Here is a 121,896-nt window from a genome sequence, read left to right as displayed (position 1 = left end):
GAGGCTGTCCAGCCCAGCTCTTGGGCTTCTGCCCACCCTACGCCCCACACCATGGCCAGAGATAGCACCGCTCCCAGTCCTGCTGCTTGTGTGGGGGGCAGGCCTGGGGTCCTGCCTTTGCTGTCCCCATTGCTCAGTGAACACAGGGCCTCCCCCCACATCACCTCGCAGTGCCCCAGCCTCCTCCTGTGCCTCCCCCGCACACACTGCTCCTCCAGCCCCCACGACTGCACAGCAAAACCATGGCAACTGTCAGCTCCAGAGGGGTGCCAGCACCATGAGCAGCCCGGGTTCCAGCCAGGCTGTGCTGCTCACTGGCCTCCTGGCAGCAGGTTTCAGTCTCACTCTGGCAGCCCCTGGGCCTGTGGGCTTCAGTGTCTCTCGGCAGAGGTGCTGCTGGGTGGGGGAGGGCCGCTCTGAATAGGCAGGGCGATCCACAGGCTGCTGGCACATCGCTGAGGGCAGAGGCTGAGCTGTGGGCACGTGGCGCCTTGGCTGCTGTGCTCTTTCTTGGGTGCCTTGCAGGAAGGTCTAGTAGCGGCTGACTGCGTGGCTCCACCATCTCAGCACTTGCATGGGAGACTGCAGGTGATTCCAGGCCAGCTGGCAAGGGAAAGGCAGTGCCCCAGGGGCAGTGCCATCCCTACTAATATGCAGCTGCTTAAGGTACCACAACATTTGGGGCCGTAAATTGCCCCAGATTTCATGGTGCCCTGGGCAGCTGTGGGCTGTGTATGCAGCATTGCCGGCTCCCGCAGCCAGACCTGTCCTCCAGCTGGTGCACTTGTGGGTTGTCCCTGGTGGCTGCAGGGCTCCTGATAGCCCTCCTGCTCTTCCCACCCTGCCTCTTCCCGCCCCTGCTTCGTCCCGCTCCACAACTTCCCCAAACCCCTCCCCAAGCAGTGTCGCCTGGGGATTAGCAGGGGCCTGGCACTGGCAACAGGTGTCTCACCCCCTGCACCAGAAAGCGGAACGACAAGCCCCAGCCTGCTCTGCCAGCTCCCAGCTGCATGGCTCCGCTTTCTGCCACCAGCGCGTGTGGGCAACCCCCAGCCTGCCCTCCTAGGACACAGCTGGGAGCCAGAGGAGTGGAGCAAGTTGGGGCCAGGTAGTTCTACACTCTACTGCCGACTCCTGCTGCCTCTCTGCCTGGCTGCCCTGTTCCTGCCCCTGCAGCTCTGGGCCTACCTCCCACAGCTCCTGCCTACCTGGCCCTGTATCCCTTGTGTACAAGCCCTCCGCCCTCCATGGCAGCCTGTGTAGGGAAACAAAAGTGCTAGGGATGGCTAACACTGAAACAAGCTCTGCAACGTGAGCCATGTGAATTGCGTAGCTTAAGTCAAAATAGCTTCTTTCAGCTTTTGGCGCTGTCTACACAGCAGGGAGTCCGAAAGAGAACACTCTTCCTCCGACTTCCCTTAGCCTCCCGCAATGAGAATTACAGGAGGCGGAGTAAGAAGTCCTTCAGCTGACATTGTTGAAATAACTGCTTGCTGCGTGGATGCAGGCTATGTTAGTTCAGAACAATGTCAGTTATTCCAAAAGAATGCTGCTGTGTAGACAGCCACAGTGAGTGACCAGGCTGTTACACTCGGCCGCTTGAGGGAGACCCAGGACTCTGGCATGTCACTTTGACCTCCTGGGTCTCTCTTTGCTCCAGGGGCAAAGCCCTGCAGGATATCACTGTCTGCAGAGCTCCCCGAGGGGATGTGCTGTGGACCTGCACAGAGGAGAGACCCCAGGGCTGGTGCTGGGCTCAGCAGGGTGGCGCGTGTCTTCAGGAAGCTGAGCGGTAACTTCCTGGATTAATTTGATGTGTTTTATCTTCTAGCCCCAGACCAGATTCTCAGCATGGAGCTGACACAGCAGCTTGTGCCAGCTTTGCCCATCCAAATGCACACCACTGCCAGCAGACCAGGTAGGAACAGCACAGCTGTCCTGTACTCATTTCCTGTTCCAGCACCTTCCAGCTGCAGAACCTGAGGGGAGGCTGGATTTCATTATCCCTCTGGCCCCAGACCTTCCTGTCCTCCAGCACAGTAAGAATGAGGAATGGAGATGTAAAGTCCTGTTTAATTAGTTAACCGGTTAAACGTTAAGTTTAACTGGTTAACTGTTGAAATAAGGGCAGGACATGATTTCCCTGTACAAAAAACATTTTGTCTCTTTCCCAACATATTTAAGTGTAACAGTTCTGTTCTTTATTATAGTCACAACCAATTTGCCCAGTACTGAAGTTAGACTTAACGGCCTGTAATTGCCAGGATAACCTCTAGAGCTCTTTTTAAAAATTGGCGTCAGATGAGTTCTCCTCTAGTCATTTGGTACAGAGGCTGATTTAAAGGATAGGTTACAAACCAGTTAATAGTTCTGCGATTTCACATTTGAGTTGTTTCAGAAGTCTTGAGAGAGTGCCATCTGGTCCTGGTGATTTGTTACTATTAGGTTTATCAATTTGTTGTTTATCAATAACACCACCTCAATTTGGGACAATTCCTCAGATTTGTCACCTAAAAAGAATGGCTCAGGATTTGGGAATCTCCCTAACAACTTCAGCCATGAAAGCTGATGCAAAGAATCCATTTAGTTTCTCTGCAATGGCCTTAGCATCTTTGAGTGCACTTTTAGCATCTTGATTGTCCAATAGTCCCAATAGTTTTTTAGCAGGCTTCCTGCTTCTGATGTCCTTAAACATTTTTTACTATTACTTTTGGAGTTTTTAGCTAGTTGTTCTTCAAATTCCTTTTTTGCCATCAAACTTATATTTTTACACTTCATTTAACAGAGTTTATGCGCCTTCCGCTTTTCCTAGCTAGGTTTTAACTTCCACTTTTTGACGTCTTTTTCTCTCTAACTACTACTTTTACTTGGTTGTTAAGCCAAGGTGGAACTTATTTGGTTCTCTGTGTTTTTTAATTTGGGGTATACATTTATGTTGAGCTTCTATTATGGGGTGTGTCTAGACTACATGGCTCCGTCGACGGAGCCATGTAAGTAGTTTACGCGACATAGTCAGTGAAGCGGGGATTTAAATAATCCCCACTTCATTACAATAAAAATGGCCGCTGCGCTGTGCCGACAATCAGCTGATCCGGCCCAGCACGGCAGTCTAGACGTGGATCGGTCGACAAGGGAAGCCTTTGTCGACTGCTCCCTTATGCCTCATGAAACGAGGTTTACAGGAGCGGTCAACAAAGGCTTCCCTTGTCGACCAATCCGCGTCTAGACTGCCGTGCTGGGCTGGATCAGCTGATTGTCGGCACAGCGCAGCGGCCATTTTTATTGTAATGAAGTGGGGATTATTTAAATCCCCGCTTCACTGACTATGTCGTGTAAACTACTTTACATGGCTCCGTCAACGGAGTCATATAGTCTAGACACACCCATGGTGTCTTTGAAAAGTTTCCATGCAGCTTGTAGGGATTTCATTTTTGGCCTTGTACCTTTTAATTTCTATTTAATTAACCTCATCATTTTGTGTAGTTCACCTTTCTGAAATTAAATGCCACAGTGTTGAGCTGCTGAGGTGTTTTTCCGACCACATAGATGTTACATTTAATGTATTTACTATAGTCAATCAGTCCAGCTATATTCATGTTTTGGACAAGATCTTGCACTCCGTTTAGGACTAAATCAAAAATTGTGGGTTTCAGAATCAGCTTCTCCAAGAAGCAGTCATTGAAGGTGTCAAGAAACTTTATCTCTGCATCCTGTTCTTAGGTGGTGTATACCCAGTCAATATGGGGATCGTTGGAATCCCCCATTATTGCAGGTTTTTTAACATTTCTTTATAGCCTCTGTAATCTCCCTTAGCATTTCACAGTCTCTAGCACTATTCTGGTCAGGTAGTCAGTAATATATCCCTGCTGCTATATTCTTATTATTAGAGCATAGAATTACTATCCATAGAGATACTATGGTTGGTTGTTTGGTTCATTTCAGATTTTTACTTCATTTGATTCTACACTTTCTTTCACAGATGGCGCCACTCCCCCTCCAGCACAACCTGTCCAATATAGTCTGTATCCTGATATTACGGTGTCCCGTTGATTATCCTTGTTCTACCCAAGTATCTGTGATACCTACTGTATCAGTATCCTCATTCAATACGAGGCACTCTAGTTCCCCCATCTTATTATTTAGACTTTTAGAGTTTGTAAATAAGCATTTAAAACACTTTTTAGCTGTCTGTTTTTTACATGATGTGATTGGATGGAACTTTTTTCATTTGACTGTTTCTCATCAGATCTTACCTATATTTTATCACCTTCCATCCTCTTCTCTTCACTAGGACATAAGGGACGGTCTATTAATAGAAATTCTCTAAGGTAGGGATGGGGAACTTTTTTTGGGTCGGGGGCCACTGACCCACTGTCACAGCTCAAGTCCCCTGGCTGGCACTTAGAGTGCAGCTATGTGGACCAGCTAGCAGAATAAACTCTGTAAGAACTTGTCTCTGTAACTCCCCAGAGACAAACTTGTCTGGTCTCAGGCCACGTCTAAACTACAAAGCATTTTCAAAAGAGGATATGCAAATTCCTCCTTGCATATTTCTTCCAATCGCATTTTTGAAAGAGGATCTTTCAAAAATGAAAGTAGTCTGGATGTGGGGTTTTTTGGGAAAAAAAAACTCTTCCTAAAAAAAAGGGGTTTACACAGTTTTTCAAAAAAGAGGTTTTTTTTCTGAAAAAAACACATCCGAGCTACTTGCATTTTCAAAAGATCCTCTTTGCATATCCTCTTTCAAAAAAAATCTTTGTAGTTTAGACATAGCCTCAGTTTCCTTGAGACCTAAAAGGAAGACAATCGGTGGCTGCCACCACCTAAGTGAAGTTTAAAAAAAAAATCTCTTCCAGAGAAGAGATCATGTGGGAATCTCCTCCCTCAGGCAAAGCTTTCCTTCCTACCCTAACCTCCGTTTTGCTTGGAGTTGGGAAAACAAACTGAGGGAATCCATAGAGAACAATGGGGCTCTGCTTCCCCCAGATAACCTAGGCATGTAGGTTTAAGGACACACAAATCAACCAATACCGGTTAATCAACACAAAAAGGGCAACACTTTTATTATCAATCAAAACTACTGTTGCAAGCATAGTAAATGACTGGGTATTAAAAGCCATGGAGTGAAATAGACTCAGGGGAATTCCTGGGTTGTAATCCTTAGTCACAAAAGAGAAAAACAGTTAACCAGCTCGAACTTGATTTCCAAACCCCTAAACAGGGAAAGCAATAAAACCTGATGGATTATCTAAACTTTTCCCTACTTACACATTTCAAGGAGTCCATTCCTGGGAGAGCCCGAATCTCTTCTTACCTGGGGAAAAAACTGCTCTGATCTCCAACAAAAGAAGAGAGGGGAAAAAAACCCTCTCTCGGTTTGAAATTCCTATCTGCATTTCATTGGTTGAATGCCCAAAGCATTCAGGTAAGTCAGATTCTCCTTAGCAGCTCCTATTGATGAAACCCACAGAAAAATCAGTCAGGGAACACACATAAAGTGAGAAGCAAAAAAAGAACCAAACAAAACTCCCCACACACCAGAACTGGGGCGGGGCAGCTTAGTAGAGTGTGTGTGCTCCAGATCCACAGAGGATGGAGAGGACTGAAGTGCCAGTGCAGGCTCCCTGATCCTGGGGGGCGGGGGGGCCTGAATCTTGGGGGGCTGCATCTGGTCTCTGGGCATGAAGTTTCTCAACTCTGTCCGATCCATCTGCTCCTCCATACCTGTCAGCTTTCCGTTAGAACAGTTTTTAAACTAAGGACTGGGACCTTTTTTATTTTAAATTGATTTGATTTGATTTTAAGTACCAGCAATCTGGTTCCATTTTGGCTTAGGTGGAGCCCATCCCTCCTGTACAGGCTCCCCCTTTCCCAAAAGTTTCCCCAGTTCCTAATCTATTTTATCCTTCTTCCTATATCATCAACTCATCCACACATTGAGACCCATGCTGTCTACCTGGCCCTGTGCGTGGGACTGGAAGCATCTCAGAACACTACCATGGAGATCCTGGATTTCAGTCTCTTACATAGCAGCCTAGATTTGGCTTCCAGGACCTCCCTCTTGTCCTTCCCTATCCCACTGTACCATGACCACTGGCTGGTCCCCAGCACTGCTCATAAGTCTAGATGGCTCAAGAACTCTGCAGCCTTAGCACCAGTCAGGCAACATCACCATGTGGTTCTCCTGGTCATTGCAAACCCATCTGTCTGTGATTCTAATGATAAAATGCTCCATTACTAACACTTGTCTCTTCCTAATACCTGGAGTTCCCTGCCATGGAGAGGTAGCCTCAGCTCAAGAGGATTCCCCGCCCCCCAATCCTAGGCCATGGCTTACCCTGGTCTCTGGCACTGTTGTATCTGAGCAGTGCATGCCCCGACCAGGAGCAGGCTGGGCACTCCTAGAGGAGCTGCCATCCCCGCCCCTCCTGGGAACGGCCACGGCCACTTGGAATTCCCCATCATCACCTCGTCACCATTCGGCTATCAGTTCTTCCCCCAACAGGACTGCTTTGCACATTGCCCGCCAGACTTACCCGCTCAGCCAGTCCCAGGCATTGTAGGGTCATGAGTCAGGAACCCAAAATCATCTGCTTGGCTAAACGTCAGCTAGGGTTGGCTTGGTGTGTTTGCCTCATGTTCAAGGTGGTGAGTTCCAGCGTTTCCCCAAGACCAAAGGGCTAGAAACTGCTCTCTTAAATGGAGACCCTCCCCAGATCCCTTGGCTCCAGGTGTTGGAAGAAAAACCTCCCATGTTATGAGCCTCGCAATCAAACTGCATCTTTATACTCCCCTTTCAGCTCCTGTCTTGAGTGGGCCTCTGCAGAATGCTTGAGACTCAAGGCCCCTTCTCTCTTGTGTTGCAGGGCTGGCTGGCTTCCCCTGAGATGGTCTGAGGAGGAGCTGGAGAAGGACGAGCTCGTTTAAGATGACACGAACCGACCCACCTGGCATACTGGTGTCTACGGTGTATCAAGACCTGGAGGTGAAGTGCCCTACATCTGCAGATTCCATCGTCTGCCAGCCATTGATGCCACAATGTGACGCCTTCATGTCTGCATCTCTGCCACGTGACCCGCAGCCCTTCAATAAGCGCCACTGTAGGAGCTTTGACTTTCTTGAGTCGCTTGACGAGCAGCTGGCCTGTGCTCCTGCTATGGAGCGCCCCTGCCGGCGCCCAGGCACCCCCGAGCCATCCTCAGGTTCTGGAGGCAGGAAGGCTCCTCCCAGGTCAGACGTTCAGAACACCAGGCCTCACCCTCATGGGAGGGAAGTCCCCAAGGAGCCCCTGGCTCGGGCGGAGCCAAAGAGGCGAGCAAGATCCAAGAGCACCCCTCGGGTGAAATCTACCTTCGCTCCCATTCCCATACAGATGTCATCCTCATCTCCTGCCCCATCGGCCAGGAGGGGACGGGAGGCTCTGCGCCTCGCCAGGGATCCTGTGAGGACAGAAATGTCCCCACGCAGGGAGAGTGGCTACACTCCCATGAAGGCTCTGATGAATGAGGTGCACCCCATCAAGCTGCAGCCCCAGCGGAGCAGCACCAGCCGCATCTCTCCACTCTGCATCAGCAGCAACTGTCCAGAGGAGGCCCCAGGCGGGAGGCCGACCACAAGCCTTCATGTCAAGTGCCGGATGGACATGAAGCCAGATGAGGCAGTGCTGGTGCACACGGCACGCAGCCTGAAGGCCCAGAGCAGGATGGAGTTGCCAAGCTGGCCGAGGCCACCGGGCACTGTTCGGAGCCTGACCATCCCAAGCAGCAGGCACGTGTCTGTGTCCCGCACTCCCACGCCCAGCGACTCCTACAGCGGGGAGCACCGGGTGCTGCGCTACCCCAACGAGTACTATGAAGGTGACCCCCGGGTTCGGGCTTACCAGGCCATGCCCTCCCCACGGGATTATCCTGAGAGGGGATGCGTGACCTTCTCTGCCCCCAACGTGCCCACCCAGTTCTTCTACACAGAGGAGCCAACAGGGTGCCTTGGCTCCAGCATCCCACTGAAAAGTTCTGGCTATGAGGCGTGCACTCGCCCATACCCAGGGTGCCACGTCCCTCCACAGGCCTTCTATGCAGAGGACCCTGCCAAAGGGAATGTCCGTACCATCCCACCCCAGACTCTCTACGTGGAAGAAGCTCGGACCTACCCTATCCAAGAAGCCCCTGCCCACACTTTCTATAGAGAAGACCCTCGAATCTACGCCTCCAGAGGTGTCCCCACCAAACCCCTCTATCCAGAGGACCCCAGGCTGTATCCTGCCCTGAACTCCTCCTCCCGGTTGTTCTACACTGAGGATTATGGCAAATATCATGAGAGAGAAGCTATTTCGCGGACATACCCTCATGCCCGTAGCACCCAGCCTTTACAGTTCAGCGACTGGTACTGTCCAGACCGGAGTGCACTCCCCTACCAGACTTTGCAGATGTCCCACTTAGCACCTCACCCCTCTGGGCAGGAGGCCTTGCTTTCCTCCTGGCATGCCAGCTACAGCGCCAACCAGCCCCGCTTAGGCACAGACACCCGGCATTACTCCAGATCCTGGGACAACATCCTGACGTCCAGTGCGCGCAGGGAGGACCCCCTGTTCCGTGGGCGCAGCTATGAGAACCTGCTGGCCCGGGAGCAGCACCGTGCCTTATCCCCGGACAACAGGCGGCAGCCCGTGGTGATCAACCTGTCCAGCTCCCCCAAGCGCTACGCAGCACTGTCCCTCTCCGAGAATTCCATCCTGGAGAAGATGCATGCGGACAGTGGGCGCTGCCCCCTGGGCCGCTCCTGGTTTGTCACCCCAGAAATCACCATCACTGATAACGACATCAAAGCCAATGGGCTGAGCCAGAGTGAGAAGCGCTCAGCCAGCTGGGATGTACTGGATGCTGGGCAGGATGGGCGTCGCCCCTACCCCACACACTACCACTCGGCTCCCCCTGCCAAAGAGAGCACCCAGACCAGCTCTTCCCGCCAGCGCAGCCTGGACCAGCTGGACGAACTGATCACAGACCTGGTCATCGACTCCAAGCCCCCGCCCAGCCACCACCCCAGCAATGGGCACAGCCTGGCAGACCAGCTCAAGCGGCTGATTGACAATGGCGCACCCATACCCCCCCAGAAGCTGGATGCTAGGAAACCACTGCCTTTGCTGGTAGGGGAGCCCCGGCCCACCAAGGAGCAGCCAGGCCCCAGTTCCTTCCACAGAGATGTGTGCAAGGAGCAGGGTGGCCGTGCACTCGCCATGTCTGTCTCCAGCAGCAGCTTTGAGAAGCAGCAGGATGACTGCTCCCCGGAGCTGAGTGCGGACGAGGACGACATGATGATGTGTTCAAATGCCAAGTGCAGGCGCACAGAGACCATGTTCAATGCCTGTCTCTACTTCAAGTCCTGCCACAGCTGCTACACCTACTACTGCTCCCGGAGCTGCCGCCGCGAGGACTGGGACACCCACAAGGAGAACTGCGTCTACGGGCGTATCGGGAGCGTCTGCCGCCATGTGCTGCAGTTCTGCCGAGAGAATGCCGAGGTGCACAAGGCCTTCTCGCGCATTGCCAAGGTGGGCTACCTGTCCCGGGGGCGAGGGGTGCTGTTCCTGGGCTTCCCCAGCTCGGGCTCGGCCGAGAACTTCCTGCAGTTTGGCTTGGAGAGCCTGCTGATGTCCCCCACCTACTTGTCCCTGCGGGAGCTGGAGGGCTATGCAGAGAGCCTAGGAGACTATGCCCGGGAGCTGGTGGGCGCTGGCAGCCAGTACGACCCTGAGGAATGTTTCCTCTTGAATGTAACTGTGGCTGTGGGACATGCAGTCCCTGTGAGGCCATCTCCCAAGGTGCAGGTGCCGACAGTCAGGAAATACGCCAAGGTGGCCTTAGCCTCCGCCAGCCCCGAAAAGCAGATCTTGAAGAAGGAGCGGGATATGGAGACCTTGATCCTGACCCCCCCGCCTGGCACGGCAGATATGGACCAGGAGGGTGAGGAAGGGCGCAAGGCCCGGGAGGTCTGCTTCATCAACATCCAGCGGGAACTGCGGACCCGCGGCGTCTTCCTGCGCCATGAGTTCCCCAAGATCTACGCGCAGCTCTGTGACTTCGTGGAGAGCAACAAGAGGTTCACGCCCACCACCATCTACCCCATTGACAAGCGGACCGGCAAGCAGTTCCTGTGTATGATCATGGCTGCCTCTGAGCCACGGACCTTGGACTGGGTCGCCAGCCCTAACCTGCTGGATGACATCATATGACCAGCCCTCCACACCATGCAGGCCTTCTGTGTATTGCCCTTTGCAGACAGGTATTTGCACTCAGCTAGCTGGTGGGAATCGCCCTCCCATTGCTGGCTCCTGGCTCGGGGAGGCCTGGGAAAGGTGCTGTCCTCATAGGGCAGCGACCAGGGACTCTGTGCGTGGAGCTCAGACCCCCTGCCTCCATGGCCGTGGCTGGGCAGGGCAGGAGCTGCTCAGCTCTAGATCCTGGCTACTCTGGGTGGGGCTGGCCCAGTTGCATGAGATTTGGCACAAGGAGAAGGCTGCTGCACAGAGGGTAACTCCAGTGCCGTGGCTCTGGCTTGCTGTAAGGCTTTGCCTTCTCTTTGTTTTCCCTGGTTCTCAGCTGAGCTTGGCCAAAGCACAGAGATACAAGTAACTAGACTGCTGCTGTTCTCCTAACAGTTCGGCCAGCATAGAACCAGCAGCTCTGCCTATCCCTACCCCCTAAATCTAACCACTAGACAACATGGCTACCTCTAACCAAGTGTGGCCAGAGCTCCCTGCCATGCCCTCTCCATCCTGCTGCCTAGACCCCCACCTTGGCCATCACAGCCCCTAGGTGCACAGGTCCACTCCCCACATGCTCCGCGTCACCTTGTGTAATTCTGTAGACAGCCAGGAGAGGGTAATGGTTTCAACCTGGCCTCTGCAAATAGGCCCAACATCTTAGCACAGCAGCTCCCATTTGTCTGCACAGCTGCATCATTGTACATGGAAGGGGGCTTGGAGCCACATCAGGACATGTACTGGGGGCTTCAACTTGTGCAGACACATTCATATAGCTCACATGAAAATTTGGCCCAATGCATTTGAGTTTCAATACAGCATGTTATACAGTATGAGTCTGTTCAGTGTGCCCCTACTTGGACTCTACATAGTCTGAGTATCTATAGAGCAGCCATGGGCAACCTAGGCTAGTGACTGGGCCATATGAGTGGCCTCCTTTATCTTAATGGGCTGCAAGATTGTCATAAACAAGACATCTCCTGGGACAGGGGAGTTTTGCTCACTGCTTGTGTCCCTAGAATGTAGGGATGTGCTGATTGAACTGTAGCAGCTCTGTGATTGGCTGCAGAGGGAGCGCCTGGATCTTAGTCAGTTTTGTGTGCAATCAGCACGCACCTCATGTCACAGGCCCTTGTTTTATGTATGTGTCACTTTAGTAATACTAGTAGGAAAAAACCAGGTGGATTTAAACTAGGAGAATCTGGCAACCCTGTGTGTGGGCAGTGGCAACAAAACGTCTTGCAGGCAGGCCTGTATGCAGGGGAGTGCGAAGGGTGTGAACGCACCCCTCATGCTCCCCCAAGTAAGCATGCTCTGGCTGTCCAGGGAAAGGCTGGGGCTGACTTTCCCTCCTCCCCGGCTAGAGCATGCTTACCTGGAGGACTATGGACGGGTACGTTTGCACCATTGCAGTCCACATTTACAAAAAAAGCACGCCCCCAAAATTCCTGTGTACGCGCCTGCAGGCCATGCATAGAACCCTGATGGGCCACATGTGGCCTTTGGGCCACAGGTTGCCCTTCTTGCTAAAGAGCATGCACGCTGTGTGGTTTCTGCAGCATGAGGCACTCGCCAGTGTCTCTCTATAACGTGTGCTTATTAGGGTCTCTGTGTGATATGAGTCTCTCTTGCAGTTGGCCTTATATTCCATGTGGAGAGTGGCAGGATTTTCCAGAAATGCTTTTAACGGAAAAGTTTTCTGTTAAAAGCATTTTCGGAAAAGAGCGTCTAGATTGGCACGGACGCTTTTCCGCAAAAGCACTTTTTGCGGAAAAGCGTCTGTGGCCAATCTAGACGCGCTTTTGCTCAAAAAAGCCCCAATCGCCATTTTTATGATCGGGGCTTTTTGCGCAAAACAAATCTCAAAAGTTTTGCACAAAAGGGACTTTTGCCCGAACGGGAGCAGCATAGTATTTCCACAAAAAGCACTGATTTCTTACAGTAGGAAGTCAGTGCTTTTGCAGAAATTCAAGCGGCCAGTGTAGACAGCTGGCAAGTTTTTCCGGAAAAGCGGCTGATTTTCCAGAAAAACTGGCCAGTCTAGACACAGCCTATGTGTATCTGTGCAGAGAGCATTCTCTCCCCTCAGGCCTGCATACAGCTGCCCCCATCCCCATATGCTGCTGCCCTTTGGCAAAATCCCTCTGGTGTCCCTCCAGTGTCTCCCAAGTGCTGAATCAGGCTGTGTCTACGCTACAAAGAAAAATCAGAAAAAGGCAATTGTGAACTGCAATTTGAGTATCTTTTTCTGCTTTTCTTCCAGAAGAGGCTTTTCCAAAATTTGACACGTCTACACGGTGCCAAATTTCGGAAAAACCTCCTCTTTCGACACATCCCTTCTTCCTTGTACAACAAGGCTTACAGGGATGGTGAAAGAATATGTCTGCTTTTCTGAAATGTTTTGCAGAAAAGCGGACGTTTTCCTTGGACATGAGATAGCTTTTCCATGATACCCCCAGTAATATAGATATAGCCTCTGTCTCCCCCTTGCAGCGCTGAGCTCTCCCTGCCTTGTGTGCACGAGTGGGGCACCCCACACTTATGGGGGTGGAGTCAGGCTCTGTGAGTGCAGCTGGGGCAGGGAAGTCAGCCAGTGCCTACGGGCGGTGGCTGTGAGGAGTTAAAGTTCCAAGTAAGATTGCCAGATGGTTTAACCATAAATACCGAACACCCTCCCCTCCAAAAAAAGGGGGAAAATTTTGTTGAAAAAGGGGGGAGGACCAAAGTCGTTGAGGGGGAAAAAAAAGGACCCAGAGAGTTATTAAGCAAAAAAAATTAAAAAATTTAAAAAAACAGCATGGCCCCTTTAAGAACAGAAGAGGCTGGGCTCTGCCTCTAACAGGCTGCCGGCAGCTGGTGGCCATCTTGCCTCTCTCCCTGCTCTGGGCCAGACAGCTCCCCTGCAGAACTAGGGAAGCCACATGGGCCTGATTGCTGAGTGTGCAGGTTGCCATGTGTCCGGTATTGACCCGGACAGTCTGGTATTTTCGCCCCTTGGCTGGGAAAAAATCAGAAAATACCGGGCATTTTAAATGTGGTATTTTCTGAATTTTTTTACTGTACAGGAGCTGAAAATACCGCACTGTCCGGGTCAATACCGGACACCTGGCAACCCTAGCTCCAAGGCACCTGATGCACTTTATCTGTAACTGACAATATCCCACCCCCAGGGCAAAGCCAACAGTGCAGCCTCCATTTCCCCCCCCCCCCCCCCGAATAAGGCTCAGGCCCCCTGGTTCCTCCATTGCCACAGGACGTACCCCACCCCACCCCTGCGAGCAGAACTGAGCCAGGAGCTTGGTACCAAGGCTCGCCCTGAGTGCAAAACCTCCAAGTGGCTCCGAGAGGCCTGTACTCCCCAGGTCCCAAAGGTCCATCTCCTCTGGAGAAGGAGGAACGCAGGCCCAGGTCAGGCCTGGTGCTGGCTGTTTGTAGTGCAGGAGTTCTGGACTGTGCTCTGCCGTGAGAGCTGAGGCCCTGCAATCCATGGTGCTGAAGGTTCTGACGTGAATCCCGGGCCAGCCCCTGTTGCAGCAGGAGTTAGAGGGAAGTTGGTCTCTGGTTTTTCTCAGGGAATAAAACTTCTAGGGCAGTTCCAGGACGAGCTCCCACTAGCTGCCCCATGCCTGGGCAGAACTGTTTCTGACAGTGTCTCCTCTCCAGCGCTTCCCATGCTGCTTGGGCATTCCAGGGGCCCAAACACGTCCCAGAGTTTTGCCCAGTTCTCAGACATGCTGCCACTTCTTGCTCTTGGTCTGTGCTGTTGGTATTAACTAGCCATGGGCCAGGGCAGCCTCTGTAGTCATTCCCCCTCTTACAGTGGCTGAGGCAGGGCCTGAGCCAATGGCTTTGCAAATCCCACTAATTCCTTCCTTTGCTGGCGCGAGGGCCCAGGAGGTGTCTTGGCTTTCCCCGAGACAGCCCAGCCTGCTGTGTGTGCACCAGCCCATCTGCAATGAGCCTTCTCTAGTTCCCACGGCAGTGCCACGTTCAAAGGGGGACACGTGGCTGTAGCTGATCCCTATGGCAGCAGGCAGAGTTGGGAACACTGCCTGGCAAGCAGTGACTGAGGGTCTGGCTGTAGGGTGCTGACACTAACCGCACCCAGGCTGCCCTCCCCGGGGCTGGGCTGCTCGGAAAGCTGCACTGGAAAAACCATCCTGCCCTCGGCCTCAGCAACACGGTGAGGAGCAAACCCCGGTGTGGTCGCAGGGAGGCTGGGCTCTTTGCCGGGAGCTGCTCACTGAGGGGCCCCAGCAGGAGCAGGGCGAAGAGAAGAGTTTGGGGGCCCCTTTAAGGCTGCTGCCGTACCCCCCGGCGTGAAGTGGGTTCTGTCATTCCCAGGGCTTGGTTCGGTGGCTCTCAGAACCCCCACCCTACAGATTGTTCCAGTGCTCCTGGGCGCAGCCAGCCAGGCCCCCGGGGGCGCTGTGGCCCTCCCTGTGACTCAGCCCTTCTGGGCCCACCTGCCCTAGGGCTGCAAGGGACAAGTCCTGGCCTCCCGTGGCTCAGCAGAGCTGCCCCATGTGGGCTGACAACAGCCCTGCCCCTCCCGACCCACCAGGCCGAGTGAAATGGGGGTTTCCGGTTTCCTGCCCTGTTGATGGGCTCCTGCCCTGTGTGTTAGGTGGGTTCTGCTGGCCTCGTGCCAGTGCAGCTTGACACACGGCAGACAGCAGTTAATCCCGTTAGACGAGGGGAGTGGCTTTTATGGGCCTCGGTGGCTCTGGAGTGCACTGAAATGTCAGATGCCAGCCACCCAGCGAGCTCGGCCAGAACAATGCGCCTGAGCAACAGCCCCTGTTGCAGCGCCTGGCCGGGGGCATGCAAGGGGGGCTCCACACGCAGCCAGCCCAGCACAGAGACATGCTGCAGCTTTCCCTCTCCCACAGCTTCTCCAGGCACAAAGGGATGTAGTGCCGGAGGGGATACGGTGCTTTAGGGTTGCCAGGTGTCAGGTATTGAACCAGCCCAGGGTTTGTGCCTTCTGTCCAGTAAACAAATTCAGAAAATACCGGACATTTTGTGTTTTCACAAGGCCCGGCTTGGGCACCTGACAGAAGGCCACAGGCTGGGAAGGGAAGGGGTGGGGGAGCGGCCTGGGATTAAAGGGGTCGCGACTGCATTTCTGTCCTGGCCCCTTTTTTTTTTTTCCCCCCTCAACAGAATTTTTTTTCCTGGCTTTCTTTTTTTGCGGGGCGGAGGTGAATATTTTTGTGAAATCATCTGGCAACCCTAGATGCCTTCATGCCATGTGACTCAACAACTCAGCGGTGCTGCCAAGTCCAGGCCTGGACTCCAGTGCACCATTGGCTGCTCTTCACACCAAAGTACCAAGGGACCCTCTACTGGCAGTGTGGGACTCAGGGTTGACTGGCTCCTCACCGAGGCTGGATTCCCCCCTCAACCTGGAGGGGCCCACAGCCGTCAATCATGGAGTTGTCCATTGTCCTGTGTCCCTTGGCCCAGGGGGCCAAGACACCCCCCACCCCCGGGTCAGGTAGGAGTGGCCTCCCCATTTGTTTGTTCATTGTCCCTGCATCAACTGAGTTCTGGGGCCCTGAGCGTCCCAGCAGTTGCGGGGAAGGGGGAGGGCTGGCTGGCTGGCTTTCTCTTTCAGTCGGCTGCAGGTCTGGGTGGTTTGTTGCCCCTGTGATTTGGCTAGCTGGCCTCTGGTGGCCCTCGCTGCCTAGGCTGCATCCACCAGTCCCTCTTGCACCGTTGCCCATCCTGGCACACAGTGACCCTGCATGCTGCTCCCTCATGGCAAAGCCCGAATGCTGGGCTGTGGCTTCCAGGGGCCCTTCCATCCATGGTTCTGCTGCTGCTCAGGTAGCAGGCAAGAGCACCAATGGTTACCCAAGGTGGCTACTTGATCTGCTAGGAGCAGGAATCAGCTAGGCTGTTTCACCCACTCAGTGGCCAGCAGCCGGGGGTGGCCATGGCCAGCCTCCTGGTGCTTGGGCTGCCTTCACTGGGTAGGAGTGGGGAGAAAGGCTGCTCATCCCTTTTATCCCATGTCATAAAGACTCTGCCCCCACCTAGCCATAATCTGCCTCTTTTCATTGCTTGGCTTCTGTAGAAGAAAATGCAGTGCCCCCTGGTTGCACAGGAAGCCAGGCTGGTGTTAATCCAGACCTGTGCTTGTTCTTGCAACCCTCCCCAGAGCCCTCTCCCCTCTGGGTGCATGCTGGAGTTGGTGCCTCCTGAAGGAACTAGTGGGAGCAGCCAACAGGCCCCCTGGCAGATCCACTCAGCCCCTTGTACCCAGGTGCAGTGCGCACCCCATGAACGGAACAGCTCCTGGTCTGCCCCAGGTGGGAGAGCACAAGGATGGGTGCCCATGTGTGCTCGAGGCTGGCTGCAAAGGAAGGTGCATGGGACCTGTGATGCAGCAAAAAGTATGGCCAGGTCACAGCTGCATACTGAGGCAGAGACCACGTTCAAACCCACTGGCCACAAGTGCAGCTCCATAGCCTCCGTGGCATTGGGCTTGCTCATGCTGGGTGTGAATTGGCGCAAGACTCTGAGCTGGAACAAGAGAGGAGTGGGCAGGTTGTACTGCATGGAAACTGCTGCCTCTGCTGCTGGGAGCCACCTTCTGCCTCTCACTGGCCCTTCTTTCTAGCCCAGCTCTCTTGCTGCAGGCAGAGCCTGCATTAAGGGCTGCTCCACAGCCAAGCTGCTTACTGGGGTCATGTGAACTGTGGGAAGGTGACAGAGTCAGGTAAGTCCTGAGCTGAAACTGATGCACCGCAAGATCTTTGACAAATCATGTAATCACTGTGTGCCTCGTTTTCCCCCATATGTTGGGGGTAAGAATCATTTCTGGGGGGGGGGGGGGAGAGTGGATGCTGCAAAGATCTGTTCCTGTTTGCCTGGCAATGTGGCTGAGCAATATTTTTCTTGTCCCTAGAGCACGAGCTCTAAGCAAGGCCAGGAGAGCAGCCGGCCTTCTGGTGCTGCCTCAGCCAACTAGAGCCCAGGGCGCCGGTTTGGCCACATTTACCGTGCAAGAGAGGTGGGAGAGCAGCAAGAGGAGAGCAGCAGGGAATCTGGCAGGCTGCCAAACACAGGATGCAAGCAGGTGATACTAAAGCCCTGCCTTCATTTGGGTCAGAACTCCCAGGGCACATCCTGAGCTGCTCCATGTAGGCCAATGCAAAGGGAGTGAACCCAGAAACACTGTGTGCCCTTCCTGCGAGCACTGGGTGGTTTTACCCAAGGGAATCACAGTGCTTTCACTCTCTATGCTGTGTGCTTCCCTGGGACTGGCTGGTTAGCGTCAGTTTCTATGCTCCAGCTAGGGCTGTCAAGGAAATGTGCTGGCTTTCACAGACCAGTCTGTTCTGTTGTCATTCTTGGACGGTCTACTCCTCCGCTACCTTGTCAAGGCTCATTTCTTACTAGCCCTGCTTTTGGGGCCAAGTTTGACCCAGCCAAGTGTGATGCCTCCATCCTGGCTACCAGACTGACTGCCTAGGGTTCATTCTGGGACTATCAGAGCTTGACCCCTGAATTGTGGAGGCATAGGCAGCCTGGGGGTCTGTGACTGGAGCCCCCTGGAGGTGAATGGGGGGGATTGTTGGGGCATAAGCCCCATTTGCTGATATGGCCACGTGTAATGGATCAAGGAGCTTAACTGACCTTTCCCCCAGACAATTCTGTTACTCACCTGCTCTAGGCACTTCTGTGGGCTCAAGGTGTAACCTAATAATGTAGGCACCCGCACCCCTACCCGGTTTCTAGAGCGCAAGACATAATCTTTTGCAGGTTTGTGGGGCCTTTTAGCTGCAAAAGGTCCTTACACAGTAATAGCCTGAACTCTGTTTCCTACCAAAACAGAACACACTCGCTACCCCGACAATTCTCCACCCTCCCAATAAGGCAGATGAACTTTTCGTGGTGGCCAAGCAGGATGAGATGGTTTGGGGCTCCAGCGACTGCTCAATATGAGTGGCAGGTGTTAAAGTCTGGCAGCTCTGACCTTGGGTTATGTCCTGGAATTAGATGCTAGAGAATTTCCTTTTGGATCCCTCTTTAGATACAGTAGTTACATTTGAGGCCTGCTTAGCAGTAGGTTAACCAATCATTATGAACTAAAGTACTAAATAATAATGATTTGACCAGCCCTAACATACTGCAAAACAGTTCCTTGCTCAACGATTCCCCACCAACATAGCTGATGTACATCTTGCAAAATTAGTTATGCAACAGACAGAAACAATTGAAGAACCAGAGACCATTCAGATAAACAAGAGAGAAGTAGGGACTGTAAGGCGAACAATGGAAGTAGAGATTTCACAATCACCCCTGTAGCGAAGTGGCTCCTTGCTAGACAGAATGCCGTCTGTTATGCCCTTGGCTCTGGCTCTGATTCTGCAGGGATTGGTGCCGTTAGGACAGGAGCCTTTGTCACAGCCCAACAGTATGCTGTTTGGAGGTAATTTAGAAGGACTGTGAGGCTGTGCTCTTGTTCTGAAGATGATGGCAATGTTCTCTCCTTGATCACAGGGAGTGCCCAGTCCTGCTGCCATCTGGAGAGATGGGTCAGACTTACATCCCTGGAGGAAAACCTCCCTTCCCTAGAAGGGGGCAGTCCAAGCCCCTGGTCCAAAATTGGAGGTTCCACAAGCAGGAACAAATGGATCCCACTCCAGATGACAGGTGCTTGGTTTGGGCTGTTATACAGAGACATCCAGCTGCGTGTGCTGATCCCTGGTTTTGTGTGGGCCCTTTCCCCTTAAAGCACATCACCCTAAGGGCCTGGGGTAACCAGGCACTAATGTGAATGTGCCAGAGCAGTGATTCTGGGCCTGCCCAGTGTCAAGGGATGGAGTCAAACCCACCTGACATTATTAACTAGCAGCGGGATGGAAATCATTAGTTCCTGTGCTAGCAGCTGCCAAGTTAGCTGGGGAAGAGCAGGCTGCCACTGTTGGGAGGCAGCACCCAAAACAACAGTGCAGTTGTGGGCAGGCCCCACCCTACTGCACCCCCAGGATCATGCCCATTAACACATCTGACCAAGCTGAATAGTTGGGGATTCCTGCCTCTCCAACAACACTGTGGCAGGTCAGTGGACTGCCTGCCTTCCACCATAAGGCCACATGGACTTTTCTCTTCCACCCAACCACTCAATGTGAGTATGCACCCCCGCTCGCTTGCAGAGCTGGCTCCTCTTGTGGAAGCAGGGGAAGCCAAGAGCATCTTTCTCCTGGTTTTACATTGCTTTGCTGGGCCTCTCCATACCGTAACCATGGTTCATGGTCCAGATCCAAGCAGCTCCTTCAACTACGTAGCTTGGCGGTAACAGTGTATCCTGGTAATTAAAACCTACTAATCTAATAAACAATTTTTAAAAAAGCCGGAAACTGCCTCTTCTCAGCTGAGCTCCCTGGAGGGTGGTACTGCAATGACAGAATTCTGTGGTCAATGCATGGTCTATTTATTTCCTTTTTCTAATGATGCATCGTACTGAAGAGTTGTCGCCCACATCTCCTCGTGCAGAGCTACGTCTGTATTTTCTCACAAGTCGTATAGTTTTGCTGGTGTCCTACAGCAAAGTCTTTGAGGTATTATGAGAGATCTCTTTCCTTTGCATATCCATAAAGAATAACTTGAATGTACAGCTCTGTTGTCTGCCTTTCCTGTCTCAACTGGGCAACGGCAGTTTTGTGGGGAAGGCGCGGCTCATGTGGGGCACAAAGGTGAGCCCTTTCCAAAACAATTACATGGGGTGAGATCCAAAGAAAAGGGACTGTTAAAACCCCTGGGACATGGGCAGAGTGAGGGGCAAGTTACCATTTGTAGGGGGGAACAAAGTGATGTGCTGCAGATAAGAGACATGTTACTGGGGAACTGGGACCAGAGCCCACAAATGCCCATCTCCCACATGTCTAAGCCTCTGCTACTTGTGTGAGAGGCAACTTTGAAAGCTGACAGAAGTGGGAGCCATCACTAGAGGGCAGCCCCCAAAAGCCAGGACACTACAGTGTCCCTGTGATGCCAGAGGCTAGCTAGGGCATGAACTTGTCAAGAGAAGGCCCCAGCCAGGACATTTACTGTCACATGACTCTACTTGGCTCCATTTTAAGGGAGCTGGAGCACCAGGCGGGCAGAGGGAACTGGGCTGGAGCACTGGGGAGCTGGAGCAGGGGAGCCAGGCTGCCTGGGGAACTTCTTCTTCCTGTGCAAACACTAGGATGAGGTTATGGTGCCAAGCAGCCTCTCTTCCAGAGCCAGGGAGGTGTCTGTGTGGGGCTCAGGAACAATAGCAGCAGTGACCTCCCTCCCCTCAGCCTGTCTCTGGAGGTGCTGGATGCAGGGCTGTGGATAGGGGCACAAGTGAGATGCGGCCTTTGCAGGGCAGTGGGTCCTGGCTGGCAGGTGATGTATCTCAGCCCCCACCCAGTAAACGTTACCTGCCTCTGAGCACCCTGAGACCCTCTCCTTGCTGGGCACAGGCAGTGTGCCTGGCTGCGTCAGACCCTGCAGAAATAAAGGCCGGGGTTCACTTCCTCACGGCCCCTTGGCCGCAACCCTGTGGAGGGGCTACTCCCTAGCCTCCATCACTGCGCCTGACCCTCAGCTTGGCACCAGCAGGGAGTGGTTCAACACAGCACCAACCAGGCAGCAGCGCACCTGTGTGATCCTCTTCTCAGAGCATCTAGCTAGTGCATGGACTGGCCTATTCCTCAGGACCAGGTGGGTGCCAGGCTGGGCAGGGTACCAAAGATGGCAGGATGGGTGGGTACCAGGCTTGGTGCCAGGCAGGGGGTGCTAGGATGGATGATTGGCAGGCAGGGTGCCAGCCTGGAAGGGTGCTAGGCTTAATACCAGCCTGGAGAGATGCCAAGTTGGGTGGGTGTTCAGGTGGGATCCAGCCAGGATTTGCTGCCAGTTGGGATGGGTGCTATGTTTGGAGGGTGCAAGGCTGGGTGCCCGCAGTGCAAGACAGGGGGTGCCATACATGCGGGTGCTAGGCTGGGTGGTTTGCAGGTTGGCTGGGAGCCACGGTGCATTGATAGCAGGATGGGTGGCAGTCAGTGTCAGGCTGGTTGGTAGGCAGGATGGATGCATGGGTGGGTGGAAGCCAGGCTGAGTGACAGAATGGGTACCAGGGTGGGTGCCAGGAAGGGTCGTTTACAGGATGGCTGGGGTGGATTGCTGGCAGGGTGGGTTCCAGCCAGGTAGAGGGCAGGGTGGATTGCTGGCAGGGTGGGTTCCAGCAAGGTAGAGGGCAGGGCAGACTGTGGGCAGGGTGGATTGCTGCCACGCGCACGCGCACACACACACGTGCCGCCTTGCCTCGCCCCTTCTAATTGGGCCAGCCCCAGGAGTTTTCTGTCGGCAAAGTGACCCCCCCCTTGGCACTCCCCTTTAACTTTTGCAACGTTCGCGTCCCCTTTAGGAGCCCTTCGCTCTAATTGGCCGAGATCTTTGCCCCTCTACAGCATGATTGGCCGAGGCGAGACATAGTCCCGCCCCTGCCGTTATTGGCGGAGGCAGGGTGACGCACGCTCTGTCTCTGGGCCGGCAAGATGGCGGCGGCGCAGCTCAGCCGCATTCCCGGCGTGGACATCGACCCCGACGGCGTGTTCAAGTACGTGCTGGTCCGCGTGCGGCCGGCGCGGGGCGCGGGGCCCGCCCGGGACGTTGTGCGGGGCCACGCCTGGGCCGAGTATCACGGTGAGAGCGGGGGCGGGGCGATGAGCAGCGCGCGCCAGGGTCGGGCTGGCTGGGGGCGGGGCGATGAGCAGCGCGCGCCAGGGTCGGGCTGGCTGGGGGCGGGGCGATGAGCAGCGCGCCCCAGGGTCGGGCTGGCTGGGGGCGGGGCGATGAGCAGGGCGCCCGCGGCTCGGGCTGGCTGGGGGGGGCTGGGGGCGGGGCGATGAGCAGCGCGCCCCAGGGTCGGGCTGGCTGGGGGCTGGCGGCTGGCTGGGGAGTTGGTGCACCCCGCTGTGAGCTGGGGGCTGGGGTGGTTCCCAACCAGGGTGTCTCTAGGCCAAAGCTTGAACCACAAACAGACCCTGGCAGCACCTCGGAGACCGCAGCGAGTCGATGGGTCGAGCTATTGTGGCCCAGCCCGCTGCCGCAGATGAATGGCGATGGGCGGGCCAGGGTCAAGTCCATGTGTTCGCACCTGAGCCCCTCCGCTCCATTCATCTGGAGCAGCGGGCTGCGCCCACAGGTTTATCTACTTGTTTTTATTAGTCTCTAAGTGCTGCAGGACTATTTAAGGTTTTTTTCCAGTTACAAACTAACACGGCTGCTCTCTGAAACTCTATGCAAAAGAATAATTGGCCACAAATCAGATATCAGAAATGGTAACATACTAAAATCAGTGGGAAACCACTTTTACATTCCTAGACACAGTTACAGACTTGAAAGTTGTTGTTTTGAAGGTTTTTTTGGTTTAAAAAAACAGAATGCAGGAAGATATTGCTGAGCTGGAATTAATTTGAAAATTTGATGCCATCAAGATGCATCTGAATAGAGACTGGGCATGGCTGTCTCATTACAATAAGTAACTTTCCCCTTCAGGTATTCTCACTTTCTTACCACTGTTGGGAGTGGGCCAAATCCACCTTGATTGAATTAGCACTAATGTAACATTCCCGTCTCTATAGGTTTCTTACAGTTCACGTCCTCAGATGCATGAAGTGAAACTCAGGACAGCTTATGCCCTAATAAAATTGTTAGCCTTTAAGGTGACCTCAGACTCTTTGTTTTTGCTGAAACAGACTAAGACAGCTACATTTCTGAAACCTTTTCAACAGTTGTAAATCCTAAACACAATCTGTCCAAAAGTTTCAAATGGGTAGCTGACTTAGTCTGTAACTGGAAAGACTTAAACAACAAAATAGTCCTGCAGCACCTTAGAGACTAAAAAAAATTAGATGATATGAGCTTTCATGGGCACAACATACTTCTTTAGATAAAGAAATCTGTTCAAATCTGTATCCATAGAAAGTGGCTTTGGAGATGAGAATTATGAAATGGGACCCACAGTAGTGGAGCATCAGAGTGTAGTTCCCTACTAATCTTTTATCCACTTACCTGATTAGAGTTGGAGCATGTCTTTACCAGGGATGTATGGGGCAAGCAACACGTGTAATATATGGAAGACGACATTCACACATGGAACAAGAATATTCTCAGGCAGGGACTTTAATAGACACTTGTTTACATTCATCTTACAATGTTTCCCACCCCAGCTGACATTTATGACAAGACTGCAGCAGAAATCGAGAAGCAAGGCTACGACTGCGAGTGCTTGGGCGGGGGCAGGATCTCTCATCAGAGCAAGGAAAAGAAGATCCACGTTTATGGATATTCTGTGGTAATCATGGGAGGATGCTCTTGGTTTGCTTGAGGAACTTGTAACCAGTCTCAAGGACAGTGGGTGGAGAGAGGAGTTTTTCCTTTTATGCTGCTATCTTTGCTGTCTGAGCAGCAGCCTGAAACATCCCCACCCCCACCCGACCCCGACTCCATGCAGTTTTGATATGGAAGCTGGCATCGTACCACCCTCTAACTGGCTCTAAGGTAGTGAAGCTTCAAAGGTGGTATTAGGTAGGCTGGTAACCAATAGCCCTTGTTACAAGCCAAGCCTTGAAGACCAAAAGGACAGCAATATTGGTGTGGAGCCCAGTTTGGAGTCTAGCCCAGTATCCTGTCTTCTGACAGGGTCCAGTGCCTGATGCTTCTGGCAGTTGGAAGCATAGGGACATCCAAAGCACAGTGTTGTATCCTTGACTGTTGTAGCCCACAGCCATCAATGGACCAATCCTCCATGAACTTATCTCCTTTTTGGAACCTGCTTATACTTTTGGCCTTCTACATTGGTGTGATCCATGAATTGAATGAATGAAACTTGCTGTCTGTCTACGCTGGCCGTGAGTTCTTGTGCAAGTACACTGACATTCTAATGTATGAAATCAGGGCTTCTTGTGCAAGAACTCTGATGCTTCCGCTCAGGAATAAGCCCTCTTGCGCAACTGGTCTTGTGCAAGAGGCCAGTGGAGACAGGCAACAGGAATTTCTTGTGCAAGAAAGCCCTATGGTTAAAATGGCCATCAGAGCTTTCTTGTGCAAAAGAGCGTCTACACTGGCATGGATGCTCTTGTGCAAAAGCACATCTTTTGCGCAAACGCACATGCCAGTGTAGACGCTCTCTTCTGGAAGAGTTTTTGCACAAGAACTCTTCCGCAAAAGAGTTCTTGTGCAAGATCATGCCAGTGTAGACGTAGCCAAGGATTTCACAGATAGGGATGTTAAATTGCATGTAATCAGCTAATTAAGTAGTCAACATAATTTCCATCAACTACTTGAGTAGTTAAGGGGGAAAACTGCAGAGCCATTTCCCTGAGAGCTAACCCCACTCTGGCTCTGCCTCTTAAATGTATTAAGAGCTGCAGCTCATAATACATTTAAAAGGCAGATGCGCAGCAGGGGGAGCAAAAGTGAGCTGGGAATCAGCTGATTCCTGGCTTGTGCCCAGACCCCCACTACACCTCTGGTTCCCCCCAGCACCAGCTTATGCTCCCCCCGCTTTCTGCCTCTGAGAGGCAGCAAAGGGGGGGGAGAAGTGACTAGTGGAGTCACTACTCCATCAGTTGCTTACATCCCTATCCACAGGTTGACTGTACCTTGTGTGAAGAAGTACTTCCTCATGGGTTTTCTTTTCCTAAACTTGCTCCTCTGATATGTCCCAATGCATGGTCTAAACACAGTATTTGTATTAGTATAACTGTCAGTTAGGGATGTAACTTCTTTACTGATTTAGTTACGCTTGTACAACTTTGCTTTAACTACATTAGTATAGTTAAAACAGTACAATCTCCCTGGGACCAATGAGGATCTCTCTGTGTTAAGGTGCTGTGACGTAGTGGGGGTACCTGGCTGGTTCTCTGGGGCACAGACCTGTTCCTTGGTCTCGCCCCGTAGTTGACTCCCTCCGTCGCTCAGCCGAGATCCGGTCTCTGCGCGGTTCCCTCTCTCTCCGGGATTCCCGTTCACACCCGGACCGGCTCTCCGTGAACTCATCCGCCAGATTCCCAGCCTCCTGGGGGTTCTCTGGTCTTCGGTCCTTGAGCCACAGCCTCAGTTTGGGTGGGCACGCTTCATAGAACTGCTCCATCATGAACAGCTTGAGCAGCTCCTCTGCGGTCTGGGCTCCGACTCCAGACACCCACTTGCGGCCGTATTGCGCCAGGCGGGAGGCCAGATCCACATAGGTCTCCCGTGGCTCCTTCTGCACCCCCCGGAACCTCTTCCTGTACATCTCGGGGGTCAGCCCGAACTTGTGCAGCAGGGCCTCCTTGACTCGGTTGTAATCCCCTGGCTGTAGGTCCTCCAGCTGACTGAGCACTCCGGCCGCCTCCTGGCTCAGTGCAGGGACGAGCTCCTGCAGCCAGTCAACTGGGGGGATCCATTGCAGTCCACAGGCCCTCTCAAAGGAGCTGAGGAACCCGTCTATGTCACCCATGTCCTTCAATTGGGCCACCACGAGCCTCTCCAAGCGTCTGGCAGCCCCGGGACCCTGGGGCCCATCCGCACTTGGCGCAGCCGGTGCCCCGCCGGATCTCCGCTCTGCCATGGCCAGCTCATGCTGTCGCTGCCTCTCGGTCCTGGCGGTCCCTTTCTCGGTCCTCTGCTTCCAATTCCTTTATCCGCAGCTGGATCTCCAGCCGCCGCAGCTCCGCTGGGCTGGCCCCTGCTCTAGATGGGCTACGGCTTGCAGGCCTCCCGGGGGAAGCTGTCTCATCTCTGCGGTGGGTTCCAGCGCTCTTCCCCCTCTCTGAGCCTGACACACTCTCAGGGGGGGTCTGGCTGCTTCCCCTGGGGACAAGATCCTGGCCCTGTGGCTGGTCATTCTCTTCCAGTTGGGCAATCAGCTGGGTCTTGGTTGCTTTCCGCACAGGCAGGCCCCTCTCTCTGCACAGCCCCACCAGCTCTGCCTTCAAGAGTTGGGCGTAGGCCATCTGCCCGCTGGTTCCCTTGGTGCAGACTCACCAGTCTAGTGCTGCAGCGCCCCACGATTCCCAGGAACCGCTTCGCTCTGTCTCCAGCACGCCTGGCTCCAGGGCTCTTGCTTCTACGGCGCCTTGTCGCTCGCTGCTGGAAGCTCCATCCACGGGGTGCAGTGCATCCCACCCCTGACACCAGTGTGACGGCGTGTTGGGGGTTCCCCCATCTCCTGCACCCCGAAATGGCACAAACAGACTGCACCAGCCGGTGGAATAGAGGAAGTTTATTGCCTCTCCAGGTTACAGCACAGCACAGATGTAGTCTGGTCACAGAGCTGGGCTAGGATGCCTCAGGCCCCCTTGAGATGGGGGAGACTGGGCCCCTAAACTCCAGCCCCTTTCCCTAGGCTGTCTCCTCCATGCTCCCAGCCAGCAACTAACTCCCACTCTTCCAGCCCTGCCCCCCAGCCAGGGCAGCATTCCACCTTCCTTTGTTCCTCTCCATGGGGGGTGTCTGGCCATACTGGTTTGCATAGTGACTCATCCTGTTTTGCTGGGTCGTGGTACCCACGGCAGCCAGTGGGGGTTACCCCAGAGCCAGCAGCATAGAAACCAGCCAGGTACCCCCACTACGTCACAGGTGCCTTATACATTTCGGCTGTCTACACACTGGCATGAATTTCCGGAACTGCTTAAAACGGAATACTATTCTGTTTTCAGTTTTTCCGGAAAAGGAGCATCTACAGTGGCAGGCTGCTTTTCCTGAAAAGCCCTTTTTCCGGAAAAGCGTCTGTGGCCAATGTAGACGCGCTTTTCCGGAAAAGAGCCCCGATTGCCATTTTCGCGATCGGGGCTTTTTTCCGGAAAAGACTACTGGGTTGTCTACACTGGCCCTTTTCCGGAACAGTGTTCCGGAATAAGGATTTATGCCCGAGCGGGAGCAGAATAGTTTTTCCGGAATAGCGGCTGATTTTGTACAGTAGAACATCGTTGCTTTTCCGGAAATTCAAGGGCCAGTGTAGACAGCTCGCAGCTTATTCCGGAAAAGTGGTTGATTTTCCGGAATAAGTGGCCCAGTGTAGACACAGCCGTATAGCTTATTTGCCTTCCCTGTGTGAAGTGCTAATCCAGTACCTGCACATCTGTGTTGATGTGACTGATTTAGTTATGCTGATCTAGACATACTCTAGGGGTTATAGTGGACCACAAGCTAAATATGAATCAACAGTATGACATTGTTGCAAAAAAAGCAAACATGATTCTGGGAAGCATTAACAGAAGTGTTGTGAGCGAGAGAAGTCTTTCTTCCACTCTACTCTGCGCTGATTAGGCCTCAATTGGAGTATCATGTCCAGTTCTGGGCACCACATTTCAAGAAAAGTGGAGAAATTGGAGAAGGTCCAGAGAAGAGCAACAAGAATGATTAAAGGTCTAGAGAACATGACCTATGAAGGAAGGCTGAAAGTACTGGACTTTTTTAGTTTAGAAAAGAGAAGACTGAGAGGGGACATAATAGCCGTTTTCATGTATCTAAAAGGGTGTCGCAAGGAGGAGGGAGAAAAATTGTTCTCCCTGGCCTCTGAGGATAGAGCAAGAAGCAGTGGGCTTAAAGTGCAGCAAGGGAGGTTTAGGTTGGACATTAGGGAAAAACTTCCTAACTGTCAGGGTGGTTAAGCACTGGAATAAATTACCTAGGGGGGTTGTGGAATCGCCATCTGGAGATATTTAAGAGTTGATTAGACAGACATCTATCAGGGATGATCTAGATGGTGCTTGGTCCTGTCATGAGGGCCCAGGACTGGACTTGATGACCTCTCAAGGTCCCTTCCAGTTCTAGTGTTCTGTGACTCTGTTCCTCCTGGGGGATTGTACCGCTTTAACTATACTCATCTATTTAAGGGTTGTGCTTGTGGTTGCTTCCAATTTGAGAGCAAAAGCCAAATGGGCAAAGAAAGAAACTGAATTGGAATAAATTAATGGATTGCAGCAGGTATTGCTGAAGAGCAGTTCAAAGGGCTAAGCGATGGCCACATAGCATAGAAAGAACCGAATGGATCCTAATGAGTAAGGGTATGTCTAGACTACAGAGTTTTATGGGAAAAATGGCTGTTTTTCTGACCAAACCTGAGTTACGTCCACACTGCAAATGCGTTCTTTTGACAGTAAATCGAAAGAACAGAGGGGTTTTTGCGCAGTTGGTGTTCCTTATTCTATGAGAGAAGCCTTTTTGCAAAAGAGCTCTTTTGCAAAAAGGCACGTGTGGATGGGGAAGAGGGAGGTTTTTTCGGAAGAGGAAAGAGCAAAAATCAAAGGTGCCCTGATGTCCATTCTTACATGCGAGATAGCGTCCAGACTGCCTGGATGCTATCTTTTTGGAAAAGTGCATCACTTTTTCGATGTGCTTTTGCAGTGTGGACGCTCCCTTGCGCAACAATTTTCTTTGGAAGATCCCTTCAGAAAAAAGCTTCTTGTGCAAAAAGCCTGTAGTCTAGACATAGCCTTACAGTTTAATCTCCTTTCTGCAACATTCCTTCACCTTCTTCCTTCGCTGTCTCTGCCAGAAACACAGTGGCTCCCCAGACCTGCCCCAGATAAACCCAATAAAAGAGAGGTGCCTTGTGTGGCCCCAGGATGCTGTCACACTTGAGTCTTCTCAAGCCTACTCTTCTGTAGGAGCATCCCTGGGACAGGGCTACCTTGCTTAGATGCTCCACTTCTGGCACCTGGTGCCAAACTGCAGTGCACTTAGTATGGGTTGCTGCCAGATGTAGGTGGGTGCCGTTGAGTTTTAGACTAAGTGTTTCCATCCCTTTCACACCCTTCTTGCTCAGGGCTCTGTCCCTGGCACTCTTGGAGCTCTTCACAATGCTGCTGTTTTCCTCCTCCAGGGCTTTGGTCGAGCAGAACATTCTGTGACCACAAAGATACTGAAAGAAGAGTACCCAGACTACGAGGTCACCTGGGCTGATGAAGGCTACTGACCTGGCTCTGCTTCAACAGCAGCAGACATCCTGCCCTTTTGCTTAGGTCTGAACAGCCCAGGCTGTTGACTGGGCTTATGGGAGCAGAGCCTGCACTGGCCAGTGCTCTGAAACTGCCTGGGTTCTGCTGTTTTCCTTGTGTCTAGAGCTTCATGGAGGATGCAGGTTCATTCTGCTGGGAGGCTTCTGCAGGAGGGGAATTCAGTAACCTCCTTTCAGATCCATGAATTATATGCTTGAGTTGCGACAGTGCTGAACCTGGCCAAGAGTTTCCAGAAAAGCCCGTGTTGGAAATCCTGGCCCCAGTGAAAATGGTTTGTGTGTGGCACGGGGACTGGGGGGGGGGGGGGGGGGGGTGTTTGCCATTGATCTCAGTGGAGCCAGAACTTCTCTGAATGTTTACAGTGAAAATTAAATCCATTGAAGAGATTTGTGCCTGCCTGTTCTGTGTGCATGACTGCCTCACTTTCCAGCCCAGCCAGCTGTTCCCATAGGGCCTCCTCTCTGAGATTGTGCCCAGCCATGCTCCATATTTGACTTGGATCAGATCCTTCATATTAAGACTGTGCATAGAGGCTGCTATTTCAGGACAAATCTGGGGATTTAAGCCTCAAAGCTGCAGATGCAGAGAATTCTGTTGCCTTTCCAAAATAAGAGGCAGCAGTTATAGCCCCAAATGGGGAAGGGAGCAGAGATGCAGGGATCTTTGTGTCCTAAACTCGAGCATAGAAAAACAGAGGGGAAATGCAGAGCTGTCCCATCCATAGGACAGTTTGGGGTGGCTGCCTCAACAGTCATATGGACAGGGGCCACAGGGGCCATGGTGGCCTGGGGGATTACCTGGGAGGCTGGTACAGAGTGATAGTGGGACTTGTCCCACTACCCCTCTTTCCTCTCTTCCCCCCCACCCCCCACTGTGGTGGTGGGAGCTGGAACAACCCAGCAGCCCACTGCACTCCACCATCCTCTTCCAGCCTGCAGCGCTCTACTTCACCGCAGCAGTGACAAGTGGAGCACCCAGCCTGCTTTGTCCTCCAAGCAATGCAGGGCTCAGGGGAGCAGGCTGGGGTACTCTGAATGCTGCTGTTCTCCTGCCCCAGATAACACCCTAGGTTGTGTAGCTTAGGGTAGGAGACTTCAGGGAAGAGATGCAATGGGAGTGGGAGGGGACAGAGCTTGGCAACTCCCCATCCCTCCCGGGCCCTGTACCCCTTAGGGATTGCCCTGGGGAGATGGAGCTAGGCTTGCAAAGAGCATGTCTTAAGGGATCAGTTGAGAATAGTCTGAGTCACCACCAGAAGTTACAGAGTGGCAGGAGTTGCTAAGGCAGGTGGGGAGGGCTCATTTGCCCAAGGTAGTACCCTGGGTGATCTCTGGAAAGGATGTGGCCCAAGGAGTGAGCTAGATACAGAAGAAGAGCAAGTTGTGAACTGTCAGAGGTTTTGCAGGATCAAGACCTAGCAGAGGAGCCCCCATGCCTGCTACTAGGAGGAGAAAAGAATGCAGCAAGAAAAAATCCTTAGACTTCTAAGGCCAAACTGGAGCATTTTGATGATCTAGTCCAGTCCACAGAACATTGTCCAGAGAACCTCTCTGTGATCTCTGTATGATACCACAACTTCTGGTAGAGCTAGTGCAGAATTCTCATCTGTCCACTTGTGGTGAGTCACTTGAAATCTTCTAAACACATCTCTAGGTAAGTTGTTTCAATGCTTAATTCCCCTCACTGCTTCTTTAAACCCAAAAAAGTTACATCCTGTTTCAGGTCTGAAATGTCTAACTTCAGCTTTCAGTCATTGGCTCTTGTTCACTAAAATCAGTGATGTGCCCTGACAGCCAGAGTGAGGTAGCCCTTGGATACAGCATAGTGTGGCTTAACAGCTAAAGTCAGTGTAGCAGCCTTTTGGTGGAAGAGAGCATGGTCTAGCAGCCAGCGCTAAGAGGGGTGTCTGGTGACCCACGGATGAGGACCCAGACCCCATCTCACTGCACTGGGCTCCAACCTAGGGCCTGGAGAGTGGCAGATCAGGCTGAGATCATCTGGGTAGGAGATGCCACTTGCTCACCCTTCCTAGGTCATGTCCTACTGTACTCAGTGGTGTGGCAATCCACGGATCTCCAGGTTCCGCCGTACAGGTTATTCCCTGGTGTTCCACCAGCAGTGGAAGCTTATTTTAGTTCTTTGGGTGGGGAAGAGAGGAGTCTCCAGCATCCAACAACCGAATCTGTGGCTGGTTCTCAACTAAAGCCTCTACCACTGGTCCTTCATCTCCAGCATCTACCCCAGATTGAACCAAGTTGCTTCCTTTTATGCTGGCCCAGCACTGTTAGCATGCCCAGTAGGGTGTGGGCTGGAGGTGCTGGGTCTGGACTGGAGGGAGTAGAGGATTTGGGTGCTTGCCAGGTGCAGCTCCCATGTGGCTCAGTGCCACCCTATTTTTGCAGGCACTGCGATGGAGTGGCATGGGCAGTTGGAATGGCAGGGGTGGAGCCTGCAAGTGAGTGCATGCAGAGCTGCTTTCCTGACCCTGCCAGGCAGAGCTCACCCACTTACCTTGATCCAGCCTGTGAGGCTCAGGGCTCCCCCTCCCTGCAGCGGGGACCAAGTGTTGGCTCTCCCACCGCATGGGGTGAGGGTGCACCAAGTTTCATGGGCTCTATCAGTGCAAGCTGTGGCCATAGGTTCCCCATCTCTGGGCTTAGAGGGTGCTTGGTCTTGCTGTGAGGGCAGGGGACTGGACTTAACCTCTTGAGGTTCCTTCCAGTTCTAGGGTTCTAATGAGCAGCAGCAGCAGGATCTCATGCTCTGCTGATTACAGGGCAGTGGGGCTGTCGGGGGATAGGTGCAGAGAAGGGATCAGGGTAGAATGACAACTGTATCCATCAGCTCTCTGCATTAGCCACTTTGTTTTCCTCTCAGCCTTTTTCCAGCACACGGGAAAGCACAATATGGAGCCTGGCTCCAAGTAGGAGATGTGGTCCAGCTCATTAATTTAGGAGCTGCCCACGCAGTCAGTGCTGAGCTACCAGGGACCCACTGCTAAGTCATGCCTGGCATACTAGCTGTGCTCTGACCACTAGGCTGTGTATGCACGCTGGCTGGCCTCACCACTGGGCTCCAGAGCCACTGTCATCATATATATATAGTAGCCCAATGTCTGTGACTCTGAAGTGCTGACTGTTCCCTCTGGGCGGCGCTGTTGCCTGTCATGTCCTTCACCTCCTGCTGTGGTGCTCTGCTGACTTCTGCGCTGCTCAGCTGGGCCCCTGCGGGGGAGCAAGTGGCACAAGCACAAAGGTGCTGCATGGGGAGTTCGGGGCCCAAACGGCCGCTTGCTCCCCCACGGCGGCTTGGCTGAGCAGCGCAGAAGTCGGCCAAGGGGGGCAGGGCGGTGATGTATGCTGGCTGTATATTACCTTCACGCCCCCCCTTCGCCTCCTGCCGTGGCACTCGGCTGACTTTTGCACTGCTCAGCCCGGCCACCGCGCGGGAGCCCAAACGGCCGCTTGCGCCACTTGCTCCCCCATAGCGGCCCGGCTGAGTGGCACAGAAGTCAGCTGAGCGCCACGGCGGGAGGCGAAGGTGGGGCGGAGCAGTGACATGCAGTGTGACAGCGGCTCCAGGCCTCACCCTCTGGCCACGAACATCACTGCCCTGCCCCCCCTTCGCCTCCCACAGTGGCGCTTGGCTGACTTCTGCGCCACTCAGCTGGGCTGCTGCGTGGGAGCAAGTGGCACAAGCGGCCGTTTGGGCCCCACGCTCCCCGAGTGAGAGGCAAGGGGGGGCGGAGAGCTTGGGGGGGGGGCGAGGTAGGGAGGAAGGACACACACACCCCCCCCCACCCCCGTAGGGCTAATTGGCTAGTTATTTATAATGAGAGGTGAAACCAAGGGAGCCAGCTCCCAGAGTCAGTGCTTAGCGCATGCTCCTGAGCAACACCTCTTCAAACTCCTCCCTCTGCTACAGCCATGTGTGTGGTGTAGGCGAGGCTGGCACCTAATGTGTTCCTGCAACAAATGCCTGTAGCTCAGAAGCCCCTGACTTGCACAGTTCACTGGGCAACAGCAGCCCAGACTATGGCCTCTAGTTGTGGGGGAGGGTGTAGGATGCTCTCCTGTCACTGGCTAGTTTAGGACCCTCTGCACCTAGAAAGCTGGCTTTGGCTGACCCTCTGCATCCACTTAAGGCACCCACCTCTTTCCTATTCAGCGTCTAGAGCCTGGTTGCTTAACTAGGACTTCAGAGGTTGGGGCCTGTGACTTTTCGCACCTAATAGTTGGGTGGCATAATGCTCAGCACTGCAAGGCCTAAGTCCCTCTGTACATCTGGGCCAGAATGTTTGGGAAGCTCCTTGCCCCCTTCAATTGCAGCCTGGGGCGGGGGGGGAGAGAGTGAGCACCATTGGCCTTCCCTGCAGGGAAAATAGGGGCTTATCTGTGGGTAGCAGCCATGGGACTCAGCACTGATTTTTTTTTTTTTTTTTGAATGGTCAGGTGGAGCACTGGATGTACCGCAGCCTGCCCTGCATATGTACCTATTCTACAGGCCTCCAAGATGTGGCTCTGAGGCAGGAAATCGCTGCTTAATGTTTCATCGAGACTCCCTCTGTCTCACCCTGAGCACAGATTATTCCTGGGTTTGTACATGTACTGGCAAGAGATCTAGAGGTCCTCTTGGAATAGAGGCAGTGATCTTCCCGCCAAGCACAGGTGCACATGTCCTAAAGGGAAGGTGTAGATATTTAGGTTTTTCTTTTTTTAACCAATGACTACAGGGAGTTCTGGGGCAAAGCACAGGAGTTAGGCACTGCTTGTCTTATTTTATAGCATTCTTATCTTTTAATTAAATGGATTAAAATTGGCTAGCTAATAGGTTTCAAAATGTAATTGTACATGGGAATCATGTTTCCTGTGGGGATCCATTCTTGGACCTATGCTATGCAACATTTTTTTTAATCAATGACCTGTAAGAAAACCATCACAATGAAGTGTACAGAGATCCAATTACAGAAGTGGGAAATAATGCAGAGGACAGATCACTGACTCAGAGTGATCTCGATTGGTAAGCTGAACACAATAAACTGTTATAGTGTAATGAAGTGTAAATGGAAGCACTGAGGAACACTGAGTGCAGGCTGCACATTATGTGGGAAGCAGGGACTCTGACAAAGATGGGCTGTGGGGGTAGAAAATCAGTTGAATGTGAGCTTTCAGTTTGATGCAGGGGCCAAATGAGCAAATGTTATCCTGGGATACATACATGGGAATTGTGAATAGGAGCAGAGACTGATTTTTTTTTTTAACCTCTGCGCTGCTGCTGCAAGTGCTTTGGCACTGTCCAGTTCTGCTGCAAGAAGGATGTTGGTGATAAATTGGAGAGGCTTCAGAGAAAAGACACAATATTGATTAAAGGCTTAGAAAACCTGGAATGATTGTGGGGCAGGTCTCTGGCCTGTACTGGATTTGGGATCAGACTAGACCATAGTCCCTTCTGGCCATGGGATCGATTTAGTTTGTTTCGATCCAAAGGGCCCACGTGGTACTGACTTAAGTGGGGCTTCAGTCATGTCCCTGGAAATTGTGCCTAGACTTGGTGTTGGTCCCTCTGCACTGCAATGAATTTCAGGCAGGACATATTAGGGTCAAGACTCCCTAGCCGTCACCAGAAATCTCTCCATCAGAGGCACTATCAGGTCACATTTGGCACCTCATGGCTAGAGCCTGCACTTGGCACTCCATTCTCTCTCTGACTCTGCCCCAAGTCATTACCCTCACAGTCTGAACCCCTGCCCATAATTACAACTCCCAGATCCTGAACATCCCTTCCCCAGGTCAGAGTCTCTCCTGCACCCATATCCCTTCCCTGACCCTGCACCCCAATCTCCTGCCTCAGGTCACAAACCCCTCCTTCATCCAAACTTCCTGGCCCCACACTCCCTCCTGCACCTCAATCCCCTACTCTGAGCTCCTTCTGCTCCCAACCTCCATTCCAGATCCCACACCTCCATTAACATGTGGCCTGTGACCATTTACCAAATTCTTGGAGTGGCCCCTATCCAAACTATTGCCCACCCATCCTTTGAATCACCGCAGATGGGCACTTGTTTTGCTTTTCAAAATAAGAATTTTAACGTGGCAGTTTCCCTTTTTGTGCATTAATAAAAGCCTGACAAATGCATCCTGCCAGCAGCTGGTTGGTCAGAATCTCATGGCTGATGCCTCTCGTGCCATTTCAAAGATGCCTACATGATAAACACGGGCCACTTACTGCTACATGCAGCCCTCAGCAGTCAGTGAGCACGGGTTAAGTCCATGTGAACACACATCCTGACCTAAGCTCACGTGTCTGCCCTACCATGCATTGGATACCCACATGCACTCGCTGATTCCACAGTAAACACACATTCCCAGTTCCAGTGCTCAGCTGCTCATGACATACCTCTCCTGTTACCAGCATACATCTGCCTTATTTCAGACCAAAGGTCTGCTAGGAGATAAACAAAGCATCGACTTTATGGGTACACATGTCTGGAGAGAATGTTCAGAGTCTTAACCTTGTTGAGAACAGTCTAAGCAAACAGCGTAAGCAAGACAGCTCCCTCTGTGGTATGTCAAGTTGGCTGGTCAGTTAGGGTGCGTCTAGACAGCACTCTTCTATCGGAATAAGCTATGTAATTTACACTATGTAAATTGTGTAGTTTATTCCGAATCTAAGTCAAAATAAGGCCCTATTCTGACAAATCCCTTAGCCCTTGTGGAACAAGGGTTACAGGGATGCTGGGATAGCGCACCTCCTATTTTGGGAAATAGTGGGCGCTTTTAAAGATGTGGTGTTGTTATTTTGGGATACTTCTGCTATCCTGAAATAGCAATACAGTCTAAACATACGCCTCATTAGTAGCAGTTAGCACTAAGGGTATCTGTTAGTTTTTACTCCTGGGACAATAACACTCAGTTTCTGCTGGAGTGTGCATAGAACGTGGGGCCCTCTAGTAGCCAGTCAGCTGGGGAGTGTAAAGAACGGTGGCAGGGGGTACGATAAGTGCTACTCAGGTGATGAGGACAAAGCCAGAGCTCTGATTCAATATACAGGAGACTTGCCTTTTCTGTGTCCCAGGCCAGCCCCAGTCATGCCATTGGCTTTCTGATAGCTCAGGCATGCACCTACCCTTGCATGCTAGATTCTGATGTTTCAGAGACCCCTGACTTACACCAGCACAGATGAGAGCAGAATCAAACCCTTTGTTTATTACTTGATTGCACCAAGCTACGTCTAGTCTAGTGTTCAAGGACATCTCCTAGGAAGCAGAAGGTATGTACTGCTCTGTATACTAGGACTTGGGTGACAGAACCCTGAGAGGAAGGTGCTGGGAGGAGGGGAAAGAATCCCTGGGGACTGACTGGCTAAGCAGCAGTTCTGCAGAAAAGGACCTGGGGATTAGAGTGCATGAGAAGCTGGAGATGAGTCAACACTGTGCCCTTGTAGCCAAGAAGGCTAGCAGCATACTGGGCTGCATTAATAGGAGCATTGCCAGCAGACTCAGGGAAGTGATTATCCCCCTCTGTTTGGCACTGCTGAGGCCACATCTGGGCTACAACTACACTGCAGGATTTTTGTGCAAGAACTGTTTTGTGCAAGAGTTCATGCACAAAAGGTCTTGTGCAAGAGCGCGTCCACACTGCCATGTGCTTTTGTGCAAGAGCGTCCATGGCAGTGTGGACGCTCTCTTGCGCAAGAAAGCTCTGATGGCCATTTTAGCCGTAGGGGTTTCTTGTGCAAGAAACCCGTTCCTGTCCACACTGCCTTCTTGTGCAAGAGCTCTTGCACAAGAGGCCTTATTCCTCGTGGGGAGAGGAATTACTTTTGCGCAAGATGTCCTCTCTTCTGATGCTTTACTGTAAATTTACTTGCACAAGAACACGAGTGCAGTGTAGACACGCCACAAGTTCTTGTTCAAGAATGGCCATTCTTGCGCAAAAAGCCTGCAGTGTAGACATAGCCCTGGAGTATTGTGTCCAGTTCTGGGTTCCCTGCTGCAGAAAGGATGTGGATGCATTGGAGAGAGTCCAGCAAAGGTTAACAAAAATGATTAGGGGGCTGGATCACATGATTTAGGAGGAGAGGTTGAGGGAACTGGATAAATGTAGTCTATAGAAGACAAGATAAAGGAGAGGTGTGATAGCAGCCTTCAACTATCTGAAGGGGGGTTCAAGAGAGGCTGTTCTTTGTGGTGACAGATGGCAGAACAAGGAACAATGGTCTCAAGTTGCAGTGGGAGGTCTAAATTGGATATTAGGAAAACCTGTTTCACTAGAAGGGTGGTGAAGCACTGGAATGAGTTACCTAGGGAGATGGTGGAATCTTCATCCTTACTGGTTTTAAGGCCAGGCTTGGCAAAGCCCTGGCAGGGATGATTGAGCTGGGGTTTCTCCCAACCTTCTCTGAGTCTATGCTCCATGCCAGCCAAGGGAACTCAAACCTTTGGGAGCAGAAGTTGGGGGTAGTACTCCTGTGAGGTGTTGAGCTATTGCAAAGCCGCCTTCTCAGCCATGTGTTCAGAACCCATCCTGGAGAGCCAGGAGCTATTATTATTAATTAGCAATAGGTACCTAGCTGGATCACTACTTCCAGCAAGCAAGACAGACCCTGGTTCCACCATGGTGACTCTCTTGCAGGTCAGCCATGAGTGTTTGGGACACTTAAAGCAACATGCCTAAGTCAAATCCAGGGTGGGATGTACTGGCAATCAGTCACCAGCCAAGGGTCAAATATGAGTCTCTGAGCCTGTACTAGCTCTATAAGGCTCTGTGTGCTGGGGCCTATTTGCCTGGAGTGAATTGTAGGTCTACATATTGTTCTGCATCCGTCCCCCTCCTGCTACAGGTATGCAGAGGCCATAACCCAAGAGAACCCTGCATGAGCAAGCACAGTCACTACAGCCCATGCTGGTGATAGTTATAATATAATCCCTAGAGCGTATCTAGTGCTTTTCCTCTGATGTGCTCATAGGAATGCTACAGGAGCCATCAGTAGCATTATTCCCCTTACACTGCAGGGGGAGGCGGGGGGGGACTGAGGCACAGAGAGGGAAAGCAACTTGCTTGAGGCTATGTCTAGACTGCAAGCTTCTTTTAAAAGAAGTTTTTTTCAGAAGAGATCTGAAAAAAAGTCTTTCGAAAGAGAGCGTCCACACACAAACACATAAAAAAAGCGAACTGCTTTTTTGAAAGAGCGTCCAGACTGATTGGGACGCTCTCTCGCATAAAAGGCCACCTGAAACCACTTCAGCCAGGGCTTTAGGTCACCAGTTGCTTCCGAGTGCTAGTGCCAGAGCTTTGCAGAGACACGTGCTTAAATGTGGAACCTCCTGGACAGCTGTTTCTCTGCTTCTGCTGACTTAGGGTTGGGTGGGTCCGGTGAACGCAGGAGGGGGGGCTGGAGCGGGGTCAGGGATGGCAGTGGGAGGGGGCATAGGCATCACTTGAGGAGGGGGCAAGGGCATTGCTTGGGAAGGAGCATGGGCATCACCTGGGGAGCAGGGGCAATGGGCATAGCAGGGAGGGCAGGCAGGTGGTAGGCAGGAGCAGCAACAACAGGCGGGCGTGCCTTCATTTCCCTCATGATCGCACACATTCTATTGCACCGCTGCATGAGCTGGTCCCAGGTGCTGTTCCACCATTCAGCGTCCTCACGGATCTTCTGCGCCGGGATCTGCTGCATGTCGTGCAGGACACTGCCATGCTGCTACATGAGGTTTTCCTGGACCCTGGTGTGCTTTTGGGTGCCCCAGGCTCTGGTGGCTGGCATGGGTGGCATGGCTTGCTCCTCAGTCCGACTGGTCTGACTGTGAAGAACACAAAGGCTATATCTACACTCGCTGCTTCTTGCGTGAGAAATATGCAAATGAGGCTAAGTGTGGAATATCGCCGAGCCTCATTTGCATATCTAATGAACCACCGTTTTTGCAGAAGAGGCTCTTGCGCCAGAAGGAGCTGTCTACACTGCCCCTTCTTGCGCAAGAAAAACCCTCTTGTGCAATGCCGTTATTCCTGAAAATAATCAGTGTAGTGGCATTGCGCAAAAACGGCGGCTCATTAGGTATGCAAATGAGGCTTCACCCTTGAACATCCCTGTATGGTGTCAGCTCCACAGGGAAATTCCTGCTGATAAAGCCTGCAGCCCTGGGCTGATTGCACTGGGATCAAGAGCTCTGCTGCGCCAGGAACAGCTGGGGCCGAAGTCCAGAGTCTGTCAATTCCTTGTGGAGCTGGTTCTAGCATTTGCACTGCAGCACAGCCCCTCCAGCAGTAGGTCAGCTCCTGGCTGCCCACCTGTCCCCAACTCAGGAGATGCCTTTGTGCCTGTTCCTCTTGGCTCTGGTGCTCTCTGGTAAGATCTCTTGGCGGGACGCAGCACTTTGAAGCAGGACATTGCCGGGGTGGGGGGGGAGGGGGAGCAGCTGTCATTTATTAGTTGAGATTCAACCTCCACATGTAACTTCCCTGAGTTCCGTTCTGGGGGATTGTAGCCTGCCGCCATGCCAGGACTTTAAGGTGACATTTTGCCCTTAAACAAAAAGCTGAAGTCAAATTGGCTTTAATCATGCCACATGGTAGGCTAGATAGTGCCCTTGGACTGAGGTGCTATGGAGTAGAAAGTGCCTTGGATGACTCCACACCAAAGGAGGGAGTGTTTCCTAGTAGTTAGAGCATGAGACTGGTATGCAGTGCTCCTAACTTCTATTCCCATCTTTGCCACTGATTCTCTGGCTGACAGGAAACTGCACAATGATGAAATTCTCCATGAAGGAAAATTCTAAAAATAAATTAAGTTGTTTTGAATTTGACACTTTTCAAGTTTTGTATTTTATTATTATTAACTAGCCAATTAGCCCGTCATAAGATGGGATTTTCAGGTCTCTCCTCCACGTCGGTCTTCTCTCCTGAGTCTCCGGTCTCTCGCTCTGTCTCTCTCCCTCCCTGTCTCTCTCTCCTCCTCCCACTGCCTCCCCCCCAGCTCTCCTCCGCCTCCTGCTTCTCTCTCTGTCTCTCTCTTTCTCTTTTCCTCCCGCTCCTGCCTCTCACTCGGGGGACCGTGGAGCCCAGACGGCCGCTTGTGCCACTTGCTCCCACGCGGCAGCCTGGCTGAGCGGCACAGAAGTCAGCCGAGCACCACAGCGGGAGGCGAAGGGGGGTGGGGCAGTGACGTACACAGCCAGGCCCCGCCCCTGGCCATGTACGTCACCGCCCTGCTCCCCTCCCCCCCACCATGGCGCTCGGCTGACTTCTGCACCGCTCAGCCAGGCCGCTGCGGGGGAGCAAGTGGCGCACGCGACCGTTTGGGCCCCGCACTGCACAGGCCGCCCAGAGCGAACAGCCAGCATTTTGGCATTACAGACTCTCAGACACTGGGCTACTATAGATATGATTACAGAGGGTGTATTGGCAGAAAAACTGAAACAAAAAGTTATTTCAAACTGAAAAATTGAAGTTTTTCATTCTGGAAATTTCACCTTAATTTAATGCCCAGAAAGATACAGAAACAAATTGGAAAGATTACAAAAACTGGGCCTATTGAGTCTTCAGCAGACTGAGAGAGGGCCTGATAACAGTCCTCAAATATATGAAAGGGTTTTGTGAAGAGACTCGTGATAAAATGTTCTCCAAGGCAGGTTGTGGAACCCCAGTCACTGGAGGCTGGACAAATATGTCTCAAGGCTCGTCTGGGTTTCCTTTGGCCTGTCTCAGTGCAGGAGACTGATTGGATGGTTAGTCCCAGGCCTGCATGTCTGTGACTCTGTGTGAAAAATGGGACATTTCAGCACTGTTAGGACTTTTCAGTTCTCATTTTCTTCCAGGGTGACATTCTAGAGAACTCAGTGAGTGTTTTGATCAGCTCTATTAGCTACATGCCTCTGACAAAGTGGGGTCCAGCCCACATGAGCTGATGCCCAAATAAAATTGTTAGTCTCAGGTGCCATAGGACTCCTTGTTGTATTAGCTACAGTGCCGTAGGAGCCACCCACAATGTAGACCATATTGCCCAGTACTGCATGGCCTCTTGGGCCATATGGCTCTATCAGGGACATTTATTCACCGAGAGTATGTCTATACTTGCCCCTACTTCGAAGTAGGGAGGCAAATGAAGGTGACCGAAGTTGCAAATCAAGCACGGGATTTAAATATCCCACACTTGATTAGCATAGTCACGTCCTGTCGCCATGTTGGAAATTGACTAGCCTGAATTAACTCGCCACATGTAGACGCGGTACTCCAAGGGAAAACCCCATACTTCGAATTACCTGTACTCCTCATTGCTTTTACTGTCTCTCTGGTAGCTTGGCCTCCCTCTGGCGTCCAGTCCATCTTCATCAACAGATGCCGTAGTGCTGTCCCACGGGTGTGTGACTTTGTGTGCGACTGCAGGGACTGCTCTGATGAGAACCAGTGCGGTGAGTCCCTGCCCTTTGACTGCTCTTTCCTGGGACTAGCAATCGGCAGCCAAAGAACCTTGGGTGGGTCCCCCAGGGTCCTGACTCCTGAACCAGCTCTAAGAAGAGAGCTTGGAATCAGGACCACGCTACCACAGACAAGCACGGACCAAAGGCCCTGAATGGGCCAAACACACGCAAGCCTAGCAACACAAGTGCAGTTTTCCTGCTAACTCTGCCTAGCACATGGGCTCCATTATCCACATGCCACTTACCCATACCTATGTGCCTATCTCCTCCTCCAACCTCCCGCCCACTCCCACAGGAATCCCCAGATGTCTAGGGCTGCTGATTTAACACCCTGCGTCCACTTGTCCCAGAAACGAGTTCTTCCCAGCCCAGGTGCACTGAGCACTCTCCTTTGCTTCCCAGCAGGTTATCACAAAGAATCGTCCATGTTGGGAACTCCCTTCACCTGTGATTTTGAAGAGGGCAACTGTGGCTGGAAGGATGTGAGCACCTCTGCCTACCGATGGGTCACAGACCAAGCCAGCATTGCCGCGTGGGGGACAGGGCCCAGTGCCGATCACACCCTGGGCACCAATCTGGGTAAACACTTCACATTCGGCTGAGTAGCCCTCTTCTTACCTCTGCCCTGAGGTGTCTGAGCTAGAAAATCACCCTCCCTCTAGCAGCTGTACCTGGCAAGCCTCTAAGGCAGAGGTGCACCCTGGTGAGAAAGTGGTTGGCTCAGGGCGGGCCCTTGATCTTGCCCTTCCCTGCTGCCCAAAGTTGAAGCTGACCGCCAGAAGAGCCCAGGACATGAGGAGTGGGCAACAGGAAAGCCACAGATGCACAGGGCTGGTAGCAGCTGGGATCCAGGCACACAGGCAGGGCTGGCAGCTGGGATCCGGGGTATGGGGCTGGCTGCAAGCTCAGGGTGGTGGTGGCCTGAGGGGAACAGAGCTGGTTCAAGAGCTGGGGGCAGGGCAGGGCTGTCTTGAGAGCTCGGGAGAGCAGGGCCAGTAGCCAGGACTAGGGATATTAAATTTTGACTAGTCAGCTAATCGAGTAGTCGATGGATTCCCCAACAACTACTCGATTAATCAGTAAGGGGTGGGGCACTCGCTATCCTGGCCACACCACTGCCTTTAGGGCTCTTGCTACATTTAAAAGGCTGACACACAGCACTGGGACCAGCATAAGCGGGGACTGCTCAAGTCCCCACTTGCACCATTTCCTCTGCTGCACCTCTGCTTCCTTATGGAGACAGTGCTGATACAGAGGCGGGGGGCAGGAGGGGAAAAGTGACTAGTTGAGTAGTGACTCGACTACCTGATAAGTCTATTCGACTAGTCACTTACATCCCTAGCCAAGACCACAGGCTAGGATCCTGGGGGATGCTGCAGCACCCTGCCCTCCGTTAAATCCCTTCCAGTGCCTAATAATACAGCTCCACAGCTCCCATTTGGCTAAGAACAGGAGAAGTGCAGGGCAGGGTCAACAATGAGCTGCCCCAGCCCTGAACCTCCCAACCCACATACACCCTACACAGACCCACCCCAGCTCCCAACTCCCTGCCCTGAGCCCCCCCCACACCCAGCCCCCTTAGCCCCCCCTCACCTCAACCCTCTGCCCTGAGCCCCTCATAAACTCTAGCCCTGACTCCTGCACTGCTCCCACATCTCCAGCCCTGTACCCTGAGTGCCCCCCTCACCCCCACACTTCACCTCACAGTTAAACTTCCTGCAGGTTCTGTCGTATCACAACTCTCTCACCCCCTGCCCGCCAAGGGAGGGTGGGTTGTGATAGGACAATACCTATACAAAATATAAGTTATGTTTACCCTTTGGGGTATGGTGCACTGTTATATTCAGAACAGATCCATCTGTGATCGGCACATGGGGCTTTTAGGCATTCTTTTGCCTTGTCACTTTCAGGTAGGGATTATAAATGCAAAAAAGCCATGGTATTATCTGCACCACACCTCTAGGGCAGAGATCTTTACGATTCTGTGGCTCAGGCCATATCCTGGTTAATGTAGGCACCAGTGTTCCCTCTAAAAATGTTTCATAGATGAGTGAAATACATTTTGTTATGTGCATCTACTTATGTGTGGCTGTGCACTACCCATAGAAACACATGCTGCAGGTTGTGGGAGGCTGTGGGTGCTTGGCAGCACCTGAATTTCTCCTTGGTGGCTGCCCACGTGCTTAGCTTACCTGGCAGCCTGTTCCACTCTATCCCCCCTCTCCCAGCTTGCTGCATTCTGCTTCACCATGGCAGCAGGAGTGCCCCAGCCCACTCCCCCAAGCTGTTCATTGGTTGGGTAGGCATTCCCACCATACCCGGTTCCTAGGGCTCAGGACATAATCTGCAGGTGTGCAGGGCCTTTCAGCTGTGCAAGGGCCTTGCGATTTGATAACAGCCACCAAAACAGAACAAACATGCTACACAATGCTCAGCCCTCCCACTAAGGCAGGTGAACTTTTCCTGGAGGCCAGGAAGGATGAGGTTGTTTGGGGCTCCAGCGACTGCACTGAGGTCTGGCAGCTCTGACCTTGGATTGTGCCCTGGAATTAGGGGCTAAAGAACTTCCTTTGGGACCCCAATTTATATAGTGAAACTTGAGTCATCTTATCCAGCCCCCTGCCCAAAGCAAGACCAAGCCCAACTAAATTATCCCAACCAGGACTTTGTCGAGCTGGGACTTAAAACCTCTAGGGATGGAGATTTCACCACCTCCCTAGGGAACCCAGCCCGGTGCTTTACCACCCTCCATGGGAAAGAGTTTTCCTAATATCCAGCCTAGCAGCTTGAGACCATTGTTCCTCGTTGTGCGAACAGCCTAGTTCCATCTTTGGAACTCCACTTCAGGCAGTTGAAAGCTGCTCTCAAATCCCCCCTCACTCGTCTCTTCTGCAGACTAAATAAGCCCAAATCCCTCAGCCTCTGCTCATAAGTCATGTTCCCCAACCACCTAATTATTTTCATTGCCTTCCGCTGGATCCAATGCATCCACATCCTTTCTATAATGAGGTCACTCCCAGAATGGGATGCAGTACTCTAGATGTGACCTCACCAGTGCCGAATAAAGGGGAATAATCACTTCCCTAGATAGGGTACGTCTACACAGCAGTTATTTTGGAATAATTGATGTTATTGCAAAACAAAATAGTCCATGTCTACACTACAAGCAGTTATTTTGAAATAATATTAAAATAATGTCAAGCTGATGGACTTCTTACTCTGATTCCTCTAACCCTCATTTTACAAGGAGTAAGGGAAGTCGGAGGAAGAATGCTCGTTCTTGGATTTCCTGCTGTGTAGACAGCACCAAAAGCTGAAATAAGCTATTTTGACTTAAACTACACAATTGACGTATCTCAAGTTGCATACCTTATTTCGGGTTTAGCCCTGCTGTGTAGACAATGTCGGAGCATTTCTTCTGGAATAGCTTATTTTGAAATAGCACGTCTACACTACAGGAAAACCTGAAAATTAGTCCAAGGCAGGCTTCCCTAATGTGGATGTGCTACTTTGATTTATAGCCCCAGGAGGCACTGGGGAGTAATTACTTTGAATTGCTTTGGGGAGGAGCTATTTCGAAATAGTAGCAGTGGAACATCCACACTATTGCTATTTTGAAAAAGCTATTTCAGAATAGGCATTATTCCTTGTGGAATAAAGTTTACAGAAGTTGGAATAAGCCATCTGTTATTTTGAATTTATTTCAAAATAAGAGAATTGCTGTGTAGACACTCGCATTAGGCCAGTGACCACTGACTTGGGCTTGAGGGGCTATAAAATTGTAGTGTAAACATCAAGGCCTGGGATGCAGTCCTGTCTCTGACACCCTCCACAGCTGCATTCCTGAGGGGCACATTTCAAGGCCTGACGCAAGGATGAGGCATGATGGAGGAAGTCAGGGGTTAGAAGGCCTGTGCAAGGTGCTGGCAGCAGTGGAGAGGTAGAGGAGAAAGGTTGAAGGAAGCTGCTCCAAGTGCCATGAACCCTAGAGTAGAAGACTCTTGCACTGGTAATAAAGACTCAGTTCTCAAGTGTCTATGGAATCATGCACTGAAATAAACAGAGGCAAATGCTTTACAGGAATCAGAAGGGTTTTGCGGCTGCTATTTGAAATATGAGCCAATTAGCCCGTCATAAGACGGGATTTTCAGGTCTCTCCTCCACGTCGGTCTTCTCCCCTGAGCCTCCGGTCTCTCGCTCCGTCTCCCTCTCTCTCTCTCCTCCTCCTACTGCCTCCCCACTCCCCTCAGCTCTCCTCCCCCTCTGCCTCTCACTCGGGGGACCACACAGTCCACATGGCCTTTTGGGCTCCACACTCCCCGTGCTGCATGGGGAGCCCAAACGGCCGCTTGTGCCACTTGCTCCCCCGCGGCAGCCTGGCTGAGCGGCACAGAAGTCAGCCGAGCGCCATGGCAGGAGGCAAATGGGGGTGGGGTGGTGCCATTCATGGCCGGGGGCGGGGCCTGGAGCTGCTGTTACGCCGCACATCACTGCCCCACCCCCCTTCCCCTCCCGCCGTGGCGCTCGGCTGACTTCTGCGTTGCTCAGCCGGGCCGCCACAGGGGAGCAAGCAGCCGATTGGGCCCCACACTCCCCTTGCAACACAGGCCACCCAGAGGGAACAGTCAGCATTTCAGGCAACAGCTCCCCCCAGAGGGAACAGCCAGCATTTCAGGCAACAATGCCTCCCAGAGGCAACAGCCAGCATTTCAGGCAACAGCTCCCCCCAGAGGGAACAGCCAGCATTTCAGGCAACAACGCCTCCCAGAGGGAACAGCCAGCATTTCAGGCAACAGCTCCCCCCAGAGGGAACAGCCAGCATTTCAGGCAACAACGCCTCCCAGAGGGAACAGCCAGCATTTCAGGCAACAGCTCCCCCCAGAGGGAACAGCCAGCATTTCAGGCAACAACGCCTCCCAGAGGGAACAGCCAGCATTTCAGGCAACAGCTCCCCCCAGAGGGAACAGACAGCATTTCAGGCAACAGCTCCCCCCAGAGGGAACAGACAGCATTTCAGGCAACAACGCCTCCCAGAGGGAACAGTCAGCATTGCAGCATTACAGACTCAGACACTGGGCTACTATATATATATGATACTGGGAGGGGAGGGGGTGAAGAGGGATTTCTCCTGTTGCGCTGAGCTAGAGACTAAGAACTGCAGTCCAGGTTTCACATACTGTAGGAGAGGCTCCTGGTAAGAACACACATGATGGGGAGCAAAGTGCCACTTGCTATGGGTCTGTGTCCCACGGACATGAGGGGAAGTGGATCGGAGAAAGAAATGTGTCTGCTCTGCCCTTGCGTGGGAATGACCCTCCCTGTGTTTGCTCTCCCCAGGCTGGTACATGGCTGCAGAAATACGCAGAAGCGTATTTGCTGCTTTCGCTAGGCTAAGGTCCCCTGTGATGCGACAAGCAGCAGCCACTTGTGAGATCCGAGCTTGGTACCACCTATGGGGAACAGGTAAAGTTCAGCCTGTGCCAAATGATACAACAGGGTAGCACTGCAGGGGGACAGACCCAGCCTCTCCTATCGCAGCACAAGCACAGGGACAAGATCTGTACCAGGTTTAAGGGAGCACTGGAGGCGGTAGGGTAGCTATTGCAGGTGTAGGCTGGGATCAGCTTGCAAGCTGACTGACGGGGTGGGACTGCTCCCAGTACATTGGTGCTCTGCTGTCTGGTGAACAGAGGGGTGCATGTCTCGCCAAAGCAGCTGGTACAGGGCACTTCTGGAGACAGGATCTTGGCTTGATGGGCCCCTGCTCTGATCGGGTCTGGCAGCTCTTATGTTTCTTGGATGGACTGGATTGTCCATGTTTTAGCAGCTATTGGACACCAGATACCAGTGGTATTACTTGTAAAGGGGCCCATTTCCTTTTCCTTTGCCATTGCCCATTTCTTTCCAAGAGTCTGTAAGTATTTTACAGGCACTTCTGAACCCTCACAGTCTCCCTCTGATGTGGGGGATAATATAACCCCCACCTTACCACTGGGGAAATTGGGGCATAGAGGAGTAAGGGATTTTCCCAGCATCATCTAATGAGTCAGTGGCAGAGCCAGTGCTCTAGCTGAGTCTCAAGAAGGCCACTGGGCACAGAAAGACCCTTCCAGCTGCTAGCCCTTCATGACTGGGTTCTTCTCGGGGGATTAAAGCAGAACCTGACAGAACCCAGCAGTCCTGGTTCTCAGTTGCCCAGACTCTGTTAGCCAAAACAGTGTTCCATGCTGCTGTGGAGAGGGCTTGAGGGAGGCACCCGGTGCTGGCTGGTGCTTTTGGTGACATAGATGGGCAGGTCACACTGGGGTGCCCAGGCTGATGGAGCGACCATGTGATCAAGAATCCTGGCTTCCTCATAGGGCTTAACAAGACAGTGCAGCCTGCTCTGTGGGTGGAGCTGATGTCTGACAAGGAGACCATAATGCTGTGGCAGAACCCTGAGAGCAGCATCTCTGCCTGGCAGGAGCTGGTGGCATACACAGGCCGGGTGCAGGGGGAGTTCCAGGTGAGAAACCAAGCAGTAGCCTGCTCTGTGCCCACTGGCAGCACATGCACCCCGCCAGCTAATCACGAGTGGGGCGTGGGACACTGGCCTGTGGGGCAGCCCCATGCCTGCCTCCCGGGGAAGCATGGAGTTGCAAAGGCAGGGAAAGGGTTGGCTAGAGATTGCAGCTCTGGCATGTGGTGGCCCAGACACAGGTTACAGGTGGCCCATGGCTCTGGAGGTCAGGGCACAGGGTCAACAGTGGCCCATAGCACTAGCATAGGACGTGGTCAGCACCCCGATGGGCTCTAGACAGTCCACATGTGGCAGGCTAGTGCTCAGTGTGTGAAGGGCCTGAACAAGAAGGGGACAGGCCCAGCAACTGCAAACTCTGCAACTCCTGCTGGAGGGCTCATGGCAGCCATGGCTGGGGGAGGCTGATTGCTCCTCGTGTGGGGGGAAGAGCAGGCAGAGGGCTCTCCCTGCACTCTCAGAGAGGGAGCGGAAGGAGCCCAGCAGCTCCCAGGGGTCAGGCCAGGCGAGCCATGCCCACGTCTTGCCAGTGCCCGGCGGTGCCCATATGGTTTTCCCTTCTCGTGGCAGATCACCTTCTCCTCGCAGCAGAGCTCTTGGCAGCTGGATGATGTGGAGTTCAGGAGCTGCGGTTTGCCACGTAAGGCAGCATCACCCTTCTAGCACCCGCCTTCGCCTGCCCAGGGCATTGAGTCTGGCTGTGCCACCCCAGGCACCTCCCTTATTCCTGTAGGCACCCCTACTCCTCTCAATCAGCTGGGGCAGACAAAGCCCTCGGCAGGGCTCTTGCTGGGGCAGGTGGTGCCCTTGCTTGCTAGGCTGCACTTGGACAGTGCCCAGGCCACCTACAACCCCCAGCCCTCTCCTGGGTCCAGCTGCCTCAGCTCTCCAAAGCCCTCACAGCCTCCTACCCCCTCAATTCCCTGGCAGGCCTCACAGACTACCAGCCCCTCCCCCCCCGAGAATTAACTCTTTCCTACCCACACTCAGCACCCCTAAACTTGCCATGCGGCCCAGACAAGTGGCGATGCAACCGTGGATCCTGCGTGCACCTGGAGCAGCTGTGTGATGGCACCGATGACTGTGGGGATCTGTCAGATGAGTCCACCCCAGCCTGCAGTGAGTGTTCCTGGGCCAGAGAGCACCGGCCGCCAGGGCTGGAGGGCACTGAGCACCGGCCGCCAGGGCTGGAGGGCGCTGGGCACCGGCCGCCAGGGCTGGAGGGCGCTGAGCACCAGCCGCCAGGGCTAGAGGGCGCTGAGCACCGGCCGCCAGGGCTGCAGGGCGCTGAGCACCGGCCGCCAGGTCTGGAGGGCGCTGAGCACCGGCCGCCAGGGCTGGAGGACGCTGAGCACCGGCCGCCATGGCTGGAGGGCGCTGGGCACCGGCCGCCAGGGCTGGAGGGCGCTGGGCACCGGCCGCCAGGGCTGCAGGGCGCTGAGCACCGGCCGCCAGGTCTGGAGGGCGCTGAGCACCAGCCGCCAGGGCTGGAGGACGCTGAGCACTGGCCGCCATGGCTGGAGGGCGCTGGGCACCGGCCGCCAGGGCTGGAGGGCGCTGGGCACCGGCCGCCAGGGCTGGAGGGCGCTGGGCACCGGCCACCATGGCTGGAGGGCGCTGAGCACCGGCCGCCAGAGCTGGAGGGCGCTGAGCACCGGCCGCCAGGGCTGGAGGGCGCTGAGCACCGGCCGCCAGGGCTAGAGGGCGCTGAGCACCAGCCGCCAGGGCTGGAGGGCGCTGGGCACCGGCCACCAGGGCTGGAGGGCGCTGGACACCGGCCGCCAGGGCTGGAGGGTGCTGAGCACCGGCCGCCAGGGCTAGAGGGCGCTGAGCACCGGCCGCCAGGGCTGGAGGGCGCTGAGCACCGGCCGCCAGGGCTGGAGGGCGCTAGGCACCGGCCGCCAGGGCTGCAGAGCGCTGGGCACCGGCCGCCAGGGCTAGAGGGCGCTGAGCACCGGCCGCCAGGGCTGGAGGGCGCTGGGCACCGGCCGCCAGGGCTGGAGGGCGCTGAGCACCGGCCGCCAGGGCTGGAGGGCGCTGAGCACCGGCCGCCAGGGCTGGAGGGCGCTGGGCACCGGCCGCCAGGGCTGGAAGGCGCTGAGCACCGGCCGCCAGGGCTGAAGGGCGCTGAGCACCGGCCGCCAGGGCTGGAGGGCGCTGGGCACCGGCCGCCAGGGCTGGAGGGCGCTGGGCACCGGCCGCCATGGCTGGGGGGCGCTGAGCCTAGGGTGTGTGCCTCAATGGCTCCCCAGAGCTCAGAGCCAGGCCAAAGGCTGCCACGTGTCACCCTGTAGTGTGAGCTGGGCCCGGCCCAGGCCTTGGGAACAGCAGCACTGCCTGGGTCCAGCTGGCTGGGGAAGGGCCAGTGTATTCCCACCTTCCCAGGGGCTGTTTCCCACACACAGAGCCTGGCCCTGGGCTACAGGCCTAAGACGCCCAGCTCTGCCTGGCTTCTCGAGAGGGCAGTGCACAGCCTGGATTGAAGCAGCCGCTGTCCCTTTGTTGGCTGCCCTTCCACCAGCAATCTGCCCAATGCCCCGGGCACCGGTGTGGGTAGAAGAGGGGTCTGCCCCTGCTCTCTCGGCTGCCAAGGCTGAGGGGACTGAGCCTGGTACTGCACTCCTCATTCCCACCCCGAGGGAAGCCCCACCACTGGCATGCTCTACAAAGCCCTCCCCCCACGGCTGCCTCCTTTCTCCGGTTAGGGTCATTCACTGTCTGCTCCTTCGAGGAGGACTGGTGTGGCTGGAGCGCTGGGCCTAATGGTCCAAGCTGGCTCAGGAACTCCAGCCTGCACCTCACACCTGGGGCCCGCAGGCCCAGCCGCGACCACAGCACCAACAGCAGGACAGGTACCTTGGGTTGCGGGTCCCCCACAAGGGCGTGGGCCAAGCCACTGTGCTGGGAAGATCGTCAAATTAAACACCGAACGTGGAGGGAAGGGGCTCGCGTGCAGATGTCTGCTACGTGAGTCTGGGCACTCGTCACGCTAGGGGCCTCACTCCAGAGGGGGGTTTTCTCTCGAGTATTTGCTGGGAGCAGAGGTATAGGACAGGTCGAACAATACCTGACTCGCGTCATCAGATCCACTGTGGGGGCTGCTGTTATCCCCATTCCACACCTGGGGAAGCTGGACAACAGAGTAGGAAGTGACTTTCCCAGGGTCCTCCTGGAGCCCATCTCAGGCCAGTGCTTTAGCCACTAGGCTGCACATCCCTCCCCCTTGGCATTCCCAGTAACACAGGGGCTGGCTGCAGAGGCAGCCCATGGGGCTGTAGTAGGCATTACGGAACGTGTGCTGCTGATCTCCCACAGGGTTTTTCCTCTACGTCAGTACCGCTCCACCAGACTTGAGCAGTGGAGCAGCCAGACTAATTAGTCCAACTTTCCAAGCAACCACGACCAACTCCTGTTCTGTAAGTCACCTCCTGCTAATGTGCTGCCGGCTTTCCCTTTGCTTGGCCTGGGGCACCTTGGGAGTTGCTTCTACACAGCATCAAGGGCCTACAGGCAGGGTACCTCTTCACCCACTCACACCTCACCCTCTGGGGCTGCTGCGGAGAGAAACCAGCCCTTCAAAGCTGTGGGTTGGCCCTGGGTAGCTGGAGGATTGCAGTATACATGAGGCTCAGCTCAAGCCATGCAGCAGAGGGAAAGGCTGTGGGTGAGTTGCACAAGGGCTGTTTTATGGAAACCTCAGCAGATCATTAGGCTTAACATTTCTGGGCTCTAGATTTGATTAAATCAAAGAGGGCCGCCGGCTCTACCCCACGGTCCTGGGGCAGGTGGGACACTGAGCTCTTCATCAGACAATCAGGGCATGCTAGGGAGGGTTGGTTGAACAGCATCTCCTGGGCTCTTTGGGTGAGAAGAGCCATGCAGAGCTGCAAGGCACGCTGCAGCCGGTATTCAGCTGCCCAGCCTCCGCTCTGGGCTGGGTGAGTGTGCCAAGGCTAGGCTGAGGCCCGCTGCTCCTGGGGGCTGGCACAGCGTGGCATTCATTTCACTCTCGTTCTGGGTCCAGCTCGTGTTCTACTCCTACCTCTATGGCTCAGCCACCAGCAGCCTCAACATCTACTACCAAACCAACGGCACCATGGGGCTCGTGCACACCTGGGCTGCAGACCGGGGTGATTACTGGTTCAGGAACAAAGTGGACTTCAGTGTGACTGAGAGATTCCAGGTGGGCAGCAAACTCGGTGCCACCCTGAGAGTGGGACCAGCTCATGGTGTCAGGACCAACACTTCCCAGGGAGTGTCAAGTGCAAAGCTAGCCCCTCAGAAGGACATGAATGCTGCATCCCCTTGCAACTGCCAGTGGGATCCTTCCCAGGGACGGGTGGGCCAGCAACAGGCACCTCCCTGCCTAGTACCTAGTTCTAGTGCCTAGAACCTTGCTGAGGATCAAAGGGGCCCTTGGGCTCCAAGGATGCTACCAGCCTGACCCTGTGTCTCAAATCATAAATGCTGACCCACCACAGCCGCCCTATAAACACCCTATACGCTGACCCACCACAGCCGCCCTATAAACACCCTATACGCTGACCCTCCACAGCCGCCCTATAAACACCCTATACGCTGACCCACCACAGCCGCCCTATAAACACCCTATACGCTGACCCACCACAGCCGCCCTATAAACACCCTATACGCTGACCCACCACAGCCACCTACACCCACCCTTCATACTCTGTAGCGCAGATTTCTGCAGGCTGGGCAGTCACCCTGGCTAGGACGCTGTGGGGTGACCTCTGGGTGTCTGGGTGCAAGCCTGCTGCCTGGTGTTACCTGCTCCTCCTGTCCCTGCAGATCCTTCTTGAGGCTGTGATCGGAGCGGGACACAAAGGCAGCGTGGCCCTGGATGACCTGGTTCTGTCTCCAGGCTGCCTCCAGGCTACAGGTGAGGCTCTAGACAGGTTCCTTTGGCTCACTCTTTGCCAGCTGCTGGTCTGGCATGTTAACCCATAACCCCCGCGCCACAGGCCCAACAGGCAGGGCAAGGTCAGTCCTCTTTCTGCTCCACCCCACCCCGCTGCAGCCCTCTGTCCCTGTGCCACAGAGCATAGCAGAGAGCGAGAATTCTACCAGTCCCATGCCACAATGGAGAGCCGGGTGCTGAGCTTTCCCCCTGACCCTCTGTGCTTCTGTGGAGGACCAGGCTTCAGGTTCTGGGGCTTCCTCTGCCCAGGGCTTTTGCTGGGGACAGGGCTGGGAGCAGCTGTTGGGATTCCTCTACCCAAGTACTTGCCTGGCACTGCTGCACTGATGCTGGGTCAGAGCTTGGGGCTTCTCCTACCCTGCTTGCCTAGCAGCTTGGGTTCCAAGCTTCTGCCACGTCAGCAGATTCTTTCTGGGGGAGCAGCCCAGTGACTAATCCACAACTGGCCCTGGCCCCTTCCTGGCTCTCTGCATGTTTATTCTCTCTGTCAACTTTGTTACAAACCGGACAAGTGTCCCAGCGACACAGCCAGATGCCTCCTTCAGCTCTTGTGATCTACCCCCTCCACACATGGGCAGCTGCCTTACGGGTACAGCCTGACCAGGGCAGCTTTCAAGGCAGGGTGGGACGAGCCAGGTGTGGGAGGCACTGAGGGCTGCAGGGCTGTGGGTTGGGGCTCAGGGGAGAAGCTGGGGGGCTGTGCTGACATGTGGAAGACTTGAGCAGAGGTCAATGAGCCACTGTGGTTTGGGCCATGTTGGCTGGTCAGGTGATGCTGGCTCTTCTATAGCTGGCAGTGCCCAGCGCACGCACCATCTAGGGCTGGGTTTGGGAGCCCTGGGGGAAGAGTCCATCCCTCTTTTGCAGTGACCTGACTCTGAGCAGGGAGCAGCCAGAGAGCTTCCTGCTCTGGTTCAGGTTCCAAAGCAGCTTATGTTAAGGAAAGTGCCAGGGAGTCTTCAGTGCCCCTGCTGGGGCTGTGTTTGCAGGCAGGCAAGCAGCTGGGCACGGGGCCCCTTGGCTAAATGGCCCAGCACAGCCCCTGCCAAAGGCCCTGGCCTGCTCCACTCTCGCCCTCTCCAGGCAATCTGACCATTACTCCTGGGCCTGCTTCCCCTGGTCCCACCACTCCCTGCGCCCCGGAGGAGTTTGCCTGTGACAATGAGAAGTGCATCCGCCCAGAGCTGGCCTGCGACTTTACAGACACGTGTGAAGATGGCTCCGATGAGACGTCCTGTGGTAACGGACACCCAGCGCATGGCACGAAGCTCTGTTGGGAGGGACAGCAATGAGGCACAGCACAGAGCATCAGCCAGCGCAGGCATTGGGCAGGAGCTGGACGCACAGCTCCGCCAATGCCCCAGCACCTGCCACCTGCTGACCCTGGTAGCGGAGTGCTGGGATCCCTGCATGTGATGATTTGCCAACACCGCTCAGACCTGCTCTGCTGCCCTGCTGCTCACCCAGCCCTGGGATCCCTGCACCCGTGACTCTCCCAGGCTATGGCTACACGACCGAGTTTTTCCAGGGAACGCGCCCGCTCTGACGACATTTTTTGCGGAAGAGCAGACGCGCTCTTTCCGAAAGAAGACGTTTTTCCAAAATTTGGCCCAGTTTACATGGGCCAAATTTCGGAAAAGCCTCTTCCGAAAACACAATTGGGAAAAGATAAGCACATTGCGGAACGTAATGGGTGTACCTTTTTTCAAAAAAGAAGTGTAGTGTAGACATCGCCCCTGTGCTCCCGAACCCTGACCTGCCAGCTGCTAGCCCAGCCCTGGGCCCCTGCACCCATGACTCTCCCAGTGCCCCTGAGCCCTGACCTGCCAGCTGCTAGCCCAGCCCTGGATCCCTGCACCTGCTGCTCTGCCAGGACTCCCAAGCCCTGACCTTCCACCTGCTAGCCCAGCCCTGGATCCCTGCACCCGCTGCTCTGCCAGGACTCCCAAGCCCTGACCTTCCACCTGCTAGCCCAGCCCTGGGCCCCTGCACCCATGACTCTCCCAGTGCCCCTGAGCCCTGACCTGCCAGCTGCTAGCCCAGCCCTGGATCCCTGCACCTGCTGCTCTGCCAGGACTCCCAAGCCCTGACCTTCCACCTGCTAGCCCAGCCCTGGATCCCTGCACCCGCTGCTCTGCCAGGACTCCCAAGCCCTGACCTTCCACCTGCTAGCCCAGCCCTGGGCCCCTGCACCCATGACTCTCCCAGTGCCCCTGAGCCCTGACCTGCCAGCTGCTAGCCCAGCCCTGGATCCCTGCACCCGCTGCTCTGCCAGGACTCCCAAGCCCTGACCTTCCACCTGCTAGCCCAGCCCTGGGCCCCTGCACCCATGACTCTCCCAGTGCCCCTGAGCCCTGACCTGCCAGCTGCTAGCCCAGCCCTGGATCCCTGCACCTGCTGCTCTGCCAGGACTCCCAAGCCCTGACCTTCCACCTGCTAGCCCAGCCCTGGGCCCCTGCACCCATGACTCTCCCAGTGCCCCTGAGCCCTGACCTGCCAGCTGCTAGCCCAGCCCTGGATCCCTGCACCTGCTGCTCTGCCAGGACTCCCAAGCCCTGACCTTCCACCTGCTAGCCCAGCCCTGGGCCCGATTGTTCTAGAGTCTTTGCAGATGCGGCAATATACTCTGCTCCAATACCCCGCCCTTTGGAAAGCCTTCTGGGCCTCACGTGGAACCACATGAAGGCCTTTTGGCCATGCCCGGGAGCCGAGCGCTGGGCAAGTGAGTGAGCCCATGTGTAAGTAGAGGGCATGTTTCCCCTAAGCATAGTGGCTGGAGGAGAGGAAACTGCAGCCCATGGGAATCAGACAAGCCCAGGACACCTACCCAGCCAGACCAGCCACAGCTTCCGCTTGCCTTGTGTAGCCACGAGCCTCGGCTGCTGCCCGTCCGGCTGATGGGCATGGGGTCTTCCGGGCCCAGACTGGGCAGCACATGGCTTCAGGCCAAGCTGCTGAGGCTCTTGGCACCACCTGGTGAGAGGTTTCACAGTCCGGCCACTGCAGGGCCCTAACAAGGCTAGTGACATCTGTGTGTGTTCCAGGGGCATCAACCTTTGAGGCTGGGGCTGGGGGCTGGAAGGACATCAGTGTGGGCCAGCTGCAGTGGGTGAGGGAGAACGGCAGCACAGCCTCAGAGCCGCGGGCAGACCACACCACCAACTCCTCTGCAGGTAAGACCCCCGCACGGGAGACCGCCCCACGCCTGCCCCTCTACTGAGGAGACTCTCCCCACTGCTGCTCCCCCACCTCTCCACTTCCATACATGTCCCCAAGCCATCCTGCAGGGGAGACCCCCCAATCCTCCACCTCCCCCTGCAGGGCACACGCCCCACTCCCTGCCCCTCCTGGGGGCAGCAGAAGAGGTAAGACGTGGCTGGCGTTGCTTAGCGGAAGGGGTGGCAGGTGGTGCCTGGGGGTCGTGGGATCAGGGGAGCCGTTTCCCAGCTGCAGCCTGTGTTTTCTCTCTAGGGCACTACTTGGGTGTGGGGCTGGCTCCGGGCCAGATGCTGTCCGTGGCAAGGGCTCGCACCCCTCCTCTGGGCTCCTCGGGCCTGGCCTGCTCTCTGGAGATGCACTACTGGTTGCACAGTGACCCTCAAGGTACCTGCGCCTACTGGCCCCCGCCCTGCTGCACTCAGCCCTACAGAGCGGCCCATCCCCCTGGGTGGCAGCACTCTGGGGGAGGCCCTTGGACACTCCCTATCCTAGGCCAAGAGGCGCCTGCCATTGCCCCTGGCAAAGTGATTCTGGAGCCACAGCCAGAACCTGAAGGAGACTTGCCCCATAGCCCATCCCTCCCTGCTGGATGCCAACCCTGGCCCTTGGGCTGCAAGGAGTTGGCCAGTGGGGTCCCTGCAGTGCCCCACCCCACCTTGCTTGGATCCCCCTGCTGGCACTGGGCCCTGCCGTGCTGGGCTCGCACTCTCAGAGCCAGGACTACCCTCCCATCCCCTTTTCCTTTCCTAGGGTTCCTGGCACTCAGCATCCTGGATCCTGGCCTGGGGACACACAGACTGGCCTGGCACATGCAGGGCACTGACAGCACGGCGTGGAAACATGTCACTGTCCCTCTTGGGAAGCGGGTCAGACCCTTCCAGGTGAGCCAAGCAGCCTGACTCCACCCAGCCCAGGTCTCATGGGTGCTCCGGTGTGCCCTGGCCAGGAAGGCAGCTTGCTGGACCCCACACTGCCTAAGAACACAGCATTTAGCTGGGAGTGAACCCGGAGGGCACAGATTGATCAGGGGCAGGAGCACAGAACAGGAACCCGATTGTCTCAGTGCTGACTCCAGTCTAGCCAGGGTGCAGTGCTCAAACTCAGCTGGCTGGCAGGCGGCCTAGCTCAAACCGTCCCAGGGAGCAACAGCTGCCAAGTGCTGAGTCTGAGTGAGCCCCAGGAACAGAGCTCCTGCCTTCCTCCCATGTGGAGGGGAGGGAGAGGGCCACTGCCACATTCACTGCCAGGCTGCCACGTGGCGCCGAATGTGCAGGGCCCCTGTGTGCGGAGACCATGGGCCAGGATGGGGGCTCACTGAGCTGCTGTCCTCTCAGCTGGAGCTGACTGCCCTGGTGAAGCTGCGCGGCCTCGTGGTGCAGAGTGCTGCTGTGGACGACATTGTGTTTGTGAACTGTGACCCCCACTTTACCCCTCCAGATGCCTCAGGTATGGCTCTTGAGCCCCAGGAAATGGGCAACAGATATTTGACCAGCTCCTGCCCTGGGGGCCTAGCTGCTGCTGGCACAAGAGAGGTGGGACCCACTTGTGCTCCAGGGGTCACTTCCAGAGGGGGACAAGTGCAGGAGCTGCGTTCCCATGAGTTAGTTCCTACTCCGTGAAGAGCAGGCAGCCCACGCTGCTGGCACTGAGCGGTGCACGGGACCCCAGCGCCCTGGATGAGTGCTGAGTTGAGGCGGGGCATGGAGGCGCCAGGACATTTGCATGCTCATCCCCGAGCCACTGATCTCTGCTCCCTGAAGACTCCCTTGACAGCGGGGGCAGCCCTAGACTAGCTGCCAGCAACTGGCGCCCTGGGCAAACCAGGCAATCGCCCCCCCAAACCCTCAATGATATTGCGCCACCATTTGGTGCCCCATTTAACCTGGCGCCCTAGGCGACCGCCTCGTTCGCCGATATGGACGGGCCGCCCCTGCTTGCCTGGGTCCCTTCACTGCCCCGGAACTGTGGGGACAGCCCATGGTGGCGGGTGCCTGGCCAGCAGGCCTGTCCTTGCAGAGGGTTGGGAAGCAGTGGTGTCAATGAGAGTAACTAGTCGCCAGAATCTCCCCTGCGAGGTTCACTTTCCTAGGGCCCATACCGGTGCTGGTGCTGGGAGAGTCTGGGGCACCGTGTGAGGAGGAGACAGGCTAGTAACCCCCAGATACCGTTTTTCTGGTCACTGCCCAAGTGGCCTTCCTTCCTGCAGCCATCGTGTGCCTTCTGGCCTACTCCCTACCCTCTGGGGGTTAGGCGGATCCCCCTGCCTGCCATCTGTTTGGGGTAGGAGAAGGCATCCCAGGCAGAAAGCAGGGCATGTGAGCCACTAAGGGGTCATCTCCTTCCATCTGGAGAGCTCTAAGCACTTCCCGGACATCACAGCACCCACCCCACTCCTAATGGGGAAACCAAGGCACCGGTGCATTTGCGACCTACCCCAGCCTCACTCAGAGAAGCAGTAGCAGAACCCAAGAGTTCTGCCTCCCAATTTGCTTGCTCTGACCACTCAACCTCATTCCTTTTCAGAGCAGAATATAGAGCCCAGGAAAACAATTTCCTGCCTCTTTGTTCTGATTGTTGGACCTTATGCTCATCTCAAAGAACCCAGGAGTCCTGGCTCCCACGTCCTTTGCTCTGGCCACTAAACCGGAGAACTCGTTGGCATTATTAGGGGTAGGAGTTGGGCACAGCAGCTGCGAGGGCTGAGCCAGGAAGGGGGGAGTTTGGGTGGAGGGTGGCAGCCCCCAGTCACCCACAGCATGGCCTTTCCTCTCGGCAGAGCTGTCCTGCAACTTTGAGAGGGGGCTTTGCGGCTGGTACCAGGATCAGAGTGATGACTTTGAGTGGATGCGAGGGCTGGGCTCCGATCACACCACTGGCACAGGTGGGTTCTGCTAGGGCTTCTGGGAGTGCTTGCCCTGCCTCCAGGAACTCCTGGGCTCAGGGGCGCACAGAGCAGGTGGAGCAGCAGGCTTGGGGGCTGGTTTCAGAGCTGCAGCCTGCAGTGGCTCCAGGATTCGGTTCAAACTCACCCAGAGGAGAGCTGACTTGAGGAGGCAAAGCTGGGCCACTAGCTGTTGGGGGGGGCAGGGGGCAGGCTGGGCTAGGGGCAAGGCAAGGGCTCTTGTAGGGAGCAAGAAGAGTTCCCCTGAAAGAGGCAGGTTTGCTTGTCTGCTGCCTTTCCAGCTCATGAGTTGCTGATGCACCTGGGCTGTGTTAAAGGCCTAGCCGAGATCTTGGTGCAGCTGCCGTGAGCTAGGGCTGTGCACAGGGAGGTCTAGGCTGGTGCCTGCCCTTGTTACTGCCTCTCCAGCTCTCACCACGGTCTGTGTTTGCTTCCGAAAGGCTATTTCTTGGCCGTGGACCTTGCTGCCCAAAGTGCCCGGGGCCTGAGTGCGCGTCTCATCACGTACCCCCAGGACTGTCCCACGAGAGAGCAGTGCCTTTCCTTCTGGTATCGCCTGGATGGCCCTCAGAGTGGTAAGTCACACCTGTGCTCCCAGGGCTGGGCTGGACCATACTGTGGGGAGCAGGGGAGATAGATCCCTCCCCATCTCTTCCAGGAAGCTGCCAGTTAGCCACTTAGCATCGTGCACTCAACACATGGCGCCTCTGGCAAGGACACACCTGGACACTGCCCATGAGGCCAGGGTGAGGGGGCACAGGTGTGAGCCAAGAACTGGTGCCGACCTACCTGGTGCGTGTTCCCTCTAATCTTTTCCATCCATGTGCAGAATAATTTGTTTTATGTGCACCAAGGGATGTGTAAAAGTGCATCCCCAGTGGGTGTCCCTGGCCTTTGTTTGCCAGAAGCTGGGAATGGGCAACAGGGGAGGGATCGCATGGTGATTCCCTGCTCTGCTCATTCCAGGCATTGCCCACTGTGGGCAGACAGGACACTGGGTTGGATGGACCATTGGTCTGACCTGGTCTGGCTGTTCTTACGTTAGAAACACTGAACCTGGCTGTGAGCACTCTGCTGATCAGCTGGGCGGCACTGGCACCTCTGCTGAGTGGCTGCCCAAGCACCCAGCTTACAGGGCCCATGGGTGAGGCGGGGCAGAGGTGCGAGCCAAGGCTGGTGCTGTGTTGCATGGAGGAGCGTGTCCCTCGCCTGGTGCTCACCCTGCAGGGACTGAGGTTCCAGTTCTGTGAGTCACCCTGGGGCAGGCTCATAGCGAGAGGTCCCCAGCACAAGGGGTCTTGTTTCCAGCATGGCCCCCTCCCTTTGCTAGCGCCCTCCCAGGGAAGGCCAGCTTCCTGCCCCAGTTCTGCCAAGATTCCTCCAGCACGTGGGACACCTGACCAACCAGAGCTCCCGAGAACCTCAAAGTCCAGCCCCAGGTTCTCAGCCCAGCTTCTGCCCCTCTTGAGGTGCTGAAATGTGTGCCAGGCACAAGCCCAGCTCCTGGCCACACTGCCCTGGCAGCTCCCTGGTCACTTTCCAGCGGTGGTCACACCCCAATAGCTGCAGGTCAGTGGGGTTGGGTTCCTGGGTGTGTGACAGATGCTCTGGGCCAGCTTTGCCTGCTCTTCACCTGGCCCTTCCCATGGGCCCTGCATTTTCCAATTCAACCCAGGCACATTGAGCCTAAAAATACAGCATGACGAGGAGCCGGAGACTGTGCTCTGGACCCGAACGGGAGCTCATGGCAGTACGTGGCACCTGGGATTCGCGACACTCCGCTGCCAGGCCCTCCAGGGGTACCGGGTAAGCTCTGAGACATGGCATCTTCCCACCATGCCCTGGCATGTGCGGAGTCTCTGCTGAGCCAGGGGCAGGATTTGCTGGCTCAGTGCCATGCCAGCCCCTCCCATTGCTGGCACTCAGCAGGCAATCATAGCCAAGCTGTTCCAGACACCAGAGCCTGGGCTCAGGTGCACTGCCGTGCAAGCTCCATGGGGAACGGGGCGCCCGGCTGCTTTGCCGTGCAAGCTCCATGAGGAACGGGGCGCCCGGCTGCACTGCCGTGCAAGCTCCATGAGGAACGGGGCGCCCGGCTGCTTTGCCGTGCAAGCTCCATGAGGAACGGGGCGCCCGGCTGCTTTGCCGTGCAAGCTCCATGGGGAACGGGGCGCCTGGCTGCACTGCCGTGCAAGCTCCATGGGGAACGGGGCGCCCGGCTGCACTGCCGTGCAAGCTCCATGGGGAACGGGGCGCCTGGCTGCACTGCCGTGCAAGCTCCATGAGGAACGGGGCGCCCGGCTGCACTGCCGTGCAAGCTCCATGAGGAACGGGGTGCCCGGCTGCACTGCCGTGCAAGCTCCATGAGGAACGGGGCGCCCGGCTGCACTGCCGTGCAAGCTCCATGGGGAACGGGGCGCCTGGCTGCACTGCCGTGCAAGCTCCATGGGGAACGGGGCGCCCGGCTGCACTGCCGTGCAAGCTCCATGGGGAACGGGGCGCCTGGCTGCACTGCCGTGCAAGCTCCATGGGGAACGGGGCGCCCGGCTGCACTGCCGTGCAAGCTCCATGGGGAACGGGGCGCCCGGCTGCACTGCCGTGCAAGCTCCATGGGGAACGGGGCGCCTGGCTGCACTGCCGTGCAAGCTCCATGAGGAACGGGGCGCCCGGCTGCACTGCCGTGCAAGCTCCATGGGGAACGGGGCGCCCGGCTGCTTTGCCGTGCAAGCTCCATGAGGAACGGGGCGCCCGGCTGCTTTGCCGTGCAAGCTCCATGGGAAACGGGGCGCCCGGCTGCACTGCCGTGCAAGCTCCATGAGGAACGGGGCGCCCGGCTGCACTGCCGTGCAAGCTCCATGGGGAACGGGGCGCCCGGCTGCACTGCCGTGCAAGCTCCATGAGGAACGGGGCGCCCGGCTGCACTGCCGTGCAAGCTCCATGAGGAACGGGGCGCCCGGCTGCTTTGCCGTGCAAGCTCCATGGGGAACGGGGCGCCCGGCTGCACTGCCGTGCAAGCTCCATGAGGAACGGGGCGCCCGGCTGCTTTGCCGTGCAAGCTCCATGAGGAACGGGGCGCCCGGCTGCACTGCCGTGCAAGCTCCATGAGGAACGGGGCGCCCGGCTGCACTGCCGTGCAAGCTCCATGAGGAACGGGGCGCCCGGCTGCACTGCCGTGCAAGCTCCATGGGGAACGGGGCGCCTGGCTGCACTGCCGTGCAAGCTCCATGAGGAACGGGGCGCCCGGCTGCACTGCCGTGCAAGCTCCATGAGGAACGGGGCGCCCGGCTGCTTTGCCGTGCAAGCTCCATGGGGAACGGGGCGCCCGGCTGCTTTGCCGTGCAAGCTCCATGAGGAACGGGGCGCCCGGCTGCACTGCCGTGCAAGCTCCATGAGGAACGGGGCGCCTGGCTGCTTTGCCGTGCAAGCTCCATGAGGAACGGGGCGCCTGGCTGCACTGCCGTGCAAGCTCCATGAGGAACGGGGCGCCCGGCTGCTTTGCCGTGCAAGCTCCATGAGGAACGGGGCGCCTGGCTGCTTTGCCGTGCAAGCTCCATGAAGAACGGGGCGCCCGGCTGCACTGCCGTGCAAGCTCCATGAGGAACGGGGCGCCCGGCTGCACTGCCGTGCAAGCTCCATGAGGAACGGGGCGCCCGGCTGCACTGCCGTGCAAGCTCCATGAGGAACGGGGCGCCCGGCTGCACTGCCGTGCAAGCTCCATGAGGAACGGGGCGCCTGGCTGCACTGCCGTGCAAGCTCCATGAGGAACGGGGCGCCTGGCTGCACTGCCGTGCAAGCTCCATGAGGAACGGGGCGCCCGGCTGCACTGCCGTGCAAGCTCCATGAGGAACGGGGCGCCCGGCTGCACTGCCGTGCAAGCTCCATGAGGAACGGGGCGCCTGGCTGCTTTGCCGTGCAAGCTCCATGAGGAACGGGGCGCCCGGCTGCACTGCCGTGCAAGCTCCATGGGGAACGGGGCGCCCGGCTGCACTGCCGTGCAAGCTCCATGGGGAACGGGGCGCCCGGCTGCACTGCCGTGCAAGCTCCATGAGGAACGGGGCGCCTGGCTGCTTTGCCGTGCAAGCTCCATGAGGAACGGGGCGCCTGGCTGCTTTGCCGTGCAAGCTCCATGAGGAACGGGGCGCCCGGCTGCTTTGCCGTGCAAGCTCCATGGGGAACGGGGCGCCCAGCTGCACTGCCGTGCAAGCTCCATGGGGAACGGGGCGCCCGGCTGCTTTGCCGTGCAAGCTCCATGAGGAACGGGGCGCCTGGCTGCTTTGCCGTGCAAGCTCCATGGGGAACGGGGCGCCCGGCTGCACTGCCGTGCAAGCTCCATGAGGAACGGGGCGCCTGGCTGCACTGCCGTGCAAGCTCCATGAGGAACGGGGCGCCCGGCTGCACTGCCGTGCAAGCTCCATGAGGAACGGGGCGCCTGGCTGCACTGCCGTGCAAGCTCCATGGGGAACGGGGCGCCCGGCTGCACTGCCGTGCAAGCTCCATGAGGAACGGGGCGCCCGGCTGCTTTGCCGTGCAAGCTCCATGAGGAACGGGGCGCCCGGCTGCACTGCCGTGCAAGCTCCATGAGGAACGGGGCGCCCGGCTGCTTTGCCGTGCAAGCTCCATGAGGAACGGGGCGCCTGGCTGCTTTGCCGTGCAAGCTCCATGGGGAACGGGGCGCCTGGCTGCTTTGCCGTGCAAGCTCCATGAGGAACGGGGCGCCTGGCTGCTTTGCCGTGCAAGCTCCATGAGGAACGGGGCGCCCGGCTGCTTTGCCGTGCAAGCTCCATGAGGAACGGGGCGCCTGGCTGCTTTGCCGTGCAAGCTCCATGAGGAACAGGGCGCCCGGCTGCACTGCCGTGCAAGCTCCATGAGGAACGGGGCGCCTGGCTGCACTGCCGTGCAAGCTCCATGAGGAACGGGGCGCCCGGCTGCACTGCCGTGCAAGCTCCATGAGGAACAGGGCGCCCGGCTGCACTGCCGTGCAAGCTCCATGAGGAACGGGGCGCCCGGTTGCTTTGCCGTGCAAGCTCCATGGGGAACGGGGCGCCTGGCTGCTTTGCCGTGCAAGCTCCATGGGGAACGGGGCGCCTGGCTGCACTGCCGTGCAAGCTCCATGGGGAACGGGGCGCCCGGCTGCACTGCCGTGCAAGCTCCATGAGGAACGGGGCGCCCGGCTGCTTTGCCGTGCAAGCTCCATGAGGAACGGGGCGCCCGGCTGCTTTGCCGTGCAAGCTCCATGAGGAACGGGGCGCCCGGCTGCTTTGCCGTGCAAGCTCCATGAGGAACGGGGCGCCCGGCTGCTTTGCCGTGCAAGCTCCATGAGGAACGGGGCGCCCGGCTGCTTTGCCGTGCAAGCTCCATGAGGAACGGGGCGCCCGGCTGCACTGCCGTGCAAGCTCCATGAGGAACGGGGCGCCCGGCTGCACTGCCGTGCAAGCTCCATGAGGAACGGGGCGCCCGGCTGCACTGCCGTGCAAGCTCCATGAGGAACGGGGCGCCCGGCTGCTTTGCCGTGCAAGCTCCATGAGGAACGGGGCGCCCGGCTGCACTGCCGTGCAAGCTCCATGAGGAACGGGGCGCCCGGCTGCACTGCCGTGCAAGCTCCATGAGGAACGGGGCGCCCGGCTGCACTGCCGTGCAAGCTCCATGAGGAACGGGGCGCCCGGCTGCTTTGCCGTGCAAGCTCCATGAGGAACGGGGCGCCCGGCTGCTTTGCCGTGCAAGCTCCATGAGGAACGGGGCGCCCGGCTGCTTTGCCGTGCAAGCTCCATGAGGAACGGGGCGCCCGGCTGCACTGCCGTGCAAGCTCCATGAGGAACGGGGCGCCCGGCTGCTTTGCCGTGCAAGCTCCATGAGGAACGGGGCGCCCGGCTGCTTTGCCGTGCAAGCTCCATGAGGAACGGGGCGCCTGGCTGCTTTGCCGTGCAAGCTCCATGAGGAACGGGGCGCCCGGCTGCACTGCCGTGCAAGCTCCATGAGGAACGGGGCGCCCGGCTGCTTTGCCGTGCAAGCTCCATGAGGAACGGGGCGCCCGGCTGCACTGCCGTGCAAGCTCCATGAGGAACGGGGCGCTTGGCTGCTTTGCCGTGCAAGCTCCATGAGGAACGGGGCGCCTGGCTGCACTGCCGTGCAAGCTCCATGGGGAACGGGGCGCCCGGCTGCTTTGCCGTGCAAGCTCCATGAGGAACGGGGTGCCCGGCTGCACTGCCGTGCAAGCTCCATGAGGAACGGGGCGCTTGGCTGCTTTGCCGTGCAAGCTCCATGAGGAACGGGGCGCCCGGCTGCACTGCCGTGCAAGCTCCATGGGGAACGGGGCGCCTGGCTGCACTGCCGTGCAAGCTCCATGGGGAACGGGGCGCCTGGCTGCACTGCCGTGCAAGCTCCATGAGGAACGGGGCGCCTGGCTGCACTGCCGTGCAAGCTCCATGAGGAACGGGGCGCCTGGCTGCACTGCCGTGCAAGCTCCATGAGGAACGGGGCGCCCGGCTGCTTTGCCGTGCAAGCTCCATGAGGAACGGGGCGCCCGGCTGCACTGCCGTGCAAGCTCCATGAGGAACGGGGCGCCTGGCTGCTTTGCCGTGCAAGCTCCATGGGGAACGGGGCGCCCGGCTGCTTTGCCGTGCAAGCTCCATGAGGAACGGGGCGCCCGGCTGCTTTGCCGTGCAAGCTCCATGAGGAACGGGGCGCCTGGCTGCTTTGCCGTGCAAGCTCCATGAGGAACGGGGCGCCCGGCTGCACTGCCGTGCAAGCTCCATGGAGAACGGGGCGCCCGGCTGCACTGCCGTGCAAGCTCCATGAGGAACGGGGCGCCCGGCTGCACTGCCGTGCAAGCTCCATGAGGAACGGGGCGCCCGGCTGCTTTGCCGTGCAAGCTCCATGGGGAACGGGGCGCCTGGCTGCTTTGCCGTGCAAGCTCCATGAGGAACGGGGCGCCCGGCTGCTTTGCCGTGCAAGCTCCATGAGGAACGGGGCGCCCGGCTGCACTGCCGTGCAAGCTCCATGAGGAACAGGGCGCCCGGCTGCTTTGCCGTGCAAGCTCCATGAGGAACGGGGCGCCTGGCTGCTTTGCCGTGCAAGCTCCATGAGGAACGGGGTGCCCGGCTGCACTGCCGTGCAAGCTCCATGAGGAACGGGGCGCTTGACTGCTTTGCCGTGCAAGCTCCATGAGGAACGGGGCGCCCGGCTGCACTGCCGTGCAAGCTCCATGGGGAACGGGGCGCCTGGCTGCACTGCCGTGCAAGCTCCATGGGGAACGGGGCGCCTGGCTGCACTGCCGTGCAAGCTCCATGAGGAACGGGGCGCCTGGCTGCACTGCCGTGCAAGCTCCATGAGGAACGGGGCGCCTGGCTGCACTGCCGTGCAAGCTCCATGAGGAACGGGGCGCCCGGCTGCACTGCCGTGCAAGCTCCATGGGGAACGGGGCGCCTGGCTGCACTGCCGTGCAAGCTCCATGAGGAACGGGGCGCCCGGCTGCTTTGCCGTGCAAGCTCCATGAGGAACGGGGCGCCCGGCTGCACTGCCGTGCAAGCTCCATGAGGAACGGGGCGCCCGGCTGCACTGCCGTGCAAGCTCCATGAGGAACGGGGCGCCCGGCTGCACTGCCGTGCAAGCTCCATGAGGAACGGGGCGCCCGGCTGCACTGCCGTGCAAGCTCCATGGAGAACGGGGCGCCCGGCTGCACTGCCGTGCAAGCTCCATGAGGAACGGGGCGCCTGGCTGCACTGCCGTGCAAGCTCCATGAGGAACGGGGCGCCTGGCTGCACTGCCGTGCAAGCTCCATGAGGAACGGGGCGCCCGGCTGCTTTGCCGTGCAAGCTCCATGGGGAACGGGGCGCCTGGCTGCTTTGCCGTGCAAGCTCCATGAGGAACGGGGCGCCCGGCTGCTTTGCCGTGCAAGCTCCATGAGGAACGGGGCGCCCGGCTGCACTGCCGTGCAAGCTCCATGAGGAACGGGGCGCTTGACTGCTTTGCCGTGCAAGCTCCATGAGGAACGGGGCGCCCGGCTGCACTGCCGTGCAAGCTCCATGAGGAACGGGGCGCCCGGCTGCTTTGCCGTGCAAGCTCCATGAGGAACAGGGCGCCCGGCTGCTTTGCCGTGCAAGCTCCATGAGGAACGGGGTGCCTGGCTGCTTTGCCGTGCAAGCTCCATGGGGAACGGGGCGCCTGGCTGCTTTGCCGTGCACTTGGGCCCAGGCCCTCATGTCCCTGGTCCTTGGGCTCCTCAACACCTTCGTTCCATTCCCCGGGGATGTGGCCGACCTGGCGAGTTGGTGCTTGGGGTGGTGCTCAGCACTGCTTGCCTTCCTCCTTGGCAGCTGGTCTTCGAGGCTCTCCGGAGTGGGTACTTGGGCGACATAGCCTTGGACGATGTCACCATGCGAGCCGGAGCCTGTGGGCCCCAGGAGTCCTGCTCATTCGAGGCCAATGCTTGTGGCTTCTCCTCCAGCTGGCAGTACCTGTGGGCACGGCAGAGCAATGCCACTGGCACTGCTACCGCTGGCCCTCCCACGGACCACACCCTAGGGACGGCCCGAGGTAAAGCAGCCCCGGGCTCTGCAGGGGAGGGGGAAGTGTGTCTGCCCTACCTGGGCCCGGCAAACGGCCACGCATGCTGCCGGCAAGCACAGCACGGCCCCAGCCACAGCTCTCCTCCTGTGGGCCTGATTGCAGAAGGCAGCTCCTCATGCCATGGGGCTGTGCCTGGTACTAAGGTCTGTGGAAGAGCTGGTGCCGCAGGCGGAGCCCATGTGCAAGTGGCAGGAATGCTGCAGTGTGGACTCGGTCCCCAGGATACTGCAGGGCCACGCCTGGGGAGGTGAAGGACTCGCAAATGCTTATCGGATAGTCAACATGCTAGTCAAGGAGTCGCTACCCCCCTTGCTGCCTTTAGCAGAAAGAAGGAGGAAGAAGTAGGGGTATTTCCAAGGGGCAGCACTGCTTGAAGCCTGGGCCCAGACCCCGGGCTCCACTCAGCACGGCCGCTTTGAAACACTGCGTGCAGTCCAGGGCCATCTGGGGTGTCCCCAGGCTGCACGCAGTGTTTCAAAGCAGCGGTGCTGCGTGGAGCCCAGGATCAGCTGCCACTTTGAAACACTGCGGGGAGCCTGGTGTCAGGCTATTTGTGGTGTTTCAAAGTGGCAGCATGTGGAGCCCGGGATCAGCTGTCCCCACCTGATTCCAGGCTCCACTTGGTGCTTTTGCCTTTGAAGTGTAGCAACAACCCTGCACTTCAAAAGTGGAATCGCCCTATTGACTAATCAAATAGTCAATGCAAAAATGCATCAACTATTCAAGTAGTCAATGAGTCGATATTTAACATCCTTAGCTGGGCTGAGGTGAGGAGTGGGACACGGGAAGGGAGCCCCTGTGGCACTGAGCCAGTCCATGTCTAGGGCATTGCAAGGTGGCCATGCCATGCTGCTCTCCTGGGCTGAGCCAGTGCCATTTGCCAGGGGGCTGCACTGAGAGGGGCAGGGACCAGTCCCACCTTCTTAGGGGGCTGCACCAGAGGAAGCAACTCCTGGGCTTTCAGAAAGCAGACACTGGGGCTTACGTGCCATTTGGCACTGCAGCGATAAGCCGGCTGGGGCTAGCTGGGACCCAGGGCTCCGGAAGGTGCCAAGGACAGACCGTGGGAAGAGTGTGTTAAGGGCAGAGGATATCTGCTGTGGGGGGCACGTTTCAGAGGGATAGTGGCAGGCCAGTCTGTGTCAGCAAAACTCCTCAAGGTTTTGGTGCGGTGGGAAGCTTGGGGCTGGACTTGGTTTTCTCCCTTTGCCCAGCCGGGGCTCTGGAGGGCTGATGGAGCTGCCAGCACATGCCTCGGGAGGAGGCGCCAAGGGCTGGCCAGGCCAAAGGAAGTGCAAAGGAGTAGCCACGACCCTGTGACAATCTCTAGCTGGGCTGATAGGGAGAGCTCTGCGAGCCTGTGAGGCCACGTGGGTTCAGACTCACAGCAGGACAGTTATTCTCTGGCTTTTCCTCCCTGTGGCTCTAACACTGGGGCCCTTCCCTGCTTGGCTAGAAGGCTGGCCGTGTGTGCCTGGGATGGTTCTGGGGGGTCCATGTTGTGGCACTGCCAGGTGGGCCTGAGCCAGTCCATGTTAGGGCATTCCAAGGAGGCCAGGCCATGCTTGGTGCTGTGGGCCCAAGGGTCTCATTTCTGGGCCTGGAGTGATTAAGTGACTCTCGCTGCCAGGCTGATGCTTTTTGTTTTTCCCAGGATATTACATGATTGTTAACACCAGCAAGGGCTCCCTGCCCCACGGGCAAACAGCCACACTGAGCTCTGGGCAGTACAGGCCCCTGACTCATCCACGGTGCCTCTGCTTCTGGTACCAGCTCAGCCCCAGTGACCCAGGTGAGCCCAGCAGCCCCACCGTGTCCCTCAGGCTCAGAGCTGTTGGCAATGGAGGGAGAGCCACGAGGCAGAGGTGGATGGCTGGTCTGTGGTGGGCGTCAGGATTCCCAGGTTCTCATATTGGCTCTGTCACACACTTGCTGGGCCCTCCCTGGCCTCTGGTTCCCTCGTGCTGAAGGGAGCATCCCGACCCCCCACCCACAGCCTCGCAGAGAGTCTGGGCTGCTCACACCCAAGAATAAATTCCCCTGCCTCCAACTTGGGCCTGGCTGAGGTACATGCCTTGGGCCTGTGGGCACTGAGTCTCTGGGAGGCAAGTTTGCCTGGTCAGCTGAATGGCCTGGCAGTGTCTGGAACACCTGCCCCATGGGAATACTCGTGACAGAGCCTGGGGTCTCTCCATGCCATGACAGCCCCATTGCTCCAGTACGGAAATGGCCATGGAGTGGGGTAGGGCCCATCCAACATGTCCAGGCGAGGACCCAGGGCTTGGACTCCCAGTGGCCTGCATGTGGGGCTTTGGAGGAAGGGAGAGAGCAAGTTCCCAGGAAGGCTGCCAGTGCTGTGGTTTGGTGGCGCTGCCACTCCCTGCTCTGTGCCCCGGCGGCTGACCTTGGGAGATGCCCTCTCTCTCCACTGTGCTAGGTTCTCTGACAGTGCATGTGGAGGAGAAGGGGCTGCAGCGGAGTCTGTTCAGCGTGAGCTCAGTGCACGGGGACGCCTGGCACCGGGGTCAAGTGACTGTCCAAACAGCTGAGGCCTGGAAGGTGAGGCAGCCCTGGTGCTCGATGCACTGGCAGTAACTGTACGTAATGGTGAGCCGGGGCACTGAATGGCAGCCTGCCAAGCGCTCATCCCTCACCCTGAGAGCCCCTCTGCAAGAAGAGCCCTGCTCAGAGGGACTTCTCTTGGGCTGAACCTAGCCCTGCCCCTGGCTCCTCTGCAGCCAGCCGGCCCTGCCTGGTGGCTGGACTGGGCTTGTGTGGCTGCTGGGGGGAATGAAGGTCAAGCCCACCTCGGCGCTGGGCTCCCGCCTAGCCTAAGTGCTACACTGGGTGCCTGCCCATGGCACGTGGGGGTGGAAGGCCAGTGCAGACCTGGGTTAGTCCTGGGGACCATGCTGGTGTTGGGAGCCAGTGCAGCCATCAGGCTCTGGCCCAGCCTGCCAAAGAAGAGAGGCAGCGCAGTGCCCCATGGGTGTGCCTGGCCCCTCCCTTTCAGGTTCCATGAGAACGTGCCCAGCCCCAGTGGTGATGCTTGGCTCCACTGGGCCTCTTGCCTCACCTGCGCCTGCTCTCTGTGGCAGGTGGTGTTCAAGGCAGTGGGAGCTGGCGGCCAGCTCTCCTACATCGCCCTCGATGATCTGCACCTGCAGGCCAGCAGCTGCCCGGAGCCAGGTAGAGGAGCCGGGGGGCAGGTGTGGTCCAGACACAGCTCAGCAGGGCTGGGAAGGCTGGCTGGGGCCAGAGGATGAGCCAGGAGCACTGAGGGGGGGCAGGGCAGAGCAGAACAGGCTGCCGGGATGCTCCAGCTCCCAATGCTGTGGTGCTTGTGGGAGAGGCTGACCCACCCCATACCAAGCCCACAGGTAATCGTCCAGCTCGGGGGGAGGAGGTTTTGGGCAAAGGGGCAGAGGTGGGGCAGGGGTGAGGAATGCATCGGGGGAGTTGCCCTGGGCCTCATGCCTGGGACACTGGGGGAAGGGGGTTGCCCCAAGCCCTGTGCCCCCCTGTAAGGATGACCAAGCCAACAGAAGGAGACCGTGCTCAGCATTTGGTGGCACTGCGGGCTCCCATCCCAGCTTCATCTCGCTCTATGTCTGGTATCTGCTCCCCTGAACAGAGCTAGAGCTGCCATGGGACCAGCGTGAAGGCAGCCCTAGGTGCTGTGGCTCAGCTATCTCCCTCCCTAAGTGCAGCGCTCCAGACAGCAGCTTCATTCATGGCAGCTGCTGCTGCCGCTGGGGTCAGGGCTGGGTCCCTCATCACAGCACCAGGCTGGGGGCTGATGGGTTTTCCCAGCCTGGCAGCACCCGTTTTCCCAGCACAGATCCGTACAAGGGGCCCATGGTGAAAGCCCTGCAGCTCTTACCCAGCTGTACCCCAGGCACACAGGGATGGGGCTGCTCCACGAGGTCCTGCCCTGCTCCCCTCCTCACTCGGGCAGGGCCCAGGGGGTGCCCGGTGACATCATGAGCCCATGCTGTGTAATGGGGCAGGGTCTCTTGCTGGCAGGTTCCTGTGACTTTGAGTCAGATACGTGTGGCTGGACCAGCCCCTCAGATCCCACTGTTGGCAGCTATGCCTGGGGCTGGAGGAGTGGAATCAGTCTGGGCCCTGAGGTGGATCACACGCTGGGCACGACAGCAGGTGAGAGTCTCTCCTGGGAGCTGGCGCTGCTGGCTGGAGGCCTCCTGGGAGGGGCGGGGGGTCAATGATGGGTGGAGATGGGGAGCTGAACAGTAGCCCTCACCCTGCAGTCTGCCTGGGAGGATGTGGCAGAGACTGGGGAGGGAGGCTCAGGGAGATGCCTGCGCTAGTGCCCAGCATTGCCAGGAGCACTGGGCAGGAGCCTCTGGAAGGGCTTGTTCCTGAGGGCTGGGGTCCTGCAAGGACGATGGAGGCAGATTGGGGTTGGCTCAGCCATACCGGGACCAAGGGTCTAGTGAGACTGAACCCTGGTCCCTGGGACTGGCTGGAGAGGTGCTGATTGGCTCAGGAACTGGTCTGGGGCTGGCCGAGCTCTGTCCCAACTGCCTTGAGCACAGCGGCTCTGGCCAGTGCAGAATGACTGCAGCACCAGGCAGGGGGCCTTGGATGGGGAGGGCTGCAGTGCTGAGTGTCTCTCTGGCTGTGTGGTGCCCGCGGCTGTGGGCTGGTGTTTCTGGGTGCAATGAGCCAGCTCAAAGGACTGGCACTTCCCCACGGCACTCTGGCCCAGGCTGGGGGGCACTGCCCCCATGACGCTCTGGTCCAGGCTGGGGACCACCGACTTCTTCTGTAGATTCTGTTCCCAGGTTCCTAGCTGGGAGCAACTGGGCGCCATGCTGGGGGCAGCCTGGGCGAGAGACCTCCTGCCTATGGAGACCTGAGCTGCTAGACCTGTCTGGGTCTGGTCTCTGGCTGCCATTTTGTTCCCAGTGCCAGCGCGATCAGGAGGCAGCAGTGCCCTGTGCCCCAGCCCACTCAGCTCGGGAAACCCTTGGAGTGAGGGAGCCCAGTGGCCCTGCTATGTGGGTAGTGCCTTGGGAGCCCCCTCCCCAGCACGTGGAGCCCACGTGAGAGTCTGGGCATGGCTGGCAGAGGGACACAGGGAGATGAGGGCCGGGCAAAGCCCACCTGGCTTGTAAAAGGAGGCTGGCACCTCCACTCCTGCTGCATCTCCCCTGCAGGCCACTACGCTTACTTCGATGCCAGCGTGCTGGCTCCTGGGGGACATGTCGCCTGGCTGCTGAGTGAGCACCTGCCAGCCACTGCAGGTGCCTGCCTTTGGTTCTGGTACCACATGGACTTTCAGGAGCACTTCTGTGAGTGACCCTGGGCTTTCACCATACTGCTGGCATGGGGATGGGCAAGAGGCTGGACCAGCGGTAGGCAGGCACCCTCAGTTCTAGCTGAAGAGATGCAGAGCAGGGAGTCGGGCTCACAAGCCAAGAGTAACGTGGCAGCCAAGCTAGGGCTGGCCCGCTCTGACTGAGGGGCAGTCCCACCTCGCTGGGAAGAGCAGTTGCCCAAAGGCTTAGGGGGCTTGTGCCTGCTTGCTGGGAATGGCAGAAGAGGGGGTGATGCCAGGTGTAAAGCTGGAGCTGGCAGCCAGGCTCCCTGGGTTCTGTTTGTAGCCTTGACACTGACTGGTTGTGTGACCCTGGCAAACAACTACCCTCTCCAAGCCTCAGGTTCCCTTGCTGTTGGGTTTACCCCCCAGGGTCTGAGCCACTCTGGGCCCTGGGAGTGGTGGGGCTGCCATCCCTGGCTACTTGCACTATTCTCACATCCCCCCCTACCCTTCTCTGGAGCAGACAGCAGCGAGCTGAGGGTGAAGCTCTCCAGCACGGTGGGACAGCTAATGGTGTGGCGCACCCACGGGCACCAGGGCCACGGCTGGTGGAACAGGAGCATCCCAGTGCAGAGCGCCGTGGAGTTCCAGGTAACGGCAGGGAGCTGTCTGGGGAGTGGTGGCATGGGCCTGCCAGCAGCTACCCTGCCACTGCCCATGCAGCACTTCCAATGCGGAGCGGAAGCCAGCAGGAGAGTGGGGTGCTAGTGATGGAGGAGCCCAGCTGCTGGCTTACTAGGCAGGCTGAGTGCTGGGACCTCCCCACCACCGGCCGTTCCCTTTTGAAAGGAGGGTTGTGCACTTGGTGCCCCCCTCACACTGAGGCTGCGAGAAGCCTCAACCCTCTCCTTGCTCAGCCAGCCCCAGACGGGTACCCTCAGCACTGTTAAATCAGGACTTCTCTTAGCCACTGCTGAACCAGACAGTCCCTGCAGCCTGGGACTCTAGCGCGTCACTTTCTGCCCTGCTCAAGAAGCCTGACCAAGGTACATTTATTACCCAGTCCATGCTCCCCTCTCCCCCCCCCGGCCCTTTCCCAGACCATTGTGGTGAGGCATGAACAAGTTTTTATAAACTGAGCTAAGATTTTTTTCATGCACTTCACTCAAACCACACTGGCAACGTATCAAACAGAGAGTTGAAGTGATTGTAATGGCACAGAATTACATAAGAACGGCCGTACGGGGTCAGACCAAAGGTCCTTCTAGCCCAGTGTCCTGTCTGCCGACAGTGGCCAGCACCAGGTGCCCCAGAGGGGGTGGACCGAAGACAATGATCAAGCGATTTGTCTCCTGCCATCCCTCTCCAGCCTCTGACAAACAGAGGCCAAGGACACCATTTTATCCCCTGGCTAATAGCCTTTTATGGACCTAACCTCCATGAAATTATCTAGCTTCTCTTTAAACTCTATTATAGTCCTAGCCTTCACAGCCTCCTCTGGCAAGGAGTTCCACAGGTTGACTACACGCTGTGTGAAGAAGAACTTTCTTTTATTCATTTTAAACCTGCTACCCATTAATTTCATTTGGTGTCCTCTAGTTCTTCTATTTAGGGAACTAATAAATAACTTTTCCTTATCTGCCCTCTCCACACCACTCATGCTTTTACAGACCTCTATCATATCCCCCCTCAGTCTCCTCTTTTCTAAACTGAAAAGTCCCAGTCGCTTTAACCTCTCTTCATATGGGACCCGTTCCAAACCCCTAATCATTTTAGTTGCCCTTTTCTGAACCCTTTCCAAGGCCAAAATATCTTTTTTGAGGTGAGGAGACCACATCTGTACACAGTATTCAAGATGTGGGCGTCCCATAGTTTTATACAGGGGCAGTAAGATATTCTGGGTCTTATTTTCTAGCCCTTTCCTAATAATTCCTAGCAACCTATTTGCCTTTTTGACCACCGCTGCACACTGTGTGGAAGTTTTCAGAATTGCGCACAGATCAAAGCTAGTTACCTCGTAAAGGAGCTCCAGGCTAAATTCTATACACCAATGTCACCCTGATGGAATGCAGCATCTCCCAGGCTACCATACACGGCCAGGCTTTGGCCTTCTTTCCCAAGTCAATCCTTTGCTTTCCAGACCTCCAGCCAGGTGCTGAATTGTGGGGTCTGGTAGTGATGTCACAGCTCCCTTTTCCAGTTGATGGGGATGCCTCAGCAGTTTACAGAAAAGACAGGCACAAGATGGGAGTCCAATGGCAGATGAGCACATTGAGTTGAGGTCCTGCCAAGGCCAATTGTCTGTAGCCCCCAGACTCAAGATGCTCTTGCCTTGGGGGTTAGGATTGCCACTGGCTGGCTCTGGGGCACGACTGGGATGTTAAAGATCTGGTGGGTGGCACAGCAGGCTCCCTGCCTGCCCGAGCTCTGTGCAGTTTCCAGAAGTGGCTGGCATGTCCCTGCAGCCCCTAGGCCCAGGGGTGATCAGGGACACTCCTTGTCCTGCCCCTGCCCCCACCACTGGCTCTGCCGCTCCCATTGACTAGGACCCAGGGCCATGTGGTGCTGCCTGTGGACATGGCCAGTGTGCACAGCCACCTAACCACGCTGCTGTCTAGGAGCCAGACCCAGCTGCCACTTCTGGGCGCAGCCCAGAGCCAGGGCAGGCAGGGAGCCTTCCTAAGCCCTGCTGTGCTGCTGCTAGGAGTGGCCTGAGGGAAGTGCCACCGAGACAGAGCCTACACCCTGATCTCCCTCCTGACCCCACTCGCTCTGCCCTAAGGCAGAAACTCCCCTGCACCCGAGCTCCCTCCCAGATCTGCCACCCCCCCCACCAAACTCCATCCAGTAGCCTGCACCTCACACAAGCGACTGAGGGGGGAGGGCAGGGCCGAGCCTTGGAGAAGGGTCAGGATCAGACTGGAGCCTTGAGGTAGTAGGGGTGGGGGGGGGGGGGAGGCGCACACGTTAAGTTTTGTTCAGAGTTGGCAGCCTTACTCCGGGGCGCAGGGCTCGCCCTCCAGGCTCCATACTCTCTCCTGGGTTGTGTGCAGCCCAGTGTCCCTTCCTCTGGAGCCACCCCATGCTGGGGCTAACATCTCCCTGCAAGGAGACGTCTCCTCTCCCTGCTTGCTCCTCTGCACTGAGCCTCAGGGGGGTTCCCCGCACACCCTGCAGATTGTCTTTGAAGTGGCCAGTGGTGCAGGGCCTGCTGGGGGGACCATTGCTGTGGATGACATCACGTACCGTACTGGAGTGGGCTGTCGTGGAGACGGGCTGGGACAGATGGAAGGTGAGGCCAAATCCCACCCAGCCAAAGGTGGGAGCAGCTGGGCCCTACTGCAGTGCCTCCCCCTGGTGCAAGCCCCTTGCATGGGGTGGAGTCGGGATCTGGCAGAGAAGTGAATCAATCACCCCACTTTGTATTGGACAGTAGAGGAAGAGCTTGGCCTGGAGCGCAGGAATCATCTCTCCCTGTACTGGGGAGGCCACGCTGGCACGGACCAAGAGGAGGAACTGGGGCAGTGCTCCGGTGTATGGGGGGAGCAAGGCCAGCAGCAGGGAAAGCAGGTGACGGTGCCTGCTCACAGTGAGAGGGTGGGGGGATCCTGTGCTGGAGCTAGTGTCCCTGCTCTCCAGTTCAGGCTCCCCCGGAGAAGGCCTGGGGTGAGAATACCAGGATGGGAGGTTAAAAGTTAGCACAGGCAGCAAGTTCCTGCTGGCCCTCATCTCAGAGCTGGTGGAGTCAGACAGGGCTCAGGATGCCTGCGCTAGGCAGGCTTCTGCTCAGGTGACAGGACTGTTGGGAGCCAACTGCCATGGCCCACCTGATACAGACTGATTCCCCGAAACCAGGTGCTGAGGCGCACAGGGTTCTGACCTGGCAGCCATCTTCCATTGTGCTCACCATTGTTTCTGCTTGCAGATGGGAAGCCTACCAAAGGCTCAGTGGCAGCTCTGGTGATTGGCACGCTCCTGGCCATTGTATTGCTCCTGCTGCTAGCTGCCAGCACCTGCTACTGGCAGCAGCAGAGGGGAGCAGCAGGCAGGATCCTGGAGGAGAGAGGCATTAGCCAAGGCTTTGACAACATCACTTTTAGAGACGTAAGGAAGCCACTGCTTGGGCTGGGCGGAGGGGTGGAAAAGAGGGCCCATTAGGGGCTTTGCTAATTTGGCCAGCTGCTGCCTTTGGAGTTTGAGCATCAGGGGCACTAGGAAGAGAATCTGTGTCCAACAGCACCAGTCCTGGACCCCTCTACCAGTTCTTTCACTGGGCAGTCCGCAGGACTAGAAACTGCTGGGGGAGGAGGGCCAGTTTGCCAGCATTTCAAGAAGGGGGGCTGCTCAGCTTTGTGCTCATGTGGCAAGAAAGCAGGTCATGCAATGCCTCCTCTTTGGAGGAGAGCGGGACGTGGTGGTGGACGCTGCACATGCCAGTGCTGCTTCATGTTCTTCATGCCACAGGAGTAGGGGGTGTAGAAGCAGCAGCCGACTCACCTTTTCCTCCTCTCCTGGAGTTGGCTGGCTAGGACCAGCTGTACATGTCATTTGATTGGGCTTGAGCTAGTGACAACAAATTCCTGTTCACCTTTCTTTCCAGGACATGGTCACTATAACTCCACTGCCAGGAGATGGGGAAGCAGAGCCAGATATCAGCCTCCCACTGTAGGCACCTCCGTGTACTGTAGCTGCAATGACAGAATGGAAAGTGGGTCCTGCATGGCCACTTTCCAGTACAAGTGCTCTTAAACTGCTTTGCCCATTGGCTAAAACGGAAGCTTTAGTGGAGACAAACAAGGGCAGCTGGAGGGAGGAATACAAGTCCATTTTGGAACTTAGCAAGAGCATGAATACACTCCATGTAACTGAATTTCCTGAAGCACATTCAAGAGCTCATGAGTGCTGCCCTATTCGCCCAGTTTCCCCTCTTGTGTTGCCCTTTCCAACTGAAGAACTGTCCCCTTGATTTTATCTAAAATAAAATGGATTCTATCACAGAGTTCTGAAGACTGTACCACTTTGTTTCATTCAAATCAGCACTGTTTTCTCTGGTCACTTGCTTCCTGCTTTCCCCTGGACCAGGGAACCTGGCTATTTCCCCTCCATGCCTGGAGGAACCATACTGATACTGTGAGCAGGAAGCAGGCAAAACTATACCCTGGTGCCTGGCTGGGAGTGTGGGCATGGCCGAGGCACAGGACTAGTGTACAGAAAATGCAAAAGACAAAAGTTGTCTTTGATGGACTTTATTCCAAATGGCCCAAAGGGCTAGTCCTTGCTCAGTACCCCAGAAGGCGGCAAAAAACCTCCAGAGTCTCTAGCCAATCTGCCCTGGAGGATAATTCCTTCCCAACCCCAAATGTAGTGATCAGTTAGACCCTGTGCATGCAAGCAAGGATCCACTGGCCACTATGATTACATACTAGGGATGTGAAAGGTTAATCACTTACCAGGTTAACGGGTAAGCATCACCACAAACGGGGTGCTTGCTGGTTGTGATTAACCGGTAATCAGAGCTGACTTCAGTGACTGGGGGTCTGCTCCAGCCCCATAAGCCTGCTGCAGGCAGGGGCTGCTCTGACATCCAGAGCAGCCTCTGTCCATGGGAAACCCAGATGTCCTGCGGGCAGGGGGCTAGGAACAGGGAGTTGGCCGCAACACCAGTGCAAGTTTGGGAGCCCGCAGCCAGCCCCAGTGCCTCTCTCTTGTCTGAAAGTTCACTTCTGCTTGCAGCCCAGCAGATGGAACCAGCTGTTTCTCTTAGGCCAATAGGTGGCCTGTGCAACGTCTGAACATTGTTTCTTGAATGCTGTCCAAAGTGGCTGTGTTTCCTTCATCTGAAAGCACAATCACAGCCACTGATCTGGGAAGTGATAAGCAGGTTCCTCACCTCCTGAGAAAGATGAATCCCCTTGTGTCTGCCATCATTCTTGGCTCCTCTTAGAATCTGAGATGTGTGATCACCTGTCACAAGCCCCTTGGCACAACAGAAGTTAGCAAATGTGTGGAGCTGATTGTATGCTCATTTGTTACACTTACCAAATGCTTCTTACCTCTCCTCAGAGCCAGTTCTGTAACTCTATTAACTGGAGTGTCTGTGGTTTCATATCTTATGAGAACAAATCACCCTCCGAGGAATGGTTTTGAACAGATCCATTCATTCGTACTTGAAAATCCTGAGCATTTATATCCCTGATCTCCTGAAAAGACAAATCAGCTTCACAAAGTAGTTCATGAAAAGCACAGCCAGGACTGTAGGGATCCAAGTTTGACCTAATGGTTGCTCATTAGGCCCATAAATGTTGCAAAAGAGAATAGATTATGAAGCATCTTATACAACAAAACTTCCTTGTAGTCTGCTGCATTATTGGTTTGAAACTTGATGGTGATAAGTGACTATCTTATCTTCCCATTCTAGTCATGGAAGGCAACTTTTCTTTCCTCTCTGCAGGGTTAGCCAGGTCTTCCTTTATTCTCAATGTGGCTGCTTATACTAGCTTTCAGTCCCTCTGAGGTGAGCCCAGCTGCATTTCTGCCACCTGAAAAGGAAACTCAATGGCTGTGTCTAGACTGGCAAGTTTTTCCGCAAAAGCGATTGCTTTTGCAGAAAAACTTGCCAGCTGTCTACACTAGCCGCTTGAATTTCCGTAAGAACGCTGACAATCTCATGTAAGAAATCAGTGCTTCTTGTGGAAATACTATGCTGCTCCCATTCAGGCAAAAGTCCTTTTGCGCAAAAGGGCCAGTGTAGACAGCTCAGATTTGTTTTGTGCAAAAAAGCCCCAATCGCGAAAATGGCAATCGGGGCTTTTTTGCGTAAAAGCGCGTCTAGATTGGCCACGGATGCTTTTCCGCAAAAAGTGCTTTTGCGGAAAATTGTCCGTACCAATCTAGACGCTCTCTTCCGCAAATGCTTTTAATGGAAAACTTTTCCATTAAAAGCATTTGCGGAAAATCCTGCCAGTGTAGACACAGCCAATCTGTTAATTCTTCTCCATTGTTACGAGGCAAGTTCCTTACCTCTTAGCAGAGAGTGATCTTTTAGGAACTTCCTGAAGTTCTCACCCTCCAAGGTCAGATCAGTGGCATTTTCCCCATCTGAAAGTAGGAGAGGATCCATTCATTTCCACCTGAATGTTAAAAAAATGTCTATTGGGGATCTAGTATTTCTTACCAGTTGATATGCCCAGTTCAGCTCATTGTATTAATTCCTTATAGAACAGAATGGCCCTCTCTCTGGTCTCCTTCCATCTGTGATCTGCTGTAACAATCACTCTCCCCTTCACAAGTAAGGTCAACAGCAGTTCTACCTGAAAGTAAAATCAACACTGCTTGATATGCACATGGCTATCTGGAGTCTAGCATTTCTTACCTCTTGCCAAGCACGGCACTTTCCTTCACGTCTTCCTGGTAGAAAAACCTACAATTAAATGTTAGACAGGATTTGAATTTATTATTACTACTCGTTACCAGCTATGAAGTCATCAATGAAGATGCTTCCTTAGCAGCCAGATTATTAGGCTTTTAGAGACTTTTCAATGCTCACCTACTTGTTATGAAGTTCTACTGCATGACTTTGATTCTTACAAGTATGGCAAGCTACATGGGTTAAAACTTGAAGCACAAAATTAGCTGCTTTTCTTTATCTCGGCTAGAAATAAAAGATGCTTTTCTTCCCTCTGGATTTTACCCTTAAATTCAGCAGCCTATTCTTTCCTTTTCACCTAAATATAGAAATGGAGCCTTTTATTCCTGGCCTTGGGCTATGAGGAGGTAGATTCCTTATCTTGATAGAAATGATCAGTTACACTTGTTTCTTCTTGCCCTTTGATAAGTATGCAACAATGATCTATCCTGCAAAACTAGAATTCAGTGGACAACTCATCTCTGGATATGTAAGAGGACGTTAAAGCACATTTTCGTGCAGTGGTTAGTTTCACTTTTCCTTGAAATAACTTCAGTGCTACTTCTTTGTAGGAATAGCTAATAGTATTATCTGGAAAGGAAAAATGAGCAGATATTATGATCTTAGAATTAGCATCTGCTTTCCTTATGTCTGAACAAGTAGCTATCAGTTTTTGTTGCTTTATTCAGAAAAGCAACTTCTTGTGCTCTTTAGAGAGATGAAGATTTCCATCGGTTACGTTTTTTTCACCTGAAAACATGACCAGAAATATTGACTATTGTGGGAATGTGTAATATATTTCTTACCTCCTGAAAAGGATGGATCAGCCAGATCAGGTAATTCCTTCCGGTAAACTGCAGGCATCTGTCATCCCTGCACCTCAAGATATGACCGGCTGCAAAGATCTATGTTTGACAGAGTGTTTTTGTAAGACAATATATATAAATGATTTGTCATTGGATTAATTTTGTAACAGTGAATAAAATGCATACGATGAATTGGTGTATTTTTTTTCTTGCTGTACAATCAGCTGTATTGTTTAAAATCTAGGTGGTCTAAATTAGTTTCCTTATCCTTGACTAGAACAAGTAGATAATTCTCTAACTTTTCAGCAGCTTTGGTTCTGTACATTGCTTTATTCTTACAAAACTTGCTAGCAGCCTTTGACAGGAAAGGATGGATTCATTTCCTTCACCTGAAAGTACAGTCAGATTGGAGAAGTTCCACTTCATTGCTATGAGAAGGTGAATCCCTTATCTCTTGATAGGAACACTCAGTTTTTCATATTACTGCTTAAGTTGTACAATCCGAGCTTCTGCCAGATACACTGCAATGATCAAACCAGCAGAAATAGGTCATTGCAATGTAATCTGTTGAAAACAGATATCACCTATGGCCATTTGTACCCTCTCCTGTTTGGATCTTACAAATACCTGCATTATTAAGTCCTAGTGGTTACAACTAGCTGCTTTGCTTATATCTTGGCAAAGTCAATTGGGATTCTACCTGCTGCTAAAGAAATCAGCCAAGGTTCTTGCTGCTATCCACTCCTTCGCCCTGGTCCCCATACTCAGAACTCCAGGCAGTAGCCCTGTGCTCTGGACAAAGTCCTGGTGTGAAATGCTGCAGCCTCTGATGACTGACAACAATTGCTGCAGCACTTTTAAGTCATGAAACATTGTGACACATTCTCATTTGGGCAGAGTGAGCAAAGTGACCAGCACCAAATCCCCAAAGGGAGCTGTAAGGGGAGGGGTCTGTCAGGCTCTCAACTATTGAATGTCAAATTATACTTCAGATGTAGCGTCACCAGTTGGGCTCTGTTTCTTCCAGGGCCATGACTGGCTGCTCACCTGTGACTTGGGTGGGACTTGTGCAGCCCTTACTTGTGAAAGCTTCCATCTGGATTTCCTTTGCTGCTTGTCTCTGTTTGTCCAGGGCACTGCCGCTACAGCAGAATGTTCCACTTGCATCACAGTGGGCCAGTTCTGAGCAGCGATGAGTTCCTGCAGCTCCCTCGGAAGCCAGGACTAGCCACACTGACTATCAGTATCATGTGGTACCCTCTTTTCTATGTTATAGCTTGATCGCCACAGCCTGTGCCACCCATCAGGAGTTTCAGGGTTAGCTAGAGACAGGCAGATACCAAAACCATCAGACCACCCTTCCACAGTTGCTGGGAGCTCTAATACAATGACACCTGTTGTTGGCTGTGTGCGCACGCACGCATTATATTGGCCCAGCTCTGCCCAGGAAACCAGCCTAGCAAACCAAACTACCCAAAAAAACTTGCATATGTGGGGAAAGGCCTTTGGCCAGGTCTACTGCTGACAAAGCACTGTACTATCAGCCCCTAGACTTGGCAGGGACACTGATACATGTACACGCGAGACAACGGACCTACTCAGTCAGTAGCAGGGCTCCCCCACTGCCCTTCTGGCAGGCAAAGACGTATCTTCCCTGCCCCCTCTTTTATAGACTGATACAAACAAGGTATGTATCACCCTGTGATGGGTTGGCTCTCAGAAAATCCCCTTGGGATTGTCTTCAGGTGTGCTGATCATGCCACTTGGACCCACTTTCCTGCCCTCTGGGACACCCCACCACCCTGTCCTGCTGGGCCAGAAGTTCTTGTCTCCTCCAGCCAAAGCACAGAGTTAGGGTTACCCTTCCCCACATTCCCGCAGAGCAACACAGATATTGAACCAGTTCAGCACTGGAAGGGCTCAGCTATAAGGACTTAGCTCCCAGGAAACCAACCCCCAAAAGGGACCAAAACAAACCCCAAATAAATCCATCTTACACTGTGTAAAAGCTTTGCACAGAGAAGGCTCATAAGATCAAATCAGCCATCTATCAAACCTAGACATTAATAAAGCATTTGATATGGTCTCGTATTACCTTCTTTATAAATAAGCTAAGGAAATACAACCTAGATGGGGCTACTATAAGGCGGGTGCATAATCGATGGGATAACAGTCTCAGGGTGTATCTTCACAGCAAAGTTATTTTGGAATAATGACCGTTATTCCGAAATAACTATGCGAGTGTCTGTCTACACAGCAATTCCGTTATTTCAAAATAACAGATGGCTTATTCTGACTTCTGTAAACCTCATTCTACAAAGACCACCACCTTATTTCAAAACAGCTATTTTGAAATAAGGCATGTGTAGCACCACCATTTGTTATTTTGAAATTGGCTCTCACAAGGGCCACTGTAAGTGGGCACCTCCTTGGGCTCTAAGACGAGATAGCACATCTACATTAGGGAAGCCTGCCTCGGACTAATTTTGAGGCTTCCCTGGAGTGTAGATGTGCTATTTCAGAATAACTATTCAGGAATAATTTATTCAAAAATGACTGTGCAGTGTAGGCTATCTTCAGAAAGAAGTTATCAATAGTTCAGTGTCATGATGGAAGGGCATAATAAGTGAGGTCAGTAATTTAGATATTGGCATAGAGAGTTCACTTATGTTTGCAGATGATATCAAGCTGGGAGGGGTTGCAAGTGCTTTGGAGGATAGAGTCATAATTCAAAATAATCTGAACCAACTGAAGAAAGGGTCTGAGGTAAACAGGATGACATTTAATAGAACAAATGCAAAGTATCATAGCATAGTACTCCACTTAGGAAGGAACAATCAGAATGGGAAGTGACTATCTAGGAAGGAATACTGCAGAAAGATCTAGGAGTCATAGTGGATCACAAGCTAAATGAGTCAAAAGCATAATACTATGGGGAGGGGGGAAAGGAGTGTGATGAGCAAGACATAAGTCATTCTTCCACTCTATGCTGCACTGATTAGGCCTCAAAGGGAGTATTGCATCCAATTCCAGGCACCACATTTCATGATAGATGTGAAGAGATTGGAGAAGGTCCAAACGATTCAAGATCTAGAAAACATAACCTACAAGAGAAGATTGAAAGAACCAGGTTTGTTTAATTTGGAAAAGGGAAGACTGAGGGGGGACAGGATAACAGTTTTCAAGTACTTAAAAGGACGTTACATGAAGGAAGGAAGAGAAATTGTTCCCTTGGGGCTTAAATTGCAGCAAGGGAGATTTAGGTTGGACATTAGGAAAAACATTCTACCTGTCAGGGTGGTTAAACACTGAAATAAATTGCCTAGGAAAGATGTGGAATCCCTGTCACTGGATTCAGAGCAGGTTGGATAGACATCTCTCAGGGATTATCTAGAACTGGGGTGGGCAAAAGCCTCTCAGCAGGGCAGTTCCAGGCCCTGCCTCCTAACGTGTTGCCTAGCAGTCATGGGGACTGCATGAGCCCTTTAAACAGAAGCCATTAAAAGGGCTTGCAAGTCCCAGCTCCCTGGCAACACGCAAGTAGTGCCAGGAGCTGAGAGCCCTTTTAACGGCTTCTATTTAAAGGGCTCAAGCCTACTGGACAGCTATGTTGCCTGGCAGCCACCCTACAGGAGCAAACCCTTTAAACAGAAGCAACTGAAAGGGCTTACAGCCCCATGCTAGCTGTTTGCCTGGGAGCCAGGAAATGTGTAAGCCCTTTCAACTGCTTCCTTTTAAACGACTCATGCCTTCCTCGTGACTATCAGGCAAAAGCCTTAGGGAAGGCACACGCCCTTTAAATAGAAGCAGTAGAAACAGCTCTAGTGTCTGCTGCTCCCAGGCAACGCACTAGCAGCAAGGCTGAGAGCAGTGAAACCTTTAAATAGCAGGAAATGTAAGTGCTCACAGCACCTGTCCCCTGTGAATGTGATGCCTGGGAGCTGCAGGTGAGGCACGAGCCCTTTCAACTGCTGCTATTTAAATAAATGTCCCTTCTACCTGAGACTCTGCCCCTTCCAGCTGCACTTGTTCAAAAATTATTGCCCACCCCCGGTCTAGATGGTGTTTGGTCCTGCTGTGAGGGCAAGGGATTGGACTGGACCTCTGAAGAACCCTTCCATTTCCAGTATTCTAGGATTCTATGTCTAGAAAACGGTAGTACCCCTCCTATCCAGCACAGTGGTACTTAACCATAAATCTAATCCTTCCAATCTTAGTCATGGGTAATTGCATCAAAGCAGCTGTGAACATCTAAGAATTACTTACTCACCAAGGAGTCAGGGAGAAATGGTGCTTTCGTAGCATACTGGTATATCTGGCACTATGTTATTCTATGTCAAATACCACTGTATATAAAAAAATTCTTTACAATCTCAGAAGCTATTTAGTAAAGGATCAGATTAGAATTCTAGTCAATCTTGTAAATTCTATACAACCTTTACTATGTCAGTATGTATCTTCAAATAAAAGCAACTGATCAACTGCTGGTTACTAGATGCTCCTTACAGCCAAGGACTGGCCAACAAGGAGATAGCACATCAACTGGACTTTGAGACGGATGTCAAATAGCTACACTCAGGGCCTTGGATTCAAGTCCCAGCTCTCCTAGAGTTCATGCATGACCTTGGGAAGCCACTTACTGAATCTCAACACCTTCTTCTGCCTCCCTCAAAGGCAGGGGGTCTAAAACTCCTGGTCCACAAGCCAGTCACAGTGATTGTCAAAGCAGGGGGCTGTTCCATTACCTGTCCCCAAGCCCTGCCTCTCCCCCACCATGGAACCTGGTTCCCCAAGAACATAGATCACTGGAGACATGTGGGGAAGCAGTGCACACAGGTGGGGACACTCACTCCACTTTACCCATACTCCCACCACCCACAGGGAATATAAGGAGGTGTGACTGTTGCCACCATATGGCTCCAAGCCCCCATAGTGATCCTCAAAAGTGTGCTCAGGGGGATGGGGTACCATGGTGGGGAAGAGGGCAGGGTGATAGCAGAAAGGGGCAGGGCTTGGGGGCTGGTAAAAGACAGGACTCAGGCCTGACTGCCAATTGCTCCAGACACCTCTGATCAAAGACATGCTGAGAAGAAATCAGGGCAAAAGGAGCCCTGCAAATAAAATGGTTGCACTGTATTCCCAATGGGCTCCAAGAAGCAACAGAGAGAACGAAGAGCAAGGTTACTGCAGAGTCCTACCAAGGAACATGAAAGGGATTTTGAAGACTTTAGAGATTTCCCACATGCTTTTGAAGATTAGTTGGCATAAGCCCAAGTTTTTTGTACAGCTGGTTTCCGCACAACCCACGGTTGTATTTGTGGAGCCTGACGTACAGCATCATTTTAGCTAAGAGGAAGCCTGCAATATGAACCAGAATACAGGCTAGAGCTGCCAGCCAATTAGTTCTGCCTCCAGGCCAGCACGTTTGCAAGTCTTACTTCCAGAAGCACCATTCAGAAAGCCTGAAGGCAAGTGTTCCATTTCAGCATTCCCTTGGAGGTGAGAAATATGCCAAGTGCATCAGCAAGTCTCTCTCTTGCAGCATAACACAAAGGCTCTATGATGCAAGTCTGGCCTTCCCCAGGCCCCACACTAATTTACCTGGAGCTGTGGCCCCAGCAAGCTCAGGATATTTGCTCCATTCTGGTTAAAAGAAGTTTGTCCAGTTCCACTGGGTTTGACTAGCTTGGTACAAAATGTTGGGCAGAAGTACTTAATTTCTGGTTCAGTCTGTCACCAACTGCGTGAAGACCTCACTCTTTCAGCCCACACTCAACACCCTGACTTGTTTCAGATGATTCAAGGCTGCTGTTCCAGTCCATACAGATCATCCCACTTTCTTCACTTCTGGCAACATCTGACTCTTCCTGTATTCTCTCTGGCTTTTGAGCTTCAGTGACAGCTGCTATTTGCCATTACATGTAGTCCCATGGCACTAAACAGGTGCTGGGTGGGGAGCGATCATCAATGAACAGACCCTAGAAATGACCACACCAGCCAACAGAAGGGTAACAAACTTTATTATACAGCTCTTTCAAACAGGCTGGCAGGAACAAAGCAAAGTCATTCCAATATAGTGCCCAATACCAGCCCTTTTAAATATGGACTCTGACCAACCCCCACCTCTCCTAAACTCTCACAACCCACCCTCCCCTAAAATTGTTCCAATTAAACCATCCAACATCAGACCAACCCAGATGTCTTATTAGCTGGTTCAGAACACCAAGACATTTTTCTGGCAAAATTAGATGCAATATTTATTGGGTTTATTTCCTCAAACTCCAGAAAGGAGACAGGGAAAAACAAAAAAAACAAAAAAAAAAAATCAGGAAAATCACTTAAGATTTGCCTTTTTACAGCAGGCAGAAATTCTGCAGGTTCCTCCCTCCCCCCCACAAGTCTGAAACCCTCTTGTTCATGGCAATATGAAGAGAGATTCTGGTGGTTAAAGAGTACCAGCCAGATGAGATCAGTCTGAACAAACTGATTTCGAGGCTTTGTTTTCATTTCCCTTTGGGGCCAGTCTCAAGTGGTTTTCCAATATCTCTTCCACGTAGCTTAAGGCCTGGAACGAGACACAAAGGAGACAACTTTCAGTAGTTTGACTTTTAGTCCTCCCTACATACTTGTCACCCTGAATCCTCAAACAGCCCAACAAACAAATTAAGGTGATTGTAGTGGGCTAGAGGGAGAGAAGACACCCACTACATGACAGAAGTAGTAAATGAGAGGAGGAAAAATGGAAGATTTATTTAAGAAAGGCCAGGCTTTATACATAATTGAAAAGCAACTGAACGAGGTAATTGGTAAAACTGATCCTTGCCCAGGTAGCTTATAGGCCATTAGCCGAGTCACTGCCCTAAAAATAACACTTGGGGCGAGGGAGCGAGGGAAGAGAGGTCAGTTGTCCTAGATGCATTTCTCTTTTAACTAAGCATCACTGCAACAGGCATTTCAGATGCTATTAGCATCAGATGTCATAGGTGTGGCAGGGTCAGTCCCACTCCTGGGTCCCAGGCCCCTGTTCCGCCCACTATCCCACAGTCTAGGGGCCATGGTACAAGTCCCACTTGCCTTTTCTCAGCATTTGGCCTTCTGTCCCTTGGCAAAATAAAGGGGTGTTGGGGGCCAACGTCCCTGGCCAGTCAGGGCTGAGTAAATAGTCTTCTTCAGTCACCAGCTGAAGTTTCTGGCCACCTGGGGGGAAGGGAGCCTACACACACTCCCTGTCGTAGCCCCTCACCTCCCTGTGCAGCCTTTGGCAGTGTTGATGATATTCTGCTCAGCTCCTCTGATTCTCCTCATCAAGTGTTAGTTCCTCTCCACCTCCACTCTCAACTCGTTCTCCACTCTTTTTCCCTCTCTGACACTGGGAAGCTTTTTAAAGAAGTCCAGTGGCAGTTTGAAGTCAGCTCACGTGGCCCTTAATTGATTTACAGCTGCTCTGCCTCAGCTACACCTAATTAATTAGGGCTGTTGCTCCCCCCCCCCCAGCTGCCTTTCTCCCCTTCTATCAAGCCCTTTAACCTGTCCTGTCACATAGGCCATTACAAATATCTAGAAATGAAGGCTTTGTATAACTAGAGAGTTGAGCACTCATCCTACTGGCCAATGGCACAATGTATTCACGTAACCTTTGTCTTCTTGCAAAGTACCTGACTGATTTACATAAGGCCTTCAGGTGTCTGTCTTGTACTGCTTTTTTGGATGGCAGAGCAAATCCCAGACACTGAACCAATGTGAGGTTTCAATCCCTGCAGAGGGCTGAAAACGTCTGAGTTCCAGCTTCTGAATTAGCAGAAACAGTCTTAATATTAAGAAGTAATGTGTCACCCATAGGCTAAGCCATAAGACAGCACTGACATCAAATTTTCATGTACCCTACTGGCGAAGCAACACATGCTGTTGCATTTGAGAACATGGGGTGCAATGGAAAGGATTTGCATGTCAATATTCGTCGACAGCAACATCCCTCTCTCCCCAACTGAAGAGGGTTTAGATAGCTACTGTGCATCTGACACTCACCAATGGCTCTCTCGATCTTGCCCAGAACCTGGTTGTTGGGGATTGCCCTTCCACATTCATAGTCAGCAATAACTTGTGGTTTTTCATTGATTTTCTAAAAAGAAGATGTGCTTTAAACATATCAGTTCAACAAACAGTAAACTTTCAGAAACCCAAACCTCAGACATCCCATATGTATCTTCTCAGAAATATATAAGGCTTTCAAAAGTTTCCTCTGTCTGGATGCTACCATGCCAATAATAGCTGTACTGTAAAAACATCTTCCTCGCTTAGAAATCTCTCTCAAAAAAATAGTGGAGAGCATCTGTAAACTGCAGTGTGGCAGACACTTCTGTTTGAAAGCTCAAAGGCAGATAAGGTGTTGAAAACCTACATCAGCAGTTACTATGCCAGAGCTAAGCCAGTTAGACAGGAAGCCTTTTTAACCTCATCTTACAAAATAGCTCACAATTCTCGAAGAGACTGATCACAGGTTCCAGACAGATGTCCCTGGTCCAACACACAAGCTGCTAGTTAACAAGCACACTGAAAAGTTTGGAGGTGTTATATTGACCCTTGATGATACAGCCTTCTGACCAGTGGATAGTCAGGTGAACTTGACCCCACTTACAACCCAGCTCCCTCACATGCATCCAGCCTGGCTGAGGAAAAGCAAGAGTAGAGACCAAATGATACTCATAAGCACTTACTGTGGCCAAGTCCTTTTGTGTCAGGCCCTTGCTCTGTCTGCCCTGCTGGATTACTTTGCCCACCTCAAGGGGGACTCTGTCATGGTGCAGCTCCTCTGTTTCCCGATCCAGCTTGGCTGTGTTCTTTGTGATAGAATGCTGTTTGTTTTGGCCTGCTGCCCCTAGCATGTAGAACAAAATCAAAAGGAGGCATAAGTCAGAACTGTACTAAGACAAATAAGTTTATAGTTTTCAGTATTCACTGCCCATCCAATTCATCATTAGCTTTAGCCAGGTCCCTGTATTCTCCATGGGTGAAGATGTTACCCTAGAGTCACTCTTCAGAACAAAAGCTTTTATTTTAAAAGTGTAGCTCTGATGACTGCAAAGAAAACCTTCCAAACAAAACTCAAGTGTAACTGAGGCAACACTGTCTGCCGAGGGATGTAAAATCCCATTTAATCAGTTACCAGTTAACCACTTAAATGAGGATGGGCAGGGGAGTGGCCTGGCTAGAGCAGTCCCCTCCTCCTCCCCCCCCCGCGCTGAGGTGTCCCTGCTGGTATCACACTGGGCCGGGCCTGCGCTGGATGGGGGCTGCTCTGGCTCCCCGAAGATTAACCATAACCAGGAAGCATCACCCAGTAACCTGTTAACCATTCACATCCCTACTATAGACTGCCTGAAATAAGATTGATAAAGTTAATTCACTCTTCTTAGGTATTAATTGGTTTCACTCTGAAACCTAACAACAAATCTAAACTATACTGCTGGCTATTTTACCAGAAATAGTTAATATTTTATCCTCCAATTTCCTACCCCAGATGCCAAGTACTCCAAGCTCCCATACCATAACCTGTATGACGGAACTGTGCACTGCTGAGGCATATTGAAAACTGAGAATTTAGGGCCAGAATCAAATGTAACACTACCCAAACACAAAGACTACTGGATTATTGGTTTTCATATTTCAGTTTAAAATAATAAGTTGACTTTGAACTGATATAGAACTTCCAATCTCTGTGTGACGTAGTGGGGGTACTTGCTGGGCTGTGGTGACCTCTGCTGTCTGGAGCAAGACCCATCAGGGAAAACCTTATTATGCAAAGGTACTATACCGGTTGAACCAGCCTACCCCCCATGGGGAGAAACAAAGGGAGGTGGATGCTGCCCTGGCTGGGGGCAGGGCTGGGAGAGGTAGAGTCAGTTCCTGTCTGGAAAGCAGGGGAGAAGGAGCTGGGGAGGGGGGCTGGGACTCCCCTATCTCAAGGGGAGCACTGAGGCCTCTTAGCCCCAGTTCCTGTAACCAGATTACATCTGTGCTATGCTGTATCCTGGAGGAGCAATAAACCACCCTCAATTCCACTGGCTGGTGGAGTCTGTTTGTGCCATTTCGGGGTGCAGGAGACGGGGGACCCCCAACGCGCCGTCTCACTCTGACAATTTAATTCTAGTTTACTGGGAAGTATGAAGTTACTCAAAATGTACATGGACCGAGAAAACTCAGTCACTTGAGGGAAGATAATTAAATAGACAAATACTCTCACAATTCATATTATGTGAGTGTACACACATAAAATCACTGCATAATCAAAGCAAGCTAATTCCAGCCAAACCTTAACCTATACTCATGAAAGCTGAACAACTACATTAGACTGCAGATATTTCCAACACCGACTTTCTGTAGAAACCATGTTTATTTGTTGAGGATTTCAGGAATTTCTAGGGTTGTCAGACGGATGATTAAGGCTAGTTTCCAAATATGCATAATTACCTGCCTCTTGTTCATGAATTTACCAACCAAATGGCACATGATGCGTAAGGGTATTCCAAACATTAATCTTTCCCTGAACAGTTCACTTCAGTGGTTAAAAACCACAAAAGCATTTCATACCAACACTCCTTGATAGCCATGTGTTAATTTCAAAGGTAACCTGAAAATTATTGAAAAACTGGGCATATATGCTTTTTGATTGTGATGTATAGACTCAGGCTTTAAGGTCAGATGGGACCACCATGATCATCTAGTCCAGGGATTCTCAATCTTTTTCATTCGGAGGCATCCCCAAAATACTACAAAAGCACCACAGCTCACCTGTGGCACAACAGCTGTTTTTCTGCATATCCAGTAAATTAAAACCAGGGTCAGTGGTAGAGGGTACCATGCAGGGCAATTGCCCAGGGCACCACATGACAAAGGGCCCCATGAAGCTAAGTTGCTTGGGCATTGGCTTTTGCCCTTGTTTTCAACAGGCAGCTTGCAAAGCACCTTCCCCCCTCACCTCAGGCTCATAGCTGTTCAAAAACCACATGGCTCCTGAAGCCAGTAGGGGTTGGGGGCAGGTAGGCAGTCTGCTTGAGAAGGCTGCTGGCTGGGAGTCAAGCAAGTAAGTGTCCCAGACAGGCCTGTTTCTGACACTCCAACCCTCTGCCCCAGGTCACAACCCAAATCCCTCCACCCCCTCCTGCACTCCAGTCTTCTGCCACAAGTTACAACCCAAACCTCTGCACCTTAGTCCCCTAACCCAGGTCACATCTGCCTCTTTTACCCAGACTCCCTCCCAGACCCCACACCCTCTCCTGCACCCCAATCCCTTACTGCAAGCTCCCTTCTGCACCCAATCTCCATCCTAGAACCTACACCTCCTTCATTGATGTGAAAGAGTAAGGCCTTTGAATACTTTCCAAGTTCTTGGAGTGTCTCCCTCCCCCCCCCCCCCATAAAAAAAATTATTGCCCATCCCTGCTCTAATGCCAGCTCTGCTTTTTGGTTTATTTCAGCAACTCCCTGAAACCTGCTAACAGCTCTCTAGGAAGTCCTGGATCCCTGATTGAGCGCCACTCATCTAATCTGACTCCACCTGCATGTTTGCAGAACCACAGAACCTCTCCCACTCCCTCCTTAAAATGGTTAGGAATTTGGCTGTGTTACTGAAGTCATCAAATCATAGCTTAAAAATCAAGTTTGAGACCCTGAGTATGTTGGCAAATCCTACTGAGAAAGCACTCTCAGTAGTACCTCAGAACCCTCCCCAGCTAGTGACCCATTTCCAGCCATTAAGGGGTTTTGCTACCAGCAGCTGTTGAAGGGCCATATGCCATTGCAGGCAGTCCCATCATACCATCCTCTCCAACAACTTTTCAAACTCAAGCTCAAAGCCAGTTAGGATTTGTGTGTCCACTGTTGTGCTTGGAAGGCTGTGCCAGAACTTCACTCCTCTGATGGTTAGAAACCTTTGCCTAATTTCAAGCCTAAACGTGTTGATGGGAATTTATATTCTTTTGTTCTGCTCACATTGGTACTAATGTAAGTAAATCCTTCCCCTCCCTAGTATTTATCCCTCTGATGTATTTATACCTTTTGGTTAGGCTAAATAAGTCAAGCTCTGAGCCTCCTTTCATAAGGTAGATTTTCCATTCTTTGGATCATCCTGGCAGTCCTCCTCTGCACTTGAATTGAATTCAACTTTCTAAAACATGGGGGACCAGAAATGCACACAGTACCATAGATGATGTCTCAACAGGGCTTTGTGTATAATGGTACTTACACTTCCCTTTCTCTACTGGAAATATCCAACCAATGCATCTTAGGATTGCATTAGCCCTCTTCACAGCTGTATCAGTGGCAGATCAGAGTCATCCTGTGATCAGCCAATACACCCAGGTCTTCCTTCTCCTGTCACTTCCAAATGATAAATCTTCATCTTATAGTAAATATTTTTGCTGTTAGTCCCTAAATGCATGACCCTGCACTTTGCATTATTAGATTTTTAATACTCCAGTTTACAAGGCCATCCAGATCTTTACATACGATATTCTGGTCCTCCTCTGTATTGGCCATGCCTCCTAACTTTGTGTCATCTGCAATTTTTATTAGCATGCTCCCACTTTTATGCCAAGATATAAAGGAGAACTAAAAGGTCTTGATGGGTTTTTTTTAAGAAGGAATCTACGTCAACTGCAGATTTCCTGGTTTCACTGAAGGATCCATTGTAGGTCTCATGAGAATATGGTATTAATTCCCTCTGAATAATCCAAGGAGTGTAGTGCTGACTAAAAGATATTCCTTTCCCCAAATGTTAATCACTACCGATAATTCAGCATTAGCAACAAACAAAACAAATCCAGAATGTTTTAAACAGTGTGAATAAAAATCCCTTCCCTCTAAGTTTTCACTCTTGTGGCTCGTAGGAGGTCGTCAGTTCATTAGATTTCCAGTTACAGACTCTCAAAAATCAAGATCTCCTACAGCAAAGATGGCCAACCCGTCACAGACGAAGAGCCAAAATAGTGATGGATACAGCGCAAAGAGCCGAGGGAAAAAAATTGAGGAAAAAAAAGTTGGCTGCCGTGTTAATGGAAAGCTAAGATACAGTTCATTTGTATGAACTATTTTCTTTCAAATTCTGATTAGATAACACAATTAAAAAAATTCAAATATTTATCTATATACAGTAAACTTCCAATAATCCGGCACCTTTAGGACCCAGGGGGTGCCGGATTATCAGATATGCCGGACTATCAGAAAGGGGGGCTATGAGGGGCCTGGAGTGAGGTGGGAGGGGATGCCACCTCAGACCCCTCATAGCCCCCCCTTACGATAGTCCGGCTCTGCCCCTGGCGTCCCTGATTCAGCCGCTGCTGGTCAGTTTCAGCAGCAGCTGAATCGGGGATGCCTGCAATAGAGCAGCTGGGGTGCTGCCGGGTTGGTCTCACAGCGCCGAGGGGCGGCGCTACAGCACCAACCCGGCAGGACCCCAGCTGCTCTGCCCCAGGCGTCCAGATTCAGCCTGCTGCTGAAACTGACCAGCAGCGTCAGTTTCAGCAGTGGCTGAAGACGCCTGGGGTAAAGCAGCTGGGGTGCTGCCGGGTTGGTCCCGTAGCGCCACCCCTCGGCGCTGCAGAACCAACCCGGCAGCACCCCAGCTGCTCTGCCCCGGGGTCCCCAAGTCAGCCGCTGCTGAAACAGATCAGCGGCTGATTCCAGGAAGCCCGAGGCAGAGCTGCTCTACACCCGGGCATCCTGGAATCAGCCGCTGATCTGTTTCAGCAGCGGCTGAATTGGGGACCCCTGGGGCAGAGCAGCTGGGGTCCTGCCGGGTTGGTCCCGCAGCGCCATCCTTTGGCCCTGCAGAACCAACCTGGCAGCACTCTAGCTGCTCTGCCCCAAGCGTCCCCAAGAGCAGCTGGGGTGCTGCCGGGTTGGTCCCACAGCCCCGAGACCAACCCGGCAGCACCCCAGCTGCTCTGCTCCCGGCTTCCCCGATTCAGCTGCTGGTCAGTTTCAGCAGCAGCTGAATGGGGGAAGCCTGTCCGGCTGCCCCAGCACTTCCGGGTTCCTGATGGTGCCAGACCATCAGGAGTCCCGGAGCATTGGATGCCGGACTAATGGAGTTTTACTGTACATGCCTACAACTTTTGACAAAAGCAAATTTAATACTTTGTAAACTCAAAACAAAATCCAAACACAAAAAAAAGTTGTTTGAAAGTGTTTTAATGCTAATATTTGCATTCTAGCTATATAGTTTCTCAATCTCAGATTGAATTTATTACATCTTTCTTGGATGTTTTTAGGTTATACAGTGGTTTGATTTCATTTAATGCACTAACAATATAAGCAACAAGCCCTGGTTATATTACTAATGCACAGCATTGTGTGTGTTGAACAGGAGTGCCTGAGTTGTGAAAAAAGTGTCTCTCTGGAGTCTGGATCTCTACTATAGCATGGCCAAGAAATGTGCACCTTGACAAAAAGTAACTGGCTACACTTGAATCCCCCTTACTGCTTTATTTCCACTTTAACTTATATTTGCTTTTTAAGTCTCAGCTTGACAAAGCCCTGGCTGGGTTGATTTAGTTGGGATTGGTCCTGCCTAGAGCAGGGGGCTGGACTTGATGACCTTCTGAGGTCTTTTCCAGCTCAATGGTTCTATGATTCTTAGTCTGACCTGATAATTACATATAGCTAACTTTATTAGAAGAGAATACTTTACTAAGCTAGAGGTGAGTTTATTCTTTCAATATTACGTTATTACAATCAACATCTTAAAAGGAAATGCGCAATTTAAAAATCAGCATTCACTATTCCTAACTTCTTCCTATTCTTTTCTTAAGCTTGCCCCATTATCCTTAACTATTGCAGCACATATAATATGTAGTGTCATAATCCAACCTGAGATCTCTGCAAAAACCAGGACTGTTCAAGTTAAAATGTTTTAAATATTTGTTATTTTCTTTAAAGTTTTATGGTGAAATCCACCAAAAAATATAGACAAAACAGTACCATTACACTGTCCATTGTAAATACATATTTACACTCTTTAAAGCCTGCCTTATGTAAATGTTTAAGCACTTTAAATACGCAGGCTCTTAACATGGTATGCTGTAAGAGTCCCAACATCTGAAACAATTTAATAATTTCAAACTAGTACAGTAGCTGTTTTTTGTATTTTGAAAGTTTATGGAAATATGTATGATTTTTAGCTTCAATACACAAAGCTGTTACAAAACATTACTGCTGTGGTTAAAGGTTCTGTATCTCAGCCACTAGATCCTAGGATCTAGCTTTTAGGCGTAGATATTTTGCTTCAGACTGCTTTTAGACTGAAGAATCTTAGCTCCAATGATATTTTTGGTGCAGTTTCTCAAAAAAGGGCTTTATCTATTTTTAGAGTTTTGTAAATGCAAATAAAAAGATAATACATAAATGAATATGAAAAGCAAGTATATTTTTTAAAAAGATACAGAACCAGATTCTCATTTGCACCAAGTGCTTTCTATACAATTAAACAAACAGAAAGGGGCTTTGATTTAGGAGTGAATGATGTTTATGCCCATTGCAAGGGCCCACTCTACACAGTGCAAGGAGCACAAAAGCCAAGAGTGCTTCAGGATTACAATAGTGATAGAAATGTAGCCGTGTTAGTCTGGGGTAGTTGAAGCAAAATGCAGGACAATGTAGCACTTTAAAGACTAACAAGATGGTTTATTAGATGATGAGCTTTCGTGGGCCAGACCCACTTCCTCAGATCAAATAGTGGAAGAAAGTAGTCACAACCATATATACCAAAGGATACAATTTAAAAAAAATGAACAAATATGAAAAGGACAAATCACAATGTGATTTGTCCTTTTCATATTTGTTCATTTTTTTAAATTGTATCCTTTGGTATATATGGTTGTGACTACTTTCTTCCACTATTTGATCTGAGGAAGTGGGTCTGGCCCACGAAAGCTCATCATCTAATAAACCATCTTGTTAGTCTTTAAAGTGCTACATTGTCCTGCATTTTGCTTCAGGATTACAAGGAAGTTAAAGGAAAACATGAAACCCACATTCCCTTCTCCACTCCCCAGAAAGAAACACCTACATTTCTTGGAGGTCTCTACATCTTCTCCTCTTCTCTGCGCTGCCAAGATTGCCTAGAAATAAGAAATTTAATTTTATCAAGATTAGTTCCATTAACCACCTAAGGCACAGACCATTATTTAAACACTTTAACAGAGAATGATTTATCATCCACAAAATAGCCAAGCTGCTAGCAAAAATATCCTCCTTGAGTATGTATCCAGGCAACCTGTAATAATGCTGTTAGCAAAGGGGAGAGAAAGTAGCAGCCTGCTTTGGCAGTTGGACAGGAGATTTATTAGTTTTGAGAAGTACATTGGAAGAACCCTCCATATTAACAGACAATTTGGATATTGTAGAGGAAAAAAGAATTACGTTGGGTGGATTTTAATCATCTTTCACCAAGTCTGAGAAAGAAACACTACCCTATAGCTCCTATTATTGAGAAAGCAATATAAAAATGGGCTAGGATAGTGTCAAATTACAATGTAGACACACAACTAAAGCCCAAGGTTCAACGCTGGCTCAAGTCTAATGCACCTTCCATCTACATACAAATCATGCAAACCCAGGGCAGGGGTGCCATTTCACGGAGGGAGGAGGGGCGTAAGGAGATGGGAGAGCAGCAACTTTACCCATGATTCAAGAACAACTGACAACTCTAGGTACAGTACTCAGCTATCTGCAAAACCCTAATTTTTGTAAAGAAAAAATACAAACCCCAATTAAAGCCATATTTTAAGTTTATATGTAAATTTAGAACAATGAAGAGACAATACAAGAAACCCAAAGTCTTGAGGTATCAGGTCTGCAGCCACACACAGATATCAGAACGTAAGTTTGATAATATCTCTACTACCTACTAAAGGTAGTGTATAAAGTAACAGACTTGGAGCACCATTTATTTTCATACAAATATGTTAGATATTTCTAAATAGAATTTTTAGTTATAAGTGAGCTTCAGCTGAACAGTGTCTATATGCAGTTTTTTAAACTGGCACTGCTATGGTGAGTACAAGTTACATTTACATTCTCGAAAAAGATAACATTTGACTATGTCCCTTTCAATAATGATTGACAAAATTCAATATGGTAATAAAAGTAATAATAATTACTCCAGCCAGGACAGGTCTGGCATTTTAGGGCTCACTACTCAAAGAATTAAATGTAGGCATAAGAAAGAAATAAAGCTATGAAATGGACAGACAAGTCAAAACACTAAAATAATAGCACTGTAATTCTTTAAAAACAAACAAACACACACAACTTTGAAAGAAAAAAAAAGTTAGAGAATACATGTACACTGCATCTTTCAACATACAGTACCAGGATATACCACCACCCCACTAGCGTCTGAGGGAGAGGGGGAGTGCTGGGGGCATGCATACGGAAGACTGAGTATGCCAGCACACTGCCTCTAACCGAAGCACTTGCTCAGTACAGCGGCAGCTGAAGCACCCACTCCAAGAGCTAGATGCAGCAGGCTCTCTCTTCTTCCACCCCAGCTCAGCAAGACCAGATGAGGAGAGGGTGGGAAGGAACTCTCCCAAATCAGTCTCCATCCTGATGAGCAAGTTGGGAGGTATCATGATATGAAACTTTGGGGGAGGGTAGGTGCCAAACCCAGGGCTCCAATGGTCTAAGGCTGAGTTGAACCAGGGTTAAATCCCTATTACTCTTTACAGTGCACACATGCCCAACTAGAAGTGTTCCACCATCTCACAGGATTTATTTGTCCCCTGGAGAGTCAAATTTACTGGGCAATCATGTTTTCCCACATTGTACCACAAGCAGAGGGCTAGGAGTTGACACATTTTAAGGTACCGTTAGGATGTCTGGACCAGGTGATTGGACTTGGGCTCACATAATGCAGTGTAGATTCCGAAGCCCCAGGCTGAGACCCAGTGTTTGTTAATTCCTGAACTGGGATTATAAGTAAGCATAGATGCTAAAGCCCTAAATTAACAAATCCAGAGTCTGCTAACTCAAAGTTGTACTAAAATTGGGCTTACATTGCACTGCAGAGGCACACTCAAAGTGCATAAATCTGAAGACGCAGGTTCAGAATACATTTGGCTGCCCACTGTGGGGCTCCCAAAACAGCCAGCCAGCCGCCTCCTTAGGCCGACCAGAGCAGCAGTGCCCAAACCACTGGGCTGTGTCTAGACTGGCAAGTTTTTCCGCAAAATCATCTGCTTTTGCGGAAAAACTTGCCAGCTGTCTACCCTGGCCGCTTGAATTTCTGCAAAAGTACTGACGATGTCATGTAAGATTGTCAGTGCTTTTGCGGAAATACTATGCTGCTCCCGTTCGGGCAAAAGTCTTTTTCCGAAAAACTTTTGCACAAAAGGGCCAGTGTAGACAGCAGAGATTTGTTTTCTGCAAAAAAGCCCCAATCGCGAAAATGGCGATTGGGGCTTTTTTGCAGAAAAGCACGTCTAGATTGGCCATGGATGCTTTTCCACAAAAAGTGCTTTTGCGGAAAAGCGTCCTGCCAATCTAGACACGCTTTTCCAAAAATGCTTTTAACGGAAAACTTTTCCGTTAAAAGCGTTTCCGGAAAATCATGCCAGTGTAGACGTAGCCCTGGAGCGGAGTCCCCGGGTGGTTTCAGCCCTATTAGGGTTGGAAGAACAGCAGCTGTCTGCCCCGCCACAGAAGCGGTGGGGCTGGAGCTGCTGCAAGTGCCAGCAGCTCTGAACGTCCCCCATCCTGTCCCCAAGTTTATTTTTAATAAAAGTAAGGGACAGGTCAGAGGCTTCCATGAACTGCTCTTTATTGCCCATGATCTGTCCAGGACTTTTAATAAAAATACCTTGTCAGATGTTACACTAAGGTGTCAAAGTAACCATCTATAATCTTGTCAGAAAAAAACTGCTTCAAGTCAGAAATGCTCTTTTATGACTTCCCAGGGTTGGATAAAAAATGGTTCCCATACCTAGCTACTTATCCACTTGCTCTGCTAAAATAGTTAGACTACAGCTGGTTATTTTTAAAGTAGCTATAAACAAAATGCAGCACTGTTAGCATCAACACTAGCTCAAAATAAGAACAAGTTAGTGTCTCACAAGTACTTATTTCCATTGATACCAAAACTACATGCTCCAGATTCACCCTGGAACTTTCAGTTACCTAGGAACAGATAGATTATAGGCAAAAGTCACAGAGCTTGGCATTTGGTTGCTGTACCACAAAGGGCAAAAGCATTAAGAGATGATTATAAAAGAGCTAAAAGACAGTTATCATACAGGGTGTTTTTTTTTTAAAAAACAACTGGACGTGGATGGACTGTTATCAGGTAGGAATCTGGTGCTCATTTTTACTGCCGCCTATCAGTAGTTGCACAAAACAGCTGCACAGCTGCGTTTTCAGGCAATGAACCCACATGCAAAGTAAGTAAGATGCACCCCGGCAGTTCGCAACTTCTGTGTTTCTAAAGCTACTGTCCAGTCACAAAAACCCTCAGAGCGAACAACAGGGGAACTGCAAATCAAATATGCGCGAAAGGCTCGGGCTGGGGCAAGACTCACGCTACAGGAGTTTACACTGTTCGGGCTCCGCCCCGTTATGTTGCATCAGCCAGCTTCTTCCGCCCCAGCCCGGAGCGTTCTCCCCCGCACAGTAAGGGGCCGGCCTCGGGCAGCCCGGAGCGTTCCCCCCGCACAGTAAGGGGCCGGCCCCGGGCAGCCCGGAGCGTTCCCCCCCCGCACAGTAAGGGGCCGGCCCCGGGCAGCCCGGAGCGTTCCCCCCGCACAGTAAGGGGCCGGCCCCGGGCAGCCCGGAGCGTTCCCCCCCCCGCACAGTAAGGGGCCGGCCCCGGGCAGCCCGGAGCGTTCCCCCCCCCGCACAGTAAGGGGCCGGCCCCGGGCAGCCCGGAGCGTTCCCCCCCCCGCACAGTAAGGGGCCGGCCCCGGGCAGCCCGGAGCGTTCCCCCCGCACAGTAAGGGGCCGGCCCCGGGCAGCCCGGAGCGTTCCCCCCGCACAGTAAGGGGCCGGCCCCGGGCAGCCCGGAGCGTTCCCCCCGCACAGTAAGGGGCCGGCCCCGGGCAGCCCGGAGCGTTCCCCCCGCACAGTAAGGGGCCGGCCTCGGGCAGCCCGGAGCGTTCCGCCGCACAGTAAGGGGCCGGCCTCGGGCAGCCCGGAGCGTTCCGCCCGCACAGTAAGGGGCCGGCCCCGGGCAGCCCGGAGCGTTCCCCCCGCACAGTAAGGGGCCGGCCTCGGGCAGCCCGGAGCGTTCCCCCCCCCGCACAGTAAGGGGCCGGCCTCGGGCAGCCCGGAGCGTTCCCCCCCCCGCACAGTAAGGGGCCGGCCTCGGGCAGCCCGGAGCGTTCCCCCCCGCACAGTAAGGGGCCGGCCCCGGGCAGCCCGGAGCGTTCCGCCCCCCGCACAGTAAGGGGCCGGCCCCGGGCAGCCCGGAGCGTTCCCCCCCCCGCACAGTAAGGGACCGGCCCCGGGCAGCCCGGAGCGTTCCGCCCCCCGCACAGTAAGGGGCCGGCCTCGGGCAGCCCGGAGCGTTCCCCCCCCCCCCCCGCACAGTAAGGGGCCGGCCTCGGGCAGCCCGGAGCGTTCCCCCCCCCGCACAGTAAGGGGCCGGCCTCGGGCAGCCCGGAGCGTTCCCCCCCGCACAGTAAGGGGCCGGCCTCGGGCAGCCCGGAGCGTTCCCCCCCGCACAGTAAGGGGCCGGCCTCGGGCAGCCCGGAGCGTTCCCCCCGCACAGTAAGGGGCCGGCCTCGGGCAGCCCGGAGCGTTCCCCCCCCCCCCGCACAGTAAGGGGCCGGCCTCGGGCAGCCCGGAGCGTTCCCCCCGCACAGTAAGGGGCCGGCCTCGGGCAGCCCGGAGCGTTCCCCCCCCCCCCGCACAGTAAGGGGCCGGCCTCGGGCAGCCCGGAGCGTTCCCCCCGCACAGTAAGGGGCCGGCCTCAGGCAGCCCCAGGCGGAAGGGGCAGGCCGGGGAGCGCACGGTGCGTCGCCCAGTCGCTGCTTTCCGGGCAGGCCCCCGCCAGCGCCGCCGCCCCGCAGACACCCGGCCGTTTAACCCCCGCGCGGCCGGCAACGGAACACGTCGCGCTGGGGCGGGGCGCCGCCGCCAGGGGGGAGGGGGGAGGGGCTCGGTAACGGCTGGCCCGGCCCGCTGACCTGCTTGGACTTAGCCTGAGCCGCGCTCGGCCCCTTCTTACGCAGCACCGTGACCGTGTCCCAATCGCTCTCCGCCATGGCACCGACCTGCTCCGCCCTCAGCTCAGCCTCCGCCTGCGCGGACCCTCCCCGCTGCTCATAGGGCGCCCTGCCTGCCACTCCTCGAGTACGCTGGCACTGATTGGATGAGAGCGGGGCTCCGCAACGCTTGATACGCTCTGTGCGCTGATTGGTTCTCGCGTCAAACAGGCAGTTCATTGGCCGAGCCGGACCTCAGTGGGAAGGTGGGATGTATAGTCTTAATAGCCTTCGGCGTAAACTGGGCCTGTCAGTGGTGGCCAGCGCCGCCCATGGGAGGGGCGGGGCAGAACCGAGTGCTCTGTTGGGTCGCGCAGCTGCCTGCTTGGGGGCGATTTCTACCAGAAGAGCTGCACTAGCCTAAAGCTCTCTGTCTCCGGTGCCCAGTACCACTTATCAGTGCTTTGCACCGCTTTACTAGTGCAAGGCTCCCTGACGCTGGTACCCAGCACCATTGTACCAGTGAAAAGCACCACTGTATTAAAGCATGCCTCTCTGACACCAGTGCCAATCGCTGCTACACCAGAGTAATTGGCAGTATGCTGGGCAGGGGTTAGAGCACCACTAGACCCATAAGCTGCATCTAGACTGGCAAGTTTTTCCGCAAAAGTGGCCACTTTTGTGCAAAAACTTGCCAGCTGTCTACACTGGCCACTTGATTTTGCGCAAAAGCATTGACGTTCTACTGTCTGAAATCAGTGCTTCTTGTGCAAATGCTTTGACGTTCCCGTTCGGGCAAAAGCCCTTTTCCGGAAATTTTTTTGCACAAGAGGGCCAGTGTTGACAGCTAAAAACTGTTTTGCGCAAAAAAGCCCCGATGGCGAAAATGGCGATCGAGGCTTTCTTATGCAAAACCGCGTCTAGATTGGCATGGACGCTTTTCCACAAAAAGTGCTTTTGCGGAAAAGCGTCCGTGCCAATCTAGACGCTTTTTTCCGCAAATGCTTTTAAAGGAAAAACTTTTCCGTTAAAAGCATTTGCAGAAAATCATGCCAATCATAGTGATGTAGTTAAAAGTCTGATTTTCTAGTATAGAGCATCCCAGAGCAGCAGATCCTCAGCTGCTGTAAATACCTTAGAGACATCGATTCAATGGTGCTCTGACACTTTACACCAGCTGGGATCAGTGCTGTGATGTTTGGAAGTAGAATGAATAATCCTCAGGAGGTGACATAATCAGTGTTATTAAAACAGCATTTTTCTCCCCAGGATCAAACCTGGTTGCTCAGGATCAAACTTGGTATTGCCGGCGCTGAATGTATGAGCCCAGACAGAGCAGGCTCATCAATTGCTAGCTGAGCTAGCTGCCACTAGAGGGCCACACAAGCAGGCATGGCTTCTACTGTAGCCTGATGACTGCAATGCTCTGGTTAGGACTGTGGCAGAAATGTAGCCGTGTTAGTTTGGTGCAGCTGAAACAAAAAACAGGACTATGTAGCACTTTAAAGACTAACAAGATGGTTTAATAGGTGATGAGCTTTCGTGGGCCAGACCCACTTCCTCAGAACAAATAGTGGAAGAAAATTGTCACAACCATATATACCAAAGGATACAATTAAAAAAAAATGAACCCATATGAAAAGGACAAATCAAATTGGGTCTCGCCCAAGAAAGCTCATCACCTATTAAACCATCTTGTTAGTCTTTAAAGTGCTACACAGTCCTGTTTTCTGGTTAGGACTAGCAGACTTACTGGCATTGCTAGGATCCTTCAGGGCAGGGAGCTGGAGGTGTAGGAGGCATGGTTGCAGGTTGAGGAGGGGCTCAGGCCTTGGGTTGCTAGATGGTTTAACCAAAAATACCAAACACTCCCCTAAAAAAAACACTGGGAAAAAATTCTGTTGAGGAAAAAAAAGGGGGAGACCAAAGTTGTTGAGACCTGAGATTCCCAGTTAAAAGGACCCCGAGAAAAAATAAAATAAAAAACCCAGCAGGGCCCCTTTAAGAAATATTTTTGAGGCTTTTTGGCCCTAACAGGCTGCCAGCGGCCACCCGCCATCTTGCCTCCCTACGCTGGGCCAGATTTGCTGTAAAATCATCTGCCTAGGACTTGAGAATGGGCCCCCCAGCAGTGCTTTCCCACAGTGGGGTCATTCCAGCCAGTGTGGGATGATAGAAGCAAGGACTAAACTCCCTGGGTGCATCTAGACTGGCAAGATTTTGTGCAAAAGCAAATGCTTTTGCGCAAAAATTTGCCAGCTGTCTACACTGGCTGCTTGAATTTGTGCAAGAGCACTGACATTGTAATGTACAAAATCAGTGCTTCTTGCGCAAATACTTTCCCGCTCCCGCTCGGGAAAAAGCCCTCTTGCGCAAAAATACTTGCTCAAGAGGGCCAGTGTAGAGAGGGAAGAATTGCGCAAAAAAGTCCCGATGGCTAAAATGGTGATCGGGGCTTTCTTGCACAAATCGCGTCTAGACTGGCCACGGATGCTTTTGCGCAAAAGCAAATCTTTTGTGCAAAGGCACTTGCCAATCTAGACACGCTTTTGCAGAAATACTTTTAAAAGTATTTCTAGAAAATCATGCCAGTCTAGACGCAGCCCCTGGAAAGAGGGCAGTCGGGCTACCTCACACCCTAATGGTGCAGAGAGTCCTGAAGACCTCAGCTTTGTGGCACTGAGACATGGCATCCTTGGCTGCAATGAAGAGAACCAAGAGCCCCTGGCACTGTGCAAAAATAACTTAGATTTGCTAAAACAAAAGGAAAAACTATGTAGCACTTTAAAGACTAACAAGATGGTTTAATAGGTGATGAAATCTCGTTCCATGGAGTAACGGTAGTTCAGAATAGGAAGCCTAATCCGAACTAATCCGAACTACCTAGTTCGTGCCGCGTGTAGCCGCGGGCACGGAGTCCGAACTAGCGGACATTTAAAAATGGCGGCGCCCGGCAATATGCAAATGAAGCCTGGGAAATTAAAATCCCGGGCTTCATTTGCAACTCCGGTTGCCTACATTAACCACCCTAGTTTGACATACCCTGAGTGATTAGAGAGGCAGAATAGAATGATCTGCTTTGAAATGTATGCCTGTCTTTGTAAAAGTCACATGTTTTCTGGCCTGACCTTCAGCAAAGCCAAATCCCCCCTGTGAAAGCACCTCTGGGTAGCTATTGCTAGCCTGGAACTTTGCACGTGGTTCTGGTTTCAATTCCCTTCTCTTCAGTTCTTAAGCCAGCCCCCTGCTGACTCTCCCCAGGACAGGCATCTCACTTCCACTTTCTGTTCTGCCCAGCCAAGAGCCAATTCGCAGAGCTGAAATGAGAAATGCCACTCTTCTCAAAGGTAAGGGATCTCTGCTGCTTTGGCTAAGGCAATCAAGTGTGTAAAAGAGGCTTTGGAGGCCAGTGTTCATCCTGGGGTGTAGTCCACATGCTTGAGTGGACTGTCTACATGTGTTTTGTCAGGCACGGAGGGAAGGTGCATTTTTAGTGGGGAGTCTCAAGTGGGGGATAGATTTTTCATGCTGAGTGAATTTTACCATGTACCCAACACGTGGGCAATCCAGATGCCTACACATGCAGATTGGATAGAAGCTAAACTGCTCTGCTAATCAGCTGGACCTCAGAAGACCTCCTTGGGGGTGAGTACTCTCCAATGCCCATGCAGTCCATGGTCCCTCTGCCAAGGAAGCCAACTGAAGCCCATTGATGGTGGTGTGTGGTGAGGGCACTTGTCCACTAAGAACTAGATCAAAACCAACTACTCATTTCACAGGAGTCACTGATTTTGAGCCACTGCCACACTGGGCTGGATTTGACCTGGGAGCCTCAGTTGAAAGGTTTGGACTAAGGTATTCTGAGAGTCTGAATGTATTTGAAGTCTGTTGTTTTGAAAGGTAGCACATATGTACTGTAGAAGTTACATCCTCACTCCACTGAAGTCCACAGGGGTCAGGATTTTGCCCTTAGGAATTACAGAATGAGCCTAATCAAAAGACTCTGTGAGTCACCATTGCCTGTAGTGAGTGGTCTTTCAGTAAGGGCCATGCTGTTCTCAAGCGCAGAGTACAAGCTGTGGGCTACTGCAGGGTTAAGGCAGTATGTATCTGTATCTGACTCTGCGCTATTGGGCCCCTCGGGTTCTGTGAGTTGTGAGAAGTAAAGGTTGGACCTCCTTAGTCCCTCACCCTTGGGACCTGACTGGTTCCGGATGAGGGATTTTGCCAGACTAGGGAAGGTCATTTCTGGGCACACCCCTATCACTGCCCCCACAGCCATGTCCTTGCTGCCAGCCTCCCAACCGACTTTACCCTGCCACCAGCCCCTCTGCATGCAGGATTCTTGGCCCCACTGTGGCAGCCCCACCAGCAGCACGCACAGCCCCACTGTGGGTCTCCATCCCCATGGGGCACCCTCCTGCTGGGGGTCCAGTTGCGCCGCTGGGTGACAAGATGGGCATCAGCAGGGCTGCCGGGCTTTTTTCTGTGCCGCTGGGCAGCCCCACTTCTGGGTTCCTGGCCCTACCACCAGGCAGCTCCTTGGTCAGGCTCCCAGCCCCATGGGGCAGCCACACTGCCTCCCAGTCCCTCTGGGCAGCTGAGTCGCTTGGTGATAGAGAGGCTGCTGGGCCCCTGGTTATGCTGCTGGGTAGCCCCACTGCCTCCTTGTCTTGTGGGGCAGTTTTGCTGCTGGGCTCCAGCCCAGCTGCTTCCCCCCCGCCCCGCCACTCCCACAGTTTTGGCACCAGGTGGCAGCCTTACTGCTAGGCTCCTGGCTTTACTGCCACAGGGCAGTTAAAAGAGGTTCATTTTGTTTCTGTATGTTGGTAAGGTTTTGGGATGCCAGTGATGAGGTTAGGATGGATGAAAGTACCCAGTTTGTTCTTTTGAGTCCTGCTGTCTCAGATAACAATAGCACCTCATTTACCAAGCTGGCCTACACCAGGGAACTCAGCACTCACTTTCATTCTGCCTGGCAAGGGGTTTCTCTTTTGAATGATGCTGGGAACAGCTGTGGTTGTTTCATCTGCCCCAAGCCAGGTAAAGTGGAGTTTTGCATTTGGTGTCTGATTATGGAAAATGCAGGGAGCGAATTTCTGCAATTCTGTGAACTTGAAGCAAGGCAGTGGGGGGAGGGTGAAGGGGGCGGGAGGCAGAAGCTACAACTGAGTGGGACTTTTTAAAAGGTTTATTAATTATACTACTGTGGCATAATAGATGTGCCTGGCATTTGCAGATCAGTCAAGTGGCAGTAGTCTGCCCTGAGAAGTTTACAAACTCTGTGCGGGAAGCGGGGGATTGTGTCTAGATGTGTGCAGGAAGTGCGGGACTCTGCACACAGCTCTCACCTCTCCTCCTTTTTTAGACTGAGAGCTTTAAGGCCAGAAAGGATTAGATCCTCTAGTCTGACCTTCTCTGTAACACTGGCAGAGGACCTTCCATGAAGCTGGAGATGTGACTGAGAGACAGCAAGTCTGAGGGGGATTTACATCATCTGCTTAAGAAACCCATGGTTGTTCTGAGAGAGGAGGGGTACAGAAGTGCTTCCTGGGAGACCTGAGGAGACCACTATGATCTGAACCAAAGTTAGCTTTAACACAGAGGGAGAGAATCAGTTTCACACATACAAAATGGGAAATGACTGTCTATGAAGCAGTACAGCAGAAAGGAATCTAGGGGTCATAGTATACCACAAGCTAAATGTGAGTCAACAATGCGACGCTTGCAAAACAAGCAAATATCATTCTGGAATGTATTAACAGGAGTGTTTTAGCAAGTCATGAGAAATAATTCTTCCTCTCTACTCAGTGCTGATTAGGCCTCATCTGGAGTACTGTGTCCTGTTCTGGGCTCCGCATTTCTGGAAAGATGTGGAGAAATTGGAGAAGGCCCAGAGAAGAGTAACAAATACGATTAAAGGTCTAGAAAACATGACTTATGAGAGAAGATTGAAAATATTGGGTTTGTTTAGTCTAAAAAATAGAAGAGTGACATGATAATACAGTAAAATTCCAATAGTCCGGCATCCAATAGTCCGGCACTCCTGATAGTCCGGCATCAAAATGGCAAGAACCTAGTGAGTGAGCTTTGGCAAAAAATGAGTCACAAGGTAGCAGCAGCAGCAGCAGCAGCAGCAGCAGCAGCAGCAGCAGCAGAACTGAACGAAAAGGGTAAAAAAGGGTTAAAAAAACTAAAACATTACAGTATACTGTAAAAAGGGTTAAGAATACTTTATGTACAGTATATACTGTATACAGTATATACATAACCAGCTTATAGTACCTCCTGATACTCCAGCATATTTGATAATCTGGCACCACCTAGGTCCCATAGGTTCCGGGTTATCGGAAGTCTACTGTAGCTTTAAGGTACCTAAAAGGTTGTTACAAGGAAGAGGGAGATAAATTATTATCCTTAGTCTTTGATCATAGGACAAGAGTTAATTATCTTAAATTGTAGCATGGTTTGATATTAGTAAAAACTTTCTTTTTAGGGTGATTAAAGACTGGAATAAATTCTTTAGGAAGATTGTATAATCTCCATCATTGGAGACTTTTAAGAATAGGCTAGAGAAACTTGTTGGGGATGGTCTAGATCACTGGTGGGCAAAGGGCTCTCTGCAGGCTGGATTTTGCATGCCAAGCCGGTGGATCCAGCCCGCAGTTGCCCTGCCGCTCCCTCACCCTCAGGCCAATCAGGGCCAGGGGGGAGAGGGGCATAGGAAGTCTCCTCACCCCTGCAAGAGCACGCAGCGGCTAGCGAGACATGCCAGTATCTCTCTAGCCACTGCACGCCCCTGATTGGCCTGGGGGTGGAGAGCACTCAAAGCTGTTTCAAAGGCTGTTTTAAAACTGCTGGTGTGTCTCTAGCCACTGCACGCTCTTGCCAGGGCAAGGTGACTTTGTGTGCTCTCGTGACCCCAGGCTCTGATTGGCTTGGGGGCAGGGAGAGCCTGCAAGGTCTCCTTCTGCTAGGCACCTAGAGGGAATGCCAGCTGTTTTAAAACAGCTGGCATTTCTCTCTAGGGGGCGGGGCGGGGGAAGACTTCTCACTCTCCCCCACCCCAGGCCAATTAGAGTGTGTGTGTGGCGGGGGAGCGCAAGAAGTCTCCTGGCCTCGGCCTTTCTGCCTGAGGCCCTGCCCCTTCGGGGGTGGCCCCCTTTTAAAAATTATTGCCCACCCTGGTCTAGATGGTGCTTGGTCCTGCCATGAGTATAAGGAACTGGACTAGATGACCTCTCAAGGTTCCTTCCAGTTCTAGTATTCTATGATTGTGGATAGTTCCCTGAAAACATCTACTCAATGAGCAGTGGCAAAAAGCTAACAGAATATTGGGAATCATTAGGAAAGGAATAGGTAATAAGATAGAAAATATCATATTGCCTCTATATAAAGTCATGATATGCCCACATCTTGAATACTGCATGCATATCTGGCCACTCAATTTAAAGACAGATATATTGGATTTGGAAAAGGTACAGAGAAGGGACACAGAAATGATTAGGGTTAAGGAACAGCTTCCATATTAGGAGAGATTAAAAGACTGGGACTTTTCAGCTTGAAAATGACTAAAGGATGGGAGAATATGTTAGAAGTCTAGAAAATCATGTATGGTGTGGACAAATGGACTAAGGAAATGTTATTTACTCCTTCACTAACATAACACAAGATTATCAACCAATGAAATTTATAGGTAGCAGATTTAAAACTATGTTTTCATGGTCAATACCTGTGGAAGCTTTGATGGGGTATGGTGAAAAAGACCCAAACTATAACAGGGTTCCAATAAAAATGAAAGAAGTTCAAGGAGGATAAGTCCATCAGTGCCTACCAGTCAGGATGGGTAGGGTATGGAAAGTGTCTGTTAGGCTGAAGCTAGGTTCATTTGATGATTGTCTCTTTTGTTCATCCCTTCTGAAGCACCTGGCATTGGTCCCTGTTGGAAGATGGGATGCTGGACTTGATGGACCATTGGTCTGACCCAGTGTGGCCATTGTCTGCCCCCTGCTGTAACCCACTATCCTCCCTTCCCAGAGGGGATCTAGAGCCCAGAATTCCGAGTCCCTGCTCTCTCTCTCCCTCCACAGAGTTGGTAAGAGGATACGTTAAAACGTTAAGGCTAACCGTTGTCCCTGGGGTGTCCTACATGTTCCTATTAGCGCCGAGTGGGCCCAGTGTTCGGTTCGTGTTCTCTTAGCTAGGAATTAGACACAGGCCTCTTCTCTAATTGCTAACGTATCTGCTAACAAGTAAGAGTTTTCAAGTGCCTTAGTAGATTCTGGAAAGAGGTGATGGGGTGTGGGGGGGGGCTACACAGGGTAAATTCCCCTCCCCCTTCGATCTGCTTGTACTGAGCATGCTCGGTAACGCCCCCCTCTGCATGGCCAGGGCAGGGGCTGTGTGGGGAGGGCTCAGGGCACGGATGGGCCGAGGGTGCCAGAAGCGCCGCTTGGGACGGGGAGATGGAGGCTTTGAGGGATCCGGGGTGACGCAGGCCGGGCCTTGTGACTTAGGCCGGGGGGAAACTAAGGCAGGCGCGCGCATTCCGTTGCCCAGTCAACCGCCAACTTTCAATTCGCCGGTCCGCCCACGGGCAGAAGGCGGAGCCTAGTCACGGGGTGTGGTCTCGTAACGTGCGGTGGGCGTGGCTAACTGGGTGCTTCCGGTGTGGCGGGGAGCGGAGCGCGGCTACCGGTAAGCGGGGCGGTTCGGTACCGCCCGCTGGGCTGCGGCCCGGAGCCTGGGGGGCCCGGCTCGGGCGCTGGGAAAGGCGAGCGCGGGCGGGCGGGCGGGAAGGCGGGGCGGGCGGGCGGGCGGCGCGAGGCGTCAGGCGGTGCCGGGAAGGGCCGCGGGGAATTCCGGCCGCGCTCCTAGGCTGTGGCGGGGCGCCAGGCTTGTTCCTGGCCCGGGCGGCGTCGCGCTGCTCCCGTGCGGGGCAGGCAGCCTCCTCAGCCCCGCTTCTCCCGGTGCGGCGCGGGCTTGGCCACCCCGACAGGCAGCTCGGCTGTTCTGAGCGCTCCTCATGACTCCCGTCCTCCTGGGGCGCGTCGCTGGGGGCCGCGCTGGCCCGGGGCGCTCTGTGCTTGATGGAAACGCGCCTGTTCGTAACTCGAAATGCTTTGTGCAACTTACTTTTTATTATTTGAAAACGTGTTTACTGACCACTTGCCCATTTGTGTGCATCAGGGCTGGCCTTACCATTAGGCGAACTGCGGCAGCCCCCTCAGGTGCCAGACTGTGGGGAGGGGGTTGCCACTGGGCCCCAGAGTGTAGAAAATTGTGTCTGCTGCTGGTGCAGTTAGGGGGTATGGAGGCATCATTTGAGCTTCCCACCTCAGGTGCCAAAATGTTGTGGGCCAGCCCTGGTGTGCATATATCATTGCTGTATTTGGAGTTAGAAATATGAAGTGTAAACTTGACTTACTGTAGAGATGCAAAAGGTTAAACAGTTAACTGGTTACCCTATAAACATTAACCTTACCAGCATGCTTACCCATTAACTGGAGGGCCCCGCTGGCAGGAACAGCTCTTCCCACCTGCCTCTGGAGGTCTGGTTCATCGTCCCTGTGGGTTAACCAGAATTGGTTAGCCTCGCTCATTAAGGGGGAGGCTTACTGGTTAACCATTTACATCCCTAGTGTATTCCTGGAGTTATTGAGCTAGTAGGGTTTTTCAAGTATGAAATTAATCTGAAATTTATAAAAAGAGGAAAACAGTTTAAAAACCATTCAAAAGGTTATTGTTGAGACCATATCCTCAAGTTACTATTGTTAAATCACCTTAGGCACATGAATCTGTTTAATAGGGCTTTGAGAGCATATTTTTTTGCAGTACCACAGACCTATGAATTCTCACTCACTAGAAGTCTCCAGCCCTGCTAACTTTTTGTTTTCTATGCAGTTGTATACTGTACACTAGTACTGATATTAACATGACTGGTGCTTTTAGCAAGAATATCTCATTTGGGGCTTTTAGCAGAGTAACTCATTTGTATGTCTAGGTAGGCATAAATGTATAAAGGGCAAAAGACATAATTCCATATGGGCAGCAGGTATCATAGGCCTTTTCAAGTTGCCTCACCTGGCCCTACCCATGTTCTATTGGAATTCTCCTCTGACCACACCCGCTGCCTACTCTTGTGGTGCCAGAGGCTGAGAAAAGCATAGTAGGGTCCATGCCGCCTGTCCTCCTAGCACTGAGGTTACTCTGGCTGTCCAGCACTGGGGCTGGTGGCTTAGCTTTGAGGGTATCCTTACTGGTCAGGGGTGTGGGCAGTGTGTCCCTAGCCTCCCTGTGCCATGCCTGCTGGCCAGCTTGCCAGAGTTTCAGTACTGGGGCAGGCTGCTGTGCCATGCACTGGCTCTCTGGAGCTCTAGGGCAGGCTGGGGCAGGCTGCAGCTGCATTGCCTGTCAGTAGTAGCAAAATATTTTTTTCACTACATCAGAAGCTGAACGCCTGCTAGACAACCAGTGGGTCCATTCGATGATCCAAGATGCTAAAGGAGCACTCAAAGAAGATAAGGTCATTGTGGAGAAACTAAATTAATGTGGTCTTCATGGCTGAGTCTGTTAGGAAGATTCCCAAACCTGAACTATTCTTTTTAAGTGGCAAATCTGAGGAATTGTCCCAGATTGAGGTGTCATTAGAGGAGGTTTTGGAGCAAATTGATGAACTTAACAGTAACAAGTCACCGGGGCCAGATGGCATTCACCCAAGAGTTGTGAAAGAACTCAAATGTGAAATGGCAGAACTGTTAACTTCTGTACCTAAAGACTGGATGATAGCTAATGTGATGCCAATCTTTAAAAAGGGCTCTAGAGGTGATCCTGGCAATTATACATTAGTAAGTCTAACATCAGTACTGGGCAAATTGGTTGAAAAAATAGTTAAGAATAGAATTGTCAGGCAAATAGATGAACATAATTTGTTGGGGAAAAGTCAACATGGACTCTGTAAAGGGAAATAATGCCATAATACTAGAGTTGTTTGAGGGGGTCAACAAACGTGGACAAAGGGGATCCAGTGGATATAGTGTACTTAGATTTCCAGAAAGCCTTAGACAAGGTGTGGTGTTTTAGATGCTGCTTGTAATTAGAACTGGGAGCCCTGGCTGTTGGGAATCTGGAAGCACAGGAAGAAGGGGGAGGAGATGGACCAGGCCTGAGTGAGAGCTACAGAGGGGAGCAGCAGCAGCTTTGTAAAGAGGTTTCACCTTTGTTAAATAAAGGCCTGTTGAAGTTTGTTACAACATTTTGGGGATGAGGATGGATCTTCTGCCTCTGAATCCACCTGCACCTTTTCTGCAAAGCCCAGGTGAGCCTCCAATTGCTTTTACTGCCTGGATCCATATGTTTGAGACTTATCTGCTTGCAATCAATGCTACAGAGATTTCTGAAGTAAGAAAGCATGCTCTGCTAATCCACTGCCTTGGAGCAGAAGAGCAGCATATATTTTACACTTTTCCCCTTGCAGATGATAAATATGAGACTGCACTCATTGCATTAAAGAACTTTTTTGTGCCAAAAGTGAATGTAGTAGCTAATTGCTATAGATTTCGCCAGTGTGAGCAGAAACCAGGGGAGACTATAATGCAGTATGTTGCTTCTGAGGAGTCTGATTGTAACTTGTGACTTTGGGAATATGGCAGATGAGATGATTAGAGACCAGCTCATTGAGAAAACATCCATGCTTCGCGTAAGACAGGGGTGCCCAAACTTTTTTCAAAGAGGGCCAGATTTGATGAAGTGAACATGCGTGAGGGCCGACCATTTTGCCTGACATTCTTTGAACCATTAAAATTAAATGCAAATTAACTATTTTATGCAAAGGTTATTGCAAACGGCATACTTTTCATTTCGTCACATGGATGACAAATCTAAACAGGTGTTAAATCACTCTGTCTTTCATATCTGAAGGCCAGATGAAAAAAAAATCCAGGAAGCTGAAATGTGTCAGGAACATTGTAAAGTAAATTATTGGTAATAAAGGTTGTCTGTCAACTTTTAAGTTCAAAAAATATGAACAGGAACATAACACCAAGTATATACGTTGTGTCCAAATATATTTATAACTGATTTAGACCAACTGACATTAACTGAGATTTTACAATGTATTCATCTCAATACATATGGATTCGTTGGGGGCCATAAAAGATAGATATTGCCAAATTACCTGCGGGGCCGTATTAAACCGGAACACGGGCCGCAATTGGCCCGCGGGCCGGACTTTGGACATGCCTGGCGTAAGAGAACACTTGCTTCTAGAACCACAACTTACACTGGAAAAAGCAATAACCATTGCTACCCAGATTGAGACAGCTATAACAGAAGCCAAAATAATGAGCATGGATACAGGAGGCCCAGTCCAGGCTGTGACTCCTTTGCAGAAAAGTCCACGATTGCTGTAGACAGACAATCACAAGGGGAAAACTAATGAAAAACCACAATCAGCAAATTCAAAGCACAGCAAAAGCATGCTTTTGCTGTGGATCCCCACAGCACCTTGTAAGCTACACAAGATGTCCTGCAAAAGAAACTCAGTGCAATCACTGCAAAAAGATTGGGCATTTTGCTAAGATATGCCACAGTAGCCAGTCCAATCAACAGGTGCATGCAGTTACAATACCTGATGTTACTGTGCTGTGTGGACAAAGTCGCTACTGCACATATTCTAGAACAGATAAGGTGCACTGTAAATGTTTCTGCCACACCTTCAAGCAAATCATCCTATTCAGCTAATGTTGGACACTGGTTCAGCAGTATCTATACTACCTGATTCCATCTATTTGCATTACTTTAAAGATGTGCCTCTTACTGAACCCAAACTGCACTTGGTGTGCTATTTGAAAAACCAAATTCCAGTACATGGCTGCCTGTCACAACAGTGACTTTTGGTGATTGCTGTGTAAATGCAGAGTTCTACATTGTCCACAAAGGCACTCCTATCCTTGGCAGAGATTTATTGGCTACTTTAAACCTCAGGGTAGCTAGTGGATGAATTGATCTTCCTCAGCAAAGCACTCTTGCAGTACACACACCAGTTTCAGCTGGGACCCAAGACCAGGTTGAGGAGAAACTTGGCTGTGCTTATGGGTTTGTGCATAAAGTTAAAATGTGACAATGTGATGCCTGTACGACAGAAGTTACAGCGCTTACCATTTTCAGTCAGTGAAGCTGTTTCAGAGGAACTTAAAAAAACTTGTTCAAAAAGACATTATTGAAGAGATTGACTCCTTGGAATGGGTTTCACTTATAGTAGTGACACAAGAAGGATGGAGGCATTCGCCTTTGTGTGGACTTGAGAGCCAAATAAAGCTATTGTGATTGACAGCCACCCACTGCCTCACATAGAAGTATTAGCAGAACACCATGGAGCAAAGATACTTTCTACTCTTGATTTGCAGAGCACATACCACCAGGTTATGTTGCATGAAGATCGCAGAGACCTCACAGCATTTATTACACGAGGGACTAGTTTGTTTTAAACGGGTTTCATATGGTTTTGCATATGCCCCAAGTGCCTTCCAAAAATGATGTAATTGAGTCTGAAGAATCAACATGGAGTTCAGTGCTATTTGGATGATATAGTGTTTGGGAATACTTATGAGGAGCATGACAATAATCTGCAATCTGTACTAAACTGCATCAGCACAGCAGGCCTCAAGCTCAATATGTCTAAATGCAAATATAGACAAACAGAACTCTCCTTTCTGGGGCATACAATTTCACCGACTGGACTAAACCCTGATCCAGATCATATCCTAGCAATTTCAAATGCTCATCCCCCATCAGATTTGCAAACCTTACGTTCCTTCTTGGGTCTAACCTCCTGGTATGCAAAATTCATTCCCAATTATGCTTCTCTCATTGAATCGTTATGAGAATTACCACTGAGAAGTGCAACGTTGGTGTGGACAACGGATGCACAAGCTAGTTTGGAAACTGTGAAAGACTTGATTGTACATAGTCCAATACTTGCACTATTCAGTCCTGCATTGCCCACAATTGTGACTACTGATGCTTCTGATTATGGACTTGGGGCTGTCCTCACACAACTTCATGAGGACAACACAGAGAGGACTACTGCATTTGCTTCAAGGACACTGAGTGAGACTGAGAGAAACTATTCTACAGTTGGAAAAAGAAGCACTTGCTTGTGTCTGGGCTACTGAAAAATGGAGAACTTACCTGTGGGGCCGCACGTTCAAGTTGCGCCCAGACCACAGCCCTTTGACTACATTGCTAACCACAAAAGGACTGGGAAGAGCAGGGAATTGTATTGCTAGATGGTCTGCAAGACTACTCTTTCAATTATGAACTGGAATAGAAGCATGGAAACCAAAATGTGATAGCTGATTGCCTTTCTCGCTTGCCTTTGTCTTCACCAGATGGTCCACCGGAGGATGAGGATGAAGCAGTTGCACTTACTACAAGCACTCTTACTGCAGTAACAAGAGAGTAATTTCAAGCTGCTTGTTCAGCATGTCTAGTTCAACAAAAGCTATGGGAATTTCTGACAGAGATGGCTCAGTAACCCGAAAAACCTTGACCCAGTTTTGCTGCCTTATTTTAGAATTCAGGATGAACTTTCTTTGCTTGATGGCTGTGTGCTACGAGGTACGCACCGGCTACTTGTGCCAGAAGAATTACAGCCAAAACTCATATACCTGGCACACGATACTCATCAAGGTATTGTCAGAACCAAACAACGATTACGAGATCTGTATTGGTGGCCCGGGATGGACTCCCACACTGAAGCAATCATAAAATCCTGTGTCACTTGCCAAATGCATGATAAGATGGCAGTGACGTTACCCCACCATTACAGCCTGTTCCTCTTCCGAATTCTGCATGGGAAAAAGTTGCGATTGACATCGTAGGACCTTTTGCTACTCCTCCAATTGACTGTCGCTATGCCATCACTTTAATAAACTCTTTCAGTAAATGGCCTGAAGTGGCGTCTACATCACAAATTTCTTCTGCTACAGTAATTAAGTTCCTCTCTACAGTTTTTAGCAGGGAGGGTAACCCCAAAGAACTGGTTTCAGATAATGGTAGTCAATTTACTTCTGTGGAATTTGAAACTTTTCTAGCAGAGAGAGAAACATTTTACATAGAAGATCGTCTCTGTATTGCCCTCAAGCCAATGGGGAAATGGAAAGGTTTAACAGAAGTTTGAAAGAGTTTGCAAACGGCTAAACTGGAAGGGCGCTCGTGGATAACCTTCACTACTGATTTCTTACAAGCTTACAGGGCTACACGACATGCCACAACGCAAAGATCACCCGCAGAGTTACTGCATGGAAAACAGATGAATACTAAACTGAACATTGCTGGATTGTTAAAGACAAGACCTGATGCACCAAATGAGGATGCTGTGAGAAAAACAGTTGAACAGAAGCAAGCAAAGTATTAGGCTTTCACAGACAAATGGCGGGGTGCTAAGGAACCTAAGTTTGAGTGTGGTTCCTTCGTTAGAGTAAGAGAACCTGGAATTTTACGCAAAGGGGACCATAAATTCACATCTCCTCTTAAAATCATAGAGAAGAAAGGACCTTACACCTATCGACTTTCTGATGGGCGGGTATGGGAATGCTTCTTATCTTGCACCTGCCTATGCACCAAGAGGAGATGATGCCAACCCCCAGCACACATTGTATGACTTCACCATAGCACTGACACCACAAGACATTGCACTGGAACCGGGGTTTGAGAAACGACCACCTATCTGGACTAGAGACTGTTTTGTTGTATTTACAGTGTTTTCAGTGTAATATTTCTGCCCACAGTATAGTGTCTTGTTCCATGTATGTTGCTGTGGTTAGAAAAAACAATGTTTATTTTATAATTTGGAGAGCTTTTTAAGAGAGGAGGGAATGTGGTGGTTTAGATGCTGCTTGTAATTATTAGAACTGGGAGCACTGGCTGTTGAGAATCTGGAAGCACAGGAAAGAGGGAGGAGGAGATCTACAGAGGGGAGCAGCAGCAGCTTTGTAAAGAGGTTTCACCTTTGTTAAATAAAGGCCTGTTGAAGTTTACTATCTTGCTTGCATGATACAACACAAGGTGCCTCACCAAAGGCTCTTAAGTAAAGTTAGTTGTCATGGGATAAGAGGGAAAGTCCTCTCATGGATTGATAACTGGTTAAAAGACAGGAAAGAAAGGGTAGGAGTAAACGGTCAGTTCTCAGAATGGGGAGAGGTAACTATTGGTGTTCCCCAAGAGTCCATCCTGGGACCAATCCTTTTTATAAATGATCTGGAGAAAGGGGTAAAAAGTGAGGTAGCAAAATTTGCAGATCCCAACTGTTCAAGATAATTAAGAACAAAGACTGCGAAGAGCTTCAAAAGGCTCTCACAAAACTAGGTAACTGGCAACAAAATGGCAAATTAATATTCATGTTGAAAAATGCAAAGTAATGCACACATAAAACTCTGGGGACTAATATAACTATAACCACTCCAAGATCTCTCTTGAATCATTGTAGATAGTTTTCTGAGAACATCCACTAAATGTGCAGCTGACGTCAAAACAAACAGTGGGAATCACTAAAAAAGTGATAGAGAATGAGAGAGAATATCTTACTGCCTCTCTATAAATCTATGGTACGCCCACATCTTGAATACTGTGTATGGATGTGGTCGCCTCATCTCAAAAAAGGTATCTTGGCATTGGAAAAGTTTCAGAAAAAGGCAACAGAAATGATGAGGGGTTTGGAACGGGTGCCGTATGAAGAGAGTGTGAAAAGACTGGACTTTTCGTCTTAGAAAAGAGGAGACTAAGTGGGGACATGACAGAGGACTATAAAATCATGACAGGACTTTAACAGGGTTCAAAAAAGAACTGGATAAATTCATGGAGGTTAGGTCCATCAATACTTATTAGCCAGAATGGATAGGAAGGGTGTCCCTAGTAGGGATGTTAAGGACTAGTTGACTATCTGATAAACAAATGCTAATCGGATAGTTGACAGGATCGTCGACTATTCACTTCACCTCCCTTTGCTGCCTCTATCAGAAAAAAGCAGCAAGTGAGGGGATGAGGAGGAGGTTCTTCAAAATGGCAGTGCCGTGTGGAGCTTGGGGCCAGACCCCAGTCTCCACACAGCGCTGCTGCTTTGAAACCTTGAGGCAGTGCTGCATGAAGCCCAGGATTAGCTGGGGACTCCCCTGCTGACCCTGGGCTCTGTGGGGCGCTGTCACTTTGAAACGCCACATAGAGCTTGATACTGGGCTAGGGCTAGAGCCCTAGGGCTGTTGCTACACTTCAGAGGCGGAGGTGCCCTATCAGCTAATTGAATAGTTGATGCAAAATGGATCAACTGTTCAATTAGTCAGTTATTTGCAATTTATCATCTCTAGTCCCTAGCCTCTGTCTGTCAGGGCCTGGAAATGGATGACTGGAGAGAGTTCACTTGATGATTATCTGTCTCTGTTCACTCCCTCTTACGTTTTTATGTTCTCTCTGAAGCTGCAAGGTATCCTGAGACTGTGCCACCTCTCCAGAGCAGGCTGAGGCTGCGCTGCCCACCAGCTCTCCAGACGTCTGAGTCCAGGGAGGGAGCAAGAGCCAGTGGCCACGGAGTAGGGACTTGGCAGGGGCAAGCATCAGCCATAGTGAAGGGGGAGGCTAGGCTCTGGAGGGCATGGAAGGGGTAGGGTTAGTGGGGGGGGGGGGGACTTGCCTCCTCTAGCCTTGGAATTACCCATTGCCTATGGAGCTCCATTTATTTATAAGCTTCAGGGAGTAGCTGAGTTAGTCTGTACAGGATAATAAACTTAAAAACAACAAATAGTCTAGTAGTACTTTAAAGACTAACAAAACATGTAGATGGTATCATGAGCTTTTGTGGGCACAGCCCACTTTATTTATAGTTAGAGCCCTGTGGATATCTGCATCCTCACACATAAATGCGGATATCCTTGGATCGTTTTTGTAGATACAGATACAAAATTTGTATTTGTACAGGGCTTTGTTTATAGTTACAGTAGCTCACAGGTGTCCCCTGAACACGAGTGCTTTCACCTATCTACTCTTTAAGAGTGCCTTGTGATCTTTTATGACTACAGGCAGTGAGGGTCTTGGGTTTAGATCTTAGCTTATATGTAACGTGCAACACCGTGTGCTCTAGTATCTCTCTAAGTTAGGGATGGGTAACTAAGGCAGTCAAAGACATTCACTAAAATCTTTTGGCTAGCTCGGGTGTGTGATGAGAAGGAGAATTGGGTCTTGCCTTGAGAGGTTGTGGGGAGGGGGAGATCAGGTCCTGGCCTGCCCTGTGCTCATCCGTCAGTGGTAGCTCCTGTTCTGTGGAGTTGGGTCTGGTTCTTTGCTCTGGTTTGCAGGCTCTTGTGACCGCATAATGTGATGTGCACATTTGTGCACAGGAAGGACCTGCTCCTTACAAAGCCCTATGCCTTTCTTGGCCCTTACAAAGATCTAGCAGGGCAAATTTGTTCCTTAGACCATCAATTGCCCATCCCTGCTCTAGGTCGCAGGTAGAGCTGTGCAGGAAATGATTGTCAATGACTTTACGAATTCAAAATGTTTCTGTTCTGCATTGGGACAAACCCAAGCCTTTCAAAATGTTTCATGGAGAGTCAGCAAGAATGCTTGCCAGCACAGGCTGGTGATTAGGGCACTCATGAGGGATGTGGGAGACCTAGGTTCAAGTCTCTGCTCTGCCTGATTTGGCGCAGGGCAAGTGACTCTAACCACCAAGCTGTTCTGGTTGGAGAGCTGCTAACTAGAAATTCTGTCCTGACACACACAACTTTTCAGAAGAAAGTTTCATTGAAACTGATTTGTTACCACACAAAGTTTTGATTTGATAGATTGATGTGTTCTGATTTAAAAACATTTTGTAGAAAAGTTCCTGAATATCTCTAATTGCTGGCTAAGTATTTCCTTAGAGGGACTTGATGACTCATTAGCACCACAGATTCTCAGGTGTGTTCTACTCTGCAAGTTTAGGTCAAATTTAGTCACATTAAATCAATTTTCTAAACAGTGAGTCCACACCACCACACCCATTCTGTGGACTGTAAAGGCTGTTAAAGTCGACTTTGGTACTCCTGCTTTTCATGAGGAGTAATGCTATATTTGCATGGTCGACTTGAGGGTAATGCCAGATGCAGCATTGTGAAAGTCGACGTTCTTGTTCTCTGGGAGGTGTCTCACGGAGCCCCGCAGTGTGACTCCTCTGGCCTGTTGCTCTACAGGTGCACAGGAAAAGCACTGGGAAAGTTGGAATTTAATTTCCTGTTTGGCCAAGGTGGTGAGCAGACCTCAGAGCAGGTAGCACACCTGACCACTAATGCCAAGGTTTGCAAATGAGCTCCAATGTAGAGCATGCAGGAGATCCTAGACCTGATTGTTGTATG

General features: G+C 52.8%; 5 protein-coding genes across 13 annotated transcripts in view; 4 read left to right on the top strand and 1 right to left on the bottom strand.

The window, feature by feature from the left end:
* The first annotated feature begins 1,815 nt into the window (after nt 1–1,815).
* Nucleotides 1,816–19,892, top strand: AJM1 (apical junction component 1 homolog). Of its 2 annotated transcripts, XR_016347765.1 has the most exons (3): nt 1,816–1,918; nt 6,867–10,281; nt 17,178–19,892. XR_016347765.1 is itself a non-coding variant. In XM_075905464.2 (2 exons), exon 2 carries the CDS (start codon nt 6,929–6,931, stop codon nt 10,229–10,231), a length of 3,303 nt encoding a protein of 1,100 aa, XP_075761579.2. In that variant the 5' UTR covers nt 1,816–1,918; nt 6,867–6,928; the 3' UTR covers nt 10,232–19,892. The 2 variants fall into 2 exon arrangements, 1 of the variants encoding a protein (XP_075761579.2); XM_075905464.2 differs by having other exon boundaries at nt 6,867–19,892.
* A 1,873-nt stretch (nt 19,893–21,765) lies between these two features.
* Nucleotides 21,766–29,531, top strand: PHPT1 (phosphohistidine phosphatase 1). Its single transcript, XM_075905729.2, has 3 exons — nt 21,766–21,952; nt 23,482–23,606; nt 29,124–29,531. Exons 1-3 carry the CDS (start codon nt 21,805–21,807, stop codon nt 29,214–29,216), a joined length of 366 nt encoding a protein of 121 aa, XP_075761844.1. The 5' UTR covers nt 21,766–21,804; the 3' UTR covers nt 29,217–29,531.
* Nucleotides 29,532–29,724: 193 nt separating this feature from the next.
* MAMDC4 (MAM domain containing 4) lies at nt 29,725–79,306 on the top strand. Of its 4 annotated transcripts, none has more exons than XM_075905725.2 (30): nt 29,725–31,714; nt 33,711–39,606; nt 41,555–41,668; nt 42,083–42,256; nt 47,015–47,140; nt 48,037–48,182; nt 48,765–48,834; nt 49,185–49,313; nt 50,900–51,046; nt 51,510–51,610; nt 52,219–52,377; nt 53,004–53,094; nt 54,217–54,372; nt 56,178–56,306; nt 56,605–56,736; nt 57,103–57,233; nt 57,687–57,798; nt 59,129–59,233; nt 59,695–59,829; nt 60,930–61,060; nt 67,567–67,786; nt 69,474–69,611; nt 70,257–70,378; nt 70,918–71,008; nt 71,846–71,980; nt 73,003–73,137; nt 73,630–73,757; nt 76,284–76,398; nt 77,032–77,210; nt 77,707–79,306. In XM_075905725.2, the coding sequence occupies exons 2-30, from the start codon at nt 39,567–39,569 to the stop codon at nt 77,773–77,775; spliced, it is 3,660 nt and encodes a 1,219-aa protein (XP_075761840.2). In that variant the 5' UTR covers nt 29,725–31,714; nt 33,711–39,566; the 3' UTR covers nt 77,776–79,306. The 4 variants fall into 4 exon arrangements, with proteins under 4 accessions (XP_075761840.2, XP_075761841.2, XP_075761842.2 ...); XM_075905726.2 differs by having other exon boundaries at nt 29,725–33,853; nt 39,362–39,606; XM_075905727.2 differs by lacking the exon at nt 73,003–73,137 and having other exon boundaries at nt 29,725–39,606.
* A 4,773-nt stretch (nt 79,307–84,079) lies between these two features.
* EDF1 (endothelial differentiation related factor 1) lies at nt 84,080–102,647 on the bottom strand. Of its 2 annotated transcripts, none has more exons than XM_025190523.3 (5): nt 102,494–102,647; nt 97,381–97,432; nt 90,032–90,192; nt 89,343–89,436; nt 84,080–84,421 (listed from the first exon to the last, which is right to left on the bottom strand). In XM_025190523.3, the coding sequence occupies exons 1-5, from the start codon at nt 102,569–102,571 to the stop codon at nt 84,408–84,410; spliced, it is 399 nt and encodes a 132-aa protein (XP_025046308.1). In that variant the 5' UTR covers nt 102,572–102,647; the 3' UTR covers nt 84,080–84,407. The 2 variants fall into 2 exon arrangements, with proteins under 2 accessions (XP_025046308.1, XP_006134815.1); XM_006134753.5 differs by lacking the exon at nt 84,080–84,421 and adding an exon at nt 87,321–87,882 and having other exon boundaries at nt 102,494–102,646.
* A 3,117-nt stretch (nt 102,648–105,764) lies between these two features.
* Nucleotides 105,765–121,896, top strand: part of TRAF2 (TNF receptor associated factor 2) — an 85,087-nt gene continuing 68,955 nt past the window's right edge. For 2 of the 4 annotated variants that reach the window (XM_075905998.2, XM_006134756.5), the window contains exon 1: nt 105,765–105,858. In XM_075905998.2, the coding sequence (XP_075762113.2) occupies nt 105,841–105,858 (18 nt within the window). In that variant the 5' untranslated portion in view covers nt 105,765–105,840. Of the gene's footprint in view, nt 105,859–110,824; nt 111,209–111,333; nt 113,829–121,896 lie in introns of those variants that run through there. The other 2 variants (XM_075905994.2, XM_089772910.1) reach the window with 2 other exon arrangements.

Source organism: Pelodiscus sinensis, chromosome 23, assembly GCF_052426305.1.
Source record: "Pelodiscus sinensis isolate ZL-2025 chromosome 23, ASM5242630v1, whole genome shotgun sequence".
NCBI lineage: Eukaryota > Metazoa > Chordata > Testudines > Trionychidae > Pelodiscus > Pelodiscus sinensis.
The sequence above is the reverse complement of the archived record's forward strand: the minus strand, read 5'-3'. Positions and strand labels throughout refer to the sequence as shown.

Coding starts and splice junctions, on each gene's coding strand:
- AJM1 (XM_075905464.2), top strand. CDS start 6,929: ATGACACGAACCGACCCACCTGGCATACTGGTGTCTACGGTGTATCAA.
- MAMDC4 (XM_075905725.2), top strand. CDS start 39,567: ATGCCTTTGTGCCTGTTCCTCTTGGCTCTGGTGCTCTCTG. Junction 41,669..42,082: donor CTCTGATGAGAACCAGTGCG/GTGAGTCCCTGC, acceptor GCTTCCCAGCAG/GTTATCACAAAGAATCGTCC. Junction 71,981..73,002: donor CACGCTGGGCACGACAGCAG/GTGAGAGTCTCT, acceptor TCTCCCCTGCAG/GCCACTACGCTTACTTCGAT.
- PHPT1 (XM_075905729.2), top strand. CDS start 21,805: ATGGCGGCGGCGCAGCTCAGCCGCATTCCCGGCGTGGACATCGACCCC. Junction 21,953..23,481: donor CGCCTGGGCCGAGTATCACG/GTGAGAGCGGGG, acceptor TTCCCACCCCAG/CTGACATTTATGACAAGACT. Junction 23,607..29,123: donor ACGTTTATGGATATTCTGTG/GTAATCATGGGA, acceptor TTCCTCCTCCAG/GGCTTTGGTCGAGCAGAACA.
- EDF1 (XM_006134753.5), bottom strand. CDS start 102,571: ATGGCGGAGAGCGATTGGGACACGGTCACGGTGCTGCGTAAGAAGGGG. Junction 97,433..102,493: donor CTCAGGCTAAGTCCAAGCAG/GTCAGCGGGCCG, acceptor TCTTATTTCTAG/GCAATCTTGGCAGCGCAGAG. Junction 87,883..89,342: donor CAAGATCGAGAGAGCCATTG/GTGAGTGTCAGA, acceptor GTCTCGTTCCAG/GCCTTAAGCTACGTGGAAGA.